Source organism: Odontesthes bonariensis, chromosome 7, assembly GCF_027942865.1.
Source record: "Odontesthes bonariensis isolate fOdoBon6 chromosome 7, fOdoBon6.hap1, whole genome shotgun sequence".
NCBI lineage: Eukaryota > Metazoa > Chordata > Actinopteri > Atheriniformes > Atherinopsidae > Odontesthes > Odontesthes bonariensis.
In genome coordinates this window covers 14977811-15088290 of record NC_134512.1, presented here as the reverse complement: position 1 = coordinate 15088290, position 110480 = coordinate 14977811, and the positions used below count along the sequence as shown (strand labels likewise).

Sequence of the window (110480 nt, the reverse complement as noted above, 5' to 3'; positions counted from 1 at the left end):
CCTGTAATGTCATTCATTTAAGTAACACTTAAGTAAAATCTGCCTTTGTGAAGTTGTAGAAGATATATTCTGACGACAAACTTAGGTGTCTTGAAACAGCTCTCTATGGCAATAAGGTGAGAAATGATTCAAGGGATGCTTTGCAGTAGCGTGGTTTATCCACACTCATTATTCCTTTATCTTAAGCTTGAGCTTCTTCCCTCTCCTTTTGAGCATGTTATATGATTATTGTTATATTAATGTTGCATTGTTTCAACGTGTTCAAATAAACCACACCAAATCAAATCGTTCCACTAAGTTACTCAAGAGCATGAGCAATTGTTTTTGCATGATCAAAATTATCAATCTTACTTGAGGATGCATTGATTTTTTTGATGATGTATCAATTTTTACTTACACAAGCGGGTGTTCGTCTTTAACTGACCACTGGGTGAAAAATCAAAGCTTAAACCACCTTTTACTTCCCACTAATCTGGTCTGTTGTCCCGAAATTCAAATCAACAAAGCCCGTCTACGTGCGAGACGCCAAGCCTCCTAAAAAACCATAGGCCCCCAGACGAACCATCTGGCGTTCTGTAGTAAAATCGACAGGCCCCGCCCCTTTGCTTACATTCTCCAATCTGCCATAGCAACCGGGGCCGAGCCCCCTGTTCCCGCGCAATGTTCCCATCCTTATAAGGCCAGCAGAATGCAGACGCACGCCTACGTCATACGCCGTTTATGTAAATGGTTTGATTGAAGAAAAAGAAAAAAGGCCCTCTGCTCCACTCTGAAATGGAGGTGTGGATTTGGCGCATGCGCGCTACGTCCACAACTATCCAGTCCTGTCCTAAAACGCAGACATCAACAAGAGAGCGGGTTTACTGATGCGGGTTCGTTCACATCGTTACGACGCGCTCGAAGGACTACTATTTTGTATCAGCTCCGCTCAACTTGCAAAAAGGTAAGGATACCAACCGCTTTCTGTGGGCTTTGTCGCGTCCCGAGAATGTTTTTAAGTCCTTACTGCGCTTTCAAACGTGCGATTAAAAACAAGCTTCGAGTTGAACAATTGCTCTGTTTAGGCCTGCTGCGGGACCGACGTGGTGGTCAGCTCTGCGCGTGGGCGACAGTATAAAAGATTTAAGTAATGGGACAAAGTAGAAGAAAGGCAGGATAAACGCGAAGATGAGTTTAAACGGTGTCAGAAAAAGGTTCACATGCAGACGCGAGAGGAGGGCGGCTGGTGTTGTTATTGGTCCGCTGGGTGCGTTTGGCTGCGGGAGCAAATCACTCGTTGTTTTTTTTGTTTTTTTTTATCGCAAACCTAATTTCACCAAACTCGAATTTTGTAGTTGTTTGACTCGGAAACAAGCTTCTGCGAAATGCATTAACATGTCGTATTTTGGGTTTTGGAGTGTGTCCGCAGTCTGATAGAAATTTACGCGAGCTACATAAGCCAAGTTGAATCTCTCACGCCCACCCGGACCGGAGATGCGTCTCAGCACGCGGGTGCTGCTGTCAACAAAACAGCTCCTACAAACACAAGTAATTACGAACGTCTTATGAAACTCCAACTGGGTGAAAATGTCTGTTTGGTACGAGAAAATTGCGTTAAAAAAAAAGTCGCTTTGAACTTCGCGCACATGTAGTTGAATGTAGACTGTTGCAGTGCCGCAGCTGAGGAATAACAAAGAGTAAAGATGAAATTACACGATTTCAACAGAACAGCTTTTTTGGACATCGCCTTTAAGACCATTTGCTTTCGAAACGTGTTAGTCTCAGTTTGTTTTTCCGTGTAAACTTGATGGAAAGAGTGGGAGTCGGACACCGTCGAGCAGAGGACGGTCATCATAAAATGGGTGCGCAAGAAGCAGGTCGTGTGGCATGCCATGCTTCCTCGCTGGAGTGGGCGGTGAAATGAGGGATTTGCACTTTTTTCTCGATAAAAACTAGCGTTCCTCTTAATTTACTCAAAGCGAAAAGGGGTTTTCATGCAGGCCCAGCCGCTTTCGGTGGGAATTTTTACGGTTTCCTTTAAAATGTGCAGATTTTGCGGAAAATCGCTTCACACCCCCTTCTCCACATTGCCTCCGCCTCTGAAGTGTGTTGCCATGTTGAGTTGCGTCACGTAGCCGACTGTATTCTGCTGCAGAGATCGTCTCCAAGCTACAGACGTTACACGCGAAGGTGAAAAAGCTGATCGACCTGAGGTCGATCAATGCGGGGCTGATTTTGTATACGGCGCAGATTAAAATAAATAAATAAATAAAAAGATTTAAACTGCCTTACGTTACTGCTTTACCGACCCGTTATTTTTGTAGCCTTATTGGTCTATTTTCCCCTTTTTTTTCTTTGTAATTCATCATAGCTGTGTATGAAATATTTTGCAATTAACTTGTAAATCTAAGTCAAAAGAGTGTGCAAGTGTTGTTTTTGTCTCCAGTTTCCACTTTCCCGGGGATCTCTATAATGGTTTTCAGAGACATATTCACTTATTGCCATTTGGATTTTGCATCTGGAAATCTGACGTATCCTGTTATTTTTGTAGACCTGCACATCAGTCACATTTTATATTACACCTTATTTTAGGAGTAAAGTTGAACACATTAGCCAAATACTGTATATGTATGATTTTATAAAATTGCATACAAAGGGATTAAGATTTATTTCCCACTGCCAACTTGTATCTCATACACACAGATTTGTTTAGACACAATACATTTTTTTATGTCCTTACATCATGCAACTTCGAGCAGTATCTGATGTAAGCATCGGAGTATGAGGTCTTTGGTTTCTCTGATCTCTGCCTGTTCTCTGTGGCACCGCACTGTCAGAAGACCCCGAGGACTGATGGCAAAGGAGGAAAAAAAATTCTGTCTGGGGGGGCGCGGCTCACAGTTTTGCCGCAGTTTGGGTCCACATGTGCTCTGGAGATTACATTTTGCCTAGCAACATAAATCTCAGTTTTTTTTTGCAGAATGCAAGCGTGATATATGAGTAGAGTACGAGTCAGTCCTCCACTTAGACACACTTCGATTTTTACGTTTGGGGTTCTTATTTGAGGACAGCAATTCATGCTGAACAGCCTGGGGGCTCGGACGAAGTGCGTGCTAGGAGTTCCCAAAACGAAGCGTGAATCCTGTGAGCGCAGCATGGTGACATTATCTGTCTGACACGCTGTCTGACTGCTGACCTACTTCCACCATGTGGGTCAGAGCGGAGAGATGAAATAACAAAATCACATCCCGTGTATGATGTTAATGACTGAACCCGTTTTGAATAAATACAGGTTACAGCAGGTGCCGTGGATATATATATATATATATATATTTAACAAAGTCCTCCTCTGCTCTAAAGCAGACGTGCAGCAGGGAGGTGCTGCAGTTTAACTCACGATGCACCCTGATGAGAGCCCGAGGTGTCAATATTTAAATATTCGTTTCTGCTCGCAGATGTTTGGCTTTCACAAGCCCAAAATGTACAGGAGTTTGGACGGCTGCTGCATCTGCCGCGCAAAGTCGTCCAGCTCTCGTTTCACGGACAGCAAGCGCTATGAGAAGGACTTCAGGAGCTGTTTTGGGTAAGACGCACCTGAGCGCGCGGTTTGGAGAGCTGCGCTGCCTCCTCTACAGCATACCTTGTTGCTTTGAGAGGTTTCTCTGTTTCGTTGCCTCACAAACTGCGACTTTTTTGCAGGTTGAGTGAAACCCGATCTGGAGAGATCTGTAATGCCTGCGTTCTCCTTGTCAAGAGATGGAAAAAACTTCCTGTGGGAACCAAGAAGAACTGGAACCACGTGAGTTTGGGTTGCAGCGCTCACTTTATGGCTCAGCTCTTGGTCATGACAAACACTTGAATTTTTAAAGCTCATTCCTCTTGTGTCTTGTTCCTCGCACAGGTTGTTGACGCCAGAGGAGGCCCGAGCCTGAAGATCACCTCCAGGCCTAAGAAAATAAAGTCTGTCTCCAAGACAGCTCGACCGACCCAGATCAGCAGGCTGCAGAAAGAACTTAAAAGAAACAGTATGTTCCGTCTGTTCGTTTGAGTGTAGATTTCTTGCTTACCGCTTACCAAGGGGTCAGTTTCAATGCTTTGCTCTGCTCACCAGATTCAGATGCCCACAGCACAACCTCCAGTGCCTCTCCCGCTCAGTCTCCCAGCTACAGTAACCTCTCAGATGACGGTTCTGACACCGAGCTGAGCCCAGGATCCAGCCGCTCTCCCGTTTTCTCATTTCTGGACCTGACTTATTGGAAGAGGTACGTGAAATTGTGGAGCACAAACATGCTTTATCATACAGTAAATCACATTAAAAACAGTGACATGTCTCATGCTTTGGATGTTTCTGAAAGCCCCTTCCTACCAACAGTCCACCCACACTTTTATTATTATGATTCACTGTCCTGTTCCACCTTTTCGTCTTTTAAGGGTGCGATAGCTCCCGCTGTTACCATGAGTCAGAGACTGTCTGCATGATTAGACTTATACAGATCACTTAAACACATCTGTGGTTGTGCAGAGCCTTTCATCTCACATGTTACCAACTTCTTGCTCAAAAGCTTAAAAACAAAAGCTTAGCAGTGACATAGCTTGAGGGTTTAACAAGAACAAAAACCTTTTGATTATTATTACGTCTAATTTTGAAGCAGTTGGGTTTGAATATAATTCAAGAGGCTGCTCTCTCGTACGCTGTTTTTTACTACTACAGGCAACATTGAGTATTCCCTTCTGTAAAAGAACAACACTCAGTTTTGTTGTCATTATTTGTGAAAAGTAACTAAGTGCATTTATTTTCCAGGTTTAGACGATGATTTTACCCAACGAATAATGATATTTGGTGTAATACGTGTGGAAAAAATAAATGGGAGGTGTCAGCAGGAGATAAAATAAAAATCTTTTTTTTAGATTTTCAGATTTTCTCTCCTGCTGACACCTCCCATTTATCTGTATATGACCCTGCGTGCAAAGCTCCTGAACCCCCAGCAGCTGCAGCAGCAACATGCTGTTTACACCTTCAAAGGGACCAAACTAGCGCTTTTACCTTCACACAAAAATCACATTCTGCTTTTAATATTTATGTACTTTTTTATTTTAGTTGGATTTTTTTTATGCAGGACTTTTACAGTACCGGTACTTTCATTTAAATTAAGGACCTGAATACTTGCTCCACTACTAATACAAATGAGGTCCGTGGGGCATTTTCCTGCCCTATAGGCAGCCATTAATTTCCAATCATTATTATGTAAAAGGCTTGTGGAGACTTGAGAGTTGCTTGAGTAGTAAGTGAGAGCAAAGCCTGAAATATATGGTTACATGATTAAATAAGACGCATCTATTTCCTAAAATGTTGCTTTCACGTAAATTTTAGGGTTGATGTAGTCGCCAGCCTGCTTTCATGCTGATTTATAAAAAAAAAAAAAAAAAAATTGTTTTGCTGTAATTACACTTTTAACTATATTTTACGAAGGTGTTGAGAATTGTGTATAGTTTGTAAAACACATAAAAGCTTTACATGGTCATGCTTTCATTCTTCTGATTAAGTGTCAATGTTTTGTGTAGGCAAAAGGTCTGCTGTGGAATAATCTACAAAGGGCGCTTTGGGGAGGTGCTCATCGACCCCCATTTGTTCAAACCATGCTGCCGCAAAAAGCAGCGAGAGCAGCAGCAGCAGCTACAAGAAGAGGAAGAGGAGGAGGAGGAGGAGGATGAGGAGGAGGAGGAAGAGGTGGAGGTGGAGGAGGGCCAAGTGGGGGTGGAAAAACCCCAGACAGAGGGGGAAGTGAAGGAGATGCCTATGTGCGAGGAAAATGCAGAACCTGCTAAGCTATGCGTCACCGTGACAACACCCCCGGCCAGGAGCGGGGAGGTGGCGGCAGAAGGCTGGTGAAGTCGAGACCCCCACTTTGCTGACATCTCTGAAGAAATGTTGGAGTGCTGTTCTGTTTTTTTTTTTTTTTCCTTTCTTTTAGGACTTACAGAAGGAAGTTGCCTCAGATTGCCTTCAATCATAAAGCAGCTGGAAATCCTTTGTTTTTTTTCTCCATGATAACGTTGGAGGATTGTTTCTTATTTTTAAACAGTAACTTATTGACTTATTGTGTTTTATTTTGTCTCTTTATTTGTATTTAAGATTTTTACCATCCTGATGATGGACTATCATCCGCGGTGTTATTAATCTACTTTATATGAAATGCTGGAGCTCTGGTACATTCAACAGACTTTATTCCAAAACGCAATACATCCACTTATTTACAGAAAAAGGTGCTGCTTGAAACACACAGATTCTCACACATTCTCACTGTGGATAACTTTTAAGAATACGTGTAAGGATGAATACTGTAATGAGAGTAGTGTTGCTTTCTTTTTTTTTTTTTTATTGTAGACAACTTTTTTTTTTTTTTTTTGAATGGTGGGTTGCGTTTTGGAATGAATGACACTTTACACTGACAGAGCACAGACATGTACAGTAGCTCTTGTGTTTTTCTGTCCTTTCACAATGACGTCCACTCCTATCAAAAGGTTTGTGTTTGTAGACTGGATTAGATTTTCTCTGTGCAAGTATGTATGTGGATCCCATTTATATAAGGCCTATTCACAGCTTCAACAGCAAATACACCAGCCTTAAATGTGTGTTACAGACAGTGCTAGTGTTAATTCTGGATTGGTATTAAGGAACAAAAAGGGACAGTAGATGTGTCTATTGTGGCCTCAGCAACACATAGTACATTTTGCATGAATGGCAAGCCCACTCATCCAAAAGACCTGAAATGATCTGATGCATGAGTCTTCTGAAATTGCATGGCCTTATAGAAACTGTAAATCTTACTTTTATTTTTTTGGATCCGTTTCTCCGAAGTTTTAACTTATTTTTGTATGTAAAGAAGAAAAGGAGAAATAAAAGTGTCTTTGCATAATAATACCACACGATACAGCAGCAAAACACAAAATCGGTCTATTGTCATTCCGCAATATCAACATCAGTGATTTTCGTAATTTCTGGGTCAGTTTATGGTAAAAGTCTTTATATAAGCTTAAATTCTATGCCATTGCCTCAAATATACCACAAATTTGTTGTGACGTATAGCCTGATATTACTTTATTTATCAAACGAAAGCCAAAGCACATTGAAATTCACCCAATGTCAAATCAATGCAGGTTTTCTATGGACACTTGTGCTTGTCCGGGGTCATTTGTATGTATGTTTATGGTATTTTGAGAAGAACACTAAAATGAAATTTCATACGTTATGTTGTAGTTTTGGAGCTGCGGGTGTGTTATGTACATAAAGGGTTGGCTGAGTTACATGGCTCTCATAAAGGTTTCATTATTTATTTATTTCATATTTATTTGTATCCCGCCTTAGAAGTGTTGAACTATGAATTCTTCTCACCTTTAGCTTTTCATTAGAAAACAAATGTAATTCCCACGCAGGTTTCCTGTACTTCTGCGTTGTACCGAATTACTTGTTGTCAATATTTATGAAATGTTAAGTATTTATTTACTCATCGGTTGAGTTGCGTGCAACCTAACTTATTCTGTATCATTACTTCCCATCTGTATCATTTAGACTGTAAAAACTGATAGATTGCAACCAAACTGTACTCCCTTTTTACCATATAGCTTACCAATGTTAGAGTAGTAGGATACTATAGTAGGATGCCTAACTCTAGACGTGCATGTACTGTTGCTATGCATTTACTTAGCTTTCAAGTTAGACAAAGCAGTTTTGTATTTTTTATACATCCTGTACTTTTTTTACTTGTCCCTTAATAAAAGTAATTTTGTGAGTTTTATGGCAGTATGAAGGTGTGAGTTTGTTAGTGTATGTAAAGAGCACAACAGGATGATTCACCTCAATGGAGGGGAAAGAAAGGAGAGAGGGCAAACAACACAAAAGAATGTACGTTAAAACATAGTGTGTAAAGAGTTTGTAGATGACACTAGAAAAAAAGACAAACATCTCAGTTGAAATAATCCCAACACCTTATTTTCACTGTTGCCGTTTAACAATACTAAAGGGCTTAAACAGATTTTGTAATACAGGACTTTTACAAAATCTTTTTTTCTCGGTTTTAAAAAAAGAAGATGACAATGTATCACACAAAATTTTTTTTTTTTTTTATCCAACTCCTGTTCTTTAACATGTGAGTAGTTAAATTTTCCAACACTAACCAGGATGATAAAGAAACTACCCTGCAATGAGTATTTTTTAACACCTGTGAAAGTCATGCAGTTTTTTTTGTTAGTTTTTTTTCCCTAGTGTAGCAACACATAAAGTTTAATTGTGAAAACAGAGATGTGTCTAAATCATAATTTGTGGTGCTTTCTGGAGCTTAATGAATTCTCTAAATTTCTGAATATTTTTACCTTTTTTAAACTCATGATTAAAAGGATGCTGAAACTAATAAGGCACCAATACAATTGGATGTTTTGAAACAATATGCTTTTCCATTTTGTTCAGCATTCTGCATCTTTAACCCCTGTAAGTCTGTTCTTTCTTTCTCATGTCCCACACCTCCTCTTCTAGCATTTAAAAAATGATCTTTGCACCTGTGCAGTTGCGTTACGAATACTGAAATAATTTTAGTTAAAGATGATTTGTAGCGTTGCAATATGAACATTAATGAGAGCGATAAGCACAATTTCCCTTAGTTCGTGATCGGTTAATAGATGCAACGAAGAAGAAAAAGGATCACACACCGGAAATGGAGGTCCTATGACAGGAAGTGTAAAAAATACAGGATTTTTTTTTTATTTGTTTTACAGTCAGCTTTCTGACTTAATTTCAGTGTTCTATTTAAATAACAAAATATCGAAAAATTACTGCCGTGAGGCCTGAGGTATGTGATTTGAGTTTTGTTGCAGCATTTTTTTTGTGCGTTTTTTTTTTTTTTTAGCTTGCGAGCTAACAGTAAAGTCAATGTAAACATCGTCGATCCTGCTAACCGTGAGCGGTAGGTGTACACGGAATACCTCTGATAATATGAACAGTCTGCAGTTGAAGATCTGTTTTAATCGCAGTCAATAAATCTAACTATCAGCGCCGTCTTTTTCTGGCCTGGTTAAGCTTTGCGAACAGGCTTCTCGAGGATACTGTGCACTTTGTTGGGCTTTCAGAACACTGTTCTTCTCACATACTATTTTGATCAAGATTTGTATTTGCAGCTTTCATCTTCATCATGGTGGAACCCACAGCATCTAGCGTGTTCTGTAACAGGATGCTGAGCATGGTTAACTCTGAGGATGTGAACGCCATCATACAGGCTCAGAGACACATGTGAGTGTCTGTGATCAGCCTCGTGTGGCTTTTCTGCCTGTAAATATAAAATGTGCATGTAATCTTATTTTTGATGTGCCCGTCCTGTTCTGTATAGAGGGTCATTGTTGTTGTTTTTCTACCTGATTTCTGTGTAACCAGGCTTGACCGCTTTGAGAAAACCAATGAAATGTTGATCAACTTTAATGGACTGTCAAATGTGCGACTGCAGCAGATGAATGAGCGCTTCCTGCTACACACCCGCACTCTGGTGGAGATGAAGAAAGATCTGGATAGTATCTTCCGAAGGATCAGGTAAGTCATTGCTGCCCCAGTTTAAGCACTCATGTTCATGCACAACCCCTGATTGGTCTCTTCTGCTTCTCCAGGACATTAAAAGGGAAAATTTCTAAGCAGTACCCTGAGGCCTTCAGCAGTGAGTTTGTCTTCATTGGTCACTTTACAGCTGCTATTAACTTCTTCCAAACTAGCTTTGCTCAAAACATTCTCCATAACTCTTTTCCCCCTCCCCCCTCCCCCCCTGACAGATGTCCACGAGTCGCCCATCTTGGAGGATGACGATGATGAATTTGACCCAATACCTCCAAGTTTTGCGACAACAATCACAACAGCCACCTCGGAGCACAGCACAGAGTCCTGTGACACAAGTCCTGATGTGATCTCACCCACAGTGAGCAGATGTTCTGAAGATCTCTCTCAAGAGCCACCTGACACGCCCACCTCTGACTTCCTAGAGACAGCTGTCCTGCAGGATGAGGGTCCTGACTCTGTACCTGCAGAGTAAAGAGGACAATTTGCATATAAATACATGAATTTCTGTCACATGAAACAGAGCCTCACCTCTTAGCAGCAGGTCATGTTGTATATTTGCGTGAGTGTTAGCCTCAGTAATATTTTCTTTTTCACTGATTAATCTTTTTGTTTCAGATCACAACCTGAATATCAGACGTGTCTCTGATCAGTCACAGAGAATAATGAACTTTTGTTGGCATGTATCTTTGTCTTATGCCTGCTTAGCACCTAAGTAATGCCAAAAAATACTTGAAGCCGTACATTTTTTAAAAATGTAAATAAAACTCTAGTCCTTACAGTGTATCTTAGCAAAAGCCTTTATCAGTTATATGATTGTGACCGTATTTATTTGTTGTTTTTGCTTGGAAAGATGCACGACTGAGTGAGGAAAGGAGTTTCTCATGATGTCATAATTAAAATGGATGCAGTTGAAGTTTGTGAATATTTACTACACTGTTATCTCACTTTTGAAAGGTTGTGCTCCAGTATCATTATTTTACAGGCTCTTAACTCTATTTTTCTTAAAGCCTTCATGGATGTCCCAAGCAGCTTGATAAGGATGCTCTTTCCATTTGACAAGGAATATCTTTTTTTGCTTAAAAAAAGCTATTTTAAAATTTTATTGCTCAGTTTTTCATTTGGTGATTGAATAAATTCTGCATGAGATGCAAATGGTATATAAATCAAAAACTACAATTGTAGGTTCTCATCAAAGGTGTGTTGTGATGAGACATTGTATGAGTTCTGACAAGAAGACACTAATTCACTGTTAATAACTGACAAAATAATGTGTTAACAGTAATAATATCCTCATGCTCCAATTTCAACTATAGTTGAAGACATGCCTGTAATTACTTCTGTTCAAAAGAAATTGGTTATTTTTATAGATCCATAAATTGCATATTTATAAGCGTATAATTGAACTAAACGTGTGCACAATGAGGCAAAGAAGATACAAGCAAAATAACTAAAATGTCTCTATAGATCATAAAGGGTCTGCACGGGCTCAAAAGAAGTGGTTATTTTTTTTTTTTTTTTTTTGCACGCAGTCAAAACAATTAGTGACTCAGAACCGAACTCGCATGGTTCAAGTTTTAATTTCTCTATTATTGATCGGAAACCAAAAGTTCATGCTCGGAATCTGCACACATCGAGGAGATTGATCACCGCTAGAGGGCGCTGACACGAAACAGCAGCAGTTTCTTTCCAGACAAACAGGGTTAAACGCGACAGCAGCACGTCATCAACACCCCTGTTACTTCCTTGGTGTTGCTGATTTCTTGACCTGCAGTGGACAGAAGCCCCTCAATCGCAAAAAAATAACGTTTGTGCAATATATTGTAACCGTAAAAGTTCAGCCGTTTTTGTTACGGGTAAACCGGCTAGCATGCTAACTAGCTAACACTGTTGTCTCGGTCGCTGTCATGGTGGAGGACAGAAAACAGACGTGTTACTAAACGTTACTTCATCATAACCAACTAGCCGAAGCTTTATGACGGTGTCACACCTCTGCTGCTGGTCCCAAGATGAGGAGACTGACGAAGAAGAAGGCTCTGACCCTGGTGAAGGAGTTGGACGCTTTTCCTAAAGTACCTGAGAGCTACGTGGAGTCCACAGCGAGCGGCGGAACAGGTACACACACACCCCGGTTGCTGCAAACACAGCTGCTATGAACCATTCACACAAGTCTCACTCTGAAACTCTCTCCAGTGTCTCTGATAGCTTTCACCCTCATGGCTGTCCTTGCCTTCCTGGAATTTTTTGTGTACAGAAACACATGGATGAAGTACGAGTATGAGGTGGACAAAGACTTCAGCAGGTAGAGGCTGCACGTTCTCACTTTAAAGTGCTTTAAAGTTTCCCAGCTGTTGTCACCTAACTGCAGCTGTCCTTCATTTACAGCAAACTGAGGATAAATGTGGACATCACAGTGGCGATGAGATGCCAGTGTAAGTACATATATAGATTATATTTGTAGACTATTAAACCGTTCAGTTTAAAGCCTTTCCCATCTCAGTTTCTGTTGTTATTTCTTGTCAGATTAAAGGTTGGGTAGGGGATCTTTTTCTGGAACATTTTTTTACATATTGCTTGAAATACTCTTCACACCCCCATTGTTACCAATTAATTAAAAGTTTTGACATTAATATGAAAAATTTTAGTGGCCTCTAGAACGTACAATCTAGGAAAAACAGTATCCAATCATTGTGAACGGACCGTTCACAATGATTGGATTCTGATGCCGTCTATCAAACTGCAATGTGCTCCTCCCTCCCCCTCCTTCCCCCTGTGCGCGTACCCTGCTCCGTGAACGAATCACTCGCGCCCAGAAGCTTGGCAGGAAGCTAAACTAGAGCCAGCTTGGCTAGCACCTAGCATTATTAAACGTGTAGTTAGCATTATACTAAATACTAAATACGGCAGCGATCGATGCTTGCTGTCAGAACAGCGCTCGTGCACCTTCGTGCTCGTGCGCGTTCATGTACTCTAGAGGCGTGCCTTCGGGGGGAAAGTGAAGAAAAGGGTTGGGACTTTTTACCTGTGTATTTTCAAAATGCAGCTTCGCTGGACTCAAAATCCAGGATCTCCTACCCTACCTTTAAGGTGTATAGAGGAATTTAATAACTCAGTCTTATTGTAATTTAGCCCTTAATCCTATTTTTACAGTGTCATGTAACCTCACTGAGTGATTGTGAAGATTACTCTGTGATGAGAAAAGCTTGAACATGAGAACCATGAGAGTTATTTTTGCGTTGCAGACATTTTTACAGAGGTTGGATCAAATTTCCATTTCATTCTTGAGTTTTAGAGCAAGCTGAGGGTTAAAAAAAGGCTACTGTGCTTAAAAATGTCATGTACGTATCATTTTGCTTGTATGGACAGATATGTATGTCATCATAGAACATATAAGATGGATTTTCATAAGATATTGGCCTTTTTTTTCTTATTTTCAAAGATCTATTACTGACGAAGTGTCTCTATCAAATTTTTGATGGCATCTGTAAAGCTGATTAAACCACAGGTGGTTTATTGTAGGCGGCTCTACAATAAAAAACTGAAAGCAAACCAAAACAAAACAAATTCCAGTAAAAAACACAATTTAGTGTGAAGTCTATATTTTCAGCATGATGATGTAATGAAATTGCTGGAGAAATTTGTATTTTTGCTTTTAAAACCTGTTTTTTATTTTATTTTTTTTTATTTGAGCCTTTATTCTCCCAGAAGTAACTCTTAAAGGGGAACTCCGGGGCATTTGAAGCGTGTTTCCATTGCTAGAGGTTGTCAAATACTGATAGTAGGACACAGAGAGGTGCGTATCTGTGCTCACTGTGTGGAGATCGCTCTGTCCGCACAGCATGTCATGCGAGGCTAATACGTGGTGGCTAAGGGGCAAGCGCTAACCCTTCCACGTAAAACAACAACTTGCACACTGCAGAAACGTCACACCACTTTATAACCCATCCGACAATAAAGTCACAAGCCTTACCATCAAAACCATATGCATGGTTCTCACATTACTGGCATGGGGACGTTACAAAACAACTTTATAAACAGCATGTAACTCACCGGCTGGTTGTAGGCTCGCGCATGTGAAAGCCCAAAAGAGTCGATGGAGAATAATCCCATATACAAAACAATTATATTCTCTAGAAAAACTGCGTTCAAGTATTTAAAACATTACAAGAATATTACTGGGTATGTATTGTTGTAATGTTTTAAATACTTGAACGCAGTTTTTCTAGAGAATATAATTGTTTTGTATATGGGATTATTCTCCATCGACTCTTTTGGGCTTTCACATGCGCGAGCCTACAACCAGCCGGTGAGTTACATGCTGTTTATAAAGTTGTTTTGTAACGTCCCCATGCCAGTAATGTGAGAACCATGCATATGGTTTTGATGGTAAGGCTTGTGACTTTATTGTCGAATGGGTTATAAAGTGGTGTGACGTTTCTGCAGTGTGCAAGTTGTTGTTTTACGTGGAAGGGTTAGCGCTTGCCCCTTAGCCACCACGTATTAGCCTCGCATGACATGCTGTGCGGACAGAGCGATCTCCACACAGGGAGCGCAGATACGCACCTCTCTGTGTCCTACTAACAGTATTTGACAACCTCTAGCAATGGAAACACGCTTCAAATGCCCCGGAGTTCCGCTTTAAGCTCTAAAAACACATTTTTGAAGAGTGCCCTGTTTATTGAGGGCGGGTCTGGCACATAAAAACGAGGCAGAAGTAAAAGCCCATCTGAAAACGAACGTTTTAAAATGGCTGTGCGTAGCTCTGAAGGACATATTTAGCTAAAATGGATACTGACAGTGAAAAATGTAACATTGAACACTTCACTATTAACCTTAACACCATTATATGTTCTTGTATTTCAAGAGCAAAATTTTAGGATTAAATATGACATTTATTTATTATTTAATTACATTTCCATTAGTGTTCATTAGTCCATTAGGATAGACTGAATAAACACTTTTTTATCAGATGATTTTGTCACTTTAAATAGTAGGAAGGAAGGCATGTAATGGGGTTGCTAAAATATCCTCCCTTAAGCAAAGAGATATTTGTATATAGTGCTAAACAATTAATCTGAAAATTGTAAAATTGCCTGACTGTGTGGTTGACACTGATGTGACAAGTGTCCTGCGTGGTTGGATGCAGATATAGGAGCGGATGTCTTGGATCTGGCAGAGACCATGGTCGCATCAGATGGTTTGAAATATGAACCAGTGAGTCTGCGCTTTTCTTACTGATTGACCAATAACAACGCATAATATTTTCATTTCTTGTAACTTCTGTATCCTTTTCTGACAGTTGATTTATTTGATTTTTTTTTTTTACATTTCAGGTTAACTTTGAGCTTTCACCAGATCAAAGATTATGGCAAATGTAAGATAAAAAAAATGAACCTTTCCTTTCATGTGATATCTTGCAAAGTCTGAACAATATTACACCATATCTGTTACACTGAAAAGGAAAAAACTCATCCAACGGTGTATTTTATAAATAATCCATTTTGCACCCTTGATCGTATGATGTAATGTTTGACAAAGAATTGACCTGATCGAATCTCATCCCGAGTTCATCTTTGTTGTGCTGTGTTTTTCATCCTTCTCTGTCAGGACTCTTCTGCACATCCAGGAGCGTCTGAGAGTTGAACACTCCCTGCAGGATGTGCTCTTCAAGGCTGCAATAAAAGGAGCTCCTCCCGGTCAGATTCGAAGGTACCGAACCTTCAAGATGATCTGCAGTAAATGTGTTCACACTGATGAACCTGGAAGTTTTCAGCCATGTTGTTGTTAACCTTCCTTCCTCAGTGCGGACGACTCCAGTTCTCACAGTGCCTGCAGGATACATGGACATCTGTATGTCAACAAAGTGGCAGGAAATTTCCATATTACTGTTGGCAAGTATGTACCTGCGCCTATAAGCCACTCCTGTCCATATATTGACACTTATGGCTCACTTTACCATGTCTGTGTTGAGCTGTAGATGGTATGCAACATGCACGTTATCATATAGCAGAAACTTTTCAGAGGCCGACTCTGACCCTTTGATCCCTACGCAGGTCCATCCCGCACCCCAGAGGCCACGCACATCTGGCTGCCCTCGTCAGCCATGACTGTGAGTTTTTTTTCTTCTTAACTATATATATTTATGAAACGGGGCGGCCATACTCGCAATGTACAGTATAGTTGTGGCTGCTTACACATATAGGATAAAGCAGTGGTATTCACCTGGTTTTGTTTGTGTCCTAGCTTACAACTTCTCTCATCGGATTGACCACCTGTCCTTCGGAGAAGCGATCCCTGGCATTATCAGCCCTCTGGATGGCACAGAGAAAATCTCTCCCGACTGTGAGTCTGTATTGTTAAACATCAGGAGATTTCCACTACAAGAACTAGCAGGCAGTTTTACAGCAACTTTTTTCATGTTCATAATGCAGGCAACGCTCGTTTTCAGAGAGAGAAAAAAGAGTCTAAGTTGGTACTTCTGAGTGGTCCTGAAAAATAGTTGACTGAGGGGCTTGGCATTCAGTGGTTAAACTCAGAAAAAGCACAGAACCAGCAGCCTCTCAGAACTAAATTGCTGCCCTCTCAAACATCACCTGCAGAATGATACGACATCATCTCAGTTCCCTTCATAGAACCTTGCGAGTCTGACAGAAAGGCTCAGAGGAACAATCTTGCTCTTAGTTCTTGCAGTGGAAAGCCTGCTTTTACTCCATTATTCTATTTTATCTTTATTAATGCTCTTATGTTTGTTCTTTTTAGTATTGACAGTTTATTGACGCTTCTCTCTAGCTAACCACATGTTTCAGTACTTCATCACCATCGTGCCCACTAAGCTGAACACCTATAAAGTTTCTGCTGATACGCATCAGTTCTCGGTCACAGAGAGGGTAGGTTTAATGGTTGCATATTTGTGCAGCATTGTGGTTGACTCTGTGTCACTGTGGTGAAGGTCTGTATTCCTCTCTTCCTGCAGGAACGAGCGATAAACCATGCTGCAGGCAGCCATGGCGTCTCAGGGATCTTTATGAAATACGATATCAGCTCACTAATGGTCAAAGTCACTGAGCAGCACATGCCTCTCTGGCAGTTTCTCGTCAGACTCTGCGGCATCGTCGGGGGAATTTTCTCCACCACAGGTAGATAAATGCACTCCTTGACTGAACTCATGACATCTTCATCTTGAAGGACTTCACACTCGTCATCATCAACAATCAGTCATTATTATTTCATTTAATGCCACATGCACTTAGCAGCTGGGCCGAGGTAATCACATGCTGCTGTTTGACATCAAACATCTGCGTATCAGGGATTAGTCCTAATTTCTGGCTTTTGGAAAAACAGTCAATTCCTCTGTTGGCTGATGTATGGAGCTCTTCAACACTGTCACAGACCAGTATAACTTATCCTCACCTGTTCACTGAGCCTCCTCTGAAACAGCTTTGTAGCCTGCGTAAACACTTTGAAAACTTTTTGTATTAAAGCATATTTTGTGTAAAAAAGATGTAGATCGTACACTTCTGGGCAAACTTATTCATAACTAGTGATTTGATATCCATCTCCATTCATATACCACTTGAAATTTTCTAACCCAAATGGTCGTTAGGTGTTCTCAAAGGAACATTAAAGATGACGAGGAGCTTTGTTTCATGTGTTGTCACTTGTTTTCCTGAGAATGATGGAATTACTGGCAAATGCAGTGTTTAAATAGTAGATTCTTATGTCAGTGTTTCATAAAGTGGCATGACAAAAACAATCACGCTGAACGTGTTGTTATCGTTCCTCTTTTGCAGGGATGATCCATGGGATGGTGGGATTCTTGGTTGATGTGATCTGCTGTCGTTTCCAAATGGGAGTCTACAGACATCTGAATGTAAGTAGGAGCCTCACGGCCAGAGTCCTCATTTTGAAACAACTCTCCTGGGTATATTAACAAATCAATTTCGGCCCTCTCTTGATGTTTTTGTTCTTTTCTCCTCTCTCTTCAGGCTCCCCTGAATATACAGGAGGACGGTCAATCTGTGCTGCCTACAGACGGTTACGCTGAGCAGTGAGAAAACGACTTGGCAGCTCACAGGACACCCGACCCGACACACTGACAGCAACGAGATTCTGGGGAAATGTTTACAAGTTGTCTTTTTTTAAAAAGTGGCTTTGCTTTGTGGTGAATATTTTTTTTAAACTTCTTTTTTTAATTACGTGGATGACCAATTCAGATGCGACTGTCCATCCGCGTGAGAAGGATTGTAGTCCATACCTTCACTAAGTTTCTATCACTATCACTGGAACAAAAGCAATGTAATCATTGCTGTTGTACGTCAGAGAATATAGAATTATGATGGTGCTTACAGGCCTAACATAGACCGATATATCTTCACTTAATCTGGCTAATTCGACCTATTTTGTGCAGTTTGCCTACTTGAAATCTTCCTCACACTACAGGTTCACATGTTTACTTGGAACAACAAACGTCTTTGATGCAGTTCGATGACCTGCACAAACTTTCAGCATGAAAGATCTCCCATCAGCTCCAATAAAGGTTAAACCTGTGTATTTCTGTGTGTGTGTGTGTGTGTGTGTGTGTGTGTGTTTAAGGCCTTTTAAAGGAGAATAGAGTGAACAGATCTTAAAGGTGATCTATCTCTGCTGCATAGGCTCACCTTGGGCTGCAAAGAGGAGTTTATTTTCTGATTGTTTGACTATAACATTGCTCAGAGTCCCACTGTCTAAAAGGTTGCAGTTTATTATTATTTTTCTGATCAGTTTAAATCCTAGATAAACTCATTTATAAGTTAAACGTACATTAAAAGAACACGTTTGAGAAGCTGAAAACTGAGATCATCTACCTTTCTTTGTGTGTGCAATCGATGAAGCCTGCAAATTAGCATAGTTTCAGCCTCTGGTCTCAGTTTTAGTAAAAATCTCTTGAGAATATTTTACACCATGTCAAGAGTTTATTTGACAGTATTTCAGAATATCTTTTAGTAAACAAGTTTTTTGTTTTTTAGCAAAATGTAATATATCAGTACTGTCGCATTTCATAAAAATAGTTGTTCACGTCTTCGAAACTACAGTATCAATGATACAGTAAACCATATTTGTAGGAATACAGCTGTACAAGGTGAATAGTACACAATTAACACTACACAGTTATACTTGATCTCAATGGGGATTTATGAACGTGCCGTCCTTCACAGGCTCTGATAAGCAGTTTTTTTGTTTCTGTGTACAAAACCAGTCACAGCAGGCAGGGGGGCGGCCTGGATGGAGATGAGGACCGGATGATGTGTTCTCTCAGTGGTTCTAAACTGACATTTGTACACAGAGTAAACACATTTCTACAGTCTAATGGCATGTTGTCATGCTTCTCGCTAACATGTTTACCAGTTTGTCACAAACCACAGTTCAGTCAGATCAGAAACATCCAGATCATATTTTTACTGCGGATCAAGATCAGTCCCGGTGATCTCCCAGTTTGCAGGTGCAGTGTGCCATCACGCTGCGTTCAGTCAAACTGTCACAATGTGTCATCTGTCGTTCCGGTACTCAAAAGCTCGGGTGGTTCATTTTTTAAGAAAGGACATACAAGTTGCTGAGAGAAACAGATGATTTTCAGATGGAGAAATGCAGGAAAGTGTCTTCATCTTGAGTGTCTCAGTTAAACAGCAGCATGCCTCAACCTCTGCCAGACACAAGATCTTGTGAATAAACAAAAGTTTAAATGCTTTTGAGTTTCGCAGATCATCAAAAATCTTGGATGTAAATACAGTGGGCACTGGTTCTGCCAGGAATAATGCACATTTAATGTCTTCTTACAGAGCAATGTTGAAATACAGGAACCATGGTCCACTCTGATGTAAATGTGCCAGGATAAACGGCTCTTCACACCTACATGACCGAGAGGAGGATGTGATACTACAGGCTACATTTCCCTCCTTTCAAAAGCACTCGGGGACAAGGGCGATCATTGACACTGATAAGCTTTACAGCTGAGAGTGCATCAAGATATATACTGCTTGGCGTTATGTAAGAAAAAAAACAAAAAACTGGTTCCACAACTCAGCAGTTTGCTGACGTGTGCATGATCACCAAGTTCCAAACACAAGTCACATCAGCAACAGCTCTGCATTAGTTTGAGTAAGGCACTCCGCCCCACTTCATGACCATCGGCCTCCTCTTCCCCTCTCCCACAGTGATGTGGTAAACTAAGCACAGTAAAAGGCATAGAAATGGGAGAATGGACAAAGTTTTCCTGTTGGGTGTTAAATGAATACAACACAGCTTAATTTTCTGCACAATGACCGACAATCAGATTGTGTACATAACTCAGAGGAGTAGTATGAGTTCTTACTAAGCCAACTCTTCCCAGTCATTCAAAGGTGATGAAAAAGAAGATTCCTTTTGCCTCATAAATACCAACTCGTCTGCTCCACAGATGATGCTCTCGCCACGTTCTTCCTTTAAAAGACTCATGAGTCTCTCTAATGACATAGTGTTTCATATCCATGCACACAAACACTGCCTCCCTCAGCGGTCTGGGTTTGGCGACTTTCGCAGTCTTTGATATGTAGTTATAGACGAGGCCATGGAAACAGTGATTCTAAAATACTGTCCCGGGTTATTTGTCTCTTTTTTTTTTTATTGTGTATGATGTACCCAACTACAACACTACTTCAAAAACACCAACAGGTCTGTTTTTGAGTTTGCCAAATGTACATATTTTTCACATCTTTACATTTACAGTATGTTATATATTGTTTGCATGTAACATATGTCGGGTTAAGCAGGCCGTCATTTGAGACAGAGTTTTAGTGTCACTGCCTCCATCTGACAGACGGATAGTCTTATCTTCCCACTCCACGCAGAAATGGAGTAGAAGTAAAAATCTCATGGATCAGGCCATATTGGACTAACCAGCCAAAGCCAGATGCAGTTGAGCAATCAGAGGTGCGCAGCTCCACTCAGAGTGAGACATTGTTGCTCCTTCTGCGATCAGAATGTCAGCGTTCACATGTGAGGGTCTTCATCAGGTTTATACTGTGAACTTTTCTCTGTTCTTTAAGGTAATGGGTGTAAGAATTATCTTGTAAGAACAAATAAAACATAAAAACAAGACTTCCCGAGCAGATGGAGAAGAAAACAGGACAGAGATGCTAAGGGAGATGCTTTTCTCTCGGATTGTGGAGCCATACAGTGTGATCCAGCCCAAACATTAAGGATCCATTCTACCTGCTTACTGTGGAGGTCCAGGATCTCAGGGTGCCAGGCAGTTTGTCAGACCCAGGGATGTTCCAGGGCCCTGGGGAGGCAGCTGCACTCCTTGCTGAAGGACCTTCGATTGTTTTAGAGGGATAGCAGAGTCCACTGTGGCCTCTGAACCGCTCATCTTCTCTGGAAAACAGGCCTCTGGACATCAGTCTCTCCTGGAGGCTGACGTGTCCATCTCCACTGCCCAGAGAAGCTCCATTCAAATTCACACTCACGTATGGGTCCCAGGGCCAAACAGTGCTCACTGCCTGTGTTTGCAAGCCCTTTCTCTCAAAGCAGGGGGAGCAAGCCTCCCTTCTGTCAACGGATCTTCCCACAACAGCTTTGGGAGGCAAAGCCCGAGACTGCCTGTCACCAGGTCCACAGTCCAACTGTCCAGACCCCTGCGGGGTTGCCTGCCCCCTGATGATGCATTTTTGCTCGGTGGACCTGCCACCTGTCGCCCCTCTAATGGAGCTGTGGTCTGTCAAGGTTGGAACTTTGTCTGCCATGCACACTGTGGTCTCTAGAGAGAGCTGATGAAGGGGGTCTGGGGCTGAGACTGGATGGGATGACAGCGATGGATTCAGGCGAGGCTCCATGGTCACTTCCTGCAGGGCAGAGTGGGCTGTAGAAAGGGAATCCCAGGGGCCGGCACTGTCTGTCAGGACAGGAAGAAAACAATCTTAAGATGACTGAAATGAAATAAATGAACAGCCAACATGCACATGCAAACCAACAGAATGAAAGCTGAGGAGAAAATAAATCAGAGAGGAAGAGAGATATATTATCTTCTCATATAATATCAGACAAAGCTGCATGCAAATATGCATGATTAGCCAGGATTCATTCAGTACTTGAGGATAATTCACATGTTTATAGCTGTGTGATGGACTGATCCAGGGGAGCTTTGAGCACATAGATTTCACACCGACTACTTCACAGCTCTCATCAACATGACACAATTTCATCTAGAGGGTTTCTTCAAACCATATTGCTCTCCTACTACAGGGCACAAATTCATAAATTCAAACTTGGCTGCAATTTTCCCCTATGCAGAAATGATCAAGCACACATACACACGAATGCATGCAGAGAGCATATCTACAGACCACACAGATTAATCAGTATGGAGAGAGAGACATGCAATTTTTCACAAACCGTGTCTTTAGAGTGGCCCATTAGGAAGAAATAGGGGGAGCTTAGTGTGTCACCTTTCATGCACATGGAGAGGTTGGAAGGTACCATTCCTGAGGGAAGGCAAGTAAAAGCCTATACCAATCATTAGACTTAAAGCAGAGGGGTTACAATTCATGAGGGCTATAGAGCAGGTTGTTACTGTATAGTATCTACTGACTGACCAAAAATAGCTTTTCACATAAAGAGGTGCTTGAGGAGCCGGAACAGAAAGGCAAGGAGGACAGTGCAGAAGGATATTGATGTATGTTAATATGTTTCTAAGTAAAACATGAACATTTGTGGAAAAAAAGTCAGCTTGGTTACAAAACAGTAATGCTGAATGGCAAACAATAAATCTTTGGTGAGAGAGAGGTCAGGTCAAGGACTAAAACAGGGAATAGAGTGGAAAGAATGTTACATTTAGTAACTTCCATTTCTGCCAGGAAAACCCACCATATTCTGGCACCTGTCCTGTGCCTCTCTTCAGCAGTAGCCTGACCCGTCTGCCACCTGCTTTGATGAGTTCAATGGCGCGAGCGTGAGTCATGTCCCGAGTGCTGTCCCCATTAATCTCTATAATCTGATCTCCTACCTGGAGAAGACATACACAGAACCGGCTCAGTTTCTGTCAACTTCCACAGGAGGCAAACTTTTCTGTTAGGGAGTTTCTCTACTGAGCAATACGACAATAAGTCCTATAACCCAAGTTCCAAAAAGTTGGGACACTGTATAGAATGTAAATAAAAACTGAATACAATTATTTGCAAATCTCATATGTTCAATATCTTATTCACAACAGAACTTCTGAGATCAGTTTTGGATGCCCGTGATCTTTGGGCCCTCACTGTGGAACTGCATCAAAAATAGGCCTGATTCTGTCATGGAAATCACTGCATGGGTTCAGGAACACTCTCAGAAATCATTGTCTGTGAACACAGTTCACTGTGCCACCCATAAATGCAAGTTAGAGCTCTATCATGCAAAGAAGCGGCAATGTCGGAACATAATCCAGAAATCCATGCTGCTGTTTTATGGACTGAGGCAAAGTGGAAAGCTGTTCCGTGGCCAGACAACTCAAAATTGCAAATTCTTTTTCAAAATCTTGGATGTTGCATCCTCTGGATTGAAGAGGGGAGAGACTTCTCAAAGCCTGTATCCCTGATTGTATTAGAGTGCATTAGTGCCTATCTGGAAATGCATCATCGATGCTGAAAGATATATACAGGTTTTAGAACACAATATGCTCCAGATAACTTTTACAGGGAAGGCCTTGCATATTTCAGAAAGACAACACTAAACTGCATACTGCATCTATTATAACAGCATTGCTTCGTTGTACGAAGGGGGGGGTGGGGGCTCCAGCCTATCCCAGCTGTCATTGGGCGAGAGGCAGGGTACACTCTGAACAGGCTGCCAGTCCATCACAGGGCATTCGGCTAATCATGAAGTTAAAAATATGACATAGATGAGCCAGAACGAGTTTAGCAGTTAAAATCCTATATCAGAAAAAGAAGAGGAGATGCTACACAGTGGTAAACATGCCCCTGTCCAAACTTTTTTGAAGAATGTTGCTGCCATTAAATTCAAGGTGATCAAATATTTTTCCATTAAATTGTAAAACAATTTATATGTTCTTTTGGGAATAAAATTTTGGTTTATGAAATTTGCAAATCTTTGCTTTATGTTTTTATTTATATTTTGTAGTGTCCCAACATTTCCTGGAATTGGGGCTATATCGAATGCCTGTTTGAGAACATCTTTAACAAGAGTTGCTAAGGGTGAGCGGAGGCTTAATCAGTCATTGAGAAGCAAGTATTTATACTTTCTCCAGCAGATGGCAAATCCATGCTCTGTTTAATTTCAAATGTATCCAAGAATGGATGTATGCCTTCGGTACATAGTGTGACATCGTATCTTAATTCAACGAGCATGGTAGGAGAGATGGGCTTTACAAAGGACACATGTCTACATTTGAGATGGGATTAATCTCATTCTTCCAACATTTCTTCAGCAGAACAGAAGTTTTTAAGATAAGATAAGATAAGATTACACAGTACTTGAAAATATAAAAAATGGAAAGTATGAATAGAAATGGAATATAATACATTATTTACATTAATATTTTCTTTATTCCAAAGAAAATCTCTCAGTTTTTAAATTTTTTATACAATAGTTTCCTTAATCTCACCCTCATCCTTCCATTTCTTATAGCGGGACCATCCTCTGCAAGGCGCAAAACAAATAGGTCCATGCTGTACTCTCTGCCCCCGCGGATACTGAAGCCGAAGCCCTTTGTGCTTTTCTCCAGCTCCACTGTGAAGTAATCATAGTCCTGCAGGACAAAATTAAGACTCACAATGACTTTAATACATAAATACCTAAACCTGAAAACAAATTAAGGATATATGCTAAGCACAAGCTGATTAATCTTGATTTAGCTCTACCTGCAGTCTGAAGTCAGCAGGGATCCCCAAAGGGAACTGTGCGGCTGCAGGGTGTTGTCTGAAGTCCAGCAGGCCAGGTGGGTGTCGGTAGTCCAGCGTTGGCGGCTGACGATAATCAGTTACAGGAGGGTGACGATAGTCAACGGGAGGTTGCCGATAGTCGGTGAAAGGAGGATGGCGGAAGTCAGGTTTGACATCCTGTCTTGCTTTTACCTCTGACCTAAAAGGATTAAAAATGTCAAGAGATTGAGAGGTTTGGTTTGCGTAAAGATGGAGAGGGCACAGTTTTTAAGACGAGTAAAAGATGCATAAGTTCTCCAGAAACAACCTTACAGCCAGGTGTTTTTCTTAGAGAATGGATAGTGCCCCACTATGATCTCCACTGTTAGGGGCACTATCCACTCTCTGAGTGAAGAAGCAACTTGGGCTTAGCATTCAATATGAGGAAGAAGACTGCTGAACAAGAATTACTGCCTGCGTGCAGATGAAGAGAATCGTCAGAGAAAGGATGGAAACATCAGCTTCAGTTTTGAAACTTCTATCAAAGTCCCACTTTGAAAATAAGTATAAATCTTCACCTCTGGGAGTGCTACTCTTAGTGTCTTGATCTGAGACTCACATATCTATCAAAGCATGAACTCACACTTTCGTAGTTTTGACACGTAACTGGGTCTGATTGCTGGGCCTCTGAATTATAGAAGAGATACCGTATGGTAAATTATTCACAGACACTGTAGGCGCTAAGTGATGTTATGCAACAAGGCCAGCCTGAATCTGACTGGGACCAAAGCTGTCTGTAGTCACAGGTTTCCTCGTGAACCTACTGGTACGCAAGGAGAGGAAGAGGCACACTCTCCTCTACACACACAGCTTATCTGTTGCAAAGAAAAATCTTTTGAGCACCGTCTCACCTGCCATCATGGAGGTAGAGCTGTGGAGGGAGTCCAGAGGGCTGGGTGACCGGGCTCTGCTGAGTTCCAGCCGGTGCAGGCTGGGAGGCTGCTGGTGCAGGAGGGCCGGTCACTGTTTGGTTTGTCTGAGCTGGTGTCTGGCCAGGTTGAATCGGTGCATGACCAGGCTGAGTGGCCGTTTGGCCTGACTGAGGGGCCATTTGGCCTGACTGGGTGCCTCCTTGGCTTGGCTGGGCTACAGGACTGGGCTGGGTCTGCGGGCTGTGTTTATGGGTCATAGGGCTCTGTTTCTCTGAGCTGGGCCCAGAATGGGAACCTGAAATTAAAAGAAGGTGATTTTAACTTGTTTAAAAGCAAATTTAGCTTTGAGGAAATGGGGTTAAAATGGACCGAAAAATTAAGCATGTTCAGGATGTCAAGGACTGCGGTACTGGTGTGGAAATATTGGTTGGAGAGACGTTGTAGACTTTAAGTTACAGAGAACACCACTATTGCAAAATCTTTAGATAAACTCTTAGACACTATATAGCAGTACTTTGACTTTTAAAGTTAAATAATCTTTAAAGCTTTTGCTTGTAAACCAATCCTAGACTAAGTGAAAGATAGTTCATTTGTAAGACAAAGTTGACCTTTAGTCTTCTTTGAGTACAAAAGGAACAATAATAATGCAACAACATCTGATTTACACTCACATTTATAAATACTTACCCTCTTCTGGTATGATGTGCAGTGTGACTGTTAGTCCAGCATCTTTAATGAGCTTGACAATATCTGCATGTGGCATGCTGATGATAGACTGTCCATTTACCGCCAGGATCCGGTCACCGACCTTCAGCTTCCCACACCTGTCTGCAGGACTACCCTCAATAATGCGTCCAATTTTATGGGGCACAGCTGGAGACGGACAATAACAACGAAGTTGTTGCTGGCAGTTTTTTTTAGATGGAATGTCAAAATGGCCTAACAACTTGTAACAACCTCTTGTAGTAAGTAATCCCAATCCCAAGTAAAACCAATCTAATAATCATCTGTAATAATTGTGAAACAGTGCAGCCACTTTTTAAAACAACTTCAAGTATTGTGATAACTTGTGACTAGATTGCTTCATTGTTTGTTTATTCAAAGTTGTTAAGAAATTTGACTTTTGAATACCCATATATCAAATGTCTATAACACTAACATCCAAACAACAATTTTGAGTTTAGAGTTTTATGGACACTTGAAAAGCAAACTAAAAAAATCTTAATATAAGACAATTCTGAACCTGTGGAGCCATTTAAAATGCACCATTGCATCCTCAATGATGTGTGATGTGTTGACGTCTGTAATATAGAGGGGTCGACACAAGTTTAAGCGCATGACTTATAGAATAAAATATGCTTTGTCCAGGTTGAGTCCAAGTCGATCGAACAGTACTGCATTCTGTTAGAAGATATCAGCTCCCTCAAGTAAAATGTTACCATATGTTCCGATAAAGCCACATTTAGGACTCTTCAATGCACTACATATGTATGAAATTAAGATGGAATTAAGAACTAAATAACAAGGCAATCTTTAAAGTTTTAGCTTGACCCCACTTAATGGAAGTTATGATGGGGTGAAAAAAAACAGCTGACGTTAAGTAGCTGTTGAGGGGCATAATGCTCACAGGTTATCAGTAACACTTGCGCTCTGTTATGGAAAATCTTTTAAATCTATCCAATATATTCTAAAATGATTCATAGCAGTATAATTGTGTATTTTTTTAAAACTCTTTTCTCCATTTAGCACTTGGTATAATTACCAAAACCATTTCCCTATCTTGCAGTCTCTGTCCTGAGGATTATTGGTCATCAGGATAGACATCAGTCCCTGTGCAACTCACTGATGACGCTGGCATTCTCCGGCCTGTTTAGGGAGCTGATGATGACGAAGCCAAAGCCCTCGTTCTCCTTGCGGTGAATAACCACATCGCTGGTTTGCAGGGCGGATCCCTCGGCATGTGAAGTGGCAACGGGGACAGTGACTGCTGCAGGTCCTGAAGCCGAGGCCGCATCGCTCCGCGGGGAGCTGTGCTGTGTCGACACTGAACCGGGGCTGCGACCATTCACTGGACAAGAGTCACCTGAAGAGAGCAGACATTGCAACTCAAAGCGACGGCTCTGTTATTGTAAAACAGACCAGTTTAAACACCACGTCTGTTTGTTGTGGAAACAGCTCAAAAGGTGAACACAGCAAAAGATACAGTCCCTGTACAAATGTTACAGTTATCATGCTTGCACTTTTCAAACCCCTATCTCTGTCACAGTCAAAGTTAGCTTGTCTGTAGACAGTTAAGACTCTTGTGTAATAGCAAGCCCTTGCAGGCCATGTAAATACAAAGATAGACAGAAACCACAGAGCCAACTGCAGTGCTCACAATGAACAAAGGATAGATGTATGTATGATCTGCTACCAAAGAAAAACTGAGTGTGTGAAAAGTACATAGTGATCCTGTGCACAGACTGTCAGCATGTGTGTCCTGTCCAAACTGTGATTTTTTAAGTCGATGCCAGTGAATTGTGCAGCTCGTTCTCCAATCTTGGTAAAGTGTGAAAAGACAAAACAAAAAAGAGCAAAAAAAGGAAAAAGAAAAAGAAAAAACATGTCCTCACCCGGCATTTGCACTCTCCTTCTCACAGTCAAGCTGACTTGACCATTTCGAGCAGCTGCGTGCATCAAGTCTATGACATATTTGTGTGGTTTCCCAGCAACCACATTTTTATCCACGGAAATGAGCTCATCCCCTGGTCGAAGTCGCCCATCTCGCTCAGCAGGAGTGTTCTCTATTATAGCGCCAATAACAATCTGTTCAAAGACAATCAATATTAGCAGCATAGATGAAGGTGAAGGTGATGTGACACACAGTGGAATCACAGAATAATTGCTTTATCTAGCTTGTAAGACACTTTTGGATCTTCGTAACCTTCATAACATTCAGCAGCCGAGTTCTCTCTGTATCAAAGTTTGCATGCTGTTTTACAAGGTGAACAAGTTATCAAGGCATTATTCAGTATGGGAGGTACTGAGCAGTTAGAGGGTCAGGGTGCTTGAGTGTAAGTCAGTGTGTGGAGTCTGGAAGATATGCTGGTCAATGGGTATGCAGAATGAAGAGTGTGAGATGAGAGTAGATGCATGTCAGATGAAGCTGGTGTGTATGGGGTTAAATATGTGTGTAGTCCAGCCCGTCCCATACGAGCCTTGTCACGGGCGTCCGGACTCACAGCCTGCACGGCCTCGTCTCCCCCAAGGATCCGAAAGCCGAACCCCGTCTTCTCCCTCAGCAGGTGCACCTCTACCTCCTCGTACTCAGGACCTGAGTCAGACAATGAAGGTTAATTCTGTTGTTTTTGTGTTTTGTGCAACCTACAACAGAAAAACATTTTTTTCTGCACTCACGTCTGCTCTCATAGATAGCCCTCGACTTCTCATAAAGATCATAAGGGTCAGGTTTGTTGAGGTCAAAGCCTTCTGTGGAATCTGGCACAGATGTGCGGTGTTGTGGCTGGTTTGGGAAAGGGGGTAAGACTGGGCCAGATAAGTTCGCCTGAGGGCTGCCGTGTGGGTCCCACTGGTCAGGCAACTAGAAGGACAACAACAAGGGATGTGTAATTGGATTTGGTGTCATTTAGATTAATAGTCCACATTCTCCTTCTTTTTTTTTTTTTACACATATATTATTCTGCCCGGTGTATACATTTGTTTTATACATATTTGCTAGTTTTAACAATATTTAATTCTAAACAAAACATTCAATAATGTTGCCACACTGTCCTCCTTAAACATTTTGTCAGGGAAACAATGTCAGGGAAATTTAAACAACTACAAGGTTAAGTGTGCACAGAAAAAGCTAAATAACATGTTAAGTGATGGGTAACTTAAAAAAAAAAAAAAATCAAATAATAATCAGATCATCATGTTTGTTGTGAGCTAAATTTAGTTAAATGTTGTGCTTCAGTGACTCAATTATGCAATAAAAAATGACTATCTAGGAGCGGGCAGATGTGAATATGAATTCAAATCAATATTCAAATTTAAAACTTAAATGAGGTGAGATCCAATGTGGCAGAATCTTCTGTCTAACATGAATGTGAGCTGATTGTACAAGAAGCAACAGGTGCGCATTAAATCTGAGAAGCTTTTTCTCAACTGCTGAAACGTGAAATCTGATGTGATCAAACTGAGAAGTACTCTACTTCAAAATTAACGTTGAAGTGAAAGACAAAAACCTCTGAGGTAACAAAAGCTCTATGACAGGCAAGGATCTTTACAGACAAACATAGAAACGTCACCTGTTTAGAGGCCTTCCATGGAGAGATGTGGCCTGAGGAGAGAGGAAAACACAGTTTTTAAGAGAAAAAAAACTAAAAGATACAAATGAAAACAGCTGCAGGGACAAAGGTATCTACTACTGAGATGAAAAAAACCCAAAAATCTTCTTCCCTTAAAGGGCAACAAAAGTTCTCAGGTTCCTGATTTAATTTTCTTCTCTTTTGACTTTGGGTAACTCTTCCTTAATGGTTTTGGTTGTTGCATTTGTTTTCAACATAATTACATCATTAACTCTAGGGAAAAGCAGAGACCCCCACCCCCATCAAACAGAAACTGTCTCTGTAAGTCATATATTATCTGCATGAAGAAGCAGGGAGCACTATATCACAACAACACCTGTCAACACAGCTCCTGTGTGACTCCTTGTAAAGAACATTTGTGTTGCTAAAACCCACATACATACAATGAGGCAGTAAGTTGAATTTTTACACATATCAATAGAAACACATAAACACACACATATATATCTTGCTTGAATCCTTTAACAGATGTGGTCACCAGCACAAAATTCTTTAAAGATTTCTTTAAGTATTAATATTTATTCAGATTATGAGATTTCCTAAGAAATGTGAAAGGGCACTGAAAGGAATATTATTATGGAAATATTCTCCAATGGCATCCGCCTTCTCTTTAGATGTGCGAGATGAAGGCCTGGGCACTTAGCAACAGAGCAAAACTCTATCACAATCAGCAAGCGAGAGGAGAGTGGAGAAAATTAAATACAATAGATCACTGCATGCCAATGTGAACCCAAAACGAAAGCTGAAATTAATTTCCCTCACTTTTATTTTCCCACATTTGACACACAGACCTCCTCCATTTGCATCTTTGCTGCCTGGGAATTTTTCCCATTTAGAGACCAAATGTCATCCGTCGATGCGATATCTGTGAGCGTGGAGGTGAACGAAAGGAGCTGAAAATGGAAACAAAAAGACCGCCATCCTTGAATCCATAAACATCAATAGGGGTTTAAAAAGCTCTATCCATGGTGCTGAAATGATTCAGCACAGTGGCAGCAGCAGAGGGAGGCCTCGGTGGGAGGATGGGACTAATAACCACATTCTGCAGGGAATACAAGCCTTAGGGGAGGTCTTAAAGGGAATCTCATAACTCGTTCTCAGAAAACTTTCCTTAATGACCCATTGAACGAAATAAGTATGAGCTACAAGGCAATTGTCCACTCATATTTAAGAGGACCGTCATCCTCATAGATGCATGTCAGCTTAATTTAAATGCTAATAAAATTCACTGGCATATGCTCCCGATGTGTGGTGTGCTCCTTTGCATGCTGATGAACAACAAATAAATGACTTTTAGAGAGTCTTCACGTGGCCTCTCTCACGAGTCAGTGGTCAAGCTGTCTGGCAGTCCAGCCTCACAGACTACCCTGCAGAGTTCTGGATTGCCTTCAGATTCGCCTGATTGGCTTGGGTAGCTCGACAGACTCTTCTTCACAGCCCCAGTCTGCATCCTCATTGGTGCTGCAGAATGTCTCTGGTCTGTGGTTGGCTCTGCTTTCAGCTGGGGTGTCAGGGGATGGAGCTGTGAACACGACCAGAGCTCAGTGGAACTCTGGCAGAGTGCCCACGCTACAGTGAGGCAGTCAGACACGAACACACACACACACACACAGTCACACATGCGGAGCAAGTCTGACACCATGTCTGTGTTACAGATAGCAACAGTGCTCTCAGTCACACATCTGAAATCACAGGGTCAACATACACTTCATTGATACTCTGCAATGGACATAAATCCTACAAGTCAAACATACGTAAATATTTCTGACATTTTGCACTTCAGAACCATTGTAAGGGACCTTGTCCTTTCTCTCACCCTATAGAGTGGAGACAGACAAACAAAGAGTCAGCAAAGTGTCTGGTGTGTCAGGATGACGGCCCCTGTGGAGCTGTTGTCTTGAGCTGTTTGAAAGAAACGGGTGAGGTTGAAGAAGGAAATGGCATTTTTGTAGAAAAGAGGGTAATTTGTCAGATTCAGTTCAGCATTTAAAAGGATTTCTAATGCAAGCTGTGTGCATTTATGACTAAACTCAAATACACGTCCGTGTAGGTACAAGCGGTGCTGTATTAATGAGTGCAAGGCAGCTCGATTTGTTTATTGAATTTGGGTATGGTTTTTAAATGTTTCTCAGGAAAAATATGAGTGCATGTCAGTGATTATCCACCAGGGGGCAGATGGTGGCTCTGAATGGCCAAATGAGGCTCATGTGGCAACACATTAGATCTCACATGCACATCCGCACATGCAGCTGCACACACTTCTTTATTTTCTATTCCTACTGGAAATACTGCAGTTATCTGTGCTCGTCATCAACTCCGGAGCTTTAATCAGCTCTAATATGATCAAGTTACTGACTGTGAGCGAACAAACAGAACACATTCAATTCTCTTGGCCCTGGTGAAATTTGTCAAACATCTGCATACTGTGAGCTAAACACTTTGGGACTGACGCAGAATCAGCAAACCACCCAGCACCATTCACATCAGGTAGTCTCACAAAGCACAAATGTCTTCGATGGGTTCCCGGGTCTCAATAATAATGCCTGTCACACATGAATTAATTAAACCTGAGATATATATGAGACTGATTACTTACTTTCATCCCTAATTAAATATAATTCATGAGAAGAGAAATGCAAACGAGAGCGTATCCATAATTCCTCTTTATTGTTCTGATATCATGTCAGAAACAATGCAAATTAACTCCTCACTCCAGGGAATTAACTCTAGAGAAACCAGAGTCTAAACCACGACAGTAAACATGGAAATGCAAAGTTGCTACATGTCGCATCTTATTTGATGAATCAGTTTTTGAACTATGTGTCTATGAGTAGCTAAAGATCATTTAACTTTCATCCAGGAGGTTCAGCCTCGCTGTACTCTGTACTCATTGTGTGGTTAGGAGTGTGAGTTTGTCAGATGATTTGATGATAAAAGCAGCCTGAGGAAATTATTAAGTCAAATTTTGACATGTGACCAGAACACCTTTTAGAGAATCAGTGCAAATACACATGTCAAACAAATAAGGCTCACATTGTGCAACTTAATTTCCTTGCAGGTGGCCAATTGTGCAGGAAATGGAAGAAGAGGGGAAATGGCCACATTCCATCTTGTTCTGGCAATAATGCAAGAATCTGCACCCTCAAACCTTCCCAACACAAAATTTAATCAGTCTTTTTTTCCAGTAACTTTATTTGAATAGTTTTCTCTCCTCTGTGATTATCTATTTCCGACACTTTTAGAGGAATATAGAATGTTGAACATGGTCAGAAGAAATTAATGGTGGCATGAAGTAGCTGATTGCAGTGCTGACCCTTGTTACGAACAATCAACATGAGCCTGCTATTCAGACCTGAATTCTTTGTCTACAAACGAAGCCAACAGTAACACCAGATTTAAATGTTTGCTCAAAAGTTGAGGGTCGGAGGAGATACTGTCCCACACAAACTAAGACAGTACAACCAGATTTGTTCAGTATGAGAAGATTTTTAAATTTTTTATTTTTGTTTTATTACAATCATCCCAACAGCAGCATCACATCATAGTGGAAGCAGAAACAGCAAAAGGCTGCTTGTTTGAGCGCAGTCTTTATGGGTAGCCAAACAGCATCAAACCATTCAGTTCAGCTTCTTTGCCAGCCATGTGACACTCTTCAGTAATTTCAGTGCAAAGCACATTTCAGTAAAATAGCTGCATTTATTTTTAAGATTAGCAGCCCCTGTGGGATTAAAACGGCTCTCCTGACAACAGTCTGGCTGCACTACACCTTAATGTGACTCTAAATTCTACCTCTCATCGCAACTCTACTTAATTTGGGGTTTGATGTTTTGCATCTTTAAACACAAGCCCAAACCAACTTCAGTTTCTTTTACTGGAAGACATCACAACATGTTGGCAACAGAGCTGCATTTGGAAAACACTGAGAAGAACACATGGTGTGATGCACAAAAACACTTAGCGTGAAGTCTGCTTACACTCTGTAACATCTCTCTGTACTCTCTCAATGAGGCAGCACATATGAAGTTCATCAATTTATTGCTCACATTTTTTTGTTCTTATTTTCTTTCATTCATTTAATTTCCCAGAGGTAAAAATTAAGTATAATTTTTCTGAAATTGGCCTGAATCGCCACGCTTCTTTCTGTGTTTTTGCAAAAGACTTGCAATTTGCCAAGTTTTGTGGCAGACTAAATCATAATTCTATTTTCTGAGCAACTTACAATTAAAATAATTAATTCTCGTCTAGAGACCTGAATAAACTCAGAATAAAGACTTGCGGAGATGTGAATTTGTACAAAAATAAACATTTTTCAAAATGATCCTAATCAAAATCTATTTTGCTCTCTCAGTTCTAACTGCCAGCCCTGCTCCACTCCTCTCTCGAGAAGCTGCAGCTGGGCTTGAAGATGTTCTGTATGATGATACTTGTGTGTCTCCATCAGTTACTAACATATGTTTAGCAGGAATTAGCTCTTGCACCAGACCCTTGTTTAATTTAGCTAAAAGTTATCTTGGTATTTGAAAGGTAGCAAAATGTCACTTGTGATTTGTTATTAATTGTAGTGTTATCACTTATACCACAGCAGTGGCCATATGGAGACCAGAGACTGTTTAAGAGTCAAAGATGATCATACTTTCAATATTATGTGAAAGTTAATGGACACATGAACACACACGCAACAAATTCAACAACACAACCATTTCCTCCCAACAAAAACCCCCCAAAAACTACAAATTTTTGTAAATAAAAAGTACATTAACAAAAAGCTCTTAATTATTATGAATCTGTGTTACTAATCTTTTATAAACAGCACTATTTTTATTAGGTGCTCTCAACAAGCTCCTAAGATGCCCTTATAAATGAACAACAAAAAGAGTCTTAATGTATTGTAAGCATATGAACTAAATACCAAGCAGACAAAGAGTCAATGGGAAAAGAAACTAGAATATATTATTACTCTCACCTGTTCCTGGTCTCTGTATGAGGAGTGTTGCCTCTGCTCCCACAGGACACTCTTTGAGCATCTCTACCACTCGTCCATGTCCAGCTGCAGCCACTGGCTGCTGGTTCACCTCCAGGATTAGGTCTCCCTCTATCAGCCCTGATGCTCCCTGTGAGCCTGGCTCTAGCACCTGCAGCACAGCAACACATCCACCATCATGTCGTTTGATAAGCTGCTGTCTCATGAACACGACACCTCAGTCATCTCCATTTATCTCAATCCTAAACAATCATTTCTTGCCCCAAATTTTTTTCTTTAATCAATAATTTTAATGATTTTCATGTTGGAAACAAAGGTGGAATAAAAACACTTAAACAACCATTGGGTGTTGCACTCACCATCTCAGACCAATCCAAAACTGAAACCTAACTTGCTAACTGTGATGACATAATGAAAAACTTAAATATGCATTTACCATTTCATTTCTGCCAATAGATTACCCTAAAAGATACACACATTAATGAATTAAGTCTATATCGTTGCACACAAAGAACTGATGGGATGTTGTTCTTGTTAATTTGGCTGTGAAGATATTTAACTGCACAAAAAACAAGTGTGATAAATACCTTGTTAATATTTACATTTTAAAAGTATGCATGTCAGGGTTTTTTACTCTGCACTTTTAGGATTTTCTTCATTCCCCCTTCACAAATCCTCCTAAACAGTCAAACCCAGACCTCCTCTCCACTGAGAAATGCAACGAATTTGCCAACTTTTTTAGCCAAAAAATCAAAACAATTAGACAAAACATTAACGCAACACAGACAAACAAGAAAACTAATCTGTGTCTAAAACCTAGAAATAACTCTGACGTTATGTCACAATTTAATATTGTTAATTTAAAAATCCTAGAGGAAACAGTTCGGCAGCTGAAATCAACAACTTGTTCTCTGGATATAATACCATCCGACTTTTTAAAAACTGTTTTTACCTCAGTAGAAAGTGATCTCCTACGAATAGTTAACAGCTCACTGGCATCAGGCATTTTTCCCAAGTCACTAAAGACAGCTGCCATTAAGCCACTCCTAAAGAAGAGAACTCTAGACGCCTCTATGATGAACAACTACAGACCTGTCTCTAACCTCTCTTTTATATCCAAGATTATTGAGAAAGTTGTATTTAACCAGCTCAACGACTTTCTGAATGAAAGTGGAAGTCTTGATAACTTTCAATCAGGCTTCAGACGTCATCACAGCACTGAAACAGCTCTGGTCAAAGTGTTAAACGACATCAGGTTGAATACTGATTCTGGTAATGTTTCAGTCCTGGTTCTGTTGGACCTCAGCGCTGCGTTTGATACTGTAGATCACAGAATCCTGTTGCACAGGCTGGAAAACTGGGTTGGACTTTCTGGAGCGGTCCTTAACTGGTTCAGGTCCTACTTAGAAGGCCGGAGTTATTTTGTTACAATTGGCAGCTATGAATCTGAGCGAGTGGCCATGACTTGTGGAGTCCCCCAGGGGTCAATTCTTGGACCTCTTCTGTTTAACTTGTTTATGCTCCCTTTGGGTCAGATATTGCAGAATTTTAACATCAATTATCACAGTTATGCAGACGATACACAACTTTATGTGTCTCTGTCACCGGACGACTGCAGCCCAGCAGACGTACTGTGTCAGTGTCTGGAGGAAGTAAACACCTGGATGAGAGAGAATTTTCTACAATTAAATGAAGACAAAACTGAGATCATTCTGTTTGGTAGCAAAGAGAAGAGGGTCAGCGTTGGTAAATATCTTGAGACTCGGGACCTTACAATCACTGACCAAGTTCGTAACCTCGGAGTGTTGATAGACTCAGATCTGACTTTCAGCAGCCACATCAAAGCTGTCACCAAGACAGCTTTTTACCACCTCAGAAACATCAACAGAATTAAAGGTTTCCAAAAGACCAGGAGAAACTCATCCATGCATTCATCTCCAGTAGACTCGATTACTGTAATGGTCTTTTAACTGGACTTCCCAAAAAGAGCATTAAACATCTGCAGCTCATCCAGAACGCTGCTGCTAGAGTTTTAACCCGGACTAAGAGATCTGAACACATCACACCAGTTTTAAAATCTTTACACTGGCTTCCAGTCAGTCACAGAATAGATTTTAAAAGCCTGCTGATGGTTTACAAATCCCAGAATGGTTTAGGCCCAAAATACATCTGTGATATGTTCAGAGAATATAAACCCAGCAGAGCTCTTAGATCCAAGGACTCAGGTCAGCTGGTCCAGTCCAGAGTCCAGACTAAACATGGAGAAGCAGCATTTAGCTGTTATGCTGCAAATAAGTGGAACAAACTGCCAGTGGAGATTAAACTTTCACCAAATGTAGACATTTTTAAATCCAGGTTAAAGACATTTCTTTTCTCATGTGTCTATGCATGAAATATCTTTTAACTTATCTAGACTGTTGCCTGTTTTTAAATTCATTTAAATGATTTTATTTGTTTCTCTTTATATTCTTTTATGTATTTTTAATGCTTCCTGCACTCTCTGCTGCAATGCTTTTATTTTATGTAAAGCACTTTGAACTGTTTGTACATGAAATGTGCTATACAAATAAATTTGATTTTGATTTGATTTGATTAATTCATTATTAGAAAGAAAATCCAACCCGGGCTGAGCACAGTTTGCTCTTTTTACCTCAATTTCTCTCTACTTAGTTGCGCAGTCCAAATAAAATTTTCCTTGACCCGCTGTTTTAACTCTGCCTCAAGTTTGATTTATAAATTTACTCAGCTGCTTAGTTTAGCTGACTGGTGAGATTTCACTCTTGAAAGAGCACATTTTATTCCTGACACACAGAAAGTGGAATGAAATTATAACATTGAGAAGGTACTAATTTTTGGGCTGATTCACAGTCTACTGAGCGACTGAAGGTTTGACCCATCACCTGTTTAACTCGCTGACCGGTGGGACTGTCAGCAATTGTGAACCCGAATCCTTCTGCACCCTTCACCATGGTAACTGTTAGCAGCTCTGCCGCTTGTGCTGTTGCCCCGGCAACCCCTGCAGTACCAGAGGAGGCTATTGACACGTTATCGTTGTGAGGCGTTAGTGCCGATGCTGAACCAGGTGTGGTGGGCGGCAGCGAGGAGCCGTCCAGATGTGTGTCCCCGGGATGAGAGGCTCCAGCCTGGGAAAGAGCTTGTCCAGGAAGCTGAGAGCTCAAGGACAGATATTCCAGGTACGGGTCATAGCTGCCGCGTCCATTCACCACCAGTGGACGGTGCTCCAGGCCAATGGGTGTCAGGGAGGTACTTGCTGCACCACTTGGGTCTTCAGGATCGAAGGGCAAAGGATATCCTCGACAGAGCACAAGGGTCACGCTCTGCCCAATCGGGACAGACTGGAAAAGCTTGACAACGTCGGCGTGTGTGGTGCCCAGCACACAGATGTCATTAATGTAGACAATTACATCACCTGAAAAAGAAGAAAAGGCAGTTTTAGTCACACTGGAGCTTGTTTCGTGATCTGGTGTCAGCAGTTAAGTAAAAGATAGTGTGCCTCAAAATTACAACTTTTCACAGCTTGCTGTGGTATCATAACAAGCAGCAGCAAAATGGAGGAAGCACACTCTCCCTCTCAAGTGCCACAGGGGAACATTACATAGGCTTTCTACCACTGCCAGCGATCTAGAAGAACATGTGAGAGGTGGGGAAGAATGTCACAGTCAAAGTCTTGGTTAATATAACAACCATCTGTTGCAAACTAGCCTCCACAGAGGCTTTTAAAAATATAACACGTTCAAATGGATCAACACAATCTCAACAGATCTGTGAGAGTTTTGGCTCATGTGTGATGCATTATGATGTTTCACCTCCCTCAAAATGCAGCTGTGAATAATTTCTATGATCTTCTGTCTGTTATCTTCTTAAAAGCTACAAGTGCCCAGACTTTCAAGCTTTAGAAATTTCATTTTAACATTCACTGCATACCATATTATATGGTACAATGTGGTGGAACAGCTTCATAAATGCAATACTAGATGCTCTGCTGTAGTTTGAACATGCAGAAAGTTATGGAATTTCATTTTTAAAGTCACGGCTCAGTGACAAATGCCTCAAATACTTTATTTTACACATCTGAAGACACTCTGTCACACACTTCTATGAGTGTGTGCCCACATGTGAATGTACACAGTACATGTCAAACACACAATCATACACGATCCCAGTGCAATGCGGCTCAAATAGGCCAGCTGATCTCAGCCAGGGAGTGTCTGTGAATGTGCGTGCTTGTCATGTGTTTCAGCTCGGGCAGGGTCACAGAGCAGAGAGAAGCAAAGAGAGACAAATCAGAAAAGAGAGCAAGGAAAAAGCTGACAGACAAGAACAGAGGTATGAAGAAAGAAAACAAAGAGAAAACAGATCAAAACAAACTGAGGCAGAAAACAGAGGAGAGGTTCAGCTGACATGGTTAGATAAGGAAGTGTAATAAAGTGTAAGCTGAAGAGACAATGAGAGATAGAGATAAAATAGCAAAAGATAGAATCTAGATTAAAGGGAAGCTGATAGTCAGAGGGTGAGACATAAAAGCAGAGAGTGGGAGCTGAAAGGAAGAACAAGGATCCTCTGATCAGAAATGAGCTCTAAATGAGCTGTTTAGGTACCAGCCATGCCAGGCATGAGGCCAGCGAACAGGTTCAGAGGAGAGCAAACATGTGCCTGCAGCCCTCTTTGACCTCTATGTATCGGCTTATTTAGGTTAGACATAAACCAGATGTTTGATTAAAATCATCTTCATAAGGATCTTGATTTTAAATCTTTGGAAAACTCAGCAAAACGTTAATGAACAGATGAGGATTTGAAGCCTTACTCAAGGACACTGCACATAAAAACACACTGGCTGTTACAAGGTTTCAATCTTAACTCTAAACACCAAGTAATGCAAGGTCTCTCTTACCACAAACTAACTCTTATGAGAAGATACAGCCGCTTGTGTGGCTGTTAAAGCTCATGTTTTGAAGAATAAAGACACAAACACAAGTGGGCAATTTTGCGATGCAGGTGTAACTGTGTATGACTTTTTTAATTCCCTTGAATACTGCACCTGCAGTGACACTATAAAAACAGAAATAGATCTCCTAATCAAGCAGTTTTTGTGTTAAAATGGCACCAGTTACAGAAAATGAAATCATTTTTGTCTCAGTCTCATGGAAAAAAGGATGTTATAGTCAGTGAAGAGAAAAGAGAATGTGGGAGGAAACTAAAGGGAAACTCAGTGGCAAAGGCACAAATGTAGGGCACCCCAAATATGCCACTATCAATATTTCTGGAGATATGAAATCTTTACCAATAAGTTTTACATTCTCAATGTTTCCTGGGGTTTTATTGCAATGTTGTTCACAGTAAAAGCAACACGGAATATGTACCACTGTGCAAAAGTCTTGTGTCACTATGTAGCTTTTTATAATATAACCTTTCAACAAGCTTTTCTTACAATCTTTTCCAGTCCTCATACCTGACCTTGAATCATGTAAGCATACAAAAAAGCACCTAACTGAAGGGATGAACTAGCATTGTATCGTATAACAGACATCTTTGTGAAGAACCCATTTTAAATGGTATCTTTAGGCACTTGGTTACTTGCAGTTTAACATACATAAAACAGTATTTTTGCATCAACAAGGGTGTTCACAAAGAGCTATAAGGTAAAAAGAAAAGAAAAAAAAGAGGCATATCTCAGCATGATGTACAGTGTATAAAAAAATAAATAAATCCAGCAAAGACCTGATATATGACCTAAGAGATGCATTTGGCCCTTCAAATTATCCATCTACTGTTAGCCAAAGCCTCGTCAGAAATGGTCTCTATGGAAGGGTGGCTGCCAAGAAGCCATTCTTAAGGAAGGAAAACATGGAGAAAAGACTGAGATGTGCCAAATGACACAAGAACTGGACTGAAAATCAGTGGCAACAGGTCTAATGGAGGGATGAGTCCTCCTCAGAGCCTGGAACTAAACATTACTGAAGCAGTGTGGGATCATCCTGACAGAGAACAGAACAAAAGGCAGCCAACCAAAGAAGATATTTGAAATGCCCTTCAAGAAGCCTGGAGAACTATTCCTGAAGACTACTTAAAGAAACTACAAAAAAGCTTCTCTAAGCGGGTTCAGGCTGAAGAATAAAGGTGGTCATGCCAAATAATGATTGTCAAGCTAATTAGAGTTGTTCAAACTCTAGTTTTTTCCCTTCTCTATTTACATTTATGTTTGGAAATGTTTTAATAAATCACTGCATCTATTTCCTACTTTCCTGCTAATATAAAGAAAATATAAGTTAAGATTGTGAATTGCTTCAGAAAACTGAAGCAAAGAAGAAGAAAGGAGGTGTTAGTTGTAAGGTCTGTTTGGTAAAGGTTAAAGGGAAGGAGGGCTGTACAACAACAAAATCCAAATCTGATTCAGTTGGGCTGCACAAACAGTTGTGAGGTACAACTCTGACAAACAATAGGTTGAAACACCAGTCAGTAAAGCAAGCCTGAAAACAAACTTGATGTCTTCATATCCTAATATTTCCCTATGAAATAATGATGCTCCCACAGAGAGACACACCATGATGACCCTGATGACTTTATGGAAAATACTGGATGGGGTTTTCAGTTCAGAAGATCTCTTAATCAATGAAAACAATACAAAACATTAAATAGATTGACAGGTATGCAAGTGGCCTTTTTTTCTGTGACCTCTGCCACATTAAGGCATTATTGCAAAAGAAATGTCTGATAAAAAAAACGTTCTGACTACACAGCACCAACTTAATTTGATACTGACACTGTGCTCAAACAGCTGGTAAAACCCTGTTTTAGTGAAACTGAAACCTGCCACGGACATTTCTCTTTATTTGGACTACCACAGCAAGAAATTGAGGCCCATAATGCTCAGATGTCAGAATAATGATATTGTATTTTAACATTTCCGTGAACACAATTACACTATCAGCAGTGACAGCAGAGACAGTGTGCAGTTTGTTTAAATCTCTATTTATTTCTAAACCAGTTGTCAAAATTGGATGGGTAAAAAAAAAAATTACCTGTGTCCATTTTGCCGTCCTGAGCAGCAGGTCCATCTGGTATAACACTCTTCACTTGCAGAAACTCATCGGGCTCGTCGCCTCCTATAATCGTGAAGCCAAATCCCATGTTGCTCTTCTGGAGGGCTGTTGACAAGAAGGTGCCCTTCAGCTGGGTTGGATCCCTCGTAAACAACGGCTTCTCTGCATTGAGGAAAGGTTTTTGATTTAATCTGACATTTGGGTTTATACATTAGTTTAACATGATCGCTGCTGAATGTTCCTACTCCAGATTTTCTGAATGCAGAGGCACACATGAAATATCCCTCTGATACGCTGACTCACAGGATGTGTCACTCAGAGGAAGCAGTGGACAATGTGCTGGGCTCATATGTCATCATTCGCAGGCCTAGATTAGCCCACTGGGGGCCTCAGGGTGAGCATGTTCTCTGTTGCCTGAACTGCCAGCAGTCTCCATTCGAGCCTGTACAGCACTATGTGACATCTGCGCCATCGAATGCCCATAAAACTGCCCACTCAATGAGATGCTTCAGAAAAAGGGTGAGAAGATGCTCAATTCTTATACAAAGAATATCCAAAATGACCAATTAATTGAATCATTTATCAATACAGAAGCATATTCTTTCAGCAGTCATGGCATTTTTATAATAAAGTTCCAGTTTACGCCTTCTAACTGGAAGGAAACGGTGTGATCACACCACACGTGTTGACCTCCATACACCGGCTCCCAGTCCTTTACGGGATACAGTCTAAAAATTCATTATTTGTATTTCAGAGTCTAAAAGACATGATGCCACCTCACCTGTCTGAACTCCTACATCCGTATACACCTGGGTCTACAAATCAGCTGCTCCTAGATCCAGGCCAAATGGCAGAGGTGATGAAGCTTTTTTTGTTTGTGGCTCCTCGACTTTGGAACAGCCTGCCTTTTCATGAAAGAGCGGCTCAGACTCTCCATCATTTTAAAACTCTGCTTTTCTCACCGGCTTTTACACCTGGTTTTTATGGCGTAAATAACTTTTTCATTTGCCTTGTTTTTTTAAATTGTAGTCATTCCTTTGCTTTACAGTTTTATTTTCAAGTTATTTGTTCAGCTTGTACAACACTTTGGTCAACTGTGGTTATCTGAAATATAAAACACATTTTCATACAGCACAGAGCAGAGAACCATACCTCTGTATATTGTGGGTAAAGGCAGAGCAGAGAGTCCCTGGCTCTGCATCTGTCTTTGTTGCTCCTGGCGTCTCTTAGCTTCCAGGACTGGATTCTCGAACTGAGTCCTTCGATTAATGTGACTAGAAATACAGTAGAACAATACAAATTATGGCAAAGAACCTAAAGCTTTGATTATTTTCCTGTTAAACCTGAAAGCAGCTTTAACGTAACAGCAGGATTTTAAAGTTGTAGCGGACTCTGACTGGGTTAGATGTAACTGCACATACTGTTTTCTTGCTCTAGATTTTGCAGTTCATTATATTTTACAACCTTTCCTACGTTTTGCATGGAAAATATGGAAATGTGAGGCAGGTAAATTTGGTGCTAGTCCCAATGACATCAGCTGTAATACTAAGAAAAAAGTCAAGCACAGCAACTTAAAGTCAATTTGAAGTTGAATACTTAATGAGACTTAAAAAGAGTTTCTAATAATGACTTCCAAGATGTCTTTTCTTCTATTACTAAAAAGTTTTAGGTTGGTCATAAGAAAAAAAAAGTTTTGTTGTCATGATTTCCTCTCTTTCTCCTATGAGCACACACACATTATTTACATGTTTTTCGGGTTTCACCACAGAGCAGATACAAAATCAAAAAGGTAAACTTACTCCACGTAGTAGCTGCCGTAAATGGGATCATCTATCTTCTCCCAGCCATAGGGCAGCTCTGACAGGAAGAAGAACCCAGACAAAGGAAATAAAGTCAGTTTATGCTGAGAGCAGAAGATGGAAGGTAGATGCTAAATTGAACCACTGATGGGAGACAACATGAATCTCAGGGCTCGCAGCCAGAAGCTCCCAAAGCGTTCTTTTAATGGACAGACAACACTTCGATCTGCAACTTCTTCATGTAGACACAAACACAGCAAAGACATCGATACTAAAGAGGAAAGGAGGAATAGAAAATTCTGCTTTCTCTTTCTTTTTTTGTCCTCATTTTAGATTGGATACAAATCCTTGAAGGCCAAATTCCTTCATCATACTACTTCTTGTTGGTCTCTGTCGTTTACACACCCACTTTTTTAAAAATTTTTTTTACCTTGGATGGCTTCCATGACAGCTGTGTTAATTGTCTCCTCCTCTCCCACTTCTGGTCTGTTTCCTCCTCACTCCATCCATCCCTTTGTGGATCTATTTCTCCTCATTTCATTGTAAAGGAAACTGGTAAAGCCACAGCTAAAATGTCTGAATTTTCTGTCCTGTACTCTTGATTCACTTAAAAATTTCAAGTGACCTGCACAAATGCAAAATAAACACAGCGTTGTATAGAGCCCTCCTGCTAGTTTCAACAGTCAGGATGTTTTGGTTTTGGTTGTAGCACTCAACCTACTCAAAGGTATCCCCACCTAAATGTAGTCCATCACAAGAGGATTGACTTTACACTCGTAACACGTTGGAATATACACACACACACCAACAGCTCATTGCATCTGCACAAGCTGTTTTACGCCCACTTTGAAATATATCAGAAATGAAGTGTTTCTGATTAGCATTCATCAGCAAGTGTTCATGTGGCTCAGATCTCTTTCCTCATACCGGCAAATCAATTCATCCCCGTGTCTTGCATTTAACAGTCTAATTCCTGAAATAAATGACTATAGCTGTAGATGGACAAACAATAAATCAAATCTGATGTGCCATACAGATTGAAAAGAGGACAAACACAATAACAATGAGTCATCAAAGACACAGTTTGACCCTTATTACTGAAACACAGTTACACTCACACAAATGCACTTAAATACATAAAGGCAGACAAGAATTGGCGAAAGAAGCAGCGCTGGGGAAGTGAGCGAGACAAAGTGGGAATATGGTGTGTGTGCGGAAGTGCTGGCTGTTACATTTCTATTGTAAGGTGTGTGGTGTTGGAAGCTGGAGTTGTAATGTAATGTTTCTGAAGGGTGTATTATGAAGCGAGATTAATGACTTTGTGAGCTTTATTGAGCTGAAAGTCAGAGTTGTCAGTGTCACAAAGGTGGCTCTCCTTTGACCTGACTCCATCACCATGGCAACTTAGGCTGAACACATCCACACAGTTTATGTTGTGTTTCAGTTAAACCATCTGTAAATCGATGCACTACTCTTTCACTGAATCTTTTCCTGATAAAATCCTAGATTGCAAAATTGAAACAACATTTAATAGCTGTCAATCTGATGCCTGATATTAAAATCCATTATAGCACATTGAATAGAAGTAGAACTGTTAAATAACTGAGAGTAAAGCGGTAATTTAACTGTCATATATTGGCATTTCCATCGTCAAATTGAACCATGATAAAATTACACATTTTCAGCATTTAATCCACTTAACTAAGAGTCTGTCCTTTTGACCTAAACTCTGAGTTTAATCAGGAATCTGTAATGATTCTCTGCTGAGGGAATACGTCCTATCTGAAACCTGTCGATCTGTATGTTATGCCACCAGAGGCTTTGCAATTACTGTAAAACACACTGCGGGCTGTGTGTCAGGTTACCAAGGAAACCATGGATTCAGTCTGAATTTTCTTACAAGTCTGTTCTTAGACAATATTGGGTCTGACACTGGTTAGAAAATGTGTTAGCCTACAATATATATTAGTAATATAACAATCAAATTTATTTTACTTTGATTTAGTTTCAGATAATTAGATAAGACAGTCTTAGATCATTTCCTCTTGTTCTGGGAGTGTCATGAGTACACCATTAAAAGTTTAAAAGCAAGATATAAACAGGAGAAGTACTACCTCACTTAACTTACTTTACGCAGCTAAGAATTTTCCGTTTGTCATCCTCTCTTGTCTTAGTTTCCACAATATTGCTACGTGTTTCTGTAATAATTTCATATTCTTCTCATTTCTCCATTCGTACAAACTTCTCTTCTTGTCAGGCATCACTGCAGTATTCATTATCTCCAATTCAGGTTTTTGACACAAAGAAAGCTTGGTTGTGTTGAACTTGCTTCGAAGTACAACCCTTATGATCTGTGGCTCGTGATCTTGCACAGGACGTCTCAGGTCAGCCCTTTAAACAGTGGCCACACTTGCTAGACTTTGGATTCAAGCTTTTTTCCAACCAAAATCTATTTCTAGCACTGAAAAACAGCAAGTTTATATCAAATATATGAGCTGATTTATTTTCTTTTTTGATGACAGAAATTAATTAACTGGTTCAGACATAAGGCTTTTAAAACTTATAAAACTTGAGCAGTGTTTGAAAACAGCCCCTAAAACCGGAGGACAGTCCGGAAAACACAAAATTCAATATTTCTCAGCCTCCAAAGAAACTAGTCATATGGAGTTCAAACCTTTGGCTCTTGTTGTAAAATTAATTAAATCCACCCATATCTTTGTAAATCAGTTTTAAAAAAATATTATAAATATCAATTATTTGTGTTTCTATCAAGTAAAAATGGGATTCTGTCTTCGTGAAAGGACTCCAACATAATTCCAGGTCTGAAATGACTCTTTGTGACATATCTAAATGGGTTAAAAATCAGAAACAGGACTAGTTTAGACAAAATCTGCTTGTGTTGACATGATTCTGAAATTTCTTAGCTTCTTTTTTTAATGAAAACTATGATCGCATTTGCCAATTTTAAGTATCATCTAGAAAACTTTTTAAGCTGGTTCTAATCTCAGGCTAAACCGCAAGGTGCTGCTTTTTTATACAGCAAATAAATAACTTTATGTTTTGAGTTGACATGCCGTATTCCTTCTGAATACATGTTCAAAGGAACTAAAGGACCATCTGGGCTGCACTTATATCTGCATCCGGTAATGTAGTACAGACAGGACAGATCTGTAATCTTAATATCAATTATCCACATGCATATGTTACTAAGTGTCCCGGCTACTCAGCATGCTGACTGTGCAGTCCAAGGTGAAAGGGGTGCACGCCTCAATTATCTTCATTATCATTTGCTCAGACCGCTTGCACTGCACAGCCACAACCTCACACAACCCTTCTTATCCTCGCTGTGGAAAAGCCAGATGGATTCATTCTTCAAACCACCTTAAATTCCCTTCCACCGTGTCCTAGAGCCACCTTAAATGTTGGCCTAACTCATCCGCCTGCCCTCCTCCTTAAGTGAAAGGGAGACAGTTTCCATGGAAACCAGCAGTGAAAGTCTTTTTTTTTTTTCTTGCCTGAGCTGAGAGCTCTGTCTTGTCTCTATTTCCTGCCACTAAAATACACAGAGAGAGTGTGTTTGTGTATGTGTGCATGTGTGCATGTGTGTTTATGCATTAATATAAGTATATTTGAAGAGTGTGCATGAGCTGTGTGTAAAAAAAGGCTGTTAGGTGTTAGCTTGTCAGAATAAGACAATGCAAAATCTTTTCTCTCTACTAAATCAAATTCCTCATGTGTTGGAATATTGTTTCAGCATTAAGGGGCTCACTTGTGTGTTTGTGTGCTTGTTTATGTGATTAGAGTCTCTCTTGACATGAAGTCTAATTGTGATTCCTCTGCATTAGATGACTCATATTCCCTTTCACACGTCTCCCTGACCAACATTAGGCCACGAGCAGATATAATGAGCCAGAATCACTCAGAAAACCTAAAAAAAATTAATCAAATTAAAAGTGAAGTCAAGAATGAAATTACATCAAAAATACTTCTATGTTGCGCTCCAAATGAAGATGATTTCAATTTATTTCATCACCTGTAACTTATAGTTACAATTACTTCATTATTTTTTGGTCTACAAAAAAAAAACTTGTTTAAAAAAAAAACATAAAAACATGGATTTTTGTTCTTTAGCTTAAGGAACACTGTGAATCTAATGCAATGTTAGCAGCTTTGCTAGTTGTGCTACATGCTACTATGCTCACAGTACCAATAAAATGGTATACATGGTATGAGTTCACCATCATAGTTTACCAGTCTAACATCACTTCTGCATTAGCATCAGCCAAAACATATAACCATCCACTTAATGAGATGCTCCTCGCCTCTCCAAAAGGCCTCTGACTGATCGGGTCATGGACAGAGAACATCTGAGGGTGTCCTGGAGCACCTGGTACTGATACATTAGCAAAAGATCCTTTTAACCCAGTGGGTTATGCGATGAGGTCTTTGTGGATACGGCTACACCTCCTCAGGAGTTTTTGGGAGACCCACTTCTGTCCTGCTGGATGAGGCTGCCTCAGCCACAAAAGTGTCACTCATTTTACCTCTCAGTGGTTTCAATGGGTATATATCAAAGTATGAAGTTTTCTGTGCTTCAGAGCATATATTTGGATTTCTCATTGGCATGCTTTAATTTTTCCCAGTGTAATGTTTTAAATTCTATTAGGTGAATTTTGACTGGGGTTTTACCCAGCTGTGTGGTATTCAATCAGGCGTTTTACCAGCCAGGGCCACTTGCAGTGTGACTGCGCCTAAAGAAGGGGTCAGTACCAAATGTCAACAGTCGAGCTGCAGATAAGAGAAATGTAAGTAATTATATATCTATATATAAGCTCTCTCATACCGTAATAACATGGTCCAAAGGTTATACATTAAAACTGGCCTGTCTGTATAAATGTATAAATTCATGAGTGGAAAAGGTGATTTTATTTTTTGAGTTGTTTTGACCAAAACATGTTACAGACATGATATTAAGACCTCAAGAAATTCAGTCAATTTGTAAAAGAAATGGACATTAAACAGTATCTTTTCTTTAATATGATGGCTGATTGGTGTATGATAATTAAAACGTTAACTTGAGCATGACTCTTGTAGCGATAACAGAATAGATAAATTAATTATAAAACTCCTTTTTTCCTCAGTTACTGTTTTAATGATCCTCAAATCTATTAATGTAGTTTTATATGTTCATTTCTGCAGAATTGAGTCATATCTATTTGTTGTCTATTTCTCCTCAAGTTTTTTTTAAATCTACAAATCCACATCACACATTTGCAGTTTATTTAATTTATGACTATTTTGTGACTCTTTCTCATCTTCAATCAAAGAATAAACGGCCACCTGGACAATTTTGATCCATTACACTGACCAGTCATGGTTTGAAGGGGTTACACTCAAACTAATAGAAAGTGGGGGCATTGTATGTAATCAATGATATCTTGTTTTTGCCAGGGCAGCTGACCAACCTGAGCAGAAGGACCTTTCCAGGAGGAAAGCCTTAAAGAGAAAAGAGCTAAAACAAAGTGTTACACAAACAATACCCATTTGAACATTTAAATAATATAAATTGATAGAAATAACGTGTTTTTAGATAAATGAAATACACCTTGAAATGAGCAATAATGCGCTCTTTAACATAAACAGAATAGCTTTGAGTCAAAAACTATTGAGCGTAGATAAAAGATTAAACCGAAACAAAGAAAAATAAATAGAAAGATTTGTGTGAAAAAAAAACAGAAAGAGAATGATCTTGATCCAGAAATGACTGAGATTACCAACAGTGATTTAACTCAGAGGTAACATTTCTTAGCATTCATGTCCTGTCTGTGGATTTGTCTCCACCTCAATCTCTTCAGGAAGAAACACTGGCGTGGCATCCTTTTGTTCATCTTCCTCACTTCCTATAATTCCATCATTTCTCATATTTCTCTCCTCTCTAATCTCACTTCCTATTTCCATATCCTCTCCATTTCTTTCCCCAGTGGTTGCAGACAGTATTCTGGCATATTTTCATCAACCGCACCCGGGGTTACTTCAGAACTGTGGTGGAAGTTGAGTGCATATAAGGCAGATATGAAACCAGCTCTTGTCATCCTTTTGAATTTTTTCCTGCTCTATTCTTGCCTTCTTCTGTGCAAGAAAGGAGATATGGAGTTGTTATTCAACACTGACAAACAAAAAGACTGCAAGCAAACCATATCTGTGGTGACAACCCTTTGAACTCTGAGTTGGCCTAAGTATATAGATACAGTACCTCACATGCAATCAACGGTTGTACCAACACATCAGCACAGACAAGCAGCTTCTCAAAGTCACCAAAAATGCAGCATGGGAGCAAAAGAGGTTGAGCAAGGGGAAAGGGAATAGTGAATGAGGATATGAAATGTCAAAGGAAAAGTGAAGCAAAGAGACCAGACATGCATGAGATGGAAGCAATGGAAAGCGCTAACAAGTGGGAAGAAGAAAACCAGCAACGATGAAAGTATGTCTGAACGTTTGTCTGCTCCCTGTCTGACTGAGGCTGCGAGGCTCTGAGAAATTCTTCAGCCAGAGGGGCAGTTTAAATCAGCACCATCATTTCCTGATGGTCCCTGCCCACTTTTATTATTTTAGCGAATATTCTTAAATAATCTGACATATTTTCTTCAATGTATATGTCATCATTAGAAAAAAAAACTACCTCAAACCACAGCTGATAGCACTTTAAACATTATGGAACTGGCAGAACAGACTATAACAACTGTAAGACCTCTGTGGCACCAGAGTGATGATTAATAATAATAATAATAATAATAATAATAATAATAATAATAATAATAATAATAATAATAATAAATTTATTTATATAGCACCTTTCATACATGAAATGTAGCTCAAAGTGCTTAACAAATAAGATCAATATAAAAAGTAAAGCAATAAAGTAAAACAATCACAAGAACAGCAAAATAGAGCACAATAGAACATGTCACTCGGGGGGGGGGACAGAGCGAGGAGGAAACAGACACAAACCAAAGACAAAGCATTAAAAATAAAAAATAAAAATGAATTTACCAATAAAATATAGAAACATCAAATGCAATATACAAATAGTAATAATAATAATAATAATAAAATCTATAAAACTAGTGGAAGGCGAGGCTGTATAGATGTGTTTTTAGCTGCTTTTTAAAGTGTGTAATATCTGTTGACTGACGAATGTGCACTGGTAAAAAGTTCCAGATTTTTGGTGCATAAAAACAGAAAGCAGCTTCACCCGTCTTTTTATATTTCATCCTAGGAACACTTAGTAAAGTAGCACCTGATGATCTCAGAGCTCGACCCGGAACATACTCCGTGAGTAGTTCTGAAATGTACGGAGGTGCTAATCTATTCAGAGATTTAAAAACCAATAAGAGAATTTTAAAATCTATTCTAAAAGACACAGGGAGCCAGTGTAGTGAAGCTAGAACAGGTGTGATGTGTTCTCTCTTTTTAGTGCGGGTTAGGATTCTAGCAGCAGCATTCTGAACAAGCTGTAATCTGTCAGTCGTAGATTTTGGGAGCCCAGTAAATAGCGCATTACAGTAGTCAAGTCTTGAGAAAACAAAAGCATGGATCAGTTTCTCAGCATCCTTCTGTTTGAGGAATGGTCTAACCCGTGTAATATTTCGTAGGTGATAGAATGCTGTTCTTGTAATATTTCCAATGTGAGGTTTAAAAGTTAATTTGGAGTCTAGAATTACACCCAGATTTCTAATTTCATCCTTCACTTGCTTAGACACATTTCCAAGTTGGTTCAAAACCTTTGATTTATCTGCTAGGTTGCCAATTATAAGAATTTCTGTTTTTTCTTCATTCAGTTTTAGGAAGTTTCTATTCATCCAGTTAGTGATGCTGTTCAAGTAGGATGTTAGTTTGTCTAGAGCACTTGTATCATTTTGCTCAACAGAGATATAGAGTTGCGTGTCATCTGCATAGCTATGATAACTGACTCCATGTTTTTTAATAATGTGTCCCAATGGTAGCATATAAAGAGAGAACAGTAGAGGACCCAGTACTGAACCTTGAGGGACACCATAATTTATATCATAAACATTGGATCTATGCTCAGCTAGACTAATAAAGAACTTTCTGCCTCTAAGATACGATTTGAACCACTGTAGGACTGTTCTCGAAAGGCCTACCCAATTTTCAAGTTGATCTATAAGAATGTCGAGGTCTACCGTGTCAAAAGCTGCACTGAGATCTAAGAGAAGGAGGACAGATATCTGGTTTCTATCCGCATTAACTCTGAGATCATTTACTATTCTGACCAGAGCTGTTTCAGTGCTGTGACCTGATCTGAAACCTGATTGGAATTTATCAAACACCTCATTATTTTTTAAAAATTCATTTACTTGTGCAAACACGACTTTTTCTAGGATTTTACTAAGGAATGGTAAATTTGAGATGGGTCTGAAATTATTTAAAACTGATGAGTCAAGGTTGTGTTTTTTCAGTAAGGGTTTAACTACAGCAACCTTGAGGGCATCTGGTACTGTGCCTGTATCTAAGGAACAGTTTATGATATCTAAAACATTATGAATAACACTTTCTAGAATCTCTTTAAAGAAAGAGGTTGGTATTGGATCTAAAGTACAGGTCGCAGAACTTAGCTGAGTTATTATTTTACGCAGTTCTGAGAGAGAGATCTTTCTAAAATCCTGCATTACAGATTGTGATTGAAGGACTATTAGAGTTTCAGGTTTTGAGCTCATCAGACTTGATCTAATATTATAGATTTTATCATTAAAAAATTGTGCAAATAATTCACACTTGCTTGGCGATGCCTCTAATAGCCAATCTTTCGTGGTTGTGGGATTTAAAAGGCGGTCTATGGTTAAAAATAAAAATTTTGGATTGTTACTATTCTCATCTATAATTTTTGAGAGATGTAACTGCCTCTGTGTTCGCATGGTCTTATTGTACACTTCTATGCAATTTTTGAAAATGTCATAGTGTACATTAAGTTTTGTTTTTCTATACACCCTCTCTGCTCTACGACACTTTCTTTTTAGTTGTTGAAGTTGTTCAGTTTTCCATGGTGTTTTCTTAGTCAAAGAGATCCTTTTTTCTTTTTCTGGAGCAACTAAATCTAGAACTTAATTAAAAACCTAATTAAAAACATAAAACAGCAAGAGGAATGTAAAAAGAACGTCATGCTAGATTAAACTACTAAATATTTCTCGGTCATCCTTGTGGCTACATAGCTATTTAAACCAAAGAAGAATATTTCCATCTCTCTTAAACTGTTTTCTGGAGGATATGAATTCAAAGGTGCGGTGAGAGGATGTGATGTGTCATCCAGGGCCTTCACAAACAATCTGCGTACAACCTTTGATTCAAAATCCTCTGCCAGCAGCGCCTGCTCAGAGCATTGAGTTCCTCTATCGACTGCATCCCCGAAGACAAAAACGCAGACACCAAAAGAGAGGAAAGACAAATCACCTTCACAAGAAAGAAAGAAATAAAGAAAGTAAAAATTCTGTTATTCTGTCCAGTCACGAACACCGTGCATTATATAGGCTTATATCCATTTTACATTTCTCTTCAGCCTAAAACTCGACCATTTATCGTCACTGTATAACTGGTAATGTGAACTTAAGGTGGTTTAAGCCTTTGTTTAAAGAAGCTCTTTAAAACCTTGAGGGTTTTCTAGAAAAACATAAAGCTGTCCACTAAAACCTTTTGTTTCTCATCTTCTGAAGAAACAAGGAATATCAAATAAAAAACTTGAAAGGGTTGAACCTTCAGCATTTTCTTTTTATTCCCTTTGAACTTGTGTCTATCAATATTTTTCTAAACCAATATGACAGTTGGTATGTCTTGAAAATGTCGATGTGATGTGAGTGCCACTTAAAGCACACATGTTGCATCAGGTCACAACTGGTTAAGATGAAGAGCTTCAACTGCACCTTGTGTTTTGTATAACACACTGCTGGTGATGCAAGGTGTGCATGTTAACAGGCTCAGATGTTAAACATGGTATATGTTTTACTTGCAATGTAATCGTAATCGTAATAGTTTTAGCTCCTGTGATGTCAAGTAAGGCAACTTAACAATCACGGTCATATTATTCCTCCTTAATTCAAAAGACAAACTTAAGCTGTTTCAACTTTCAATGACTACTAAATGTGAAGAGTTTATTTACTTGCATACAGAATATTGGCTCCTTTTGAAAAATTATTTTGTTTAGGTTATTTTAATTTGTTTCCAGCGAGCGATATGCAGGCTGTGTGTGAACAGTGAAAAGAGCGAAGAGAAGGGGGGAAGTTATGAAAGGGGAGATGAGGATGCAAATATTTGCACGATAAAGAAAAATAGATACTTGTCGTCTGTCTCATTACTGTCTTAGATCTGGACCACAGAGCTCTGTGTGATGAGTACGCTCTGAATGTGATCCAAAGAAAACAGGGAATCATTCTCATTCCTGTTCTTATGTAATTCTTGTATTTTTTCTCCCTGAACTCTGCCCAAGTAAAGAGCTGCTAACAGTCTCATATACTAATCCTGATTGTACACAGAATAACTGTTTTCTTAAATAAAAAAAAAAAGGTTTCTCACATTACAGCAGACACTCATCTTACAAAACAAGCAGTAAATTATTGCAGTATTTCGACAGAAACTGGTGGAACAGTGGCTAACCAGCTCTTTCTCACATCGGTGTCTTAAAGAAAAATGAACACACAAAAGAAACAGCATGTTTTTAAAGTTGTTGCATTAAATCACAAAGACTAAACTTTGCTGTTGATCACAGGAGCGTCTAAAAATAACCGATATCTGCCAAGACAAACCTGAAATATGTCAGCCATTCTTGAGGATTGTGAAGAGTTCAGTGCGTGTGTGTGTTTGTTTGTGTGTAAGAGCCAGTTGGTGCAGACCTGAGCTGTGTTATTAGAATTCCTGTCACAGTCTGGCCCTTTACTGGGCAAGAGAGAAGAGAGAAAGATGGAGAATCAAGGTGGAGGAGAAAAAGAGAGGAGAAAATTGAAAAGAGGGCGATTGAACGTTGAGAGAGAGGAAGATGGCGGGTAAGGGAATGCAGAGAGGAGAAGATTGAAGAGATGGAGAACAGTAGAGGTAAAGAAAGTATTGATTCTGATCATGCTTTGGTGAATCACATCACTAACTAATTTGAAGGCTGTGACAATAGAAGAGAGGTTCACCTTACTGTTATTCAACTGATCACATGGAGGCACCATGTTACTGACATTGCACAGGTCGCCACTGTTCTCAAAATTTTCCCTAAAAATTCTGTGAGTTCAGTTTAGATATTTTATCTTCACGTTTGATTCCCCTGAAATAGAACTCAGAATTATACATTATACTGCTGCTCTAAAGACAAGACCATAAGTGTTCAGATCCCACTCGTACAGGAATAACAGATGAACCTGAGGCACCATAAAATCAGAAATATGCTCATCTTCACTAAACCTTTTCAGGCAACTATTTCTATTTCTGGATAAATCTGCTTTCAAATTACTCAATTACAAGTGTGCAAGAGCAAATTTACTGTTTAGTTCGTCAGCTTACTGTTGTCAACGGGTTGTAAACACAGACTGTCAACATGATATGGATGTTGGTAATGTCGTCCATCTATTTGTGAACTTTTTGGGGGTTTTGGAGCCAGGAGTGATGTGAAGCTTTCCACACTAAATAATGCACAATTCTGGCTCTGATGTGATTCCGGTGGGTCAGTTAAATGAAATTTCTCATCCCTTCAGTTGTCATGATGAGTTGGTGGGGATTAGCTTTTCTTTTGAAGGAAGCATCAAGTGGCCATTTGAGAAACTGCAGTTTTTGGCACTTGAGTACTGGCTTTTGAATGTTTCATCCCTTGGGTTATCAGGAGGTAACATGATAAAAGGTTTGCAAATAGCAGAGCTAGAGCACCCAAACATGTATCAATCCACACCTGAAACAGTCCAAAACAAATGGAATTTTTACTCTTGTTCATGGAAAAAAAGTCTTCTGTTTAGCAGAACAGACCATAAAAGTTGGAAATGGGAGGAATAAGACTATTGCCTCAATTTATTTTGCCAGTGGCCCTACAAGCACCTCACAGCTGTCTCCTAAGAGATGATCAAGATAAGGGCATTGTTTGTGTCTTTTTTTTTTATTATTATGGAGGTATAAAAAGTTGTATCAAAGAGGGACTATTCCCTCTTTAGTACTTTGCCCCATTCCTCACGGACTAGCTCAGAACACAATGTGCCCTGCCTTGTTCGTCGGCCCAAAGCAGGTCACAAAAAAGTGAGAGGATGTCCCTCTTTTGATCTATGTCAGGAGGTATTAAAGAGAACTTCTGGTATTCTTTAACCTGAGCCCAGTTATTTCTTGTAATTGGTTATAAATAAATGGATAGGCACAAAATCTGTTCACTCTGACCCATATTAACATGGTTAGACACTAATAATTAAAATATGAGCATGTCAGTTTCAAAGCACTCCCCTGCTGTGGACATCTGCTCAGTGTTACACTGCAGCTTTTTAGCAGTTACCCCACATAGCATTCTGGCTATAAATGGGTCCAACTGCAAAGACTTTTGTGCCAATAAATAATTTATACCTAAATTGAAGTTAGGGCCCAATTAGGCCCAAAGTATATAGCTTAGGACAACTTGCAACTTAGGTCTGAATCACATCCAGACTCTGAAAAACCTTCGCACACTTCAAATATGTTCAGGATATATTTATGAGATATTTTTCAACTATCATACAGTTTATAAAACAGTCTTTGAGCGACATTCCTCCCTGTGCATTTGTCAAAATTATTCTAGACTGGAAAGATTTGACTTTATTTGTTTATTCCGTCTGCGTTTTAAAAACCCCTAACTTCAAACCTGAGCAACCTTCCCAAAAACCTGTGATGAACTGTGAGACCAGGATCAGACATATCAAACGGCTGAGCAATTTTGCAATCTTTTCCTCAAGGAAAGAAAAACTCAAGTTTGGATCAGACAACAGGTGCAGAAACAGCAGGAGCAGCAGAGAAGGCAGACTTCTACAAATGCCCAGAGATGAATTTGACTCAGATGAACATAAGCTTAAGCTTTAAAGAGAACAAACAGGCTGTTCAGACTCACCGTCTTCCCTGCATTCCTCCGGTGGCTTTGCTTTCTTTGCTAGCCGAGGATCGAGCCACGATGTAGTTTTGGTGTTGTGACTAGAGAAGGAGAAGAAGATGTGTAGATGAAGGAGGAGAGGTGCGAGGAGAGGTCAGAGAGAGAGAGAGAGAGAGAGAGAGAGAGACTGACAAAGAGGATGAAAGACAGAAACAGTGCAAAAATAACACTAATGACCAGTATGTGAGTGTTTCTGCATGTGTGCAAGGGGGCAACAGAAACGAGGGGATTTCTGGGGTAAACTAAATGGCCATTAATCCACTAATTAGCCCTTAGCCACTAATTAGTTAGGGTGATAGGAGAGGGCAAAAGTTTGCATTGGTGTGTGTCTGATTAGCAGTACTGAGTCACATCAATTATTCAACACAAAGTCCAGAGTTGTAAAGTATACAGCCATATATAAACCATGAATCTGAAATGAGTGTGTTACATATGATGTATATTCAAACATTTTTATGTTAATCACATTGGATTTAAAATACTTAACCTCTCCTAAAAAGTAAATATATAAAAATAATACACTCAGCAGGCTTATATATGCTAACTCAAGTCATCCTGCTGGACTCAGGTCCTTGTCTCAAAATTCAAGCACAGGAGGGGAATGAAATTATTGACCAAAGCATGTCCAACTCCACTACAATAGGCGGCTAGATGCTTCATTTTTGCTCGTTATCAGGCGTTTGTCTGGGTGACAAATTATGGCAACAACTAAAAGCACTAAAAATGCGCCTGATGGTAAATTAGCACCATACAGAGTAGTGAAAACTTCTCTGAACATTTGTAAGTGCTGTAGGATTTACTTTTTTTTTTTTTTAAACAAATTAGATGTATGCTGTCCCCTTTGGTTATTCTGTTGTTATCTGCTTCTTCTTTTTCTCAAAGACCAGAATAGGGCGCATGCAAGCAACGCTTTGGCTAGTTAAGCCCAACTGAGCGTACATATGCAGAATAATAAGTTATGCAGACTTCCAGTGGTCCAATTTACTGGCCAAGTGGAACTCTAACTGTAGCTTGACTCGTCTGTGCATGTAACTGAGCATCTGAGTGAGTGTGAGTCTGACTTTGAGAATTTTCATCTGGTAATTTCAGTCAGAATAACATTTTTATATTTGCTTTAAAAGTCTGGATTTAGTCGGACTAACACAATACTTTTTTTTTTCTTTTGTCACATCATGTAAATGTACTGTTTTTGTGAGGGTGAAATGTCTAATATCTGGAGGAAAATTTGTCCCATACTCTATGAAGTAAACTTCTCCCTTCTCAGTGTAGGCCATCTCCCAGTTGTCAGGCAGAGGACCCAACTCTTCCTCATCCACGTCAGGGACTTTTGTGGGGGATTTGGAGGGAGATTTTGGGGCCTCCTCCCCTTCAGTGGGGGGCTCAGCAGATGTCAGGGCCTGGCTGGACCCTTCAACAGCAACCTCCCCAGAGGCATCTGTGCTCTTGTCCTCATGTTCACTGGACTCTGTGGACAACACACACACACACACACACAGTTATTTTCTCATGCTCCCCATACACGCATTTAGTCCTGAATGCTCACTACACACGCCATGCATGATGAGTCAGAGCCGAGCCACTGCAGAGCTATGAACCCCCTGGAGACAGAGTGAGAGGGCGGGAGGGGGCAAATGGAGTCTGAGGACAATCAGCATGAGCAGAAAACAACACAGTAATGTCGGAAACGGAAAAACAGGGAAAGACAGAGACTATGGGGGTCCGACACTGAATCAGAAACACGAGGAGATGCTTTCAGAAGTACGAAAAAATATAGTGGTAACTAAGGCAGAGGATGAGGAGCATGTGATGGAGGGTAGAAATACCAAACTATATGATTTTATATTTTTCCTGTTTGGACTTTTAAAAGAGGTGCAACAAACACAAAACATAATCAGGCAGTCATCCAGTCATTATTACATCTGCCACAGGTCTTTTCTAGTTTCTTTCACAGTTCATATCTTCATAACTGAAGCTGAACTTGTCACCAGTGCTAGTTCTATAGAGAAAGCTCTCCGGATGTGGCGAGGAGATCATTTTGTAAGGACATCTTTTTTAAAACCAGACAGAGAAGCAAATTTGCAATTTACAAAGAGATTTTAAGTTATGTGTAAAATGAAACAACTAGGGGAGTACTGTAGTTGTTTGTTGCAGTTTTAGTAGGTGAAAACAGCAAACACGTGACAGTAAGAGAATAAAACGGAAACAATACAACATGCTTCAACAATAGACCACAAAGACGGAAGGAAAAGGAAGACGAGAGGGCAGCGACGACAAGACCACAGGGACGAGGAAAAATCAAGGGGTTGGGAGGAAGAGGATGGCAGAAGAGAGTAAGAGAGAAAGAGGAGTGTCGGGGTATTAATAGCAACAAGGACAAAGGCCAGTGGCAGAAAGACAGCAGGAGAGACAGAAAAATGAGAGGACAGAAAGACAGGAGATGAAGCCTTTATGAGACTCTAGCCTGTGAATAATAGTGGAGACATTAAGGTGCCCTTGCACATTCTGTTATATAAGGTTACTGTGAACCTGTGCACTCACACTCTTCTTGTAATAACTGCTCAGGGTAAAGTTTATTGTAGCCGCTGAATGAGCTGCAGATTTGAAACTATATTTTACGAAAGAAGAGACTTGATTTTTACTTTAGGGTACAATAAGAATGATAAGTAACAACGTTAATAACAACTAGCTTGTTTCTGTGGTTTGACTCAATCATACCAGGGGGACGGCAATAAACACAGTCAAGGATTTCAAACCCTGGATTCTTTTTGCTTACACGTGATGTTATAAAATGTCTTCATGATCACAGCTCTTGTAAAACAGAACACACTTTCAGCTGGAAGATAAAACTGTGGCATAAAAACTTCAAAACAAGAAAATTGATCTTTTTCTCTCTTATCCTACAGTACCTGGTGTGATAGCCACCCCGTTGCCATTGACAACTGGGCTCTCCTCCTCCTCCTCCTCAGGCGGCTCCAGGCTGGCACGCTGCTCCATGTTGCTGACCGACTGGTTCCTCTTTCTCTTGCCCTGGGCGCTTGGCCGGGCTCCGGGAAGCAAGGCCTCACTCACATTCAGAGGAGGGGCTGCCGGGGACGGCTCAGCTGGAGGTTTTGGTGTGCCGTAGAAGTTATCTGGGGGGAGACAGCCACAGATACTTTTGTGTTAGAGGCCACATACATGAACAGAGAGGGACCTCAGGTGATATAAAACACAGTCTAGTTGGCTGAGTGGAAGTCCGTTTGTGGGCAGCTGTGGTTTGGCAAAAAGATTGCCTTTCAAAATGTAAGGTGTCTGGACAGAGTGTAGTAGATAACTAGGCTGAGTTACTGCCTTGTAACTAATTATTTCTCATACAGTAAGTCCAACATATGTCGTGCACCTGCTGGCTGGTGGTTGCATAAAAAGTTAGAGGTCACATTTAGTTGAGAATTTCTGATAAACATGTCTGCTTGAGAGCACAAATGAGTCCTAAATTCAGAATAAATAAAAAAAAAAGGGAAAAATACAGTTTATTTCCTTATTGTTTCATCAACTACAATTAAAACTTGTTTCACAAACAAAATTAAAGAAAAAAATAATAATTCAACACTATATTGTAATAATGGGAGGGAGTCATCAGTGTTTTTCCATCTCATCCATTTTTCTTGTGAGTTATATTTCTGGCCTATCATAATGATAAGTTTTTTCTACCGTGAAGCCTCAGCAACCAAATCCTGAATATAAGGCACTCCGGGCGTCTTTCAGTTAATTTACAGTTCAGTCATTATTTCCTCAACACATAACATTCTTCTGCATCATAATCTTTTAGACAGGATACAAACTGCAAGCCTGTGACAGCCACACAATGACAGTGACTCATCCTGAATTGTCTTTGTGGCACATTCAAATCTCCTATTCACACATTTCCAGGACATGACACAGTCTTTTACTGTATATTTTCAGGTTCCTGACTCTCTGCTCTCAAATTGGCTTTTATTCTGTTGCCTTGTTCCTTGCTCATTGGTACTGTGTAACCTCGATACAAAAGTTATGTGACAGATTGAAGATGAATGGTTGCAGCACATCGAAAAAAAAGGATTAAACTGCCCTTTGTTAAATCAAATGTCATTCTTACAACAATGTTTAAATGTATCTCTTAAACACTAAAAATGAAATCCAATAAAATCCTTTCATTTTGTTATCAATGTTAACCACCACCACCTCCTAAAGACAAACTTGTAACTACAAAACATGAAGGAATGGGCATTTGACTAATTATCAGGATTTTATGAGATAATTGTACTAGTTAATTATTTTTGATTGAACTGCAGACATCAGCCTCACACACCTGAAGCTGAGAGTGAGCTGTCAGCTGTCTTGCCGACAAGTAAAACTTATCAATTCCTTCTCTCATTGTCTGCAAGTTGTTGCAGTCAGTTTATAGAATGCATGCCAAGAAAGTTCAACGATGTCGCCAGCAACACCATCATAGAACTGCTTGCATGTTCGATGGTCGGGGTCTAAAAGTCGGGATCCAAAGCTTTTCTGAGCATCCTCCATACACAGATCCCTCCTTAAAAAGGAAAACGCGTGCATAATAAGAGGCAGAGAGGATTACATTGTTCCACTTTTAACATCTTTCACATTTTTTGAATTGTTCAACATTGAAGGGGAAAGAGAAAGTTTAGCAATAGCAGCGCCTTCCGTGGTTTTCAGCTGCTTTGATTGATACTGGGCTGCCACAATGTTGGTTTAGCTCTGTAGTCATTTCAGTATTCATAGTTCTGTGATTCCTTGTCACAAGTTTTAATGCTCTGAAGTCACTGTCACTGAGTTCCATCCTAAATTTTTGCAAACGTGGCACAGACTCGGTTCCCAAAGTTTCAAAGGAGAGACATTGTCCCTTTTTAAAAATGAATTTGTAATTAAAACCATTTTTCCACAAAATGATGCATACATTCTCTAGGATTGGTTAAAAGGCTGCATTCCGTTCATATGTGATTTAATGTAATGACTCTTATAAAAGGGTTCTGTGTGGAGTTTGCATGTTCTCCCTGTGTATGCATGAGTTCTCTCCGGGTACTCCGGCTTCCTCCCACTGTCCAAAAACATGCATGTTAGGTTAATTGGTGTCTCTAAAATTGTCCTTAGGAGTGAGTGTGAGCGTGTGTGTGGTTGTTTGTATCTGTGTGGCCCTGTGATGGACTGGCAGCCTGTCCAGGATGTACCCTGCCTCGCCCAATGACCGCTGGGATAGGCTCCAGCGCCCCCGCAACCTGACCGACGGATTAAGCAGGGTATAGAAAATGTATGGATGGATGGACTCTTATAAAGCACATTGTAACACCTGTTTGTGAAAAGCTTTTTAAATGTTACCTTTCCTTTTTTAAACTGACAACAGAGAATTTCAAATACCATGATAAAAGTGATTGTCTTTTTGAGTATTTCTTCCTATAAAGCAATTTAGTAGGGTCCACCGAGACAAGAGGACAAGCTTAACAACAGGATGTAGAGAGACTAATCCTTGCTTTATTTCCAGCATGTTAGATTACCGTAAGGGTCTTTCACTCTCAGACCACTTCAGCTTATTCAAAGTGCTGCTGCCAAGTCATCATATGTTCAGGAGAACATATCAACACATCACACAAGTCTTTGCAATAGCTCTCAGTGCATCAGACAAAAAGTTACAATACATCTGCTTATCTATAAATCTCTCAATGGCTGAGGGGAACAAAACATATGTGACGACTGTCTTTTACTCTCTTTTATTCTAAAACCTCTTTGCTCGTCTAGTTATCAGAAAAAGGGCAGCTAACTGTTTCTTAGGTAGAAATAAAACACAGACAAGTAATATTTATTCAACGGACATTATAAAGCTGGAACAAACTCCTCCAGGATATTCAACTCTGACTTTGACCGTTTTTAAATCCAGTTAAAAACATCTGTATTCTGCAAATGAACCTTAAACACTTGCAAACCATCTTGCCATCCTTTTCTGTATTTCACCCTCATTTCTAATATTTTCATTCTAATGGTTTTATTCTGTTCTTTGTCTTTTATTTATTTTCTAAAGCACCATTTGTTTGTGTATGAAATAAAATGTCCTTCATGTCCTATATCATCCAACTTTACAAAGAACAGGCAATATGATATTGATAGGGCCGCTGGACTTTGATGGAACTTTCTGTGTGGAATACCATAACGGAGGGGAACGGGTTTAATTTCTTGATAAAAACAGGTGCTCTGGTTGAAGGCACAATCACAAGATTAAAACCAAAATTTTAAAAAATGACCATGACATTAACGATACTGCTAGTAGAAAAAAAAAAAACGAAAAAAAAAAATGAGAATGGCTCAAGATAAGTATTGTACAGAAGACTTGATACACAAGGACTGTCTATGCATCTTACATGAAATACATTCAATATGAACATATTTACTGTATCAGGAGAACATAGCTTTTTTTTTTTTTTTTTTTTTAAATCGACCTTGGATTTCATTCTAGAGTTTGGACAGATGAAGTTTATTTAAAGATAATTTCCTGAGCAGAGGATACAGGAAACAAGACTGCTCTGAGATGTCTACCTCACTTGCTGCTCATTCTCAGAGCAGTAACCTGCTTTATTCTCACGTGTGCAAAATTTAACATTACTCACACTCCCATACTTTGCACTGGGGATTTGGAAATTTGCATTCCTACATACTTCTCTGTGGGCTAATGTCTTGGAAAGTTCAGGGCTGCAGTGCATGTGTGAAAACGGTGGCGATAAGAAATGCAATGTGAGGTCAAGGACAAAGGAAAAAGAAGAACAGCAAAGGAAAGAAGCGGGAAGGAGGCGACATACTGCACAAGAGCAGGATCAGCGTTATAGAGTCCACAAACACAGCATGATACATCATCAGTGGCTCTAATGCAGCCTCCACTTCCACAGTAAGAGCGATTACTCTGCAGCTCACAGGAAAAAATGAACACATCCTGTCAAACATTTAAAGGTGCGCATTCAGGCACAGCTAAACAAAGACTCAAGTATGAAGCAGCAAGCACCCACCTGTGAAAGCTTAAAGCAAACTTGACGAGATTCTTTGAAGAACACAAAGCACACTGAGATAAGTTTAGGCCCAGGTTCCTCCTCATGCACCCAAACTGGTTTCAAAGCAAAATGTTCCCATGATGCCGACTGCTTGATATGCCCGAAGGCATCTAAGCTTTTGTACAGTTATATCCACTTTCAGTTGTGACTCATCTCACATCGTTGGATATGTAAGCTCTTATGTGCACACACTACAGTAAGATTTACACACACATATATGGACAGCCTGATGCAATGCAGTAACCTAAAAAAGGTTTAAGACTAGAGAAGATGTGTGTGAGCTAGATGAAGGGCTCAAACTGGGGAGTAGATATATTTATTAAGATGTAAATACAGTTTTCAGATTAGGCCCAGCATATTTGGATACAAGCAGGAGCTTTTTGAGTGTGAAGGCATAAAGTCCAGATGACATCTGAGCGTGAAAACAAAGAATCCTGCTTTGAAATAGAAAGTACACACTGTTGATTAAAGATACCGATATATCCCCGCATTTCACTGCCTTCCAGGGCTGGGCAATATCTCAATGAAATTATTATTTTTTTTCAGTCTTTTGGACAGTTCACAATTTTTATTTTTTCGTCTAAACATAAACTAAATAAAAACTGTGATTCAAAAACAATTTTTGAAAATAACGAGCCTTAAATAATTCATCATAGAAGGTCAGTACATACAGTGCCAGTTTTTCTGCCACAAAATGTTTTCAGTTAGTGCCTTTTATGTATACTGAAAATAATTGTCCACAAGAACCAACTAAGTGTGCTCCAGCACAAACACTCAGCAATTTCCGTCCACAGGCGCCCTGTGTTGGAATATAAGTGTGACTGGAATGTGGGGCAGGTATTGAAATTGGGGACTGAAGCTATGAAACTGAACGCATACATGCACCCATTTAACAGCATGCTTTTATATTAGGTGCTAAAATAGTTTGTAATTTAGCCACTTTTGGTCCAAGCTGAGATTTGGAAACTTTATGGTGCTCTGGGATCTTACTCTGCAAAACAGTGACAAAGATCACAGGAGAGAGCATCTTTAAGAAAAAAGTGACAGCTCTATTTTTCCCCAATTAAAGCGTTGTTTTATGTCTGACAGAAGAAGCAGCACATATCGAAATATTACAATTAAGGATTTTTTTCACATGATGCAAAACCAAAAAAAAAGAGAAGAATTTACACAATTATAAATCATGACATAATCAATTTCTTTGATATATCCTCCAGACTCAATGCTGTCTAAATACTTCGCCATGTTTTTATGTCCCTACCTTCAATCTGTCCTTCCTTATTCTCCCTTCTCTGAATTTAATGTGATCCACAAAATGAGTTGCAGCACCTCCAGTGCAGCCACCCAGAAAGAGACAACTTCCTCCAGTTGGCACAACTAAACTCTGCGTTAAGGGAATCATACTCCACAGATACGCAAAGACACACCATTGTAATGTGAACAAGTAAAAGGGAACATACATGTGCCTGTAGTGCCTTTCACATGCACATTTACACACATTTTGTGTGAGCGAGCTCCGCAAAACATGCTCTTAAAATTTCTTCTGGCCAAATGAACCAGCAAATCTCCCATCTGTAGATGTATCCCTGACAGCATAGCCAAGCAGAGATGCACAAACTTGACATGACATGGAACTGGCATTCGTTCAACCGACACAAACACTAAAATAATCAACAATCACAAGAGGAAGCTGTAATACTGTACACAGCAGCGCATGAGACTCAATTTGCTTACCAGAGCTGTGTACAAGAGCATCACCTGACACACTTAATTAATCAAGTAAAGACAGTCAAAGACAGACTGAATATAAAAATAGAAAAACAGATGTTCTCACAGCTCACCTTCATAGGTTCCACTCTCTAGCAGGGCTCCACTTTGCTCCAGTTCCATAAAACGCTCCACGCTCACAAAATTGTAGTCCACCCCTGGCACCTCCCCCTCCTTAGGCTGCCTGGTGGTACCTGCAGCATAGAGTGCAAGAGGAAGAGAAAAAGTGAGACAGAGAGGTCATTAGAGCCAAATAGGACACTTGAGAAGAAAAGGCAGGAAGGCAGGGAAAGAGCCAAAAGAAGAGGGCTGGACAGGATAAGACTGCAGATTTGAGGCTACAAAGTGTATGAGAGGAAGTGGGAGGGAAAGGGAAGTGGAACAGAAGAGGCTGAGGAGTCATTGCTTGTGATAGCCAAATCCATTCACACAATTCTGTGAGACTGACAGTGAGAGACAGCTAGAGAGAAGCAAAGAGAACGCGCTCAAGCAGCAAAACATCATCATTCAGCCCCTACAAGCCAATCCTATGCTGCTTTAGTAATGACTGAATCAATATGACAGTTTTACCAAGCATAAGTCAAACCCGCTTACATAGTACACAATACTGTGCCGATTAGATTATTGTCGAAACAGCGGGAATGCAGAGGCACCACATTACCATGCAGCAATTAGAGCCTTCCTGCATCAATGCTCAGGAGATCTTCATCAGTGCAGCCACGTCAAGGCTCGGGTGTATAATGGCAGCGATGGAAGTTTTGAGATTAATGAGGTTCAGTGTTTATGTCTCTGCCAAGTGGACTTTCAACTCAGGCTCCATGAAGCCTGCTCGTGTTGATCCCCATTCCGTATCGATCATGCCAGAAAGCAGTCACTCACGTAGTGTGGGGAGAGGGAGAGGACTCCCAGGACTTTGGCTAACAGCTAAGGTGGATTGATCTGGCCATGTGCCTTATGGTCTATGTGAAAAAGTCAGAATAGGTAATCAGCAGTTCTGACAAGATATTTGAAAAGTGAGAGAAAAAAACAGTTTCATTTGTCGAGGTATGAATGAAGGGTTTAAACGCTTACTGGTATCATAGCAGAAGTGTGAGCTGAGAGAAATTAGAACAGCAGGTGACGGATGTGCTGTGGACATATGGTGCACTCACACATAGGCACACTAACTCTCTCCAGAGTGTGATATCTTAATCATTAGATCTCTATTGATCGTCTGTCACCACTTAACTCCTGTAGAGCATCTACTGAACATTCTCGACTGTATTCACTTCACCACAGAGAGAAAAGATGGCAGCCTATCAACACCTAATGAGAAAGGAAGGGATGCCCAGATCATCAGACATCAACAGTGCGACTGCTGTATATAATTGCCAACCATTGCCACGCTGTGAACTGATTAGATCTGATTGTGAGTACTTACCTCCGTCTAAGCATATCTATATGTAAGAACATAACTGTGCATCTTTGTGACGTTAAAGTGCCCGCTGTGCCAACTGCAATCATCAATGTCATAATTCCACAACCTCACTGATATGGGTAAGAGTTTGTGTGTGCATCTCTGTGAGTGTGGCCCACCTTCAGCATTATTTTACAAACTCTAATTTACACCCAATCAGATGAATATGTTATGAATGGCTAATAAGGCTTAAAAATAGCTCTTTGCTGAACAACAAAAAAAAATGTTGTTGCCTCATACAACTCCACTGTCAGAGGCATATTACCAAAATATGGAAAACTCCACTAACATTCTAATATAACACTGAGAAGTTGTGATAGGAGAAACAAAATCTGGCATGATCTGGACATTACCTCACACATGAATGTCAGATACTCCTGTGGTTGTTTCTGTGCATTCATGTTGAACAGAAGTTTGATCTTTACACATACAGACGTATTTTTTTTAACTAATTATGAACGAGGAGCTGTTTTAAAGCCACGAGAAGAACCTGCACTGTAATAGAAAGGCAGTTTTAATGTTATAGGTCACTGGTGGCTTTGTAGGCCAAAGAGCTAACGTTTAAACTTGAAACATCAAGATGAATCCTGAGAATGGTGGGGAATCATCTTTTTGCTGGGGAAGCAGCGAGAAGTCAGTGTTTGTGTAAAGAAGGCTTCATACTTCAGAAGAACTGTTTGCATCAAGTATCGTCTTCCTCATACAACCAAATGGCCAGAAACCACAGACAAAAACAGCGCAGTGGGCTTGAAAGCAGCAGGGGCTGATTGGGTGGCTGAGGAGACTGACGTCAAGCTGGGAGCAGTGAAAACAAAGTGTCAGCCGCTGGATGGTGCATGAGAGGGAATCATTGGCGTTTAAATGACTACCTCCATATTTGACCTACATCCTGGTACCATTTCATATGTGACACTGTGCTATAGAAGCCCTAACACAACGATCATCTAAGCTTAGGGAAGCATTCACAAAACTGTGCAGAGCAGCTACCATGACGACAAATGTAGATTCAATCTAATGTGTTAATAAAAAGCAAACTGTAATATGTTTAATTCTAATTATGCTGTCTGGAAAACTACAATTGATCAACTTACTGTTCCAATATATCATAGGTTGCATTGTGTCCACGCCCTGAAAAGACTGACGTAATGCAACCCATAACAACAGCATCTTAATAATAATGCATTTTCCATTCTTCCCAGTGTCGAAAGTATTGATTCACCATAATGGCAATTCTTCAAGCTCGTTTATCTTTACATGTTGGACTGCATTATATCATAAGGGATAACAAATATCTTCTCTGCCCCCATGAGTTGACTCACGAGTCCTCTGACTCAGTCGATACAAACATGCAGCATTACATGCTTTACAAGGATAGAGGATAATGAAAGGGCATTTTTATCAAACTATACTGTCAAGTTTTGTCAAGTGATCATTTTGACCACAGTTTAAATGTCAACATACTGCTCTGAAATCAACTGAGAGGAAACGTCTGCGTGAAGACGTTTAGAATGTAATCCACCCTATCAACTGTACTGGAGGTTAAACAAACAAATAAATAATCTGTGCAATCCTTTGCATGCATAGCACAACTTTTAACACCGCAGCAGCTTAGCCAGCCAGGCGGGGTTGGTCGCCTTCCACTAGGTACATTTATTGATCTGTAAGATCAGAATGAAATTATTCTGCTGCCCACACCAGAGTAGGCAGAGCCTGCTGGAATACTGATGACCTGCTGATGGCCCTCTCCCACAGCTTCCTTCGACACACACACACTGAGCAGAAGAATTGAGGGAGGAAGGGAAAGCGTCTTTTCTGGATCTAAACTAAGAGTATTGATCAATTATCTGGCCTTGGGATAGGCAGACAGACTGTTCCTCAATTCTTCCTTCCTTTCTCTTCACACAATTTTGCTGTTTTCTTTCACTATTTGCTCTTCCTCATCCTAAATACCTATAAAGTAAACCTTTTCATTATAAAGAACATTGCTCCCAGAGAAATCGATGTGGTGTTCCTTATGCCCATGCTGTCACCTCTCTCTGTCTTCATCTAACTTTAATCATGCAACTTTCTTTCTTTATCCTCGAAAATTCCGCGGTAGAGGCCAAAAATAATAAAAGACTTTCCCTAATTGATGGACCCTTGTGGGTAAGAGCTGAATTGTCCTCAGTTTTGTGTTTATGGTTCTGGTGCAGTCACACAAAACAGTGCAGTAATTAATGAGTTGATCAACGTGGGACAAGTTGCACAGGTACTCAAATTAAAAAATGGCAGCAGACTGTAAAGAGATGGAGGCACTGACGCTCTCCTGATGGCAAAAGCACTTCTGCTGTTAACTATTGATTGGATGTCTTGCTCTCGCTAATAAGGGATAAAGTTGGCCTTAAGCCAAAAATGGTCTTTGCACTGCAATCAGCCCAGCGTGGCAAAACCTCTGAGAGGTAACGCTGCGAGTAGATGTATGAGCGCCACAGAGATTTATGGCTTTCAAAGTCTTAAATCTATAATAACGATGAAAAGATTCAGAAATGCTACTTTAGGGGATGAGGACATTACCAGCATCAAACCATGACAACTTTCTATGAGAGAACATTTTCACATTGGAGACGGTGGGTGTGTGTGAGAAGAAGATTACTTAGAGGCACAACAAGGAAAGTCCATTTGGTGCTAAAGCTAAAATAGCTGATAGCCTGAAATAACTCAGCTGCGTGTCTGACAATAAGAGGACAAAGACCTTTGCTGAACAGACTGGAAGAAGAGATCAAGAAGAAAATGAGGGAACAACAGAGACAGAGGCAGTAAGGGGCTAAAAAGGCTGATTGGTTAACCATGCAGTTCATCCACAACAGCCTGCAAGTGTGTTTTAGAATTAACATGTGTATTCATACGCATGTTTGTATAATTAGACAGGAAGTTACCGAGAGGGAGAAACAGAGCGGCGGAGATTCAGAGCTAAAAATAGACCAACGAAGGGCTGATTATCATAATAAAGAGTGGGGGAGGTGGTCCAATAATACAGTCACAGCGTGGGTATGTGTGGGAACAAAGAGGTGGACGGGTGGGTGGGGTAGTGGTTCTTTCATATTAATACTTTAATCTATACACACAGAGCAACAGACATAATTATGTCCTCTAGAGTTCTGGGAGTCATATTTGGAAAAAAAAAGTTTTTGTAATACATTTGTAGATACAATACATGGAACAGTTGTACGGTAAGTGGGTTGTTCAACAAACCCAGATGAATAAAACTGGTCCCACTTGCGCTTGAGGCTCGGTGTCTCACAGCACCTCATCCATCACAGCCAGCGGGCTGTCCTGGGAGTTGAGTGAATTTGTTACAACGACTACGGTAACACAAAATCTTACAGGAACTAAAAATACTCTCCAGTAGGACACTTATTCACAATAATCCCCAAGCGGATTCAGAAACGGATTCACACAGATGTGATAGCACACCTGTCTGCTGAGCGTAATGAATGTCGACCCCAAGTTAAAATACTGCACAAACTGCACAAAGCAGAAAAACACACAATAAATGTTTGCATGGACATCTTGAATCGGCACAGGGTGCCTCATGTTACTTGCATCTATCTATCTATCTATCTATCTATCTATCTATCTATCTTACGTTCTCATGGTTTCAAATTGGCCTCCTCCATTATCCTTTGTCTTTCTCCTCTTTTTTTCAATTTAGCTAATCTCTGTTTGATCCACTTGCACATCTGTTGGTGTTCTCTGTCCCCATTACTGCCTATCTCTGTCTTTTTTAATCCACTCTCTCTTCCCCTCATTATCCTCCTTGCTCTGTCGTCTTTCCTTCAAACCCTGGCTTGCACTTTTGGTCTAGCGTCTCACTCACATCGCTGTTCCTCCATCGTCCTCCATCTTCCTTCTCTCCACTTGGCAGATGTGAAGTGTGACAGCAGGTCTATAGGAGAGGTATGATCGAGCACACACACACACACACTGGCGTCCTTATTTACACTACAAAGCCCAGGCAACAGACGCAGCGACACAACATGGCAACATTCTGACAGGAACGTCTGCTACCACGACAACACGTCAGCGCCTGGAAACACAGACTTGCCAAGGTAACAAGCAGCAGCATCTACATTTACTGCACAAAAGTAATGTTTAAGTCAGATATGACGCTCCGTTTTGCATGCACAGCCGATTTACTACGAGTCTCAGAGGTCCTCAGCTTGAGGTGCAAGTCTGTGGAAGTAGCTTCCGTGCAGAACAATCAATCAATTACTGTCCCAGCCTGGCCACTGAGAGCTTGCACCTGGTTGCCTTAGAGTAATTCAACTAGTGTTCAAGTAGACAGGTTTGACTCTGATGGGAGTTGCTGGCTAGGAGGACTCAGGGACGATGACACCTCTGTGGTGTAAATCCCTCTCTGGCTGAAGGACGCTCACAGATTTACTCTAGTCATGGTCAGATTACAGATAAATGGCAGTGTGGGACAGTTGTAAGACTGGGCTGCTCGCCTAATTCGACACACATTAAACATTAGGAGTTAAAGGCAGATTGTTATAATCCACACTGACTTCCCATGCAATCACAGAGGGCTTCAGAGCTTTAAACACAGAGCTGACATGAGGTTCACTAAAGACAACATCTAATCTTTTAGTTTTAGTAGTTCTTAAGGTGCCTGATTCTAGTTCTATAGAGGCCATTATCATCTCTAATATTTGTGTTAATTCATACTTGCATGCTAAAATGAACATTTTGAACATAATTTTTTTTCTGTCATCCAAATAAATAACTGTAAGCTTTTTCATATGTGTACAAATCCATGAATGAAAAAGCTACCTGCCGCCACCTATAAAACTAACTCCATAGTCGCTGTCCTGTTGGTTTAATCTATGAAACGATGTGAAATGCAAAAAAAGCCTTATTGTTGTGTTACAGAGGGCTATATGCCAGGCTCTTTCTTGGCAAAGAGCAGTTGCCAGGCAACCAGCAGAGACTTTAAGAAACAGTTCAGTATGTTGCAGGGACCCTACCTTCAAACCCCTATTCTGTTGTTTTCACACTTTAATTCCTGCACAAGTTAAATTGATCCAACCTATTTACTTCTGAGTATTGCAGGTGCTGGTAGTTGGACCGTGTTTGTTTTGGATAGAGTCAGAGTATCGTCAGATCACATCAGATCTAACTTTTAATGCGAAAGAATGGATGCCAAAAATCGTACATGTTGGAATGTCTTGTTGGCATGTAGATTAGTCGAATGACTAACATTATGGCAATTTCAAGAAATAATCAACAACCACAAAAAAACCTCAAATGATGCCATTCTTTTAAATGGGAGTGATTTTTTTTTTTTTTTTTTTACATTTTAGAGAGTTTAACCAAATTGGAACCAAAAGGTTCATTACAGTTAAACCTGTAAAGTTGTTGTAAAGGTGCTGCTCAAACCTGTGAAGCTGGGCTTACTTTCTTTATCAAAATAAGACTGTAGGAAGCTGATCACTCTATTTAAATCAATGATGTTTGATGTTAGCACTGAAATGTTTATTTTGCTGGTGGTATTCAAGTTTTCTGCAGTATGAATATTTCTACATTTGCTCTGGGGGGTTGTTATGATGGACATGTCAATGGCTTTAACAGAAGGATGCTATAATAAGAATAGAGCATGAATATCAAAAGATTTGGTTTTATTGAGAATTAGAGTTTCTTCCACAAAGTATGTCTCTTTTGGGTTGTGCAGGGACTGCAGAGACAACTGTGTAGTTCAGCACATCTGCATCTAGCTGAGCTGAATGACATTGAGAAATTACCCTTGTACTGAGGTGTTCCTGTGGCGATGGGAATCAGCCGCAATGGGCTGAAAAGCAGCTTCATTAGTCTGCAGAGCTGACTGACGCAGGACAGAACAGTGGGGGTCACGATGGTGCATACACACCAAACTGATGCGTACACTTTGGTATTCTGTGTGTGTTTGTGTGGAAAAGTAAAGACCTACTGGAATAAACAATCGAGTTTTGCGAGGTGTTACTGCTCACTGACCATCACAGGACAAGCAGCTCACTGAGTGCCCAGCTCATCAGGCCCATTATTCTGATCTTAGTGGCACCACAGACAGGGACACAGGGTAGTGATGAAAAACTACAGATGGAAACAGACACACAAAGGACTTCAGAGGAACCTCAGTTTGTGATTAGCAACTGAGTGAGAGGATCACACTGAGGAGAGCAAATCGAGATAAGACGACACCTGTCCAGAGCTTAACATGGAAAGCCATTTCTAAACATAACCAATTCATTAATCATGTTCAATATTTGCTACTTTCATTTCATAAAATGCATATAATTCCCTCTTGCTCTCTTTCATCTGTGGAACAACATTAATCCAGTCTGCCAATCAAACTGCAGGGAGCACAGAACCACATCAAAGCTATGTCAGCCAGCCCTTTAACAAGAGCAAGCCAGCAGGCAAATCACCCCTTTAAGGAGAGTCCCTGCGGGATGATGTATTTCTCCCTCTCACACACACATACACACACGCACATATATACAGACGCAAGCACACACAACCTTAACAGAGAATGGCGTGTAACACTCCCATGATTCATTTATCAGCTCAGTCTGTTTAATCTCACCACACAAACAGAATAATCAATGCAACAGGGTATAAAAAAAAAAAGAGACACACATTCACATGGTGTGTTTTCATGCACATACAATCATTCTCCCACAGATCCATACATACACGAGAAATGCATTTTACCTTTACCACCTCATTGAACATCACTGTTAACATCATAACAAAAAGTCTATAAAAAAAAAAATACCTCAGAACTCCTCTTCCTCACCCTTTGCTTCATCATCATCACTCACGGTGCCAAATTAGAAATAAGAGTTACTCATATCCATATAATTGTACCCATGAGACAGTCAGCAATCGACATTTTAAAGTTTGTCAACACTTTTTCTGTATTTCTGCATGTGTTCACACATCTTAAAAGTAAAGATAACCTGATTCAAAAAGTGAAAATGTTTTATGATTGCATCTACTGAGAAAGATGATCTGATTAGCAGTAAAGGTAGAATCAGGTGTTTTCAATCATTGGGATTAGATGCAGGTGTGATCCCATACCGGCTTGTTCACATATAGGTACCACTCTACGATAAGTAATACCGTTTACTTTAAAAAATATATGAAAACAAGGTTTCTGATTGACTATATTCTCTGTATTTCATAACTTTTTGAAAATGTCTTGATTCATGCAAACATAAAAGAAAAATTCTGGAGGGGTTTTACAAATTCTCCAAGAGTAAAATGAATTTGTTCCAACTGCAAAACACAATCTATTCCTGGTTAGATGGAATAGAGGAAATTGTTTTAGATGAAAAAGTCACATTTTATTCTTCAGCCAGTCAAATTAAAAATAAAACACAGATGGAAGTGGGGGAATGTGGTAGATCACAGCTTCCTTTGCTGAGGAAATTATTACGGTCCAATTGACTTAATGTTGGTTTGGAGGTGCAGATTTTGTCCCTGTGTATTTATAGTAGATGTCCATCTGCTCATCTTTTAGCCAACAGGTCGTAAAAGTGAGTTTGTTGGGGACTAAGAAAGCAGAGAAAACCACAAAAAGAGGCTTTAGCTGGCAGATACCCACTAATCAGTTGTCCTTGTAGTATTTCTTTTAAGCACCTGAATATTTCCACAATTGTTGAAAGCTCAGTTTTTGAGCAGTGAATGACTGAAATGGTAATTGAACAGCATGTGTTGTTAATATTGGGAATGCAGCTTATGTTAAAACTTTGATCAACTGATTCTGCGATGCTTGCTTGCGTGTCGGCAGGTGATGGGGTGCTGAGCCTCCTCTGTTTTATGTGAATTACAAAAGAGGAACAGCAGCAGAAGGACAGGGAAGTCCTTTTTTGTGCCCATAAGGCAAAACCCATAAGTGAAAAGGGCTCCAATGTTAAAAAGTTTGCTTCCATGTTTGTGCTAAAAACTTAGCTAGTCATGTAATGTAGACTGCACATGTGTAAAGGGGGCTGTGTTATCATGACTGGGCCACACATTATCAGCGGTAAGATCAAAAGTGTTCGTATGATTGACTTCAGACATGTTGAAGGTTTTTAATACACCATCAAATGTAAATTCTGGAAATCACCTTAATTTTCTAATAAGGAAAAAACATTGTACAAAAGTCTGTCAAAGTAAAAGTGCAGTGGTAGCATGACAGACCTGAATACTAAACTGGCAGTATGTCATGGTGAATATGTGTGGCAGCTAACACAGCTAGCACAAGCAAGAACAGCAACACACAGGAAAAGAAAACGGATAGCCACAACTTATCAAAGGCAAAAATACAGCATCTATGGATTTATGATTTAAGATTTATGATCTCTTAGTGTGATTGAGGCTGCACGGTGGTGTGGAGGTTAGCACCGTCTGTGAGGAATTTTCGTATTTTCCCTCATGTATGTGAGGGCTCTCCAGGTGCTCCGGCTTCCTCCCACCATCCAAAAACATGCATGTCAGGTTAATTGGTGACTCTAAATTGTCCCTAGGAGTGAGTGTGCGTGGTTGTTTGTCTCTTTTGTCTCTGTGATGGACTGGCATTCTGTCCAGGGTGTACCTGCCTCTAGCCCAATGACAGCTGGGATAGGCTGCAGCCCCCCCCCAACCCTAAATTGGATTAAGCGGGTATAGAAAATGGATGGATGGATGGAAAGTGTGACTGAGAAATACTGCCTTCGTGAAATGATACTGTGCATAAATGTGTGCCAGACTATATATCAAAGTAAACATCTAGGTTAAGGACTGCATCAATTCGAATCCCAACAAAAGAAATAATTCTTTCTAGAAACGTATTGTCCCTGAAAAGTAGCTACATGCACATGAATTTGTCTTATAAGGGAGAGATACACATCCCACTAATAAAGAAAAAAAAAAAAAAAAAAAAAAAAAATAAAAGATAGGAAATAAATAGTTCATAAGATTTTTAATGGCTTGAAAGCATTTTTGAAAATCTTTCAAAGCTTGTCACACATCAGCACATCAGTACTCTACAGACCACATCATAAATTATTATTTCAGTGCCTTCAACACAAGTACTCTCACTTGTATTCACATTTTACTGAAACAACCAGCTTCAGCTCCATCTTCCACTTAAACTTTTGGATACTCAAACATGATTCACACTTACTTTTAAGAACATTTTAGTTCCAGTAGACAAGTGTAGGAAGTCACAAATACCACTTTTTGAAGGGGAAAATAATCAATCGAAAAGACTCTATCTGTCATAGAGACGAACTGCTGATATTAAACCGCCCAGTCACATTTCTAAGTGTAAAAGAACTTTTCATTCTCCACAAAAATCAATAAAACTGGGAAAGTGAGAAGTTTTCTAACCATAGATCTGGCAAGAAAAAGACACAATGAGCAAAAATTCCAATAGCTGAGGACAAAATGTACACTTACTGTGACCTTCCTATATATGACTTTTGTAGATCGTCATTTTTACAAGAAATCATTAAATATTGCTGGTATTTATCACTGTTTAGTTTCCATCACTTCATTTTCTGATGGTTTAATGCACCATCACCTTTCTTATAAATGTATAAACGGTAGGTTTACATTAACAAGCCTGTACATTAAAATTCCATACATGAATCATGGCTAAAAGGTGTTGATCAGCTTCCACACATCATTTCCTCACATCATAACGTTAGCTATCTTCATTACTGCTATCATTATCTGAGGTGTGCACCATTCCCATCACAAGTATCTTGGTCATGTTCCTCATCAACATCTTTAACTGCTCCTCCTCTGTAGTCTCCACACGAGGATTCCCTGTCAGAAGCCGAAAAGCTGCAGGGCAGCCTGCGTCCAGAACCGTAGATGTGAACTGACAGAAGCTGCATGTATTTATGTGCTATCTGAGTAGAAAAATGTGCTGCTCACTGTTAGGCTATTTATAGAGCCTTTTACTGATGCCTCTGAGTAGAGTGGAGGAGAGGAGATGGTTCTCCTGGGGGTTACTTTCGAGACTCCCTCACATCTCCCTCTACCCCCATTCAGTACACGCCTGCCCTTATACCTACAGCTCCAACCCCCCATCCTCATGTTTCGACTATTGTTTCTCACTTTCCAGCCACTCTTTTCTTTCCTCCCCATCTGTCCTTTTCTGATTGCTTCCTCTTTACCTCCTCTGCTCCTGTCTTGTTCCCCTTTTCAACCTTCTTGCAGAACCTCTTTGCTCATCACCACATTCACCATCTCCCCCTCACCCCGTTTACTGTACCCCACCTCTCTGCTTCTCTCAGTTGCATTTCCCAGATCCCCTTTTGACATTCTTAAACACTCATCTCCACTTGTATCACATTGCTCAAAAGCCGATAGAACCATGTAAAACACTTCTCTAGATTCTTCAACATGAGATGGTCTGTCAGGAGCACAGACTTACCCTACCAAACAGTTCCAGGACTGATCTACCAGTCCAGCTTCACATCAAAACATGTAATAGTTGCATTTGTGTACACGTTCAAAAGCTTTGTCACAGTGAAGTGTAAAAATTGTGAGATTGTAATGTTCCACTTTTCCGGTTGTCTTGTTTCAGAAAGTAGTCTCACAATGTGATGGAAATCTTTAATAATTAAGGGAAACCATGTTTTATTTTTTTTGTTTTAACCCATAACCCTAATTTGTCTGACAGCAAAGTGGAAAAGTAAAAACTTTATACGACAATATTGGGTAGGACAAGTTGATGAGAAGACCTCCCGGATGTAGGGCAGGAGCAAAATGGAGAGCAAGGAGGATGAAGTTTAAATAATAAATATTCTCTTCCCTTGATCATTATTAAGAATGTGAATGCCTAGTGGATATAATGGATGGTCTTAGAGAGCTGTTGGGGACACAACGGAATTATCATGTGTTTCACCAAGTAATGACTGCAGAACCAAATTCCTGTCTATGAAGCTTCTCTGCATGACTCAGTCAGTACGGGAAGACAGAGACTCCAGAAAGAGTGGCAACAGTAAAGGAGGAGGGACTTGTTAACAACAGATAGTCTAATCCTGGCCCGTCACTGCACCCTGGGTGTTGGACTGTTGGCTGTCAGTCTCTGTCCATATCGTCTACTAAGAGATTTCTCCTGTGTTACTGTCACACCCATGGACTCACGTTTTTAGTTTCATGTTTAGGTTATGTTTGTTTTCAGTCCAGGTTTAGGTTTTTTTTCATGCCTTAGTTTCCCTGCACTCTGTTTTTTTAGTTCACTCACTTCACCTGTGTTTTTTCCCTCAGCTGCACTCACTCCCCAATCACTCTCACTCCCTATTTAGTTTCCTGCTTCCCCTGTCTTTTTTGCCGGATCTTTGTTGTTGTTGTTGGTTCCATCCATGTTCCACGAGGCCAGAAAAACTAAGTATTTATTCCATGTCATGTCAAGCTAAGTCTTTTGGATTTCATAGTCAAGTTTTTGTTTTGTCACAGTTTAGTTTTGGTAATCCGGCTCAGCCGCGCTTTGTTTTGACTTTTCTGTTTTTGAATTAATAAATCTTCCTTATTTTTGAAGTCCGCATCCGTGTCCACCCTTCCACACCCACAACCTGACAGAAAGATCCGGCCAGATATGGACGCGGCGGACTACTCAGCCTTCTGGGAGCTGGCTGGGGACTTCTGTTGCCTCTCATCGAGCTGCACCCCCTGGGAGAAACTGAACTCTGCCAATGACCTAATTGACTTTTTTGTACAAAAGCAGGTCCTCCAGCACATGTCAGGAGTGACGCACATCTGGGCAGAGGTGAGGTGTGTACAGCGCGCTGCTATGCTGGATATCTTTGGCATGGAGCCACAGAAGGTAGCTGCGCTGTACACATCCTCCCTCACCACTCCAGCATCCCAGTCCACGGCCCCAGCCGCCCCAGAGCTGGCCCCGGCCCCAGCCGTTCCAGAGCTGGCCCCGGCCCCAGCCGTTCCAGAGCTGGCCCCGGCCCCAGCCGTTCCAGAGCTGGCCCCGGCCCCAGCCGTTCCAGAGCTGGCCCCGGCCCCAGCCGTTCCAGAGGCTTTAGGGCCTGACCAAGAGGCCTCAGGGCCTGACCAAGAGGCTTTAGGGCCTGACCAAGAGGCCTCAGGGCCTGACCAAGAGGCCTCAGGGCCTGACCAAGAGGCCTCAGGGCCTGACCAAGAGGCCACAGGGCCTGACCACGACCAAGAGGCCACAGGGCCTGACCACGACCAAGAGGCCACAGGGCCTGACCAAGAGGCCTCCGGGCCTGACCACGACCACGAGGCCTCCGGGCCTGACCACGACCAAGGGGCCACAGGGCCTGACCACGACCAAGAGGCCACAGGGCCTGACCAAGAGGCCTCCGGGCCTGACCTCGACCAAGAGGCCTCCGGGCCTGACCACGAGGCGGCAGAGCCCGACAAAGCCTCAGAGCCCATGGGGCCCATGGACTCACCGGTTCGAGCCCCTCCCTCCCACCCCCAGACTTTGGGGATGTCTGGGATCCATCCCTTGAAGGGGGGGCTCCCCCCCCCGTCGGAGGTCCGTCCGACCGTGGGACGGTCCCCGGCTCCTCCTCCCGCCACGCCGACGGAAGTCTGGGTGCCATCCAGACCACAGCCTGCTGCCACGTCATCGGGGGTCCGGGCGTCCGCCGGGCCGTCTCCTGCCGCCACGCAGAGGGAAGTCTGGGTGCCAACCAGACCACCGCCTGCTGCCACGTCATCGGGGGTCCGGGCGTCCGCCGGACCACCGCCACCTCCTGCCGCCACGCCCACGGAAGTCTGGGCGTCCGCCAGACCACCGCCTGTTCTGGCTATGCCATCTACGGTCTGGGCGTCCGTCAGACCATCGCCTGCTCCTGCTGCCCCGTCTGCGGTCTGGGCATCCGCCAGACCGCCGTCTCCTGCCGCCATGCCGACGGAGGTCTGGGCGTCCGCCAGACCACCGCCTGTTCCGGCTATGCCGTCTGGGCGTCCGCCAGACCACCGCCTGTTCCTGCTATGCCGTCTGGGCGTCCGCCAGACCACCGCCTGTTCCTGCTATGCCGTCTGGGCGTCCGCCAGACCACTGCCTGTTCCTGCTATGCCGTCTGGGCGTCCGCCAGACCACTGCCTGTTCCTGCTATGCCGTCTGGGCGTCCGCCTGACCACTGCCTGTTCCTGCTATGCCGTCTGAGCGTCCGCCAGACCACTGCCTGTTCCTGCTATGCCGTCTGGGCGTCCGCCAGACCACTGCCTGTTCCTGCTATGCCGTCTGAGCGTCCGCCAGACCACTGCCTGTTCCTGCTATGCCGTCTGGGGGTCCGCCAGACCACTGCCTGTTCCTGCTATGCCATCTGCGGTCTGGGCGTCCGCCAGACCACTGCCTCCTGCTGCCCGAAGCCGGTACCAAATACCCGTTTCTGGTCCCCAGCCTGACCGGCTTCGAGCCCCTCCCTCCCACCCTCGGATTTCTTAAGGGTTGTCTGGGATCCACCCCTTGAGGGGGGGGCTCTGTCACACCCATGGACTCACGTTTTTAGTTTCATGTTTAGGTTATGTTTGTTTTCAGTCCAGGTTTAGGTTTTTTGTCATGCCTTAGTTTCCCTGCACTCTGTTTATTAGTTCACTCACTTCACCTGTGTTTTTTCCCTCAGCTGCACTCACTCCCCAATCACTCTCACTCCCTATTTAGTTTCCTGCTTCCCCTGTCTTTTTTGCCGGATCTTTGTTGTTGTTGTTGGTTCCATCCATGTTCCACGAGGCCAGAAAAACTAAGTATTTATTCCATGTCATGTCAAGCTAAGTCTTTTGGTTTTCATAGTCAAGTTTTTGTTTTGTCACAGTTTAGTTTTGGTAATCCGGCTCAGCCGCGCTTTGTTTTGACTTTTCTGTTTTTGAATTAATAAATCTTCCTTATTTTTGAAGTCCGCATCCGTGTCCACCCTTCCACACCCACAACCTGACAGTTACCTGTAGATGCTCAGTTGTTGCCAGGCTACGTACACAAACTCCCTCTAGTTCATGGCTAATTATTTAAATTTATGGATTTATATTCAAACCACACCTTTGTCATTGCTGCATTTTAACTTTCTAAAAGTTTGTCAGCCTATATTTTGTTCATATTTATTTTATTATTTATTAAATTTAATTCTGTTTTGTTACATATTAATTTTGACATTTTCCCTCACTAAATTATATTGTAATAATATCATCTTCCTTTATAGATTTATTATTAAAACTGATAGTTTGAAAACTGAATAGGGGGAGTATGTGTAATTACAATAGGGCGTGCATTGTTATCTGTGTTTATATCTTACTTTGTATATGTATTCAGTTGCTTGTTATTTATTTGTATTTTAAATTTAGTATTGTGTTAATCTGCCACAGTCAGAAATTAGCCAGAGGCTAAATGTGGTATAATGAAACACAATTAATCTTTTTTATATCATGCAGCAGTTGTCAAAGACTTGGTTACTATTTTAGGGGAAATATATATGCATGTGCATGTGCTTGAAGTGGTAATCCTGCTACCATTCATCATGATTGCTTGCTGAGATCTGAATGCACGTGCAAAAGAGAGGCTCAAATAAGTTAACATTCAGATCCAAACAGAAAAGAGCACAAAGACACACGCAGGGGGCAGCCTGGAGGCCACAATACAAAGTCTTAATGAAGCTATTAATATCAGACATCAAATTATCACATTTAGTTAATTATTTTTGGGTTGAGAGCGGGCAATCCTTGAGCTAAATGATGTAACAGGATGCAGTGGTTGATGTCAGCGAGTGAGCCTTCTAGCTGTGTGAACACACACATACACAACCACACAGACACACAATAACAGACACACCTCCTCCCACGTCCTTCACAGCATGTTGAGATGCAGAGTGGCGTCTGCTCATCAAGCTGACAGACCAGCGCTGACAGCACGGTCAGAGCGCTGCAGACAAGGGAGAAAAACACTGATTTTCCAATGCTCCAAACCACGACAACAAACAGCCCGCTGGGCATGAGCAGTGCAGTGCTCAGGACTGTTGTCCCCATTTTTCAGCCTTCTGATGCTGTGTCACTCTGATGGTTGAGCTACGCCTGCTAATGTGAATGTCAGACTGCCAACAAGTCATGCAGTGAATGTACATAAAGTCCTCATGTGAAGGAGAGTTGAACCACTGAACAAAAGCAAAGCAGGATGGTAAAAAAGAAAGGCAAATCACTGTAATATGACAACTAGATTTAAATTTGAATAATAAGCACATGATTCAAAGCTGCTAGGCAGTAGGTCTTGAATCTCCATTACACTGAATCAGCTTTGTGAAATGATAGGCAGTTAATTATGTGGATGTCATTACTGTTAAATCATCCCACAGAAAAACTGATTTTCCATTCTCAAAAAAGGCCGGAAGGGGACTATAACTGCAACAAGGTGACAAAATTATGGTTCATTTAACTAAAACAGCCAGTGCTGTCCTTCAGCATACCTAGGCCAGAGGTGTTAGGGTTAGCCATTCCCCATCACTTCAGGCGTCACTCTGTAAGTCTGCCTAAGCTGCACTAATATACGGCCAACAGACTGACAAAGGCAGAATAAAGGAGAGGGCATGTAGAATTAAAACTGAAAGAGTGAGAAAATGTGAAAAAGTGAGGTGGTAACCAAATCATTAAAGAAAGTAAAAGCAAAGAGATAAAGAGGACAGGAGAGAGGAGAGGGAAAGAAGAGAGAAAGGGGCTCAGGAAGTGTGCAGCTGTGGGATCGTAATAAACAATCACTTCTGTGTCAGCGGCTCAACACACCAGCAGAGGACATCTAGTGTAGTGGAATCGTTTAGCCAATGCAATGACAACTACCACTGACGTCAAAACTGGCCTTGTTTAATGTTGGATCTGTAGCAGATTCAGCCATATGAATCAGCATACTAACAAAATAATGATAAAACATGTCAGACAATTTCAAAACCCTTTAAAAAGTCTCCGCTCAAAGTGCACTGATCTACATGCTGCATGAAAGGAGAGAGGTCTAGTCTGCAGGGTGAAGCATCAGAGCTGATTCACGAGCTGCTCGACGCATCAACGTAAGGCAGACCTGCTGGGGATGGCCCTCAAAGTCAATCACGGAAATGACATTGTCTCACAACAGGCAAAAGGCACACACACTCATAACACAACCCACATATGCAACCCACAGGCATGAAGTGTCAGTGTCTGTTTGTGCAGCATCTAAAATACCTCACACACAGATAAATTAAATGTTTCAAGCAACAAACATCTTATCATCTTGGTATATCAGTGTGTGCTGTGCATGTCTATAGTGTGTGCTGAAAGGGGTAGGGCATTATGACAACCCAAGCCTCCAGACAAGAGGGTGGTTGCCGTGGAAACCTTGGACGACTGAGGGAAAAGAAGGAGCGATAAGACGGCGAGAGACAGAGAAAGTGTGTATGTGAGGGCGACATCCCGAGGGTGAGGAGGGGAACCTAAAAAGGAGTAAGCGAGGCAAATAAGACTGAGGGAGGATGTGGGAAAGGTGATAATTTAAAGAAAGATAGAGACGTGGAAAAAAAACAATTACAGACACAGATGGTAAAACAGTGGAGAGGAGGAGCTCACCGAGGAGTAAACAACAGAAGTGAAACAGAAACACTAAAGGACGATAGAAGCTGCTTAGTACTCACAGGGAACAGTGCGGAGATAGAGGTTGTCTCTGATGATCTGCTGGTGGTCGTGGTCCACTGAGCCCTTGGAGAAGCGCAGGTTGAGGTAGTGCCGCAAATCTTTGTCGACCACCCCCCCTGAACACAAATACAGCAAGAGGGAGATAAATACTTATGTATAAGACTGCCAGGGGACAATTTGCTGCAATGGTCTCCAGAGAGCTTACCAGATATTGAAATTAGCTGTAAGTAACACTGTACTCCTTGAGAGAACAGGTACCAGTCTTATGAGTGGGACTGACACACTCATGCTTAGCAGCTCAATTTTTCTCAAACTAAGAACTAAGAACAAAAAAAAATGATAAGCTACATTTTGGAGAAATATGTAGAAACATTCAGTTTCCTTAATAACCAATAAAAATTGAAAATTGTGCGTTAAGCGCAATCAAGTAATTAAATCTTGTGGCTTAATCAAGTTTAAAGCTTGCAATCATTTTCACACAAAGGCAAAACAGCAAAGGCTACTACTCACGCTGACATAAACACACACATATCTTGGTAATTGTGTAAACCAGTGAGCCCCTTGGGGCTTTATGTGCATCGTCAGCAGGTTGGGTGACAAAGGCTACAACAGCTCAACCCCCTCGTGTCTGCCTCTCTGTCTCTGTAGATTATCTGCTGTATAAGCTGTCTTTCTTGTCATTAAGTCATTCAACTGAAAGACAGTAAGAAATAATTGACAAACACAACCGAGGGCAGAGGAGTAGGAGTGGGCTAACATATCTGTGCAGTACACACTGCATGATAATGTCCATGAATAGGTTCTCCTCCCTGCATCTCAATCCAGAGAAGCCCAGGAGGTTGAGAGGAGGAGAACTTACTCTCCACGCAACATTTGGTATGCAGTTCTATCACATCCGACACAGGGAGGGATGAGGTTACATGCCATGCATTTACAAATGACAAACATGTCTCCTCACTCATGCATACACTATTGACCTCCTGCCAAACTGAGTCGACAGCTCTCGGCCTAGCAGTTAAGATTAATGCAGGGCCTACATGTCAAACGGAGCACACATTGGAGAGGAAACTCATTGGGGCCCACTGGACAAACTGTGCAAATACATGCATGTGGGTCCCTGATACAAGTGAATCTGTGATTCTGAAACAAGTAATGTTTTTTGTGCAACATCTTATGTAAACTAACATCATTTTAGCAAGCATTTTCAGCAAAGCCAGAGGAGGGGAGAGGAGAGGAGAGGAGAGGAGAGGAGAGGAGAGGAGAGGAGAGGAGAGGAGAGGAGAGGAGAACAAAAGGAAGATAAGGTGAAATCTTGATTAGCATCAGGACTGTTGGGATTTTAAGATGAGTAAACATCCAATCTCACAGCTTTGTATTCAGGCACAGACCACTCATTTGACATGCAGACACCAACACACACATATTTATACGTGCACACTAGATGTTCAGAGCGAGATGGAGAGACACACAATCAAGACAGAAGCAGTGCAATCCAGACACCTCATCTGCAGCTGGCCCAGATGTTGATAAAAGCAGTCCTACTCCACAGGTATATGTATCCACTGTCAGCCTGTCCTCCCAGGCGTCCTCTAGCCTTGCAACCCACCACCATACATTTTCCGTAACCTCGGTGAAACCTCACCGTCTTCCTCCTGCCTCCGCTCCTCCACTGCTCCTCCAGTACACAGCAACCGGCTGCAGCCAATTTTAATCCCAGAAGATGAGCACGGGGGGATGGTAGATGCAGAGAAACACGGATAGATGGAGAGAGACGACGACCGTCGGGAGAAAAAAGAGGAAAAGGAGATGTGCCAGTGGGAAGCCGGGCTCCAAAAAAACCTGCCAGCGGATTGGCCAGGCAGCTTCCACAATCCTGCAGCAGCCCCTATCTGCTGCTGCTGTAACTGCACTGGAGAGTGCATTGTGCATTTGTGTGTGCAAGAGACCGAGAGAGAAAAAACGATTGACAGTAGCAAATAAATGTTTATGCATGTGAAATCATTAGTTGAAGTGTGTCTGTATGAGTGCTCGCAGATGCTCCATGACATTCCTCAAACACTCTTCGTCTAACCCACCAGATGCTTTCCCAGTCTGACCTTGTGTTCACGTCACAGACTAGAAAAATACTGAGAAACGCAGCAGCAGCATATGTCATACACATACACTCGTACGCACATGCAGGGCAGATGAGCTCACAGCTGCAGATGCCAGTGAGCACGCCTTGAGCATCATCTTGAGCGAGGCTTGGTCAAAAATACCAGACACAAACAAACACCAGTGCAGAAACACATGCTCGTGATGTGAGCACTGAGCTCAGGGCACAGCTGAGTGTGGAGGAGGGCTATGCTTAAAGAAGCTTCAGTGGTGCGACTGTTCACATAGAACAAATTTACGACCTCGGAATTAAACTTGATGCAGTAAACATCATAGTTGGCTTATTTTGTGGCTGGCTGCTACTTCAACACAGCAAAGAAAAATTCTTGGAAACACATTTTCATAAATTACCTAAATAATTTTACTCCATGAAAGGGAAAAGATGACAGGCCTATCAATCACAGATCCATCAAGGCAGACAGCAATCAGTGCAGCTCAAAGAGGCATCGCAGAGGCCCATCAGCCTGCAGTCAGCTAACCAAAAACAAAGATAATCAACACTATCGTGTGGAATTTCAACAAGGTATCCCATTTAGACAATCAGCTACACATTTTTCTCTGGTGCTCACAAAGAGCTGGTACTCCAGATCTTAACCCCAGAACCTTTGGGATGTGCTCGGGAAGACTTTTAGTGGTCTAAATCTCCTATTTTCAATACATACCTACTGTTCTTGGGTTTTTTGGGGCTCAGCAGTTTATTCTGTCCTTAAATATTCATCCACGAAAATGAAAAACAGTTGTGTCCATGGTGTGTACATATCTTAGCAAGCCCCAACCTAACTTTTCTCATTCATGGATGCAAAAATGACAGTGAAATGACTCAGCAACAGTCAGAGATGACGCTAAATAACAACGAAACAACAAAATGTGGAAAACATATAGGAATTGATTGCTCACTATTGTCTGTTTTATAAAGCATAATTAATGAATGAATGAACAGAAGATAACTGTCACAGCCTGGGTCACTATGAGTTTATATGTTAATTATTTAATTGATATGTGTCTGTCCTGTTACTGCTAGGTGAGTTAAATGAGCTCCTGCTGAATGTTAAGCAAGCTGCGTGGATGCAAATGTGGAGAGGGAAGAATATTTATATTACAAGTATTGGGGTAATCATATGTTTAACCAGGTGCTGTATATACTGACAGCTTTTCATTATATAAGAAAAGAACATTTAATCAAATAGAAATAATTTCCTCACAAAGAGATGTGTAGATGGGTGGTGGAACAGGGAACATAATCCAATGTCTTTGTTGCTTAGCAACACAAAAGAAGCAGATTTATCCACACAGCGGTTCATTTACCTAACACCACATACTCATACTGAATAGCAACAGTAGTTCAGAGTTTTGAAGTAATGACATTTATTTCAAATCTAATTAACTTACTGATATAGTGCTAATTAACAGAAAAGGTCTTCTGAGGGCACTTTATAGAGAACAAATAAACACAGTCGATTTGAAATGATACTAAATAGCTACTCTGATTTGAGTACATTCATGTGAAAAAAACTCTGATAATTAAAACAACATTTCTTTAATCTTTTTTCTGATGCAGCAAAAGCTCACAGTGAAAGACATATTTTACCATTTGTTACAAGGGGACCAAAATACAGTGTTTCTTTAGTTGTAAGATAAGCAGCACAAAAGCAGATGATATGTATAAATTAGTATTCTTTTTATATTGTTTTTCAACAACAGCTGTTTGTTCAGGATAAGAAAAATCTGCAGTAGAAAGCATCAAGTAGTGAACTATTAGGACAAACTTTGCAGTTGGGACACCCTAATATACCTAACCCAGATCACCACTGGTGGATTTTTTTATCATCTGCAGACAATGGATGTTTATTCTGTAGCAGCTCCAGCTCCCTACTCTGTTGATAAATGAGCTCCAAAATGAAGAGCTTAGGTTATTTCAGTTGGTCACAACAATTTCAATAAATTGTCAAGATTCCACCCACTCTGCTCATCACATTTACAAGTCAGAGCTAAATAGGTTGCAAAAGTCTATTAGGAGATATTCATTACTGTTAATGTCAATTAACTTTATAGCTACAACTGAAAACTGAGATATTTCTGACTTCTTGGAGAAACATGTCACAGGAATATATCATAGACTTAAACTGAATCTCAGATGCATAGTTAATTGGTTGACTTACAAATGATGAAATCTTGACTAAAAGTAATGTGCCATTATTTCTACACCCAGGCCATACTTTCCCATCATTTATAGTTTAAATGAGTTAAGGTAATAAAAATCTTTGGAGCTGGTCCCTTACTGAGCAAAAATGCTATAACTGACAGCCACAAAGCTGCTACAAAGTAATCCAAAGCACAATCATCTGAGTCAAAGTGAAAGTCTGAAAAGCCTAAAAGTGTCCAGCAACATTATGGAAGAATTCCCTCAGAGACAGATGTATGTCTAACATGACAGAAATCTGGCTCAAGGAAACATCTAGCACTAATTTAGCAGGAGGTGGATTGCTGCAGCTAGACAGCAGTATAAACACAATAAGAGCAGAGGGGAAGAGTGGCCGAATGCAGGTGTAACTCATCTTCTTCCAGGTTTAACCCAAAGTAGAAAATGGCTTGTTACACAGAACCAGTTGAGAAGCTCTGTGTAGAAACTGTAAATAAAAAAGTATTTGTCTGTGACTAACAATGGCCTCAAACAATCTGACCAACAAAGCATGACAAGCTGAGCCAGCCGGTTGGAGATTCCACTGTTGTCACACCTTGGTTTAGATGAACACAAAAATCAAGTGAAGCCTTTTCCGACACAAATTGACAAAGGAGGAATCTGCAGTGAGGATGTGCTCACCTCCTGCATGCACTCTTAAAAGCATGTATACAGTAATTTAAGCCTAACATGGTGAAGTGAAAACAACATTTAACAGAAACTAAAATAACCTTAGTTATAAGTCTATTCTTAATTAACTGCGAGTGCTTAGTAACTGCAGCTGTGCATTAACGACTGTAAGTAAGAATGGCTGCTCAGCATGTAGGAGAACCAACGTGATTTGATTTAACTTGAATTGAATTGAATTTATTGAATAATCTATCAATCCAAAAGAGGAAATTTATTTTGCAGCATAAAGAATCTAAACAGTTAGTAGTCATTAGTCGTTGTAAAACAGTTGTAGTGTAGAGTTACTGCTGTGGGCAGGAATGACCTCTTGTATGGTTCTTTGTTGTAGAAGCCTCAAGTTGAAGAAGACTCTGACTGAACACACCTTATTGTTTCAACACTATGCTGCATAGAGGGTGGACAGCGTTGTTCTTTATGTTCATTAACTTGTGCTACATTCTTTTTACGATCAGGTCCAGGGGCTCCAGAGTCCACAGCACAAAGCCAGGCTTTTTTTTTATTTTTATTGGTTTGTTAAGTTTCTTTGAGTTACTGGCTCTGATGCTGCTGCCCCAACAGATGGCTGCTAAGCGGCTGCGCTCTCCACCACAGACTTAAAGAGAACATGCAACATCTTGCTGCAGACACTGAAGCTTGCAGGCTGCTCCGTCCCTTCTGTCGGCAGAGACTGCCGAGTGTTGCATTTTCAGTTGAGTCTGTTGTCCAGGTGAACACCTGTAGTCCAAGAGTACAGTGTATAAGAAGGGAACATGTATTTAGAGATTGAGCAGATTTTCTTTTACAAGGTTAACAATGTCTCACACACCACTTTAGGTTGTTCTCGAGCTGCGGGAGGAACTGGATCCAATGTAGCCCTGATGCTGTCTCGGTGTATGAGGGTTTTTTTTCATCTCTGTGGGGTCCACTTAAGCTTGATTGCGGCTAATCTTTCTCTATTTGTCAGTTTTTGTTCCGCTCCTGACTCCAGAAGTGAGATCACCAAAAAAAGAGATTTAATTTTCTCAGTTTCACATTTAGTAAGACTGGGCTCATTCTTTGCTGTTTCTTTCATTATCACATAGGTTTAGCTGTCATAAAAATTATGTTTTTATATGTGTGGGAGTGGAATAAAAGCTTTGTGCATGTGTGTATAGTTTCATGATGACTGATATTTATTAAAGAGAAGCAAACACACACAAAGCTTTAGACATCTGGGGAAACACAGTCCATGCACATTTCTGCCTTTGTGCATACATCCAGTTTTACTCGTGAAACTACATACAGTTCTGTGCATCTGGCCTCTAACATCTGTCTGCAGCTGCTACTACAGGATGCTAACCTGTCCAAACTTTGTTTTGTGCTAAAACTGATAACTTGGAGCGTGACAAAAAAGACGTTCACATGTTGCCGTGAATGTTACTCATGCAGTTTTTCAGCGGTCTGCTGATAAAAGTGAGGTCCTGTTCCTTCCCTAAAATAAGTGGTGCAATCTCCAGAGCAACTAAACTAAACATTTTGTAGAATTGCATTAGATAATGTGGTCTCACTTTTTACCTTTTTTTTTTTAAAAAGGGTTGATATGGTGAAGATGGAAATCCTTTTTGGAAGAGGAGTTTTGACATAATGAGCAATTAACTTACGTGACTGACCACACGACCGAAGAACTGCCGCATCCAATAGATAATCGAAATGGTCGGTACAAGCTCACAAAAGCTATTTATTTTTTCAATTTGTTTTTGTCTTCTTCCTCTAGGTTTTTTGTTTTTCCAGTCAGCGATCACTACACCTTCTATTCCATCCAGATGCCAATAACCCCACTTTCAAACAAGCCCACACTGATTTATTTGCTCTAAAACAGTAAATGGAAATGTGCCTGGTATGCATTTCCATTTCAGTGACCCTTCAAATGCTTCACATTTGCTTGACAATTAAATAGAACGACAGCTTCAGGCTTGTTCTGCCATTATGTCAGTAAAGAGCCCGTGGTTGATTTCAGTTCTGATTGTTCACAGCAATAAGTAGATCTGACATGAACGCCATCAGTGCCCCATGCTGCAGCTTACAAACAACAGCAAGGCCAACCTTACTTTCATTTCCACTGAGGATTTTGATTTTCTTCCCATAGCCTATGTGCGATTAACTTCTCTTTAAAAGGTGTAATATGCAACACTCAGAACCACTGTCTGTTGCTCAGGAGTCCCAGTACCTTAGAGACAAAAGAACCAAAGCCCAATATGGAGCTTTTCAACCACCTGTAGGGCCTGCATTCAGAGCATGCTGGATCAGCTTGGACAGAAAGAAAAATTAGTCGTAAAAAAACCCAAAGTGAGGGAATGTGTTGTTGCTGTGTAACAGTAGAGGTGACGAGCAAATTTTAAAAGTTTCAGGATGCAAGATTTTAGACTTTAATAAAGCAGCAAACAACTTCTCTTGATGTAAATATATAATGGAATAACAAGAGAACGTACTTTCTCAGTTCTGTGTAGTGGCAGCCAGTGCAGCTGCATGTGAGTCCCTCTTGTCCACTTCAGTGCTTTCAGGAGAAGCAACCCTCCAGATATTCTTACCATGAAGATGTAATTTTGTTTTTTTAATAGGCCTCCAACAAAGAGCAAGATTAGACCAAATTACATGGTCCAAGCTGATCCAGCATGCTCTGAATGCAATTTTGTGAGTTGAAAAACTCTGTACATCGATGTGGAAAGACTTCCCCGGCCTCCTGGTAGATTGGGTATGTCAGACCTAATTATGTCTTTCCGAATCAAACAAAATGGCTCCTGTAGGTTTCTGCATCTATATTCTCCTCTTCCAAACCTCAATTTAGTATTCATACAAAGACCTGCTTTGTAGAAATATGTGCTGCACTTTTTGAGACATTTTCTGTCTTTAATTTTAAATGATTTGAATTACTATTTTAATTTAGCTTGGTTATTTATTTATTTTCCAAGCATAATATGCTAATATTTACTAGTTTGTAGCCTCTTAGATACAATATATCTTTTAGATAAAAATGATTATTTTGTGTTTTGGACTGTGTTGGACACTCCATGTGAATAACGTTGAGTAACTTTAAGAATAACTTTAAGTTTGATGTGATTGGCATTTTAATCAAGGACAGAATCCTCAAATGAATTGACAAGAAAATAATAATCTGTTTAACCATTAGTATAAATTGATATCATACAGATACACATTAATGACAACAAGCAATAAGAAATATAAAGACTTTTTTTTTTAACTAAGGAGAGCAGCTCAAGTCAAGCATCAATCATATTTCAGATATGAGTTAACAAATGAGACGGTGGCAAACTTAAACCTAAATACAATGCATAGGAAGGTAGAATAAATTCTGTCTCTCTGTACCAAAACATGGAGCTTGTGGATGAATAAAATGACATTGTAATGTTTGCCCTAATAATTTCCTGGGTAGCTTCGGCAGTATGATTGGGATCATTATCATTTGGCTCATAAGGTGTTCAAAGCATTTTTAAGATCTTCTCTTAAAATTTAATTCAAGTTTCTTGTTTCTTCGTGTTCGTCAAAAAAATATAGCTCCAAAACTGGTTGAGCTTTTCATGTTTTTCAAAGTCGAATCTGGCTTTTCTGTTAGAGAGGCTTGTGAGTGTTTTTCACTCTCTCTTTATGCTGGTCTTGGATAATGATATGTCTACCTCCTGGAGAGCGTTCTTCATGCTGTGAATATGAAGAGATCATGTGATTATCCACCACTGGTGTCTTATGTGAACCTCCAGGTCTTTTAATTGTGCTGACCTCACTAAGTCTTTTTCTTCCTCAGAATGTACCTGTGTACAGTTTGAACCACCCCTAATGTTCTCACTGTGTCTCGGGGATTTGTTCTGTTCTGTTTTTTTCGTTAGCCTGTTTCAACTCCACTTACGGCTCCTTTAACCACTAGTTAAGGGGCAACAGAAGTACTTCTAAAATCAAACACCATTCAGTAAATACCTTTTGACCTGCTTAATTGATTAAAAAAATAATGCATGGAAACAGCCTTTGAGTTATTAGTTCAACTGCATTTGTGCACCTGAAAAAAAAATTATAAGGTCTCCACATTTGAAAAAGCTGTAATTCTTAAAACTGAACTTCAGCTTGGATGTGAATAACCTCAAATGAAGATTAGAACCTGCACCACAAGCAAGTACTCATTACATTACTAATGATTAAGCTTTGGTGAACAGATGAACAGCTTAAATAGCAACAATCGTGTTATTGGCCAAATATTTTCACAGTCAATTCTATATGGACATGTAGTAAACGAAATGCAAACCTTCATAATGAGGCAGAGCTCATATTCATTGCATTATGTCAAATTAGTTTTATGACTGGATGAAAAAACACTTTCAGTTTCAAGTGTCTTAATCTAATTCATTTCTTTAGACTAAGCATTGGAAGAATTTTTTCTTAATTAAAGAACATGGTTTTTCCTATTTACCCTCTTTTCATTCATTTCTGCTTTTCTTTTCCAAACATCCAATTTGGTTCTTTCCATTTTTGTCTTCTCTGTCCTTCCTTCATCCTGTCTCACATTTCAGTGTAACAGTTTCTTTTCTTTGTTTAAACTAAGGTTTAAAACCACCTTCATCTAACCTGAATTATGCACAGGTAGGCTGGTCAGCCTGAAGGCCAGTAGCAGTGTTGTATGTGAATTATACTGTGTACTCTTGTACATGTGGGTGTATTATTCAGGCTATTTAGCTCTGGATGCAGTATCTGTTTCTAGTACTCCTAATGGCGTTATTACAGCAGCCCGCAGGACCTATTATTAATAGTAAATGACAGAGCCTCTCTCCTAAAGGTCTTACTATTTATTTTCCCCCTATCCTCAGACCAGTCTTAATGATGATGTTCATTCAGGTCTTCTTAAACAGTGCCATAATCAAGACCAGATGCATATTTACAACCCGAGTCCCTATAAAGAGAAACAACCCTGCACAATAAATGAGCCCACAAGATTAAAGGTGGAAGGTTGTAGGTATTGCTCACCCTCATATTCGTTGTCCTGCTCTCCTCCTCCCGCAGCATCCAAATTAATTCCTCATCTCATTTCAAATCCCACATCTGGGCTGATGAGATAAATGCTGATGGACGCAAGGTTGTCAGTGTGTGTGTGTTAGTGTATGTAGCAGCTTCTGTAAATGTGGCAATGGGGATGTTTGTCACTCCTGATTGCGCTCTTCAGCTCAAGCAGCGCTCCTCAGGCTCTATCGGGAGCATCAAGCAGGACGCATCTTAATGAAAAGAAAAGCGCAGATCCGAGAGGGTGGAGAAAGTGCAGCAGCATGTGTGGACCCATCCACTGATAGAGGCAGGAAGTTCAGTAACAATAATGTGGAGACAACAGACAGAAAGAGTGTGGGATATGAGGGAGCCTTAAGGGCAATATCGAGTAATCAGATACTCATCACTTTGGGGGTGCAGTGGTCGATTACTTGAGGGGTTAAAACCAGCATGGGTGTGTTCCCAGTCAATACAAAAAATTAATAATTAGGGCTGTGGCTGAGAGAGGGCTACCTCCTGAGAGTCGTAATGATTCTCCTCTACAATGCATCACTTGGCTGCTATGGTCTAACAGTCTAATAAAGCCAGTCTGTAGTGATTAAAGGGTCCTTCCTGCTGTTATATCCAAACTAAAATGAAAACGTATTCAACACAGCTATACTGACCTGATTGCCTATTTTTCTTCTACACTGTCACATCCCAACGATGAATAAGAATATTTAAAAACACTCATAAAAATACTTATCAACTCTTAGAAAAAACAGATGTGCTTTTTCCAACTCGACGATAGCGACTGCATCAACGAGTGCACCTGGGATGCTGGTTACATTTTGCACATGTGAAAGTCGGATATGCTACTCTGATGGAAACCAGGATTCTGTTTGATGATGGCAGATTTTAGATATAAGGTTGTGCTCAAACTTGTAGGTTGGTTCAGTTTTTTTTGTCTGGAGCAAAGCAGAAATTTAATCCTGCTTCGCTTTGCATGTTCACATTTGCATTTTCTATTTAAAACGACAATTGCCTGATAAAAGATAAATGGACAATGTCAAACTCTGTACAACTTCTCTTTTGGTTTGACTTACTTTGACAAAACGTGCAAATTTCCAAAGCATTGCTTTGGGAAACAGCAAACAGCCAAACAGCACCAGGAGTTCCCAGTTGTGAACAGGAAATGGTGGTTCAGAAGCCTGTATCAAACTGTCATGAAGCACATAACTCCTAGTTTAACCCTTGTGCGGTCTTAACATTCTGTTTACTCCCCTTGTCCTATGGGTCAAAAATGACCCGCCCTACCAAAGCCCCAAAATAAAGCAACTTAATTGAATTTTAAATCCAAAATCTATTTTGTATGATGAAACCACCTGTTATTTTTCTACTCAATTCAAAACATTTTTGATCATGTATTTTTTGTTACACAAAACAAAAAGACAATCACCAGTTTTCAGGATTACACTTTTTTTTTTTAACCACAAACCAACTGTCAGTTGGATCAACAGTTTTCTTGTTTTCTCAGTTTTCTTTTACATAATAAAGGTTTATTATTGCTATTATATAAATGTGACAGCCGCGACGACATAAAAAAGTAAAGGATTGAAGGACTGAGTCATCCCAGTTTTATTTGACAAGGTTTAACACACTGTTCTCTGACGTCTCAATCTCCACCTCATTGCAGTGGAGATTATTTGTTTGGTTCTGGCAGAACTGAAATTGTGAAGGGAAATTTTTTCAGCACATATGTGTCCTTGCTCCAGTCAACCACTCCTAAAAGAGATTTGTCTGTCTGTGTTGACACTGGAGAATTCAGAACAAAGATAACCTGAGCACAGCTCCAAAAGAGAATTATTTCAGCGTGAATGATGATATCTCTTAATTGAGTATTTCAGTCCATTTGCCCCTCAAACCCAGTGTGGTGGGCACCATTGTCCAGAAAATGCATCTTCAGACACTGGAGTGCTGTCTCAAACTGCTAAAAAATTTCCTCCTCATGCGGATCGATGTTTTTAGTTGGATTAAATTGTTGATGATTTGGCATGATCCTCAATTTCGCGGTTGTTGGGCCGGTTGGCAAAGCAACATATTAGTAGTGTAAGGTCAAACCTCCTCAGGAGCGGAGTCATTCAGTGCCAACAAGCTTTGATAACAAACCTGGGGTATGATTCTAAAAAATCCACCGTTGAAACTGGTGCATTGATAATAAGAAACGTTCAACCAGTGGCTGAAATCTCCTCATGTTTACCTTCTAAAATCTGTTGATGAAGTTTTTTTGAAGGAGAAGAGGCTTCTCACAGCCACCCATGGGGACCTCCATCCTCCCCTCTTTAAAACCATTCTATCCTTTGTGTTTTAAAATTACTGAAAACATTCATCACTTTGTGATTTAAAAAGCACTTCACATTCATTTGGCAGGTGCTTTCATCCAAAGAAGCATACAAGTGAGGCACACTTTGGGAGGTAATGTGGAGTTCATTTCTCGCACAAGGACAATTTGACATGTGATACAGGATAGTTGATGATTGAACTGGCAACCTTTCGACTGTAGAACAACCTCAGCTACAGCATGTCAGTAGAAAAAAAATATCACACTTAGTAGAAGAATATTTCCTTCCTTCAACCTGTTCACTGCACCGGCACTTTCTCTGAATAGTAAGGAATACATCATCAGTCCATACATATAATTAGATCATTAACACTTTGGACACAAGTGAATTATTTAGCCCTAAATTGATCCTGCTATGATGGGGTGACAGTTTGTACCAATCTATTTTGTCATTCCTTCTGTCAAACATTTATATACACAGATATATATATATATATTTGTTTTCTGAGGTTATTCCTGCCCCCAGCAATAACTTTGCACAATGGCTTTTTTGTTGTTTCCACAACAGTGACTAACGACTAACAACTGTTATTGACTCTCTATGCTATAAAAATAATTTTCCTCCTTGGGAATTTATAGTCATCCATTTCTTAACTTACTTTCATTAAAATAACCAGTATCAGCAGATCCTGGATCAGCTGCTGGATTGTAATGTTTTAAGAAGTCTTTGTGAGCAGGATTTGTAACTCAGGAAAACCATCAGCACACATATGAGTTTAATGTGGAAACTTGAACCTGGCTTTGAGCAGACACTTATATTAGACTTTCAGTGATGTGCAGATTATCATTGAGGATGAAGAATATCAAACAAATGTTTCATCTAAAAGGTAAACTTGTGTCTGTAGCATAAGACGTGATTGAATAATGATTTAAGGCTGAGAACACAAACAGTAAAAAATACATACATATACTGTATATATATATATATATACACATACATACACACAATCTAAACTGAAATTCATTCCAGTTATTACTGAAGCCATTAATGGGGAGCTCAGGGACATTAGAAGGTTGGTCATTACAGATATGAGTGTACCTCCACCTCAAGCAGCACAGTAGCGTCATCTCAACTATCCCAGCAGGTAACATTTTTCCAGACCGGCTGAACTCAAATGAGACACTGCTGCTATAATTACAGCAGCCGTCTACTTCTCACATGATTAACAGTTGTCATAGTTACTGTAAATGTTTCAAAGAAAACGACCAATAAAGATTTCAAGTGAACTGAAGGACCACACAGATGAGAGTGATAGAGGCTGACAGAGAACTGCTTCTTTGAGCTCTAACAGATTAGACAGCTACTGTCCTCTACTGGAAGGAAGCGTCAGCTACAGTGACGGAACGATCCTGAATGTAAATGAAGAGCTTTTAACGCTTGAGCTGAGACTTCCTCCAAAATGATAGGAAACTGCCTCCTGCTCCTAAGAATATGATTCACTCAGCTGTGGAATTAAAACAGAGCAACTAGTAGATCCCAGCCTTATATGCATTGATTCATTAAATTGCTGTCTGACTACATAAGAGGCACCATTCTGGCGTACAATCCATGAACTCTTTTCATCTCATATAAAACAAAGGTTGACATGTATATGAACTGAAACAAGGGGAATTTTTAACCAGTTGAGGCATGGTTCTGTGAAAAGGGTTTAAACCCCATGCTGTATCATGTTTCAAGCACTCACTGTATATGATAATATATGTATGAGTTTGTTCCAGTGGAAGATATTCAGCTGTGAAATGACAGTGAGCTTCTTTAGAAAGTCAGAAAAATCTCACAGCATTGTTGAAAGCCGCCCACCAGTTTCAGTGCAGCAGCTGGAGCAGCCTCTAACGCCAGCTTTTATAATCCTTCTCATTCACATCTTAAGCTCACAGTGAAGCTATCAGATTAGTGCTACTGGCTAATCTACACAGTGTCGATGAATGAAAATCGTCTACTGCCTTCTGTGGTGCCATGCCTGCTTTAATAAGATATGATTCTAGGAAAGTGGGAGGGACGTTTCTGTTTTAGTACAGAGCAGGCTTCCTGTTACACTCAGAAAGTATTTATAATAACAGAAGACATCTTTTTTAAATCAGACCTTGTGAATTACACTGCGAACACAGCAGGGAGATGCACAGATAAACAAGACTGCACATATCCAAACTGAAAAGCTCTCACCAAAAGAGAACAGAACTGTTGTGATGAGCTAGATCTCCAGAATGACTCTCACCTTTGGAGGTGTCACTCAGCTACAGCAGCATCATTGAAGCCTCTGACCTGCATATTGACAGAGGTCTGGGGGAGATTAAAGCATGGGGACTGGAGCTTGTATGCAGAAACTAAGTGTATGTAGCGTAGAGTGAATATTTTCCAGTGGAAGAATTCAGCTTTTACTGAAGTATATTTACTCAAGTGCTTGAGTGCTTCCATTTCATGCCGTTTTAACATTTGACTGTGTGTTTTACTTCAATTGAGAATTTATGTTGTGATCATATGATGGTAAGCCATGTTGATTAAACAAAGTGAAAAAACAAAAACTGTAAAAAATGTACCTGTGAAGACACTACTTATGAACTGATGCTTATGTATCAAATTGCATATCAAAGAAAAGGTTTATAATTAAAGTAACTTTTTTCTGCACTTTTTTTTAATCAGTCATTGAACTACACTAAACTTTGTGAAATGTGGTGTACAGATAATGTTTCAAAGTGCCTCATGAATAACTGATGAGACAAACCTAACTACATTAAAAAACTAATCAAAAATATTGAAATGACAAAATATGTTTGAATATATTAGAATCAAAATGTACAATGTTTATACAATTAAATATGTAATACATTCAGCTGCTTCCGGCTGTGTGCAACTGCCGGGAACATAAAAACTAAAAGCTGCCTCACTGATTATTTCAGTCCTGCACTTTGAAACAACCAACAGAAGATCTGAGGGGCTGTGATGGTTGAAACACTGTGAGCATACAAACATATAGTCTGGTGTGGGACCACAGTGTTTGAAGAAAAACCTCAAATCAACAAAAAAACTCACAGAAATCCACGACAAGGTCTTTAAGACACATTGGATGTTTTCTCTCTGGTCCTCTAGCAATCAGATGTAGTTTTCTCAACCAGGAATAGAAAATATGAATGAACGTCACGCCAGGTTGCATGTTGGGATGAGGGCGCCGTATTGAGAGGGATGTTCTCGCTGAGTTAGTTTTGGTTTAGTTCGGCTTAAAAGCCGGTCAAAATGGTCAAAGTTGATGGAGAAGAGCAGAAATAAAGACCAGAACACACTAAGAAAATTGATCAGACGGACAGAAACTGAATTATGTTACAGAAGAGCTAGATAAACATAAATCCATTTGCTGGACTGGACATCTCATCCTGATGCACTACCTACGTTAAGAGGGACACACGTGGCGAACAACATATCTGATACCTAGGTTCATACCTAGTTGCAAGTGACAGATATATTAATCCTTTCTTATGTTGAGAGGAAATGGAATGAGACATAATTTTAGAAGCTAGTTTTAAAGTGTGTTCATAAAAACATAACCCTAAAGGTTAGTACACCTTTAGTACAACATACCCCGCATGATAAGTAGGGATCACAGCTGAGTTATCAACCACAGTGAGATTTAAAGTTCCCAGTGATGTCAAACTTTAAACTTTTTTTCATGTCTTTGATTATACATCACAAATACATCAGTATATATGGCCATTCCAAAGACAATATGGTTACATGTAGTTTTGTAAGTATAGAGAATACGAAGGTGTATCAGACAATGTTGCATGCTGGGACGGAAGCATCACCTCGCAGGGACTGCTCTCCTATTACCTCCACCTACTGCCGTTTTTGCCTGGCTAGTTTTTGTTTTGTTTGGTTACAATGGGGAAGGGAAGGAATTTAAAAAAGGAAAAAGAGAGAGGAGAGGGATCTTTCCAGGAGAAAACCGTGTTCCTGAATGAGCTGAAAGATCTGCTGATTAATAAGCCGGTAGTGAGCCAAAATCTGATCCCACACAACACCAACCCCCCCACCCCCTTTTTTTGCCCAACTTACTAAAATAAACAAGTTATAAAACTAACAAATGCATTCGGTGGTGTGTTTATGTCATGGAGTTCCATTCAGTGGGTTTCCTGAGTTGACAATAACAATGTGTTTAAATCCTGAACTCATCAAAAACTTGTTTTTTCTAACTCGCAATGGATTAATACAGGTGCTGGTCAACGAATTAGAATAATTTGAAATAGTGCAATCAATAAATTCTTTGAATGCATTTTTCGTGCAGAAAGCAAATCAGGTGTTCACCGCACCTGTCCTACTCGTTAGACTAATCACAGAACTCGTTACCTGTAAAAAATTTGCTCAGCTGATCTTTCCAAAAGGCCCATTTAGGCCATTTAACTGTGACACTGTTGTTTTATTGAATTAGAATAATGGAGAAACCGTTTCATTGAATTAGAATAATTTTTATTATAATTAGAATCATCACTTTCTCAGTATTTTGTGGCTGCCCCCTTGGCTTGTATGACTGCCTGAAGTCTCCGCGGCATCGATTTGACCAGCTTGTCGCAAGTTTCCGCACTCACAGCTTCCCAGGCAGTGGCGATGTTCTGCTTCAGTTGGTCCAGCGTAGTAGGCTTTCTGTCGCGAATTTTCCGCTTGACGATGGCCCAAAGGTTTTCAATGACATTGAGGTCAGGCGAGTTGGCCGGCCATGCCAAAACTTCAAGCTGTTTTTTAGTGAACCAATCTTTGGTCGACTTTGCCGCATGAGCCGGTGCAAGATGCTGTTGAAATATGAAGTCTTCTTCGCTGAACTGTTCCTCAACAGTCGGAATCAGGAACGTTTCCAGAACATCTTGATATACTGTATCAAGATGTTCTGGAAACGTTCCTGTATATACAGTATATACAGTATTTGGTTATGAAGAGTAGAAATGGACTGAGATAAGGATTTTAGCCGCTGACCCTACCGTTTGAGCTTAGAAACACTATTCTGAAGTTTAAATTCAGGGTCTGTGAACACAAAATTCATACTAAGAGCAAGTGGGAATACAATATGGCATCTTAACCTGTGACGTCAACTTCAAATGATCGGTTTTTAATGATCTGCACTTTTTGTTTGAAGATTTCTGGAAAATTATTAGAAAAATGTTTGGAAATGTTGATAACTCACTCTGTCTCTGTATTTATATATATTTTTTTAATTTATTAATTTATGTTATTGTGAGGCCAGTGAAACACTTGAGCCTGATCAAGTCACAGTAGTCAGAACAGGGGGGACATTTTTTGGGAGGGGGGCCTGCCACCCTGGCTTCTGTTTTAACAGTGTTTAAACATGTAAATATATATATACTGTACATATACATATGTATATATTCTTTTTATAAATTGTTTCATGTGTTAATTGCAAAATTACATAGGTACAATGTACCTTTCTATGCAGCAATATGTGACGGGAATCGGGATGTTACAGAGGTAAAATATGAATATTTTACAGTATGTGCCAAAAGGTCAAAGTCAAAGAAGAAATAACCTCAAACAGAACCAGATTTCTGCAGAAAACAAATGAGTGCATATATGCGAGTACCACACTGAACTGATAACAACAAGAACAGACTTTTCCACTAAGGCTGTAACCTATTTTTAGCATTGTTGTGCATGTTATTTTAGATGATTCAGCACTGAAATGCTGCGCACAAAGACAATTTTCTATTGTTCCAAAGATGAAGATGTGCATGCAGTCACTTTGCACACAAACATTTATTTTCAATTCCTTTCTCAGCATATTTCACACAAACACACACCCTCATTCAGCACTCGCAGATATCATGAATAATTATAAAAACATGGTGTTTATCTCAGCCGGACATGAAATTCGGCCTCTTTCTGAAAATATGACCACTCGCACTGCATTGAGTCACATTGCTGCGGTGATCCATCAAAGCCAGGTCTGTGCTGTAACTGAATTTTGAAAGATAACTAGTTTCTCTCCGCTGAACTCATGTTGGAGTCAAAATCTCAAGTTCAATCAACTCCCCATCACAGTGCATGACAACCAGTCATGTGTCACCAGCACTTGGATAACTGAATGCACTTAAAAATGGCCTGTGAAACTCTGATCCTGTTATAGCTGGAGGACAGGGATGTTTAGGCAAAAAAACGATTAGACAAGCCCTTCTTTCAGCCATGTCTCACACACAGAAACACCCCTTCAATCTACATCTCACAAACATAGGCTGCAACACAGTTCCAGATTGCCCCATGCAGTGTGTCCATAGTAAGGAGAATTGCATTGACCTAATTCACTTAACTGGACCAGTTAGATATTTGGTCATTGGCTGGCTGAGCTCGAGTTTGATCCTCTGAGCCGAGCACTAGCAGCTTCTAGCCTCAATAAAATCCTCCTCCGCCTCTGACACAACTCATCTCTTGGTGAGTTATTAATACCAACAGAGCAGACAGGATGTTATGCACTGATTCTTCAGGCCTCTCATCAACAAAGCGACAAGAGAGGAGAAGGTCGCCTTCTCTCCCTCTGCTCCATCTGTCCCTACATACCGCAACCACATTAAGAAGATTGGCAGGAGAGCAAAGTTAGAAAACTGGATATCTTCTAACAATTCTTCCTGAAGTTCTTGATTTTAAGTCAGTAAATGTTAAATTTGAACCAATTAATGCTGCAATGTGGCTGCGTCTCTATCTTGTAAGCTATATTAATTGGGCAATAGCTTTGACATTGGCGCTTGACCATTTGCTGAACAACGCCTCCATAACAGTGATTATCCGGTCTAAGCTTAGCAACTATATATGTGCATGGAAGTAATGCCAAGCTTTGGATTTCTCCACTGTAAATTCAGTGCTTAATGTCTCATACGTTTATGGGTGATGTTGCTTCTTTTGGTCTTTTCAAAACTGCAAATACAACAAGAAAACAGAAACAAAGCAAACTAAATTAATTAAACTGGAAACATTAGCATGCGAGCTAACCCGCTTACTAAATATTATAGAAACCTACAGTCCAAAGACAGTTGCCTTTTTTAAAATTGATTTTATTTGTTCAAAATACCTCTGAATGTAACCGGAGAGACCAACAACCAATCAGAGCAGGGAACAGTGTCACAGAGTGTGAAATGCCTCAATAGTGCTCATTATTACGGTCTTCAACTATCAGACCCATCTCTTCAAAGTTAAACAAGCCTGTAAACCACTACAGGTTTCAAAGGGTAGGCTAGACGAAATCTGCCAAAAATACTTCAACTGTAAAGCACTGAAAACACATCGACAGTTAGTTATTCTGCAAAAAGTGTTTTTTTTTTTTTTTTTAAAGGAGGTACAAATATTGAAGAATATCTGTTCTGTGCATTTCAGCCAAAACATCGCATTTGCCTTCTTTTTTCACATTTTATCACAAGGTATCAAATAATGTTGGGGGACTTATACAGGGGAAAAGACACTGTCAGCTGAAACAGCACAAGTTTCTGAATAACATACAAGGCCAGTAACTCATACTTACATTGGTTTGCAATGCAATTATGAGGAGTTATAAGAAACTCATGAAGCTTTTAGAAAGCAGTCTATAAAGAGTTAACAAGTTTGTTGCTCATGAATGTTTTATGATATAACAAGATATGTGTTTATGTATTTTCATATATATGTCAAAAAGGCTTATTGTCACAATAATGTAAATCTAAACAGGACTAATAAGGGCCCTATTTTCTCATTAACTAACCCTTATTTCAAGAACCTTAATGTAAAGCATTAATTTGGCTCATAGAGCTGCTAAAATGTGCTGAGATATGGACATCATGTCATCAACGGCTGAAGGCGAGAAAAAGGAGGCCAATTTATTTTTTTAAACCTAAAACCTGTCAGCTCAAGAACGACTAAAAATTAAAAGCCAAAGCATCCACTGAGACATACGAACGGGTGTATGTTGGTGTTTTTAAAAGTAAGAAAAGGAGCGAGGCTACAAGAGAAGGAACTCCAGTTTACAGTTTGACTGGTTAAAGCCCCACATACGCTGTGGGCGGGAGCTGCTGAACAGTGTGACACAGGATGACTCTGCTCCAATTAAGATATTAAAGGGCATGTTAACATTTTGGCTTCATGTCGTTTTTCCTGAAAAAGCATCACATGGTGTTCTCGTTAAACCCGGTAGATTAAGCATCCTGGGGGTCTCCAAACTCTCTACGGTCATCTCAGAGGCAAAAAGCGTACATTTAAATGAGAAAAAAAAACAGAAGCGGTGGTACGTTTGTAGCTTAAAGTCTGCTTTTTTTTTCAGGAATTAGGCACTCGCAAGCAGGCAACTAATATTTCAAATATTCTGTACATTGTTATGTAAAGCACAGCAACATTTGTTATGGACTAAGCCTTATGGTGGCCCAAGTACGATGTGAATGTCACAATACAATCCCTCAAATCATCTGTGTGTCTGCCCTGCTACATTTATTACAAAAGATTAATACCAATTAAAGGTTCATGAAAAATAAGACATGAGCCGTTTAAAGTGAATGCATATCTAGCTTATACTTTTTTTTGTTTGCTTTTCCAAGAATCCAAAGATGAATATGAAAAATTAACTGATAAGAAGCAATTAAATGCTTAAATAATAAGTAAAAGGAGTCCCTTGTAAAATAAAACCTTAATCTCTTTTGCTTTATTAAAGGGTTAGTTCGCCATTTTGCACATTAAGCCCTGTTTTTAGGTAGTCTGGGGTGAATTATAGATGTTCTGATCACAATTTGGACATTTGGTGCTGAACGGAGCATTTAGGTATCCACTGCTGCAGCCCCCCCACCTTTGCATTGAGTCAATGACCACTCAAGCAAACAATCATAAAACGGCATTAAACTTTCGTTTGAAAAGACATGGAACTCACCGTGTGGTCAGTGGTGGACAGCGATAAATTGACCCGAAAATCGCAGCGAAATGTGCCTTCTAACAGTTGTTTTAGCATTTGGTGGACCTATTTTTCCGGACACCGTTGAATAGCAGCAGCAAGAAATCCAGCCACTAGGTGGCGATAGTGCGTTGTTTGTGTACAATACAAATCAATGACGACGGACAATAATGGTAATATAACTTCTCTGGAAGCGTATTTCGCGGTGATTTTCGAGCCAACTATCGCTGTCCACCAAAGACCTCACGGTGAGTTTCATGTCTCTGCAAACGAAAGTTTAATGCCGTTTTATGATTGTTTGCTTGAGTGGTCATTGACTCAATGCAAAGGTGGGGGGGCTGCAGCAGTGGATACCTAAATGCTCCGTTCAGCACCAAATGTCCAAATTGTGATCAGAACATCTCTAACTCATCCCAGAATACCCCCAAACAGGGCTTAATGTGCAAAATGGCGAACTAACACTTTAAGAAAGAAGAAAAGCTTGTTTTTTGGCATTTTGTAGGTTGAATTTTCCTCAAATTCATTATAAAAACAAACACTTTGGAAATCATTTTATCTAGATTTTAAGAAGACAAAAACAAATGTGGACAAAAAATCCCACCAAGATGGATTTAGTCCATTTCACAAAGTGTTTTTTTCCTCACACGTTCACCATACTGTTCTCTTAAAACTCCACCTCTCCTTCTCACTTTGTCACTCACATTCACACACATTTATTCACACTTCCCTCCTCTCCTTACTGTTCTAACACCTCTCTGCAGTTATGATCTTCATTGCACTTCTATAAATCTGCTCCACTGAGCCGAGCAGCCGTTTGCACTTCACCCATACTTGCTGCTGATGAAGAGGTGAACATTCCAGAGAGACCTCCTGCCTAATAAATATAATATAGATTGACATAAGCTAATTTTCAGACCAGCATTTAAAAAAAGAAACTGTATTCATTCGTTTTACTTTTTAGTATAAACATGTATAAACATACTGCATGGTATAGGATCAACAACAATATTTTATTGCAATAATTGTGGCTTAGTTTCTTCACAGCCCACACGAACAAGACAGTACCTTGAGATGGAAGCAGCTAACCAGCTCCTGAAAACATGTAAACTAACTGTTAAGGTTGTGAATACTAAAACGAAGACTTGTTTTTGTTTTGTTTTGATTATCTAGTGACTTTACTGACATTTGTTGGGATGTGTTTGGAGCAAATCCATTTACAAGACAGAGAACTGAAACCTTTGAAGCTGCTACACACACACACTCACACACAGCAGGGGGACAAACTAACAGCCCTCTTGAGATGCTCACTCGAACTCTGTGACTTCCCTCACGATTCTACTATTACATTAAATAATCCTCAGCAAAAGCAGAATAGTGTGCGTGGCTGATTGATGGACTAATTAATTTAATGGCTAGTTATATAGCTCATGATGTCTGTAGACACTGTTATCGGCCGACTTAATGCATCATTACAACAACCCACACCTGCACATTGTGAATAAGACAACCTGCCAACACAGGACTTGTGAAAACAATACAGTCTGTGATCAGAGCTCCGACTACAAAGGACGCAGCAGCACCACAGATAAACAGATTTATACCTGTGAAAAGGTGCGCAGGGCTCCCCATATTTTCAAAGCAGAACTGTGCTCTATCCATTTAGGTAACTGCACAATGAAAACGTGGCTTTGCATTTCTGAGATTGGGACTGTGACCTCCCTCTGAAGGTCCACAAGACTGCTTCGCTCCCTCATGGACACAAACTTAGTTTCTACAATCTGCCAGACTGAAAAAAAGCCTATCAAAATGTGCAAGTGTCCACATGTTTGCATGGGCAGTATCAGGGGGTTGTGCACTCATACATTGTGACTTTTTTTGGGGGGGGGGTTTGGCTATATGTACGGCCTCAGAGCCGTTTGACTGGACTGCTTCTAGATGATTGCTCAGCAGGCTGTGACTGTGTCAGCAGCTGTCTGCCATAAATACACTCCACTCTCCACTGGATGGATGTTAAAAAGTAATATAACAGTGAGAGCAAAGGGTGAAAAGAGAAGAGAAAAAATACACGATGAAGGGGACAGCAAGCTGTGAACAAAAAGCGGAGGGCTGAAGGACGTTCTTAGCAAAGACCTCGTTCATCTGGAGAGCAGTGATGTGGGTGGTTCAATACACAGATAGACTCATGTTTAAATGGATAAGAGAGGAGGAGAGGAGTAGAACAGACCTGTCTGTTACATATACATTAGCATCTATCCCCCCGCACTTCCCAGGACCATACTACTCTGTCAGCAGCTCCAACTCAGTAATCAATCACATTGATGCAGCCCATGGAAACGCAGAGATTGAGAGACAGCAGTCAAGCAAGGATGTGTGAAGGCAAATCCTCTGTGAGCAAACTCTAATAAAAAAAAAAATTAAAACTGGTTCGATCTCTTGCTTTACCCCTGTCCCGGAAACAAGCGACTATAAGACTTATATGGAGAATGTAGCCTTTTTATCCACTTATTTGGACTTTTAAACTGAGCCCCACAGAGTGCGCTGAATGATGAATACCTCCTCAGCTGCTACTTTTGTGCTGCACAGACCTTGTTGGCTCTTACGCTGGCTGACAGAAGCAGGTCACTCAGTCAGCTCTGTTGCCGTAAACCAACGCTGGTGCTCAGACACATTACAACGAGTCCACAAAAATCACACAAAACAAATGAGCTGCGCAATCTTATTGAAATCAACAAATTGATCTTAGAGGAGATCAACATGAAATTACTCTGTGCACAGTTAGAATAATAGCGTGGACTGGCAGGCAGTGATTTTGAGTATGACATGTCGATCAGACTGTACAGCAGCAAACAGGGAAACATCTGATCCACAGCGCAGGCCTGTTTGCTGAGATGAGCCCTGTTCCACCTATAAGGCGAAACCCGCAGGCTGTGGCACCAAGCCTGACGGACACACCCCCTCCAGGCTGTGGCATCGAACCAGCGACACAGTGGTAAACAAATGGCTGCGATAAAAACCATTGCAGTTTCTGATCCTAGTGAATTGAACCCGTAATCGCAGCTCGTTGTAACATCTCACCAGCAAACAGGCCCAAGCAGAGGTCCGTGTTTGTCCACGCTTTCCCCAGTTGGTGCAGACAGCCAGATGAGTGCACAAATTAGCTTACGTCTTAATCAAACCAGTGAAAACACAAACGCATCTCACAAGCTCCGCGCGGCGGTGCGCTCGTGCCCCCCTCTCATGCTCAGAATACCTCACCTTGCTTAACACATTTGAAGCGGACCGGGTCTTTGCAGTGTTTAATCACGGCGAGCGCGTCCCGGGTGGTGAGCCCGGCCACTGGCATGTCGTTGACCTCCAGCAGCAGCTCATCTTGGGCCAGTTTTCCGTTCTGGATCAGTCCCTTCCCCTGCTTCACCTCACCGAAGTAGGGGAACTGGCCGTTTTCCGCGCCCCCCTTCAGCTCGAACCCCAGCTCCCCTTCTTTCCCCCGCGTTATCACCGCTTCGTGGACTTTGTTGGTCCAGTGGTTTTTCTTCTTGAGGCTTTTCGACATCGTTAAGGCGAGTTAATCACCGCGGGCTAGCCCATACAAGAAGCCTCCTACCGTATCATCCCAGCCTTTGTGCGACCGGCTGCAGCTTCACAGCGCTCGTGGCTCCATCATCACCGGTGCACGCTAAAGCGCAGTGTCCGCTCGGCGAGCCCCGCAGTCGGGCAGAGAGCTGCAGTACAGCACGGCGGCGGATACAATAATTATTACTCTGTCACACACAGAGACTCAAGAGACAGATCCTGGCGGATGACCCGGATGTGAAGCCTGAAGGAGGGGATAGATGAATGGTTCTGGTTCGGCGTAAAGCCATGGAGAGGAGGGGAAATAACACGGGAGGCGCTTCTTTTTTACTACACTGCCAGGGGCGCTTCCTCGGGCTCTCTCTGATCACACACAGGAGATGACATGAAGGAAGAGCAACAGTTTACAGTGCATGATATGAAACTTTACCCTGTGCTTATTTACTGTGCATGAAATAGAAACTTAACCCTGTGCTTGTTTGGAGCATTTCTGAGATTCAGAAGATTTTTAAACAGATTTATGTTGGCGACTGAGTATGCAGAATATACTTTCAACCACATTAAACGAGTAATGTAAGAAACAATTTAGCCTTTATAGAATATTTCCTTTAAAAAAACATGCTTTATGCTCTAAATATTTAATTTATCCATAGCTGGATTACCAACTGCCCTGGGGCCCGGATCCCCAGGGGCCCTGAAGACTGCAGGTTCACCAGGGTACGGCAATTACAGTGAATTAAATATTTTCTGGTAATATTGTATGGAGACCAAGCACAGCATACAACGGAATTGTTTTTAGAATGAGCCTAAAGGCAACACACTAACATCATAATACTGAAGCCCCATTTTGTGAGAATATGCCGTTTAAAAGGTCTTTGTTGTTTTACTCTCTGTACACACCCAATCCACTCCACAAACCCCACGTTTACATGCAGTGCCAACATTTGATAAAAATATCTGTTTCCTAAAACATTAAGCAGTGGAAATTCTAGTTAAAAACAGAGTGACCTGAAAATAACCCTAACTTAAAACAGTACGTTGACACAGGGCCGGCCCAAGCCTTTACGGGGCCTTAAGCAGAATTTCATTTGGGGCCCCCCTACCATCACCTCAGCTCCAGATGCCTCATTTTTCCATAGGCTACACTGTTATGTGTGTAACGGACCCACAATCATTAGCATTATTTGTAATCATCTTACATTATACAGGTGTCATTCTTGTTTTTAACCTTAAAGTGATAGCAAACTCATAAATATGGTTTAATTAACTTCTACATAAAGAGTGATGTATAAGTATGGCTCATTAATTTATCTATTTGAAAGTAACATCAGCAGGCTGGAGACTGCATTTATAGTAAAAATGTTAAATAGTTTAATTTCTTTCAGATGCGCAATGGTGTGCAAAATGTTCAAAATACAAATACAAAATAGAATCAAATGACATTCACATTATCTTACAGAAAAATAAAGTTGTAATCAAAATTAAATACTTAAATAATAAATACAAAACTTAAATAATTTTGCCCAACGGTGGCAGCAGCCAACAGGAGGCATAAATTAACCTAGTATTAGTATTTTGTCAAAATTTAAAAAAGAAATTTCTGGTGTAATACAATTTCGTTTAAATTATTCAATGTTATTTTAATTTCATGTATATATTTACTTTTTTATCACAACGTCTCGGTGCTCTCTGGGGCCCCCTGGTGGCGTGGGGGGCCTAAGCAACCGCGTAGTTGGCATATGCCTTGGGCCGGCTCTGTGTTGACAACATCTATAACAAGTACATATGTTTTATGCCAAAGGCCCGTTCTATATCCACTGCAGATGCGTGACAGAGGAGCAAGGATGGTGGTCTGTTGTGGTTTCCAGGAGCTCTTTCATTCTAAGTTTATGGAAATACAACAATTCTTATTTTAAGCAATGCTACATAAATGAAAATATAGTTATGAGTATTGTATAGCGTTTATGGCAAATTTACTGTACTTATAAAGCACTT

General features: G+C 40.5%; 4 protein-coding genes across 10 annotated transcripts; 3 read left to right on the top strand and 1 right to left on the bottom strand.

Moving 5' to 3' along the window:
* Positions 1 to 839: 839 nt before the first annotated feature.
* On the top strand, positions 840 to 7775 carry sinhcaf (SIN3-HDAC complex associated factor). Its single transcript, XM_075469632.1, has 6 exons — positions 840 to 943; positions 3435 to 3562; positions 3679 to 3778; positions 3881 to 4004; positions 4091 to 4241; positions 5542 to 7775. The coding sequence occupies exons 2-6, from the start codon at positions 3435 to 3437 to the stop codon at positions 5867 to 5869; spliced, it is 831 nt and encodes a 276-aa protein (XP_075325747.1). The 5' UTR covers positions 840 to 943; the 3' UTR covers positions 5870 to 7775.
* Positions 7776 to 8674: 899 nt separating this feature from the next.
* On the top strand, positions 8675 to 10484 carry kxd1 (KxDL motif containing 1). 2 transcript variants are annotated; one of them, XM_075470953.1, is made up of 5 exons: positions 8675 to 8822; positions 9148 to 9259; positions 9401 to 9553; positions 9628 to 9674; positions 9787 to 10484. In XM_075470953.1, exons 2-5 carry the CDS (start codon positions 9162 to 9164, stop codon positions 10041 to 10043), a joined length of 555 nt encoding a protein of 184 aa, XP_075327068.1. In that variant the 5' UTR covers positions 8675 to 8822; positions 9148 to 9161; the 3' UTR covers positions 10044 to 10484. The 2 variants fall into 2 exon arrangements, with proteins under 2 accessions (XP_075327068.1, XP_075327067.1); XM_075470952.1 differs by having other exon boundaries at positions 8675 to 8936.
* Positions 10485 to 11263: 779 nt separating this feature from the next.
* Positions 11264 to 18425, top strand: LOC142383851 (endoplasmic reticulum-Golgi intermediate compartment protein 2-like). 2 transcript variants are annotated; one of them, XM_075469629.1, is made up of 13 exons: positions 11264 to 11683; positions 11762 to 11870; positions 11954 to 12000; positions 14715 to 14782; positions 14902 to 14942; positions 15176 to 15277; positions 15371 to 15463; positions 15622 to 15677; positions 15812 to 15910; positions 16358 to 16455; positions 16542 to 16704; positions 17359 to 17438; positions 17554 to 18422. In XM_075469629.1, exons 1-13 carry the CDS (start codon positions 11578 to 11580, stop codon positions 17617 to 17619), a joined length of 1128 nt encoding a protein of 375 aa, XP_075325744.1. In that variant the 5' UTR covers positions 11264 to 11577; the 3' UTR covers positions 17620 to 18422. The 2 variants fall into 2 exon arrangements, with proteins under 2 accessions (XP_075325744.1, XP_075325745.1); XM_075469630.1 differs by having other exon boundaries at positions 11595 to 11683; positions 11823 to 11870; positions 17554 to 18425.
* Positions 18327 to 108769, bottom strand: magi2b (membrane associated guanylate kinase, WW and PDZ domain containing 2b). Of its 5 annotated transcripts, none has more exons than XM_075469626.1 (23): positions 108168 to 108768; positions 83614 to 83730; positions 65610 to 65729; positions 59605 to 59829; positions 57935 to 58163; positions 56660 to 56739; positions 43558 to 43615; positions 42911 to 43032; positions 41738 to 41920; positions 37598 to 38127; positions 34680 to 34848; positions 29657 to 29688; positions 28764 to 28947; positions 28565 to 28680; positions 27980 to 28172; positions 27211 to 27450; positions 26055 to 26240; positions 25347 to 25662; positions 24436 to 24655; positions 24180 to 24323; positions 22445 to 22583; positions 21974 to 22062; positions 21320 to 21473 (listed from the first exon to the last, which is right to left on the bottom strand). In XM_075469626.1, exons 1-23 carry the CDS (start codon positions 108463 to 108465, stop codon positions 21417 to 21419), a joined length of 4047 nt encoding a protein of 1348 aa, XP_075325741.1. In that variant the 5' UTR covers positions 108466 to 108768; the 3' UTR covers positions 21320 to 21416. The 5 variants fall into 5 exon arrangements, with proteins under 5 accessions (XP_075325739.1, XP_075325740.1, XP_075325741.1 ...); XM_075469627.1 differs by having other exon boundaries at positions 28589 to 28680; XM_075469628.1 differs by having other exon boundaries at positions 21385 to 21473; positions 21974 to 22084; positions 108168 to 108769.
* Between the last annotated feature and the right edge of the window lie 1711 nt (positions 108770 to 110480).

Coding starts and splice junctions, on each gene's coding strand:
- sinhcaf (XM_075469632.1), top strand. CDS start 3,435: ATGTTTGGCTTTCACAAGCCCAAAATGTACAGGAGTTTGGACGGCTGC. Junction 4,005..4,090: donor GAAAGAACTTAAAAGAAACA/GTATGTTCCGTC, acceptor TCTGCTCACCAG/ATTCAGATGCCCACAGCACA. Junction 4,242..5,541: donor GACCTGACTTATTGGAAGAG/GTACGTGAAATT, acceptor TGTTTTGTGTAG/GCAAAAGGTCTGCTGTGGAA.
- kxd1 (XM_075470953.1), top strand. CDS start 9,162: ATGGTGGAACCCACAGCATCTAGCGTGTTCTGTAACAGGATGCTGAGC. Junction 9,260..9,400: donor ATACAGGCTCAGAGACACAT/GTGAGTGTCTGT, acceptor CTGTGTAACCAG/GCTTGACCGCTTTGAGAAAA. Junction 9,554..9,627: donor AGTATCTTCCGAAGGATCAG/GTAAGTCATTGC, acceptor CTGCTTCTCCAG/GACATTAAAAGGGAAAATTT.
- LOC142383851 (XM_075469629.1), top strand. CDS start 11,578: ATGAGGAGACTGACGAAGAAGAAGGCTCTGACCCTGGTGAAGGAGTTG. Junction 15,678..15,811: donor TGCCCTCGTCAGCCATGACT/GTGAGTTTTTTT, acceptor TTTGTGTCCTAG/CTTACAACTTCTCTCATCGG. Junction 15,911..16,357: donor AGAGAAAATCTCTCCCGACT/GTGAGTCTGTAT, acceptor GCTTCTCTCTAG/CTAACCACATGTTTCAGTAC.
- magi2b (XM_075469624.1), bottom strand. CDS start 108,465: ATGTCGAAAAGCCTCAAGAAGAAAAACCACTGGACCAACAAAGTCCAC. Junction 65,730..83,613: donor CTATCTCCGCACTGTTCCCT/GTGAGTACTAAG, acceptor TCTATGCTGCAG/GTACCACCAGGCAGCCTAAG. Junction 25,663..26,054: donor GCACATCATACCAGAAGAGG/GTAAGTATTTAT, acceptor TTTTAATTTCAG/GTTCCCATTCTGGGCCCAGC.